This window comes from Sapajus apella, unplaced genomic scaffold (genome assembly GCF_009761245.1).
Source record: "Sapajus apella isolate SASKATOON/1434 unplaced genomic scaffold, GSC_monkey_1.0 scaffold23, whole genome shotgun sequence".
Lineage (NCBI taxonomy): Eukaryota > Metazoa > Chordata > Mammalia > Primates > Cebidae > Sapajus > Sapajus apella.
The window spans coordinates 4,637,262-4,750,784 of NW_022436963.1; the positions used below are offsets into that span (position 1 = coordinate 4,637,262).

Here is a 113,523-nt window from a genome sequence, read left to right on the forward strand (position 1 = left end):
ATGTTGACAAGGATGGTCAACATGGTGAAACCCCGTCTCTACTAAAAATACAAAAAATTAGCTGGGCATGGTGGTGCATGCCTGTAATCCCAGCTACTCAGGAGGCTGAGGCAGGAGAATTGCCTGAACCCAGGAGGCGGAGGTTGCGGTGAGCCGAGATCGCGCCATTGCACTCCAGCCTGGGTAACATGAGTGAAACTCCGTCTCAAAAAAAAAAATAAAATAAAATAAAATAAATAAAATAATATAAAAAATAAAGATAAAAAGATGAGGAAACTGAGGCTGACAGGCACTAGGCAATTTGGTCAAGGTCATGAACAGCAATCAAGAGCAGAAGCAAGCCCTAATCTTGCCGTAACTCCAAAGCCTACATTTCTAGCCACTGGGTTACACATACTGACTCCATAAGCAAAATTCCCAGAAAGAAAATGCCTGTTGTCAAAATGATTGATGGACTGTATACAGCTGTTCCTTGCATCCCAAATAACCAATAGTGCAGTGCTCAGTATCTTTTCACATGTTTCACATGTGTACCATAGGGCACTTATAATGACTGAGTGGTTACCAGTTGTTCCTCTAATAAAATGAACACCTACCAGCCCTCATGACAGTCATTACTGTGAGGCAATCAGGAGTGATGCAAGGGCGGCATTGGGAAACAACCTCAACCCCCAGCCCTCCCTGCAGGGACCTAGCTGGAGAAAAGCCAATGTAATTTTAAGCTAATGTACTTGATCTTCGAGAATATCCTAAAAGACTCAGAACTGAAGTAACATAACAAAATTGAAGGAAAAACGTAATGAAACCCATAAAAGGCTTTCAAGAAATACTAAATCTAAGTGGTTGTTAAAAGCTCAAAAGATACTACAGAGCAAAAAGGTTAGGAATAAAAAAGATGGCAGATACTAAATCTAAGTGGTTGTTAAAAGCTCAAAAGATACTACAGAGCAAAAAGGTTAGGAATAAAAAAGATGGCAGAGGGCAAGTGGAACCCAAGAGTGGTGATCAGAAACAGCAAGAAACAACCTCCAAAGAGGATGGAACTAGGGCTAGAAACCTGGCCCAGAATCCTCAACCCAGAACCTCTTCCTGGCTCCTGGACATCTGAAAGAAAATGAGCCAAGAAGCTTCTTTGACACAAACACTCTCCCCTTCCTGTTTTATGCCTGCCCCCGAGAAACCCACTGTGAAACTGAATCTGGAGGCAATTCAGCTTTAGGCACGTGTTAATGTTTCATTTCCAATGCTCACTACACCTGCCTTCCTGAAATGTGTTTCTTGCCAAAGCACAACTCACGTTAGCCATAGCAGGTTGAGGGTCTGGCTCCAGTCTCGCTGTGTGCTCCCACTGAGACATGCTCTGCGAAAGGCCTCTCTGGCCAGGAAGAGGGTGGTTGAGTAAAGCAGCGTTAGTCTGTAAATGAAAGGCAGAAACCAATAAGGTTTCACGTTTTTTCATAGAGAGAATTTCTGGGATTTTTCCAGCAACAGGGAGGAGATAAAGTCTTGTTATAAACCACTGGTGGTGATATGGAGGGCAGTGGGCTCTTAAAGGACCCCCTATGGGTCTGATCCATGAGAACTACTGAGTTAGGAACCAAATGAAAGACATGTGAGGGTGTGTGCCTACAGTTACATGAAGGATAGAAACTGCTGCAGTCACCTCAAAAGCCTGTACCCTTTGTGGCTATAGGCAGAGGTGTGGCCATGACCACAAGGAGGAGAAGAGGATAAGATTATAACTCCACCCTTCTTGGTAGCCCCTGTGAGAAAAGCTGAGCCTTTGCCGAGTGGAGGCTCTGGCAAAAAGAATGTTAAGACAGGCAATAAGGCTGACAACCATTACAGAGGCTGCTGCAACCCAGGTCAGCAAGGCTTGCCTGGGTACCTCCCAGGTGGGCAGCACCTGGGTGAGCCTTCCTGCACCTTAGCGAGGAGTAGCTGAGATGTCCCCTCCTCATTAGGCAGCAGTCTGGGTGAAGCCAGAGTGGGGACGGCCCAGGGTTAAGGTCTCTGAGGTTGTTCAAGGATTATCCTGCTACCCCGTGCCTCTGTGGAACATTGCGAATAAGGAGACGGAGTCAAACCTTAAGCAGCGGGCTAGGGCAGGCCAGACAAGGGCTGTCAAAACAGGGACCTGTCAATCTTATGAAGGCTGCCTGGGGAGAAAAACCTGAGCCCCTAAGAGGATTTGGCTCTTCCTTCCTGCTTTTAAAACAGTATTTCTTAGCACCAGTTGCCTATATTTCTCAGGCTCATGCCTATAATACCAGCACTTTGGGAGGCAATGGTGGGAGGATCGCTTGAGCCCAGGAGTTCAAGACCAGCCTGGGCAACACAGTAAGACATCATCTCTACAAAAAATCAAAAAACTATCCAGGTGTGGTGATGCACACCTGTAGTCCCAGCTGCTCAGGAGGCGGACATGGGAACATTGCTTGAGCCTAAGAGGTCAAGGCTACAGTGAACCATGATGGCGCCAATGCACTCCGGCCTGGGTGACAGGGCAAAAACCAGTCTCAAAGAAGAAGAAGAAGAAGGTGAAGAAGAGAAAAAGAAAACAGCATTTCTCAAAGAATGGTCCCTGCTTCAAAATCACCTAAGGAGCTGTAAAAATGCAGATTTCTGGGCCCTTCCTCAGCACTACGTAGTGCAAAACTCCATAGATGATTCCTTTGCTCAAGCTTGAGTCCTGCCACTAAGCTCTAAGACACTGCCAAGAGCCTATGTTTGGTAGGTATTAGATATGAAATGCTTTCTAGAACATACTGTCTTATTTATCAGGACATAAAGACATACCTGAGAAGCTGAGCTATTCTGAGCACTCACATCATTTTATATATTTTGTGTCATTTGTGAAGACAAATTATGTGTGGGTGTCCTTGAACAGAAAGGAGGCGAGTAGAAGAAACAAGCTGAGTCTAAAAGACAAAGAAGTCGTCTTTCCAAGAGCCTCCAAAAAACTAATGACAAGGACTCAAGCTCGGATCCCAGTTGCTGTATCCCAATTATAAAATCACTGAGGAAGGGAAGGAAGGTGGCTGCTCCAGCCCTGCAATTATGATGCGTATCCTCACGAACTGCAGAATTTCTGCTTCCTTTGCTGTCAGCAGGACAAGAACATAGGATTACACCTGAGGGGGAGTTTTTAATGAATTACTCCCACTCTTCTCCTTCCTGAGTTCCAAGAGCAGGAAAACCAGAGGAGCTGGCAGAGAAATGTGCATTTGGAGGCTGCTAATGGAAAACACTCCATGGGTCCACGAAAAGCAATGTTGCCTGTGCATCCCTCCACCCCGGCACGCTTCTCCTCGGCCCACTGCTAAAACATTCTGCTTCTGGTAAAGGTCCATGCTTCTAAAATGGATGACACACAGGTACAGAGTTTGAAGAAAGGCTGGCTTGGAATGTGAACTGTGACAGTGCCAGGGTGCCTCTCCTCCTACCTTACATTTACTACGCCAACGATCTCCTTTGACAGGAAGCGAAGAATAAATGCATTCAAGACAAAGGTGATCAACCGAAACAATACCTATAGAAAAAGAAGAAAAATACATAAGAATAAATGACGTTAGGAGTGTTTACTTTGCTGAAATGAGAACAATGTGGCTGGTCTTCCTAACGTGATGTAATGACACAGCAGCTTTGTCACAGAGACTCTCCTCTAAGACACTCAACCTGTATGCATTTCTCCTGAATTTCCATTCCTTGGGATCTCTCAGCACTCCTGTGCAATGGTCAAAGAACCTAGGAAGGCACTTGGAAGCCTCCCTAATTTATTAATAACAAGAAAGATAGACTCACTGAATTTCTACAGGTTCAAAGTCAAGCCCTTGAGGAAGCAGAAAGAGAATTCTAGTCAGTGCCAGCTCCCTAGCCAAACCCCAAGCGCCAGCCCTGTTTAGAAATAGCACACACTTAGCAAGTGGGAGCCTTAAAAACGAAAGAAAAAAAAAAAAAAAAGCAAGTGGGAGCCTCAAGGGTATAGCAGACTCACCATAAATCATAGGGCCTAATTTCTCTTTCCTTCTCTGCCTCGTAATATCTAGGAATTTCAATAATGACATTTAATCGTTCTGAACTTCAGTTTTCTCAATTAGAAAACAGAAAATGTATTTTATTGAATTCTTGTCTCTTTCCAGAAAGAAGTTGAAATACCTTTTAAACGATGCTGCAAAAATAAGATAGCATAACATGTGGGGAAGAGAGACAGAGTCCAGTTATTGCCACCTGGAAGGGACATATCCTGAGACTTTCCAACCTGTCAATTCAAGAAAACCACCTAAGCGAAGAACTTTCCCCATGAGACACAGAGAACAAGGAGACTGTAATTAAACAGGGCTGCCAAATGGGGATGCTGGGAAGAGTACAAACCTCATTCACTAAATGACTCCCTCCTGCATCCCAGCAGCAAATGAAAATCACTTCTGTGTTAAACACCCTCAGAGTTATCTGTGAAGAGCTGCTCAACACTTTGGGATGCCGAAAGGTAGGAGGATCACTTGAAGCCAGGAATTTGAGATCAGCCTGGGCAAAACAACGAGACCTCATCTCTACAAAAAATATTTTTAAAAGAAATGAGACTGCAGAAGTGAAAGCATTTTTTAAAATACATACAAATGAAAGGCATTCATACTTTTGGCATGACTGGCTGAGAATTAAGATAGAATAAGCTATCTGCACTACCTTGAGCTTTGTTTCAAAAAAGAAAAGAAAAAAGATAGAATAAGCTCTCAAATTCTTGCAGAATAAAATGTAACCACAAAGCTACCTGAACTGTCTACAATTTGAGAAAGCATACAAAAATGAAAACACTCGCCGGGCGCAGTGGCTCACGCCTGTAATCCCAGCACTTTGGGAGGCCGAGGCGGGTAGATCACGAGGTCAATAGATCGAGACCATCCTGGTCAACCTGGTGAAACCCCGTCTCTACGAAAACTACAAAAAATGAGCTGGGCATGGTGGCGCGTGCCTGTAATCCCAGCTACTCAGGAGGCTGAGGCAGGAGAATTGCCTGAACCCAGGAGGCGGAGGTTGCGGTGAGCCGAGATTGCGCCATTGCACACCAGCCTGGGCAACAAGAGCGAAATTCTGTCTCAAAAAAAAAAAAAAAAAAAAAACAAAAAAGAAAACACTCAAGAAACCATATAAAAATATGGTTATTTAAAAAAAAAAGTCCAGGAGTGGTAGCTCACACCTATAATGCCAGTACTTTGGGAGGCTGAGGCAGGCGGATCGCCTGAGGTCAGGAGTTCAAGGCCAGCCTGGCCAACATGGTAAAACCCCATATCTACTAAAAATGCAAACATTAGCCAGGTGTGGTGGCAGGCACCTGTAAGCCCAGCTACTTGGGAGGCTGAGGCAGGAGAATTGCTTGAGCCCAGGAGGCAAAGGCTGCAGTGAGCTGAGATCATGCTACTACACTCCAGCCTAGGCAACAGAGTGAGACTCAATCTCAAAACCAAAAAGCAAAAATAAGAAACCATGTGTACACACTTATGTTCACCTCAAAGTTATCATTGTCTAAGAAGCTTAATGTTTCCTATTTCCTAATTAGTAATCCATATTTCCTAATTGGTTTGAATAAAGGTTGGAGCGAATGAAGCTGAGGTTGCTCATGCCACCCACCATTTGCCACACACAGTAGCACTTATTAGCAACACAGTCTTCATTTACTTCTGCAAAGGACTTTACAGCTTTTGTTTTGAGACAGGGTCTCACTCAACTGTCCAGGCTGCAGTGCAGTGGCATTATCACGGCTCACTCCGGTCTCAACCTCCCAGGCTCAAGATCCTCCCACCTGTCTCCTGAGTTGCTGGGACTACAGGTGCGCATCACCATGCCTGCCTAATTTTTGTATTTTTTGGAGAGACAAGGTTTCACTATGTTGCCCAGGCTGGTCTTTAACTCCTGACCTCATGCAATCCTCCTGCCTTGGCCTCCCAAAGTGCTGGGATGAGAGGCACAAGCCACTGCATCCAGCCAACTTTACACCTTTAAAAAGGCTCTCTCACATCTGTTAAATTATTTGACACTTAAAAACAATCAGGTAAATGCACAGGAATCCAGACTGGAGGTTAAGTGGTTTCCTTAATGTCGCACGGCAAGCAAATGACCCAGCTTGACCTTACAGGTAGGCCACCTGACTCACAGTCCAGTGTTTTCCACTACGACTTGTTTTTGTTTTATGAAGCCTATCTGGGTAGTAAGATATTATCAAAGTCTCAAAAAAAAATCAACATTGTGGATAAAGCACTAAATTCATTTATGTTGTGAAACAGAAAAAAAAAACCTAGGTAAACTTAGAATGGCTAACCTTTACTAAGCACATATCATGTGCAAGGCGTTCTTCAACATGCTTTCTATAGGTTATCTCATTTTATTCCTACATTGACTATTTTAAAAATCCTTATACCAGCCGGGCACAGTGGCTCACGCCTGTAATCCCACCACTTTGGGAGGCCAAGGCAGGTGGATCACCTGAGGTTGGGAGTTCCAGACCATCCTAACATGGAGAAACCCCATCTCTACTAAAAATACAAAATTAGCTGGGCATCGTGACATATACCTGTAATCCCAACAGGCATGGCTGAGGCAGGAGAATTGCTTAAACCAGCAGACATGGCTGAGGCAGAATTGATTAAACCTGGGAGATGATGGTTGCAGTGAGCCGAGATCACGCCACTGCACTCCAGCCTGGGCAACAATCCGTCTCGAAAAGAAAAAAAAAAATCCTTATTACCCTAATAAAAATAACTGCATTTATTATGTACTTGCAATGTGCCAGGTATTTACGTACTTAAGAGGCATGATTTCATCTAATCTTCCTAATGAGACTGTGAGGTTGCACTATTATTTTCATTTAAGATGAAGAAACTGATATTCACAGAAGTCATGGGATTTTTCCCAAAGGCAGGCATCTAGCAAGTGACAACGCCCAAATTCTGGTTGGTTCTTTCTTCTGCCCTCAATGTGCCTCTCTAAGATAAAGGGGAGGGCAGATTCAGGACTTGTGTGAAGTAGGATTGACTGGCTCAAGAGTGAGCCAGAGACATACTGATCCACTTGCCTTAAAAGGATCAGCTCCTGGAGTTGAAAGAATCTTTAGATACCATTTGGACTAATTAGCATATATCGTATTTGACAGATGACAAAAATTAGGGCCAAGAAAGGAAGTGACTTGTCCAAGATCACACAAGCAGAAGATGCAGCCAACATGTATTAAATGCATACTAACAGCCGGGCACCGCGTTAAATACGTTTATTTGAATGATCCCAATCAATCCTTGCATATGAGTTAGGTACTACATATTACCCCCATTTTATCAGTGAAGAGCTCAGGCTCCCCAAGTGAACTCACTCGTCCTGGGTCACGAAGCAATCCAAGCCTGTCTAACCCCAGATTCCTGTTCTTAGCTATGTTATATGATCTCTCGGAACTCAGTGGGACTCAGTGTTTGAGGAAGGTGTTTGATGAAGGAAATGAACCCCCTGCCTGAAAGATATCACATTCTCGAGCACGAAATACCAGTCCCTCACCCCCGCCACCTGATCTAATTCACTCCTACTGCCAATATGGTTAATACAATGCTCAGACGGAAAGCGGCTTGTCCGCAGTCACCCAGCGTAGACTCTAAAGCGCAGGCTCCCATCTCCGGGCCAGGGGTTCCCTTCACCGCCGCCACCGTCTCCGACCGAGCCCCCCCGCTCCATTGCGGGGTCCACTTCGGGACTGGGTTTGCCCTGGGGCAGGCTCTCAAGGGCCCGAGGGCTGCCATCCCGCGAATCCCGGCTGCGGTACAAGTTGGAGCCCGACGGGCAGAGAGTACCTGCAGGAAGAGACCGGAGGAGGCCAGCCGGGCCGCCTGGCCCAGCACCTCCTGGCTGCCCATAGCCTCGGCGCCAGGCTCAGACTCCAGGAAACGCCGCCGCCACTCTGCTCAGTCGCGATAAGATGGCGTCATGGAGCGACTCGCTCTCTGATTGGTGGTCTTGAGACGGGGGTCGGGGCAGCGACGTTCTGGCCCTTTAAGTGGGCCGGGCTCGGGCCGTCTATTAGGGTGCCTGGCTCTTTTTATTTCTACGGGTTGTGTGCTGCCTGTCCCTGTCTTCCCCATATCCCCATATAAACTAAATACTGAGGCGAGTACTAAGAGATGCTGTTAAAGTAGCCAAAGTTCCTTCTCTGAGGCTTTCAGCCACCATCCAAGAAGCCCTAACTTCCCTGGCCTCATCTGCCAAAAGGCTAACAAACTTCTCACTGGCCTGTTAAAAAGATTCTTACCATTGACCTTTGCTTACAAAATCACAGCCACAGCCCCTCTGAATAAGGCTGGACAGGAATTGTCCTCGTTTAACAGAGAAAGAACTGAGAACCAGAAGTTAAATACAGCACTATCACGTGTATGGTTTTGTGAAATCCTTCCTGAAGCTCTGAGAATTGGTCCCTGTTGTTAGAGATGAGTGAAGTCTCGGAGATGGGAAGTGACTTGTTCGAATCTATGCAACTTGTTTCCTGACTGCGTGGATGCCAGGCTTCTGATCCTAAACTTATCACTCTTGCCTGTATGCTAGAAATTGTGAGGGCAGAGTGGAAGGAGGACTGGAAGTGCTTTGTAAAACGTAAAGCACCCAACATACACAATCAGCTGCTGTTCTGTCAATGTTCTTATTATCTACCACGCAGGCTGTAGGAAGCCCAGTCTTTCCCCATCACTTTTACACCTGACATGATTTGGCCGCTGCCTGTCTTTTACTACCTTTCACATGATCACTGCCCTTCCCAATCCTCTCTAAGCTATAGCCATTCCGAGCCCTTACCAGTCCTCAAACAGGCGGTGACTCACTGGCCTTTGCTCCTCCACCCTCTCTGTCCAAAGTATCTTCTTCCCTGGCAGCACCCCTTGCCTTCCCAGACCACACTGTCCTGACTTTCCTGGCCAACCACAGCTGGTACCTGCTGTGGACTAAACGTTTGGGTCCCCTCAAAATTCATATGTTGAAGCCTAATCCATCCCCAGTGTGATAGTATTAGGAGGTGGGGCCTTTGAAAAGTAATTAGGTCATGAAGGTGGAGCCCTCATAATGGGATTAGTGTCCTTATAAAAAGAGACGTCAGAAAAATGATCTCTGTGTCTACTACTTGAGGATACAGCAAGCAGGGAGCTGTCTGCAACTAGGAAGAAGGCTTTATAAAATGTAAAGTGCCCAACATACACTTAACAAACACCAAACTGGCTAGCACCTTGATCTTGGGCTTCCAGCTTGCAGAACTGTGAGAGAGAAATTTCTATTTTTTAACTTGCCCAGTCTATGGTATTTTGTTACAACAGCTCAAGCAAATTAAGACAGTACCCTAAAGTACTTTGTACCCCTTTTTAGCTCCTAGTGCAACCTGCATTATAGCAGAAAGACTAGAATATGTGTCTCTATATAACCAGCCCATGAGCTCCGAGAGGGCAGGAGTGCAGCCTGCCTGGTTTTGCCTCCTGAAGTAGTGGTACGGAACATTCCTAGGGCTCCCACAAATGCCTCCTGACACATGACTGCTGCTGTTGCTACTGGAAGCAGACTGTGGAACTCAGAGCCTCAAGACAGAGCTCATTTTTCCCATTTTGCCAGGTGAAATGAACTCTTGGTGTGGAGGCCCAGAATATGAGCTCTTATTTTCCTTTTCTTTTCTTTTTTCTTTTTTTTTTTTTTTGGAGACAGGGTCTCACTCTGTCACCCAGGCTAGAGTGCAGTGGTATGGTCTTGGCTCACTGCAACTTCTACCTCCTGGGCTCAAGGCTCCTGCACTGAGGCACAGTGATCCTCCCACCTTAGCCTCCTGATTAGCTGGGACTACAGGTGCACACCACCATACCTGGCTAATTTTTTGTGATTTTTGTAGAGATGGGTTTTCCCCATGTTGCCCAAGTTGGTCTCCAACTCCTGGACTCAAGTGACCCACCCACCTCAGCCTCTCAAAGTGCTAGAATTACAGGCATGAACCACCACGCCTGGCCCAAGAACGTGAGCTTTTGACTGTCAGAGAGAACTGGCCTTGAATTCTCATTCTGGCACTCACCGACAGGTTGACCTCAGTATGCTCAGCTGTTAAATAGGGATATTACGTGTCCTGTAAAAAAAGTCATAAGGATTATATCAGACAAGTCTGGCCCTCAAGGAGCTTAAATTCTAATGAAAGGGAAACTGAAAAAAACTCTAATAAACAGATAAAATTTCACATAGGGCTAAGTGCTATGAAAGAATGAAACCAGATAAGCTCATAGAGGCTTTGGAAGAGAGAGTGGGGTGCTGTTTTAGAAGGAGTGAGTCAGGCACCCACCTGGGGAGGAGTGTACTTGGAGAATAGAGAAAGTGTTGGAGGGCCCAGGTGTTTGGCATAATGACTGTGATGCTAAAGACCTTGACCTGGGCAGCCTTCCCATCCCCAGGACTGTGGGCCAGCAGGTGAGGTAGGATCCCACTTCCTTTATTCCCAGCCAAACAGTCTCCTCCACTACAGCCCATTCCCAGAGAGAACTAGCCACGAGTTCATGATGTGCACACACTCCTAAGCCTGGCATCCATGTAAGTTGGTTTGGGAGGGAAGAAATGATTGTTTTTCTAGAGGCAAAGAAGCCAAAGGGGAAATGCTCCAAGCTAAGTCTAAAGGGCAAAGCACTCTAGGACCCCAAGGTACGGGCTCTGTGGGGCTCCTGGGTGAGGAATCAGGGGACTTCTTCTCTTATTCTGGAAGTTAACACTTGGCGAGGAGGGACTGAGCAGAGCCCAGAGCCATGCTGGGTTCTGGGTGGGTGGAGAAAAAGAAACTGTGAGGAGAATCCGCAAACACCGGCCAGTGACTCCATGTCAAGCACCTGTCTGAGCACTGTACATGCATGTACTCCGTCCTCTCAATAACCTATGAGAGAGGAACTACAGATGAGGAAACTGAGGCACAGGGATGTTTAGTAACTCATCCAAGGCCATTCAGTAAGGGATGGTCAGAAAGGTATTTGGATTCAGGTCCCTTCTGATTCCAAATGTGTGAATAGAAATGTTCCTGTCCTCAAAAAGGCTTCTGATTGTAAAGGAGACCTAGGAGTCCCTATATGTAAGCCATGGAGAACATATGTGGCATTGAGAGAGTGGAGTCTGGGAGGGCCGCAGTGGTTGAGCTGTGGTAGGCTTGGAGGCGCCCCCTCCTCCCCAGTGAGGCTCTCCAGAGGTCTGGACCCTGTTGGAAGTACTGACCTGCACACTTCACTGGGCGTAGCACACTCCATGGTCTTGCTCATGCAGGACTTGGCTCAGGGCTGGCAAGCAATGGCCCACTGGATGTTGCCTTTTGTATGGCCTACAAGTGAAGAATAGATTTTACATTTATAAATGGTTGGAAAAAAATTAAAAGAATATTTTCATGACACATGAAAATGGTATAAAATTCAAATTTCAGTGTCCACAAGATACAATGGCCCATGCCTGTAAAACCAGCACTTTGGGAGACCAATGTGAGTGGATCACCTGAGGTTAGGAGCTTGAGGCCAGCCTAGGCAACATGGTGAAACCCCGTCTCTACAAATAAATAAATAAATAAATAAATAAATAAATAAATAAGCCAGGCTTGGTGGTGCATGCCTGTAGACCCAGCTACTGAGGAGGCTGAGGTGGGAGGATCGTTTGAGTTTGGAGACATAAAGACTGCAGTGAGCTATGATCATGCCACTGCACTCCAGCCTGGGCAACAGGGTAAGACCTTTGTCTCAAAAAAATTTTTTTTTCAGTGTTCACAAATACAGTTTTATTGGCACACAGGCACACCTACCCATTTGTTTACATATTATCAATAGCTACTTGCTTGCTTCAGCAGCAGAATAGGTTGATTCACAAAGCTGACAAGATTTTCTAGCTGGCCCTTTACAGAAAAATTTTGCCAATTCCTGGTGATCACCATTGAGCACCTGGCATATAGTAAACATTTCAATATTGAATGAATGAATGCATTTGTAAGTGCTTTGGAATTAATGAATGATGAAGGACTAGGAAAGGAAGAAAGACAAGTACATAGGGTTCTTTCCTGGGGGTCACCTAGTTTGGAGAGCAAGAGGCTCCTTGAGAATACCAGGTTGTAATTGGTGGTCATCGAAGGAGCTGTTTTCCACAGCCTTCCTCCCTGCCTCCCGCCTCTGTGCCACATAGCCTCCCTGCCAGGGAAATCTGACCCAAGCCACCTATTTTATCACAAAGCTGGAGGGAAGTGCCAGAGCTGGTGCCAAGCCAATTAGGCTCCCAGGGCAGAGGGGCAGGGAGGGAGGCTGCCAGTGTCGCCCAGGAGACAGGGTGGAAGCTCTGGCCAGCTGGGCCATGGATTTCAGCTGGGTGGAGGCAGGAGGGCTGGGCATGGTCCCACACCCCAGCCACTAGGTGGCAGATGGTCCTGGGTGAGGGCGCTGCCTGGCTAAGGCTTCTGCTTACCAGAACACCCCCCCTCCGCCCCCAGTCAGGGCCCCTTCCAGAAGCAAGACCTCAAGGCTCTGCCTCTCTCAAAAGTCCCAGGGCATGAGAATGCAGATGTGATACTAGTCGTCCACATCTGTCCACGTAAGCACTGTGCTGGATACTTCACTTTCATTATTTCATTTCCTTTAATTCCCATAGCAGCCCTACAATGCAGGAACCATTATTATCCCCATTTTACAGGCCAAGAAACTGAGGCTTAGCAAAGTTAAGGGACTTGCCTAAGTACTAGAGAATGGTAGTGCCAAAATTTGAACTGGGCAGTGTGGCTTTCAGTCCCTTAACCAGACCTAATCTAGAGTGTTTATTGTTTATGCTGATTCCTGGGCTCCACCTCTGCAAAGCTCTGGGGGCTTCTTTTTCTTTTTCTTCTTCTTCTTTTTTTTTTTTTTGAGACAGAGTTTTGCTCTGTTGCCCAGGCTGGAGTGCAATGGTGCGATCTCAGCTCACTGAAACTTCCACCTCCCGGGTTCAAGCAATTCTCCTGCTTCAGCCTCCCAAGTAGCTGGGATTACAGGCATGTGCCACCACACCTGGCTAATTTTGTAATTTTGATAGAGACAGGGTTTCACCATATTGGTCAGGCTGGTCTTGAACTCCTGACCTCAAGTGATCCACCTGCCTCAGCATCCCAAAGTGCTGGGATTATAGGCATGAGCCACTGTATGCGGCCAGCCACCATGCCAGGCCTCTGGGGGCTTCTGATACAATGGCCTAGGCTCTGAGAAGCACTGCCTGAGGGTGGATCTTCAGGTACCTTGGAAATGCTGCCTCCTTCAGTGGGCTAGAAAGGTCTGTCCACCTCAAAAAGCAAAGCAAGTTCTGAGATCTGCCCCCAGGCTGGACAAGCCTCAGGGTTGGGCCCAGGGCCAGTGGTCAGAGCAGTAGGGGCTGGAGGCAGTGCCTACGTGAGTACACAGGGCAGCCCCTGGGACCTGGGACCTGCTCATGGGCTGCAATGAGCAGCCATGGGGCCCTGGCTTTGCCTGCTTCTCTGGGCATTGATCTGGGGACAAAGAGTAACCTGCAAAGCTCACACAATCAGTACGTTTCATTCCATTCAACGCTCTGTGCTGGCCATTGGAAGGGGGCACACGGGTGAATGAGCCAGTCACTGCTCTCTCAGGCAGCAGTGCTTTCTCCTTCTGAGGGGAACACAAGAGTGATGCCAGGCACGCTGAGGTAGTAAAAACCCACAGGGGGAACATAGGGGTCAGGGGGCAGATCTTTTTGGCTGGGGAATCAGGGAAGCTTTCCCGTAGGGGATGTTTTTGAAGTGAATCTTGAGGGGTGAAAGGGCTTAGTCAAAAAGAGGGACATGCCAGGCAGAGAGGACAGTAACAATGAAGATTTACAGGCAGGAACTTGCCGAGCCTGTTGGAGGACCCAGGAGTTGGCTGAGGCTGCTCCGGAGTGCAGAGGTTCTTCCACTCACCAGTCAGTGGCCAGTGCTGAGCTGGTGGTCCTGAGAAGAGCAGGCTCATAGTTGTGGACATGTGTATGCGGATGAATACAAATTCAGATGCATACGTTCAGGTGCATGGGGGAAAGTGAGTGCGCATTTGCATGTGTATGCAGGCCCATTTGCTAAAGTCGGCTTTCAGATGGGTAGTGTTCATGTGTGGGTGGATGTCTCCCTGCATATGAATGGACATGCTTGTGAGTTTACACGTGAGTGTGGATGTGAAAGCGGGAATGCAAGGTCACATGCAGCGCATGTAGTGTGGGGGGTTATGAAGATGTGCTTGGCTGCAAGTACAGAAATACGTGTGCTGGTCTAGGGTCAGCCTTCAGGCTCTCGAACGCTGGGTCCGTGGGCCCCGTAACTGTAATCGTGGTTGATACTGCAGAATCTTTCCCCTGAGTCAGGCCTCGTCCTTCCATGCATCACTCCAATTAATCTCTTCGATCTTAGGAGGTGAGATTGCAATAGTATATAATGATCATATGAGCTATTGTCCCTGTTTTACGGATGGAGAAACTGAGATGAAGACATGTGAAGTGACTTGCTCAGGTTACCTAGCCAGGAGGTAGCAGAACCAGGGTGGAGCCCATGCTCTTGGTCCCCAGAGGCCTGCTTTACCGTTTCTACAAGCTGCTCATCAGCAATTCCAAAACCTCCTGGTGAGAAAGTGCCCTTGGCACATTCAGGGATGGCCTGGATCAGGGTTTTTTTTGCGCTGGATGGGAAGGGACTGTCCCCAAGCCTTGGAACTTGTGACCTGGAGCTACACACATAGAAAGGTCACAAAGAGGTGAAACGAGGTAGCTCTTATTTATCCAAACACCCAGAAAATTTGGGCGACAGCCAGCTGAGGCCCCCATCATGAGCACCTGTTATGTTTCCTGCCCCTGAAAACAACAGCCCAGCATGGAGATTTGTTCCAGACTCTCCTGGGCCAGTTTCTCAAAAGCTACTCACAGGCACCTGCCCCAAGAGGGCTGGGGTCCCAGCTTGGAGACCTGCATATTGCCGGGAACCAGGAGGTCCCTCCCTGAGCCCTGAGCACCTGTCAGATGCAGTACCACCAACTTGCATTCCTGCCTTTCCTCTTGCATTGAGGATGCGGGTTGCCGTGTAAAAAACAAAACAAAACAAAAAATAAAAACAAAAAACAACGGCTGGCACGGTGGCTCATGCCTGTAATCCCAACACTGGGAGGCCGAGGTGGGCAGATCCCTTGAGCTCATGAGCTTGAGACCAGCCTGGGCAACATGAGGAAACCCCATCTCTACAAAAAATACAAAAATTAGCTGGGCATGGTGGTGTGCACCTGTAGTCCCAGCTACATAGGGGGCTGGGGTGGGAGGATGGCTTGAGCCCAGGAGGCAGAGGTTGCAGTGAGCAGACATGGCACCATTGCATTCCAGCCTGGGCGACAGAGCCAGACCTTGTCTCAAAACAACAACCACCACCGGGTCCCTCAGAACCATTTCCCCGCCATTTGGAGATGGACTAATCTTGGGATTAGTAAGCTCAAGTGCCTCTTGGGCAAGTCGCTTCACCTCTCTGAGCTTCCACTTCCTCATCTGTAAAAATAAGGATAATAACAATACTCACCATATTATTTCCCTAATGTCTAGGGTTGTGGTGAGAAATGAATGAGACAATGAATGTGGAAACATCCACACCATCAGGCACATAGAATGAGTATGCTTAACAACTAGAATCTGTTAGTGTCATTTTTATAGTATTTGCATCAACAGGGCTGACATCATTTCTCTGTGTGACCGTGGAAAAGCAGTTAATATTTCTGGACCTCCATCTCCATCCCCACAGAGACTCTTTTGAGCTTCAGTACTTCTTTCTTTTCTCCTTTCCTTTCCCCCTTCTTTCTTTCCTCCCTCCCTCTTTCTTTCTTTCCTTTCTCTCTCTCTCCCTCTCTCTCCTTTCTTTCTCTCTCTCTTTCTTTTTTTTTTGAGACAGAGTCTCACTGTGTCGCCAGGTGCTAGGCTGGAGTGCAGTGGCACAATCTCTGCTCACTGCAAACCTCCGCCTCCTGGGTTCAAGCAATTCTCCTGCCTCAGCCTCCCGAGTAGCTGGGATTACAGGCGCACGCCACCACGCCCAGCTAATTTTTGTATATTTAGTAGAAACAGGGTTTCACCGTGTTGGCCAGGATGGTCTCGATCTCTTGACCTCGTGATCCTCCCGCCTCAGCCTCCCAAAGTGCTGGGATTACAGGCTTGAGCCACTGCGCCCAGCCTCTCTCTTTCTTTCATTCTTTCCCTCCCTCCCTCTCTCTCTTTCCCTTTTTCCCTCTTTATTTCTTTCTTCTTTCCTTCTCTCTTCCTCTCTCTCTTTCTTCCTCCCTACCTCTCTCTTTCTTTTCTTTTTCTTTCTTTCTTTTTCTTTCATCTTTCTTTCTTTCTTCTTTCCTTCTCTCTTCCTCCCTCTCTCTCTTTCTTTCTTTCCTTTCCTCTCTCTTTCACTTTTTAAAAGTGGACAATCTAGTGAGTTTTATTATATTTACAGAGTTGTACAACTATTACCACCATCTAATTCCAAAAGAAACCCCATACGCTTTAGTAGTCACTCCCCAAACTCCTTTCTTTCCAACTTCTGGCAACCACTAATCTACTTTGTGTCTCTTTGGATTTGCCTATTCTGGACATTTATATAAAAGGCACCATCCAGAATGGGGTTGTCTCCATCTGGATTCTTTCACTTGGCATGCTTTTGAAGGTTATCTATGTGGAAGCATGTATCAGCACTTCATTCCTTTCTTAAGGCTGTGTAATATTCCACTGTATGGATATACTATGTTTTTCCATTCATCAGTTGATGAACATTTGGGTTTCTATTAGGAATAATGCTGCTGTGAACATTTGTATACAGGGTTTCGTGTGGACGTGTGTTTTTAATTCTCTAGGAGTGGGATTGCTGGGTCCTGTGGTAACTCTGTGTTAAACAGGCTGTTTTCCACAGCGGCTGAACCACTTTACATTCCCACTAACAGTGTATAGGGGTCCCGGTGTCCCCACGTCCTCACCAATACTTATTATTGTCCATCATTTTGGTTATTATTGTCCATCTTTTTGGTTATAGCCATCTTACTGGGTATGGAGTGGTATCTCATTGTGGTTTTGGTTTGCATTTCCCTAATGTCTAGTGACGTTAAACATCTTTTCATGAGCTTATTGGACATTTCTGTATCTTTTTTGGAGACGTGCCTGTTTAAATCCTTAGCTCACTGTTTTATCCTTTTGATTTTAGCCGACATGTACTGAGCACCTCCTGTGTGCCAACATACACGGGGACAGGAAAGGGCGCACAAAGCCAGGGGCTCTGCCTGGGGCACGAAGGCCTACCCTACCCTGCTCTGCTTCTCTGCTTCCCAGGGCTGCCACATGGGAGCACGTGTGTAAAGGAAGGGACACTGGTTCTAAAGGGGAGGAGGTACAGCCTGGACAAAGGCTTCGGGTTTCAGAGTCTCTGTCTGTGCAATCCGCCCTCCCAAAGGCCTGCCCTGCCATACCCAACACCAGTGTCATCGATATCTGACAGCTAGAAGCTACCCACACATGGCAGCCACCCAGGCCACCAACAGAGCAGGCACCCCCTGGATATGCACCCTTGGGAGTCCCAGTTTAAACTCACCACCCAGCCAAGGCCAGCCTTTCAGTCCCCAGTCATCTGCAGGCAACTCTGCAGGGTGAGTGCTAGAGACAGTAGGGCTGCTGGGGCCTGAGCAACAGGAAGACAGAGGGATCCTGTTCTGCCCCCACTGCTGTGTGCCTTATGCGTGCCTTGACCTCTCTGAGCCTGTTTTCTTATTCATGGAATGAATAGCGCAACCTCTTGAGGCAGTTATGAGGCTGCCAGGACTCTTGCATGCAGAGAGCATTGCACAGGTTGGGGCAGAGGAAATGTTCACTGAATAGAACGCATTATTTCTTTTGTCATGTAAAAACCGAGAGGGACAAGATGATCTATAAAGGCTCTACTCCTTCATTAAAAAAAGCAACATTAAGGGCTGGGCACGGTGGCTCACGCCTGTAATCCCAGCACTTTGGGAGACCGAGGCGGGTGGATCACGAGGTCAAGAGATCGAGACCATACTGGTCAACATGGTGAAACCCCGTCTCTACTAAAAATACAAAAAAAAATCAGCTGGGCATGGTGGCACGTGCCTGTAATCCCAGCTACTCAGGAGGCTGAGGCAGGAGAATTGCCTGAACCCAGGAGGCGGAGGTTGCAGTGAGCCGAGATCGCGCCATTGCACTCCAGCCTGGGTAACAAGAGTGAAACTCTGTCTCAAAAAAAAAAAAAAAAAAAGCAACATTAAGGAGCCAGGAGCACCCTCAGGTCAGATAGAAGAAAGAAAGAGGGAGGTCAGACTCCCTGAGACACAGCCACGTTTATGGGGAGCAGCTGCCCTGAACTCCAGGGTTACCCAAAAAGGATTTCAGAGGCAGTGGCCCTGGCTCAGGCTACCAGACCATCTTGGGAAGCCCTGCCGCCTCTGTGGCTTTCTGGCCTCCATCCTGGCTTGGCCTCAGCCCTCCCAGCCCACACCACAGCAGCCAGGAGTCTTCTCACTGATCTGCCGAGCTCATGACTGAGAGGAAATATGTTTCCAGATAAGATGAAAATAGATCCTTCTCCAAATATGCTCATCATAGCTAAGAAAAATAAATAGAACCAAGAGGGAAAAGAGAACAGGGAGCAGCCATCAGAGGAGGCCTGGCCTGGGGAGCTTGGAGGGGCAATCTGCCCAAGGGTCGGGGTGGAGCTTGTGTGGCAGAAGAGGGTATGTAAGTGTGTGTGTGTGCATGTGTGTGTGACCAAATGAGTTTGCATGACTACATGAGCGTGCGGGTGGGGCAGTAAATATAAATGTGTAGATGAGTGTGAGTGTGTGAGTGGGTATGTGTGCTTTGTGTGAGGGTGTGTGCCTGTAGGAGGGTGTATATGCTGGTTGAGCATGTGAGTATGTGTGTGAGTGTGTTAATGCACATGTGAGTTAGCTGAACATGTGTGAGCCTGTGCCAGCGTGAGTGATTGTGTAAGCATGTGTGGGTGTGAGGGATGCAAGTTAGCGCATATATGGTGTGCAAATGAGTGTGTAAGCATGTGTGAGTACAAATGTATGTGATTGTATGCCTGTGTTCATGAGGGTGAGTGTGCGCATGTGTAAGAATGTGTATGAGTGAGGATGTACAGGAGTACATATGTGTGTGTGTTCACCTGTGTTGTGTGGTGTGCTTGTGTGACCATATATGGGCAACTGTATGTGGAGGGTGTGCATGCAGGTATAACTCTGTGTGTGTGTATATGTGTGTACGTGTGTGTGAGAGACAGAGTATGTGAATGTGTGTGCATGTGTTCCTGTGAGTGCTGTGGTACTATGTGTATGTGTGCCCTGAGTCATGTGCTTGGGGAGGTGGCCGCACACAAGGGAGAAGGGAGAATTCTCTAGGCTTACTCACTCATGGCCCAGGCACAGCCAATCAGAAAATATTTCAAAATAGACCTGCTTGCATTTGTCACAGCAACTTTCTGCTACCCAGTGGCTGGAAGACTTCCTAGAGTTGCAGGCAGGGACCTCTCAGAGGCACAGAATGTTGGAACTCAAAGGGGTCTTGAAGCTCATCTCCCCAAAGACCTCATGCTACAGGTTGGGAGACTGAGGCCCAGGGTCACACAGCTGTTGAGGGCAGAGCTAGGCTTAGAACTCAGGCCTTCTGTCTAGTGTTCTTCTGCCTCCCCCCAACATACCCCTTCTGCCTCCCTGGCTGTCATTCATTCATTCATTCAGCAAATGTTTATCAGTCTCTATTAAGTGCTGGGCTCCAAGGTACAGACCCTGCCTCAAGGAGCTTTGCTCCCACTGCGGGAGGGTGGGCCGAGAATTCTAGATCCTGATAAGTACTCTGAAGGCAGGAAGACAAGGTGATGTGATCTCAAGGCCTGCTTCAGTTGGGGTCAGGGAGGGCCTCTGCAGAGTGACGTTCCGGCTGAAGCCAGGTGGATGTAGCCAGCACCTCACAACCAGGTATCCAGACCCATGTCCTAATCAGCCCTGTAGGAGCTGATGGAGCAGTCAGAAGTGCCCCAGGTCAGGAGGCCTCTGCCATTCCCCTAATGCAATTCTGATGAGAATTGATGGAGAAAAGTCTCTTCCTTGTGGGTGCTAGAGGAATCCTCCTCAGAGAAGGCCAAAGTTGGGAAGCAACTGGGTCCTGAGGCTGCTTGGGCCCAGGAATCACCACTGGAGATGTGGGGAAAGTGTCACCTTCAACTCATGCCCTGAAGCTCTGGTCCAACCCTCATGAAAATCATAGTCACCACTGATGTTAAATAATTGTAACTGCTAGGCCAAGCGTGGTGACTCATGCCTATAATCCCAGCACTTTGGCAGACTGAGGTGGGGGGATCATGAGGTCAGGAGTTCGAGATCAGCCTGGGCAACATGGTAAAACCCCATCTCTACTAAAGATACAAAAAATTAGCTGGGCATGGTGGTGCATGCCTGAGATCCCAGCTACTCAGGAGGCTGAGGCAGGAGAATCTCTTGAACCTAGGAGGCAGAGGTTGCAGTGAGCTGAGATCGTGCCATTATACTCCAGCCTGGGTGACAGGGTGAGACTGACTCAGAAAAAAAAAACAAAAAACTGTAACTGCTGACATTAGTGAAGCCTGTAGCCTGTGTCAGAAATGGGCTAGGGGCTTCAGAGGCATTATTATCATTATTATTATTATTATTTCGAGACAGAGTCTCACTCTGTCACCAGGCTGGAGTGCAATGACGTGATCTTTGCAAACTTCAGCTCACTGCAACCTTCAGCTCCCGGGTTCAAGCAATTCTCCTGCCTCAGCCTCCGGAGTAGCTGGGACTATAGGCACTCACTACCATGCCCAGCTAATTTTTGTATTTTTAGTAGAGGCACAATACAAAATAATTTTTGTATTTTAGTAGAGAAAAATTTTGTATTTTTCACCATGTTGGCCGGGATGGTCTTGATCTCTTGACCTTGTGATCCACACACCCAAAGGCCAGAGCCTCTGAGCACATACCCAGCTCCTCCTGCCTGCGTGACTTCATGTCTCACTGATGTGGATGCTCCTGGCTACCCTGGCCCTCGCAAATCACCCTGCCTGCCCTTGGAGCTCCTAATGACTCAGCCTCAGGACCTGTCACAAACCCTAAATTATGCCTCCCTTTGCAAGGCCATGATCAACGACATGGTCCTGACAGCAGCTACTGAGCCCCAGGAGCACTGGAGCCTTTACATGCATGATCTCAGCCTTCATGAGAACCCTCCAAGGTCAGGCTTGTGTCTCGTCTTACAGGCAGGAAGGTAAAGGAACTGGCTGAAAGTCATGCAACCATAGGAGAGGATCAGGTAATCTGACCCCACAGCCAGAGAGTCCCCCGTGCCTTCCCCTGGGGGTGCTGGTCAAGAGCTCAGCCTCCTTCAACTCATTTAAGCCCCCACATCAGTCACTCCCTCCCGCCACCAGCCTTGATCTATGCATGGCTCAAATTCATGCCTTGTCCATGCTACAAATGACAGAAAATCCCCGACCTTTGAGGTCACTCTCGAACACCTGTAACCCCAAATATTGAAATGGTAAATGCCAAGGGTTGTCCATGTCTGCACTTCAGGGCAGTGAGAGATTCAATGTAAAATAGCACAGCCTCATCTTAGAGTAAGGACCCTGGGCAAGTGGCTTGACCGTGCAGAGCCTGTTTCCCCATCTATAACATGGGGCTATACAACAATGCCCGCCTCATAGGCTTAGAGTCAGGTAAAACCAGCATAACATAATGGTGTCTGGCACACAGCAGACGCTTAGTAAGGGCCTATCGGTTTGTTTAAAATTGGCCTCACGCCCCTGAGGGGTTGGCGCTGTTTGGAGTCTGGATGATGGAATAGAGATTTCAACTCCCTGGTTTCTGGAGCATTGCTTGGAGGACCTCTGTCCTCAACTGTCTTCCCAATCCCCTGGTGATCGGGCTTAGCAGGCACTGGGCTCTCCCTCTGGACACTGTAGAGGCAGAGGGGCAGCAGCACAAGCCCAAACTTCTCCAGCTTGCAGACAAGCCGGGCGGGGGAAGCAGCAGGTTTTCTAGCCAGCTGTGACCCTGGGCCTGCAGTCAGGGAGGGAAGTAGGTGCCCAATGGGGAAGTTTCTGCCACAAACACCGGTTGAGAAACACGGTGGGGAAAATCCAGCAGGCTGCTGATCTCTGGTGTGGCTCCTTCAAACTACTGCCTCCTCCCTTTGTCCCTCCAGCCTGGGGGCGGTGGTAGCTTCCTGCTGGTGCTAGTTTCTGGGTTGCCTTTCCATTCCCTTTATAGCTTCTCCACTCTTTCATCACTTGTATAATGGAGTCCCTACATTCAGTTCCCTCTATTTGAAATGCCTAGAATGGCTTCTCTTTCCCTATTGGGCCTTGAAGTCCGGAGAAGTGACGTCGGCCCCCTGTTCCTTTGCAGAGCTGCCTTCCTTACCCTGGCTCATGCTAACCTTTTTGTCAGCTGCCTCCTCCTTTGTGGAGTCCTGTCTAAGATTGCAGTGAACTTAAGGAACCTCATCAACTGATTGTCACTAAAGCATTACTGACTGATATTTGGGTCATGTGGAAGAAGCTAGAACATCACGGGGCCTGTCCAGGGGAGTCTGAGGCCACAGAGGAGATGCAGCCACAGCTGGAAATACTGCCTAAGGTGTCTCTCTTCCCGCCTTCCTCCGTTTTCCCCTACAGGCCAAACTAGGCCACATGGCATGGGAATGTAGCCTGAAGAGGCTGGGCCCCTCTGCCATGGGCAAAGATCAGAGCGGGTGAAGGATGAAGAAGGATTTGAGGCAAACAGGCCCACGATGGGCACATTTTCCTTCTGCGTACCACGGCAGGGGATTGGACCAAATGGTCTTTGAGGACTCTGGTTCTCTAAGAGTCCACAGATCTAGGACTCTTAGGGCAAGGACTCAATTTCCCTGGGTTCTGTCCCAACTCTGATCTCATGTGGCCTTCTGGTCTCTCCTGTTTCAGGCCTTAGTGTGCCTATCTGTTCAGTGGAGGAGTTGACCAGCCTGGTCCAAGATGGCCATGGAAGAAGACCCAGGTATGTAAACTGATTGCTCATCCAAGCTCCTCCCAGGAATTTGCTGCCCTCACCATCCCTGACCACCGATGTCTTCTCCTTCTGCTGTCCCAGACTGGTGCTGTAGTACTGTGCCCACTTCTTCTTCTTTTTTTTTTTTTTTTTTTTTGAGCGCCTCACTCTCTTGCTTAGGCTGGAGTACAATGGTGCGATTCTAGCTCACTGCAGCCTTCACCTCCTGAGTTCAAGCGATTCTCCCGCCTCAGTCTCCTGAGTAGCTGGGATTACAGGCATGCACTACCACAACTGGCTGACTTTTGTATTTTTAGTAGAGACGGGGTTTCACCATGTTGGCCAGACTGGTGGCAAGCTCCTGACCTCAAGTGATCTGCTCACCTGGGCCTCCCAAAGTGCTGGGATTATGGGCATGAGCTACCATGCCCTGCCATGTACCCACTTCTCTCCATAGCTGTGAGCCCATCAGCCATGGGCCCAGACCTGCCACCCTGTGAGGCCAGGAGCGACTCCAGCTGTCCAGGCTCCACCTTCTGCCTGGGGATAAAGAGCCCTTTCCCCTCAGAGGACTAGGAGGCACCTCCTGGCCTTGGGCAGGGGTCCCCTTGAGCTCTGCCCTATCTGTCCAGGACTCCTCCTTTCTTCCTCTCCAGGAAAGAAGAATGGACCAGTTTCTAGAAAAGTTTCTAGAAAGACTCCAAAAGAGGTGCACACCGTGAGAGACTACTGGTCTCCCTCCATGGAAGCTGAGGTCACACTGTCCCAAAGCTTCTGTAGACTCTCAGCTCTCAACCCAAGTAGGTTAAAATGCACCCACTTCCCGCATTATAACACTTTGGAATCACGTTATATGAGTTAAGGTGTGCTATATTGACAGGTTGTCCTAATATTACATTTTGCAGATGTTTAATTAAACATGCAGGAATTTCAAACTTCCCATGACTGAGCTCAACTCAGGCCTTGTTCTGTGTGATCTCAATCTATTCTTCAAAATCATATGATTACTAACCCCATTTTACCAGGGATAAAACAGGACGCAAGATATCCAACACCTTGTTGAAGGCCACACAGCCAGGGACATGGTGGGATAGCACTGGCTGCTCTGCTCTGCCCTGGTGGGCCTGTCTAGTGCCTCCCTGCCAACCCTCCAGTTCCTGGCTCTGCCCTGGGCTGCCTGGGCCAGTGGCTTCAGACCTGTGGGGCTCAAGTCTCTCTAGGAGAGTGAACAGTCTGAACTGCTGGACCAGAGCCCTCCTCCTGGCCCAGTTAGGAGCATGGTGCCCGCACCCCAGGACCCCTCCCAGGGGTGAGCTGCAGGGCACATAGTTTACCTGTGAGGAGCCCACAGTAGGAAAGCAAACACCATAAATCATCAGGATGCCTGTGTAAATATTTTATAGCTGGGACAGTAAATAATGCAGCTCCCTGGACACATCCTGCCAGTTCATCTGTCCCACATTCAGCACTCAGGACAGTCTGTCTGGGCCTTTCTCTTACCTTGTGTTTTTAAAACAAATGCTGTGGCCCAGTGCTGGGTGCTTTCACATGCACATCTTCACTGACTAGCCTTTTCTCAGGCCTGGAACAACGTTCTCCCTCCTCCTTCAGGAGTCACCTCCTCCTGGAAGCTTTCTTTGATTTACTGAGTGGAGTCAAGGGTTCCTCTCGCTCTCAGTCCCTGGGCTTCCCCATCTGGGCTCTGCTCACTCTGTGCAGTCATTTCTTGGCTCCTGTTATGATTCCTGGTGATTAGTCTGCCCTCCCTCTGACTGTCAGCTCCAAGAGAGCAATCATATCCTAGAGCTGAGGGCAGAGGTTGGTGTATACAGGTGCTCAACAAATAATGTAGAAGGATGGAATAAATTACCTTGCTTAATCCTTAAATAAGTCTGTGGGATAGGCATTATTATGTTTATTATTTCTATTATCCTTATTTTAAAGACAAGAAAACAGGCCCAAGTGGCAGTCCTGGGATTGACCTCGGTCTGCCTGGCCCTAAGTCTAATGCTTCCTCAGTTGCCCATCTGGGAACTTGACTCTCCCCTGTTTCTGCCCAGGGAAGCCCTCCACCCCTCCCACAGGCCCTGGTACCCAGTGGGTGCTAATCTACATGTCTGAATGGCTGGAAAGGGCAAGGGAGAAGTCAGGCTTTTGTCCTTGACCTAGGAAGGAATGCACAATGGGCACCAGGGGAGCAGGAGGCTGGGTAAGAGGACCAGTGATTCCCAGGCCCCAGAGCAGCTCTGAGAAGAAACGTGCCTGGGGAGGGTCTCAGGTCCTGCATGGAGGCGGCTGTGGAAGGTGCTCTGATGCAGCAGCCCAGACGCCTTCCCTCCAGAGGCATGGTGCTGCTCTGGGCCCGCGTCCCTAACCAGGCTATTGCAGCCCTGCAGGAACCTGAGACAGAAGACAGATGATCCTGTCTGCCTTCTCCCCATCCTGTGTCAGGAGTTGAGAACGAGGACAAAGAAATCAGGGCACAGGCAGAGCAAGGGGGGACAGGACAAGGACAGCTTTGCACAAGAAGTCCTGGCCTGACCCTGGCCTCAATCCCTGGCAGGAGGTAGGGTGCAAAGGGAGGGCCAATGGGTTTCAACTGATGTATCAATTCCAGCTGGTCACCAATGGCTCCCTGGAGCTGTGCTGAGAAGGATTCTGAGCTGTATCCCTCCAGGCTCACCAAGAAGCGCTGTGATCACTTAGCAATATCTGCCTCAAACACAGAGGTGGGCGCAATAGCTCACCTAGGAATTTGCCACCTCTTCCTCCTGCCTTTCCTCAGCACTCAGCAGAGTGGGGATTCAATAAAGGTTTGTAGATTCATTGTTGACTAACGAGGTCAGTGCAGAAGTAATTTGGAGTTACCATTTTCTGCATAGCTGAAAAATATGAACACATGGCCTATTTACTACTGTCCCTGAAAGAACCAGAAAGGGAAGCAGGGAGAATAGAAATTGACAGACCCCAAATGAGAAGTCAGTTAGATGCCCATAAGAACTTCCTAGCAGTATGGACTGACTTTAGCCCAGGGACAAGGGAAGTCGCAGCTCAGCCCTCACGAGTCAGCAGAGACTGGGAGTTTTTTAAGGCAAATTCCATTTAGCAAACTTGGCTAGGGCCCAGGCAGTTTGTCTGTGTTGCAGCAGATGGGGCCCAGTAGACTTACGGATCCCCACTGGGCCCAGGACAGTGCGGGCAGCACAAAGAGGTCTTGGGTGGAGCCCCTGCCTCACCTCACACCAATTCCCACGCTGTGAGGGGGCAGGGGAGTCTTGCATGGGCCACAGCAGGCAGGGACACACAGGTTCCCCCTGGGCTGAGAAGATCTTTGCGGGCTCCAGGGGAGGTGGCACGGCCAAGAGTGCCAGCTGTGAGGGAGCCAGACTGTGTGCCTGCCCTTGGTTTCCGCAGTCTCTCATTTCCCCCCACACATCCACCCGTGAGGCCACACAGTCCGACTGCACAGCCTTCACAGTTGGCGAATGAGCTTTCAGAAGGGAAACTGTCCTTCCCTGCCAGCTGCTGATGCCTCCATGCCCGTCCCTTGTCTCACTCCACCCAGGCCAGTCACCAACTGTCTCACTCTTGCCTTGGTGGCTTTAGGGACAAGCTGGCCTAGTGGTTGTGAAGTCTGGCCCAGAATCCAGGGTACTGTGGGTGACCATGGGCATATCATTTAAACTCCCCAGGCCTCAGTACTCCCTCCTGTAAAATGGGACCAATGATGGTGCCCACATCATAGGGGCTTTGTGGGAGGCTTGTGAGTTAAGGAACATCAAGTGTTAGTTCAGGGCCTGGTAGGTAGTGAGTGCCTGATACGTGGGGGCTGGAGTTACTGTTCTTACTATGATTTGAAGCTGAGACCACACTCTCTTCACACCCTCTGCAGAGTCTGGAATCCACCCAGACCCCCAGGGGACCACTACCAAGATCCGGAGGCCTGTAGGCTGATGAAGGGCCCTGGACCTGGGACTTGGAACACTCTCCACTAGGCCTGGTGCAGAACAAGAGGGGCAGGGGCAGGGCTCCCTGCAGCCTGTGGCCATGGGTGTGCTGAGCTTGGGGCTAGAGGCAGAGCTGGCCATCCCAGGCCACCTATAATTACCTTTTGGCAGAGCTCTGCAGTACTGGGCAGGGGCAGCAATTTTCAGGTTTTATTTTGATGCCCAGACAGTGCCTTTGGGTAGGCTAGCACTAGCTGGCTGCTGCCCGGCAGGACAAAGATTGAATTCTTCAGGGAGGAGGCCCTTCCAAGGAGGTGGACATCGGAGTGCAGGGTCCAGGGTTCAAGATGATCTCTGCCAGGCGCGGTGACTCATGCCTGTAATCCCAGCACTTTGAAATTCTATCTCCATTTTATTTTATTTTTTATTTTATTTTTTATTTTTTGAGACGGAGTTTCGCTCTTGTTACCCGGGCTGGAGTGCAATGGCACGATCAGGGCTCACCGCAACCTTCGCCTCCTGGGTTCAGGCAATTCTCCTGCCTCAGCCTCCTGAGTAGCTGGGATTACAGGCACGCGCCACCATGCCCAGCTAATTTTTTGTATTTTTAGTAGAGACGGGGTTTCACCATGTTGACCAGGATGGTCTCGATTTCTTGACCTCGTGATCCACACGCCTCGGCCTCCCAAAGTGCTGGGATTACAGGCTTGAGCCACCGCACCCGGCCCTCCATTTTAAAAGTACAAAAATTAGCTGGGCGTGGTGGCGCATGCTTGTGGTTCCAGCTACTCAGGAGGCTGAGGTAGGAGAATCCCTTGAACCCAGGAGGCGGAGGTTGCAGTGAGCTGGGATCATGCCACTGCACTCCAGCCTGGGCAACAGAGCGAGATGCCATCTCAAAAAAAAAAAAAAAAAAAAAAATCCCGTGGTCTCCCCAGACCTCCTCCCCCCCCTTTTTTTTTTTTTTTTTTGAGACAGAGTCTCACCGGGCTGGAGTGCAGTGGCATGATCTCTGCTCACTGTAACCTCTGCCTCCCAGGTTCAAGCATTTCTTGTCCTGCTGAGTAGCTGGGATTACAGGCACACACCATCATGCCCAGCCAATTTTTTGTATTTTTAGTAGAGACGGGGTTTTACCATGTTGACCATGCTGGTCTCAAACTCCTGACCTCAAGTGACCTGCCACTCTCAGCCTCCCATAGTGCTGGGATTATAGGTGTGAGCCACTGCGCCTACCCCACAGACCCCCTTTTGCCCAGTCCCTGGGGGCAGGGCTGCTCTGGGGAGCCTGGGTAAATGGGAAGCAATGCAGGCCCTCTGGGACACGGCATAGAGCACTCAGGAGGATCCAGGGGAGGCACAGTGGACTCTGTTTCTTGTCTTCCTCTGCTCTGTCCCCCTTCCCTCCTCCCCTTAGGAGGGAAGGTCTTTGTCTTATGTGGAAAGAGGCTGGCAAAACTTCTGCGGGGTGGTGTGGAGTGGAGTGTCTCCGGGGGCAGATCCTGAGTCTGAGCCATCTCTGGAGGCCACGTACTCTTCCTGGCTTGCACCTGGCACCTCCCACCCTGCTGACATGCCATGCCTCTTATGCATAAGAATGCATGCACATATGTGCCTTTGCACACTCACCCAGCAGCAACCAGGGTGACGATAAAGGAAGGCATGGTAGCTTCCCACCCAAAACTCCCTCATCTTGAAGCAGGGAGAGAAGGAAGTCAGGCTCCGGGTAGGAGAAACAACCGCATGTGTGCCTGAGTACTTATGGACCCCCGGCCATTAGCATGGGAGGCCTGCGCCATGCTGCTTAATCACCACTGCTGCTCCCTCTTCTCTTGGGCACATTCCTGCCTGCTGTGTCTGATCCCCATGGCAGAGCCCAAATGTCTCTGGATCCCATAGAGACTTCCAGGGCAGGGCCTGCCAGTGCCCCTGGGTGCAGGGAGCCTCAGAAGTCCAGGCCAACCTCATGCAGCTTGACTTTCAGCCCTTGCCATACGGAGGCCAACAAAATGCAGTCACCAAGGTTGCTGAGTGCTGTCTCTGGGCACAGTGATGCCAACCCAGGAAAGCTGGTTTCCACTGAATGCCTCCTGTGTACCCAGCCCTCACAGGGGGGGAGTCATGTGTGTGGTGGCAGTGGGGAGTGATCAGGAGGAGAGGACATGGCACTCAAGGGGTGACCTTGCAGCTAGGGAAGGAACAAAAACAAATAGGATCTAAGGCTCAACTGCCAAAAAGGATGGCCCCTGGGAGCCCAGACACCTACATGCACAGGTTCTAGAATTGACAGTGAAGAAAAGGAAGGGTCTTCAAGGTGGCCCAGGAACACCCTGTACTCACCCCTGAGTCTGCTGGCTAGAGTCCCAGCAGCCCATGATTAAGGGCTGAGCCAGCCAGGCTTACAGAGCAAAGGTCAGAAGGGGAAAGATTTATGGAGAAGTCTCCTTGCACTCATACCCATGAGTGCCCTTTCATATGGGCACACTTTGTGCTCCTGGAGCAGACTGTAGTTGGCCTTGCCTTGGGTACTTCCTTGGGACAGGGCAGCTAGGCATGTGGACCAGTGGAGGTCTTAGGCTCTGAGTTTCCACCGTGCATCGGGCTTGGGCATTGCCAGCACTCTGGTTCCTGCCTGATTGGCTCCAGAGACCTAGGGAGCATTCGTATGAATCATATAGGTCATGGCTTCATTTTTTCATTCATTTAAAGGTGCCTGGTGCACTCACACCTGCCTCCAGCCTTTGCTCTTACTGTTTCCTCTGCCTCGAGTGACCTTCCTCCAGGTATTCTCCCCTCCAGTTTCTGCCTGGAAAGCCCCCTTTCCCAGCTTCATTTCCCATGACCTTCACCACAAGCCCAGGCTTTTGTATGGCACCCAAGGCCCTTGTGAGTGTGAATCTTCAGCTGGCCCCTGGGGCACCCGCCAGCAGTAACTGTCTCCTGTGAATCCCATGCTGCAGCCCCTCAGCCTTCCCTAGAGTCAGCCTTGAATGCAGCGGGCTCATGACCTTCAAACCTTTGCTCAGGCTCTTCCTTCTGTCCGGAGTGCCTTCCTTGCCTTCCCTGCTTTCCCTGCATTCTCACCACTGCCCACTAAGGACTTAGTTTTTGCTCTTCCTGGCCCAGCACCAAGGGCACGTTTTTAGTAAAGCCTTCCCTACTTTGTTGGCCCTCACACAGAAATTTTTTTTTTTTAGACGGAGTCTGGCTCTGTCACCCAGGCTGGAATGCAGTGATGTCATATTGGCTCACTGCAACCTCCGCCTCCTGGGTTCTAGCCATTCTTGTGCCTCAGCCTCCTGAGTAGCTGGGATTACAGGCATCAGCCACCATGCCTGGCTAATTTTTGGTATTTAGCAGAGACAGGGTTTTACCATGTTGGCCAGGTTGGTCTCAGACTCCTGACCTCGAGTGATTTGCCCGCCTCTGCCTCCCAAAATGCTGGGAAAACAGGCATGACCCACTGTGCGCAGCCATGCCTTAGGTTTTATACAGAGGGCTTGAGGCCATGTAAGCTTTCCTGTCCTACGCTAAAACACACCCTGAGGATAACAAATTAAATCATAATAACAGAGCTGGCAGTCATCCACTGAGTACTCACTCTGATCCAGGCACGATACTAGGTCCTCCTCTTGTCTGCTCTCCATGAGCCTCTGTGAGTGGGGAGTGGGAGCCAGAGAGGAAGGCCCACATAGCTGAGCGGCTGAGCTCCCTGACAGAGACCAGCCCCCAGTAGCTCCAGGCGACTCCTCACCTTGGCCACCACTTTCAACACCTCTGGTAAGAATAGGCCCTTTCACTCATGCCTTCTGACTCCCTCAGCAGACTCAGGCTCAGAGGCTTGGGCTGCCCCTCAGACTTGAGAAGATGAAGAGGAGGCCCTGGAGGGCAGTCGTGCAGACATGCAACCGCAGGGAGGCTCTAGGCTAGAATCTCTGTGGCAGAGGAAAGCAGGTGCTTGTGGGACTCCATCCCTTCCTCTGGTGAGCCATGGGCTGGAGTCCAGGCCACCGTCTGGTCCCTGCCAAGCAGGTCTTGCAGTGTCCACCCCGTTCCAGTTTCTTGAGAAGTTGTCCTGGCCATGTCCCTGTCAGAACTGACTACCAGGCAGCAGAGCTGGCCCCAGAGCAGCATCTGTCTTTGGCTAGGGAAGGGGCTGAGACCCTCTCCATGAACACACCGTGTCCTGGACTCCTGCCTCAGTGCCCTGCAACAGCCTGTGTGGCCTTGGGCTGGGCTTGACCCGAGCTTGTTTCCTTCTCTCTGGGACGATGGGAATCGCTGCTTTACCCCAGGTGTAGGCAATTAGACAGTAATGAGGTAGCTGCCCACTCCTGTCCATCCTCCTATCAGACCCTGTGCACACCTGGGAAGGAAGGCCGGCATCCTCTTCCTCCCCTCCCTTGCTCCATCAGTCAGTCCTTGTGACCACTGACAGCTGGGTCTTTCACCATCCCCCCATTGTGTTTCAGAGAAGCTGAGCCACCCGCCTAAGGTCACAGCTAGAGCGGGCTGAGCCAGGAGGAGAAGCCTGCAGCCTGGGCATGCCTGCCTCTGAAGCCACCAGGTTTTCGTCCTGACCTTCGTCCAGGCTTGCACAGTCGTGGGGCCTGGCCCTGCCACCTGGCCTTGGCCTCCCCTCTCTGAGCCTTGGTTTCCTCACCTGTAATCTGGGGTTGCTCTTACTCTGCAGGTTGCCCTGAGACTAGGTTTTTAATAGCTCAGCCTCTTCCTGGTACCAGGGGTAAATTAATATCTACTGCTCCCATCACCTTTTCTGTGTAGCTGGAACCACAGAGACCGAGAGGGGCAGAGCCCTGCCAGGATCCTGCAGCCAGTTAGAGGCAGGACTGAGCAGGCCCCCCTCCGCGGGTCCAGCATCTCCTCAAGCTCACTGGCATTGTGCGTGTCCACTGGGGGCCCATGGAAGCCTCAGTGCTGCCACAACTCACCACCTGGATACAAACTCTCACTAATGTTTGCCCAGGCCTACTCCAGCCTGGGAGGCACTTCAGTGCTTAGTCTTCTTCCAGAAGCTTCACCCCACACCCACCTGGGCCACCCTTCGGATAAGACTGGGGAAGCCGGCCTGCCCCTCAGCTTCTAGGGTTTCCTCAGAGCTGGGGGTAGCCAGGGGACCTGGATCAGTGGTGGTGTGGAGCCCAGGCAATCCAGGGAAGGCAGATTTGGGGGACAGTCGATGGTACCAGCTCCCACATGAAGGACAGGGCTGTAGGAGGCATCTTGATGCCCCCTGGTCACCCCTGCCCTCACTTCTTCCTAGTCACCCTGTACTTTCTTCTTCAGTGAATTGGGAGCTGAAATGGAGCATCAGATTGTGGCTTGGCAGCCAGACACGGATGGGTGGGGAGGCAGAGAGAGAAAGGTCTTGGGTTGTGTTGTGGGATGAAAGGCACATTTTACCCTCATGCCTGAGCACTACCTAACCTGGCTTAAGGTTAGCCAGGGAGGCTTCCTGGAGGAGGTGGTAACCAAGCTAGAACCTACCAGAAAACAGAGGAGTTAGCTACGAATGGTGTGCTAAGCAGAGGGAAGGGCATGGGCAAAGGCCCAGAAGTGAGAAGTTGAAGGACGTTGTCTGGTAGGAACTGGAAGACCTTCCTTTTCTGGAGCTCTGGGGCTGACGGGGACAGGAGGCAGAGGCTAGGTCACACTGGGCCAGATGGCCACAGCGGGACTTCGATCTTTATTCCGAGAGATCCGTGGTCAGCCTCAGGGCTGGAGAGTGAGTAGTCCTTGCCACTTTTGGAGGATTGTGTGGCTACTGTGAAGGAAAAGAATTGTTGGGGGTGGGGAGGTGGTGTTCTGAATAGAGGAGACCACCACAGACGGCCAAACAAGAGACACGGGGACCCCAGGCCAGAACAAACAAATGAATTCAGAAGTCAGAATGGGGAGCCTGAGACACCAAGGGGAGAGAGACCCGTGCAAGCTGCGGTGAACTGGGGCCTGGCTGGGGTGAGACCATCGTGTGTGCAGGAGGTTGCACGTGGGGCCGGGCAGAAGGCTGTCGCATGCAGGCCCACTGGGATCCTGCCTGGGGCTGGGAGTCCTTTCCCCTCTCACCCTCCTTCTTGAAGAAAGGCTTCGGCCCAAGGGAAGAAAATTCATTATTTTCTTCCTTTGCACCATGGCTATGCCATGCACACCCACACAGCACATCCACAGAGGCTGTGGTTCCGCTGCTGCCTGCCTTCTTCAGAGTCTGGGGAGCAGTGGAAGCTTCCTTGGGGCCTTCTTCTCTGGATTCCAGTGGCTTGGTGTGGGTGGGATGGGAGGAGGGTGCGTAAGGAACAGGAGGGAAGATTTGGCATTTCCACTCCCCCGCTTCCCTCCAAGCATCCCCACCACTACTGACACATACACACACATCAGCTAGCACCTAAGAGCACATACCTGAACCCAAAGTCAGATTCCACAGAGCACTTCCGCCACAGCCCCTGCAGCCCAGCACTCAAACCCACTGACACTTCCCCCCGTCTCCACAAGCAACCTTCCAGCCCTCCCTCCAGACAGGTACCTTAGGGTTGGAGCAGCCCACACACCAGGGAGCCACCCTCCCCTGCCAGCAGACAGACCAGCAGGTCTGCCCTAGCAACATGAGGGTGCTAGGGCAGATGTGAGCAGGAACTCCCCAGATATCCAGTAAAACCTGAGGGCAAGTGGAAATTCTAGTTCATCATCTTTATAAGGCCACAGGGTCCCAGACTTCCTCCATACCTGGAGACCCCTGTGATCCCGGGCATGGTACCTGAAGCTGAGGCCTCAGTGCCTACCCTCGCACAACTGTTAATAGATGTCAGAAGCTGGCTGGAATCCCCATTCCACTGGCCTGGAGTGGAGGTGCAAGAGGCCCCGCATGGGCATACCTGAGGGCTTAGATTCAGTACCCCAGCCCTTGACCCAAATCCCACCCCTATTCAGAAATCCCAGCCTTCTCCCTTCCCTCTACTGCCCTGGGATAACTGCCCAATACCCATGGGCCCTGAGGGGCTGGCCTGGGAACTGTGTTTCTGGCCCCAAGGTTCACCATTAGTACTGCCCAGGCCTGCCTAGTGGCCTGGCCATCTGCCTAGCCACTGTGGCCAAGATGGTCACAGCCTGTGCCCGCAGAAGCCTGCAGGCAGAGGCAGGGCCCAGGCATGTGAAGGTGGTGGGGTGGGCAGAGCCTGAGGGTGAGACTCATCTCCCTGGGGAGGCTCCTCCCTGCCAATCTCTGCCTCTGCCCACTGCAGGCTGCTGGGCATTGGGGGAGGAGGCATGTCTCTGCCAGGGGAGTTCATGGTCTGGGAGAGATGCAGCACATGAAGAGCCCAGCTGCCTGTTCCTAGTGCTGAGCACAGAAATGGGCACTCTGCTTCCAACAATTTATCTCCAGAGCAGCCCCAAGGGCTAGAGATTTTACAGGTGAAGAAACTGAGGCCAAGAGAGGGCTGGCATTGCTCCAGGTCACACAGCCAGCCGGCATGGGGGCTGCATGCTAGTTCTTCCCACTCTGAAGCCTCTGCAATAGACAGAGTGGAGGTGGGGGGGGCGCTCATAGAAAGCAGAGGATGCCTCGCTGGAGGAGGACAGTTTGCAGGAGGACCATTTGCATGGGACCTCGTTAAATGGCTAGAGCTTAATGGAAAGGCATTCCAGGGCAAAGCACAACCTGAGCAGAGGCTTGGCGGGGAGGCTTTGATGGGTAGTGGTGGGGAGTGTGAGGGGGTGGCAGAAGTGCCCTCGTGCTCAGGGCCTCTCATATCGCTGAGGACCTGGGGTGGAGGGTGCTGGTTGTTCAGGCTCTGCTGGTCTAACTGGCCCAACCACTTATCTCTGGCACTGCCCACTGTCCCTGCTCACAGCCCTGCCAAGAGTTGTTGGCAAACCCTGGGTGAAGTGTGGGTCAGGGGCCTAGGATTCCACCAATCCCTGTCCCAGGGCAAGGATTAGGGAGTCCTGAGCCCCAGGCTGCTCCGCTAAGTCTCCAAAGGCCTCACAGCACTCTCCTTCACAAAGCCTGCCTCGAGTGTGTCCTCAACAGACAATTTGTAGCATGAAGCCACAGTGCGGAGGGCAGGTGTGTTGGGGCAGACGAAATGACCTGTGCGATTATGGGGGATTCCTACTTCCCTTGGTAAATTTGCCTTTGTCTTCCTTGCTTTAATAAAAATGTATTAAATGTATAACTTTTTATTTTATTTTTTAAATTAGAACAGCCAGTGTGTGTGACTATTATAGGTTTCGGTGACTCTCCCTCTTCGCCCCTCACCCCATTTCCAGCCCCCAGGCCTCAAGGTCTTCTCAGAGGTTTCCATTAGGAGGCAGGCTGCAGTGCCCTGGACGACCCTCACACCTAGGACCTCAGTTGCGCCATCCAAGAAATGGGCGAGCTCAAATGTCCCTGACTTTCCTGGACGGAGAAGAAGGAGGCGTGGGCGGCGGCCGGGAAGGGCATGGAGGTAAAGGCGCCGCGCGGCGCCGGGAGCCAAGTGACGGCACCGGTCCAGCCGCCAGGTGGCTGCCGGACCCGGGAATAGAGCCTGGTCTTTTATAGTGGGGCTTGCGTCACGCGACTGGGCGGGCGCCTCCGCCCTGGTCTCGGAAAGGCTTCCCTGGGGCGGGGCGGGCACGGGGAGGGTGGGGCCCCGGGGACTTCTCGGTGCCGGTGCACGGGAATCGCGCCGCCCGACCGGAGTGTACGCTGGGGTGCGGTTGGTACTGGGATGTATGCTTGGCGCGGGGGACCCTGGTGTGCCTGCAGTCAGTCCTTTTCAGCCTGACCTCCAGCAGCCGCCTTTCACCTCAGGGCCAACCCCCACCCTGTTTCCCGTGGGCCAGGCTGAGTTTGGTGAGCTGTCTTCTGAGGGGGCGGGGGATGGGGGGTGAGGAGTGTGGGCGGGGAGCTGAGGCACGCGCAGGCCCCCCGGGATCGAAAGGAAAGGTGGGTGAGGCTCCTAGCCCTCTCTGCCCTACCTCCCCACCATGAGTGATTAAGCCTCTGGGTCTCCCAGTAGGGACCCCGTAGATCAGAGCTGAGTGAGTGCCTTCAGGGGATGGGGTGGTGGAGGAGAGCTGGGAGGTCCCCCGGTCTCTGTGCCAAGGAATAGCTGTTGCTGATCACTGTCCCAACACCAGTGCCCATTCTTCCCACTTAACACACCCATTTGGGGGCAGGGGCAGAGGAACCAGGAAAGGGGAATCAGGCTGGCAGGGGCTGTGCCATGGTCAGTGCAGAGAAGGGACAGTCCAGGGTACATACCCCTAGGACAGCCACAGGAAGGCCCTGTGCCCTGCACTCCCAGGTCACACCTTCCCTTTGTTTACCCCCAAGTATATCTCAGGTTTCACCTATACACAAATGTGTTGAGGAAGGAACATGAAGGAACATTAGCCCAACCTCACTAACTCTCTGCCTGGCAGGTAACACCAACAGGGAGGGGATGAACTTGAACTCTTCCATCCTCTCAGCCTCAGGAGGTCGATCTAACCAACTCTACTCCACAGATGAGGAAGCTGAGGCACATTTAGTTTGCAGCGCAGGGCAGAGCCAGGATGTGAACCTGGCCCCTTCAGCCCCTGGCCTGGCACTTCCCTGCTGTGCAGCACTACCCACAAGGCCACTGTCCCCTCAGCTTGTCCTTGCTTGTACTTTACCTAGTGCCTGAGGCTGACACTCCTGTTGATGACAGCCTTGGTGGCCTGAGGCATGGGCATGTCCCAAGTGTCCTTCCTACTACACTGTCCCCAGTGGGACCCTCCTAGGCTCTGCTGTTTCCAGCAATTGCCCAGGTGCATTGTCCCTGTTGACTGTGTCTCCTGCTCCAGAAACACGAGCCCACTCTCTCTTGGCCAGGCCAGTGCTCTGGGTGTGATGGAGATGGCACTGTCAACCAAAGCTTCAGGGATAAGGATGGTGACATAGAGAGACAGAAAGAGAGAGAAGGTGCAGAAGGCAGAGAGGCCAGGACAAGGACCAACTCTTGGCAGGGATCATGTGAGGGGACCCCATCTGCCTTCAGCGGTGCGGACCTCAGGGACAGAGGGAGGCCTTTTCCATGTTGCTTGGCTAAGTCTTAGACTTCAGAAGTGGGGGAGTCTGGGGGCCTCCCAGAGTTCATGGCCTTTGGAGGGGGCAGGGGCAGCAGGGGTCAAGCTGCTTCTCCTCTGGATAAATCCTACAGGTAGCCCACTGAGGAACGGCCCTGGGTGGATGCCATGGGTGGGAGTCTGGATGCCCCCTGGCGCCACCCCAGCCCATCTCCTTGGCTGCACCTGGAGAAGGAGGAAAGTATCACCTCTAGGCAGCTGCTACAAGTCTAGCCCTGCTCAGGGATTTACACCCCATGTCATGAGAAGACATTGAAGGCTCTTTCAAGGCTCACAGCCTGTGACTTGGCACATGACCATGGCTGTAACCCTGGGCAATGTGTCTAGCCTGGCTGAGGCTCTGTACATATCATCTCATTTAACCCTAATAATCTCATTCAACCCCCAACATGACTCTGTCATCAACGCTTTTCATAGGTGAGAACTCTGAGGCTGGGAGAGGTGTGCTTACTTACTCAGGGTCATATAGTTAGCATGTGACACAGTCAAGGTTTGCTCTCAAGCTTCAGCAGGCCCTTCTTGTTAATGCCAGGCAGATTATGGGGACACAGACATCAGCTCATCTGGACCTTGCCCTGGCCCACCAGTGTGGCACCCAAAGGCAGCTCCAAGATGCAGGGTGGTTCTAGTCAGGCTTGGCCTGGACTCTCTGGACCCCATGCAAATCTGTTCTCCCTGGGGCCCTTGGACCTAAGGCCTGGAAGGAAGCCCACCTTCATCCCTTCTCTGCCCTTGCCACAGCATAGCTAGCACAGCCTTAGCCCCTCTGCCCCTCTCTGAGTACATCACATTTTCCCTTGGAATCTCCAGAGGAGAAAGATTGGCTGAAGCCAGTGTATGCTTGCAGTCCCTAAGCTCACGAGTCTGCACATCCTGAGGATTAGGAAAGTGCTTCCTGTTATCTAATGTAAATCTTGTCCCTGTAACACCAGTATATGTCAAACAGTGATTCTCCAAACATTGGCAATGTTTGGAGACGTTTTTGTCTGTCACAAGCTAAAGCAGGGAGGTACTGTCATCCAGTGGGCAGAGGCCAGGGATGCTGCTAAACATCCCTATAGTGCCCAGGGCAGCCCCCACAGCAAAGAATCATCTGTCCCAAAGGTCAGTGGTATTGAGACTGAGATCCCTGATGTAAACTGTGGGCTTTGGAGCCAGACAGACCTGGGTCTGAATCTGTCGCTGCCACCGACTAGCTGTGTACTCTGGCGCAAATTGCTTCTCCTTTCTCTGAGCCTGAGTTTGCACATCATCAAAACGGGCACTAACAGCAGCCCTCACCTCTTGAGAACTATTCAGACTGCACACATCCAGCACCCAGCACAGAGCCTGGTGCTGGGTAGCCTTCATCAGAGATTATTTCCTTCTTCCAAGGTGAACCACAGGGAGTGGGAACAAAGGTCTGGTGGCTAGACCTGGAGTTCCTCAAGGGACAGTCCTCCCTCTGGCTGCAGTCCCTGGCACAGGGTGGGCCTACTGTTTATGTTGAGGGAGAGGCTGGATTGGCTTACTGTGGACCTGAAGGAGGAGCCAGAAGGAAACCCAATCCCAGTGGGCAAAGGTCACTTGAGGCTCACCTTGTGCACTCTTTCCTCCAGTCCAACCCTGGGGAAGCCATGGGGCATGGTGGGTGAGGTGGGATGGGATCAGGACACAGAACATGCTAATGAATATGGTCCTTCGCTCAGGAAAGTGCCATGCATTACAACCGGGCATCAGGGAGGAGGGGCATTTGAATGGACACAACCAAGGCAGGTGGAGGTGTGGGGGTGAATGGGAAATGGCATTCAGGCCCAGAGAACAGCATGCTCAAGCCCTGGGTGTGAAGAGAAAGATGTCTTTCACAAAGGATAGTCCTGGAACCCACCTGGTCTGGCCTTTCCTCTCCATCCATCTTCCCCAATCTCAACCCAGGTTCCTCCCACCTGAACATCATGGCAGCCCTTCTATTCCCCATCCAGCCTCTCCTCTGCCCTGCTGTCCCTTTATCTCACAGGAGCCCTCTTGAGCCTGTCTCTCTGCCTGATTCTAACAGCCGTCACCACCTTCTCATTGCTTCCTGTGAAGACGGAGTCCTGGGCATGGGCTATCTCTGTCACAAGTCCCTTTCTCAGCTCAGGCCACCTCAAGGATTGTCCCCCACTTCCATCCCTTGTATCTCAGCTGGGAAGAGCTGTCTAGATTTTCCCTATCCCTTCTAGGTGGTTCCCCAGAACCTGGAACCCTTTCGTTTGTCTCCTGGAAAGTGACATTTCTTTAGACGGGTATGAGGCTAATGTCTTTGCTTTCTGAGCTCTGGGGCCTCCGAATGGACTCCCTAGAACCCCAGCTGGTCCCTAGACTTTGAGCCGAGGGATACTCGGTGAATAGATGAGTGAATGAATGAATGAATGAGTTATGGCTGGCAACCAAGTTCCACGTCTGGAAAGGAGGCTTAGGCGCCTGTCTGCCAGGGGCGATAGAGAGGTCTCGAAGGTGGGGGCAGGAGAACAGAAGACTGCCAGTCGGGGTAGGGGCCGCTCCCAAAACTGCCTGAGGAGAAGTGCAGCAGCCGACCAGGGAGAACCTCAGGTCCTGGAGTCTATCTAGCTCCGTCTACGGGGCAGGGCGGTGACGGCGGGCCTGGCGGCGGGCACTGAGCCCGGCCGCGTCGGAGCTCCAGCCAACAGGAAGAGCAGGAGTGGGGCCAGGCGAGGCGGGCCAGCTGGCCAGTGGGGAGTCCCGGGCGTGGGCGTGGGGAGTGGGGGAACCCCCGCCGGCATCTCTCAGGCCCCAGAGGGCGGGGGGCGCCTCCCCGCCCGGCCTCAGTGTCCTCCTCTGTAAAATGGGCCCCTTCTGAGGGCTGACTGCGCGCTAATGGCTGGAGGGTGCGTAGCGGTCCGGGGTGGGCAGAGGGGCCGGGAGACCCAGCGTCCCGCGCAGACAGAAGCGGAGGGAAGGCGTCCCTACTCGCAGCTGGCGGGGCGGGGCCTGGCGGGGGCGGGGCCTGGCGGCACCTGGGTGAGGTCGCGCGGCCCCGCCCCCTCGCACTTCCGTGTGCCGCGGCGCCGGAGCCCGAGGCGGCTGCAGATCGGATCCCCCGAGCGACCCCCGGTGCCTGCCCGCCGCGCAGAGGCCCGGGTCACACCTCGCTGGCCACCGGGCCTGTCGCGGTCAGCCCCGCGCCGACCCCCATCCGCTCGCGCCGGGGAGCCGCGCCCCCGCCGCCGACCCTTGGCGCCTGCCCCTGCGCCTGGAGGTGAGTGAGGGCGGGCCCTGGGCGCGGAATCGGGGCTACCCCGAGGGAGCGGCGCCCTTCCGTCCCCCTCCCCGTCCTCCTCCCCGTCCCGGTTCCGAAACTGAGAAACTGAGCCGCGGTCAGCAAAAGTCCCGCCGCGAGCCAAGACCTGCCGGTGACTCCGTCCCCACGTCGGTCTGTCTGTCCCTCTGCTCGACTGTGGGGGCGGAGGTCCTTCTGTCCGCCTGCTCCCAGCCCCTCCACACGCCTGTGTGTCTCCAGCTCCTCCGAGGGGCCCGTCCGTCCCTCCCGACTCTGTCCCGGGCCCTGCGTCCGTCCGTCTGTCGCCGCCTACTCTGTGTTCTTCCCCTGTCCGCCTCTCCCAGACCCGGTCCGTCTGTCTCTAGCCCTCCGCGTGCTCCATCGCCCCACCCCCACCCCTGCCCACAGCCCCCTCGATTCGATCCTCCCGGAGCCGCGCCCCCTGCCCACGATCGCCGCCCCCTGTCGGTCCAGCCGCTCCTCCGCTCTACAGCGGGGCCCAGGCCAGGCCGCCCGCCGGGCCTCGCCTCCCGCCCCTGGGTCTCTGGAGGCCCGACCCGCGCGGCGCCTCCTCCGCGCTGTCTCTCCTTTCCGTCTCTGAGTCTTTCTCCGTCCCTTCCTCTGTCTCTGGGCTAGGCGTGGCTCCAGTCTCCACCATCCCCCTTCCTTCCCGCCCCACCCTCCGCCCCTCTGAGACCCCTCCCTTGGGGGCCCCTGCCGGGTGCGGTCTTTACCCGCCCCCAACCCAGATGCCGTCTCCGACTTGGGAGCTCCGTCAGGTGAAGGGAGGAGGTGGGGGGCCCTCCTGGCTCGTCGTGGAGAGGCAAGAAGCGAACACCATCGGAACGGCTCCCACTTCCCCAACTCCCTTACTCTTGGGGCGGGGGAGAGCGCCACCGAGCCCCCACTTAAACGTGGTCAGAAGGATTTGCTGTGAGTGGGGGTTCCCCTTCTCTGACGCCTACGCTGTATGCATGGACACTGTCTCCTTGTGCTAAGTCACTGGTATCTAGGTGTGTGGATATGCTGTGTGTCTGTGTCAGCTTCTGTGCTGTCACTGTGGGTCTTGCCTGTGCATGGCGTGTCCTTTTTCACATGTGTGACTTGCTGTGTGTCTGTTTGTATGTCTGTTTGTGTGTCCTGAGGCTCCGTGTGTGTCTTTTGCAACTGTATGTACCATTCTTGGTATGTTTGTCACCAGACTCTTATGTGTGTATGTGTGTCTTTTCCTGCCAGTGTGTAGGTCCCTGTGTGTCTGGAAGTTTCAGTGTTGCATACTGGGTATATCATGGTGACCAACTGGCCATGAGTAGGTTAAATCTGTTCATTGTGGAAGCCCCTGGTGTTGGGTGCCAGCCCACCAGGCTCATGTGTGAGTGTATGTATGAGTGTGTCTATGTGCATGTACTCGCGTGTGGCTCTCCTTCTTGAGCTTCTGGGACCAGGCTCACCTGGTCACTAAGGGAGGGGACTGATCCCTGGGGTTTCCTCGTTCCTGCTGTGGAGCAAGCTGGGGCGTGGTGGGCAGGCCAGCAGAGGGAGGCTGTATGACACGCTCGCGTGTGTGTGTGTGTGTGTGAATGAGTGAGAGAGAGGTGTGGAGGTGTCAGGGCAGCTGTACCTGGCTAAGGGGTGGTTTGAGGGCAGTGTGATGGGACAGTGCTGGGATGAGGCTGGCAGTGTGTGGCCACGGTGGGAGTGTGTGACTGGTGGGGCAGTCTATGAAACTGCCAGTGTATGCTTGGGGAGTGACTGCAATTGTGGGGAGCTGAGAGTGCCTGGGCGTGGGTGTTAGTGGTAGAAGGGGGTGTGACAAGGTGTATGGTGACAGTGCTGGGAGGGAAGGTGAGAGTTCAGTGTGTGTGTCTGTGTGTGTGAGTATGTGGGAGACCACAAGGCTGCGGGTGTGCACATGGAGAGGGCTAGAGGGCACGTCTTGGGATTTCTGGTGATGTAACCAAGCTCTTGGTTACAAGATCTTGGGACCAAGAAAGCTCTGGGACCAAGAAAGACCTGTGCTCCAATTCTTGCTGTGCCTGTTAAGAGGAAGAGACCCAAGCTAGGCCTCTCAAGGCTGAGTGTCCTTATCTGCAGAATGGAGAAAGTTGTGAGGACAAAAGGTCCTATGTTAAAGGTCCTTCAGCGCAAACTTGGCCCATAGTGAGAACACAGCACATTCAAAGTCTTATGTGGTCACCACCCCTAGCTGTATGGTTCCCATTCTCCTTGGAGCTGGGGCTAAAGAAAGCCCAGACAGTCCCCAACCCAATTTCCTGCCTGTCTGTTGCCCCTTTCCCATCTCCTTGACCAGGCTGCATAGGGGAGGGAGGATGCCCAGACAGAGCCCCCAGTACCCAGCCTTGTTCAGCCTGTATGACAGCCCCTCCCTCACCAGCCCTTAGTCTAGTAGCAGTGATGGGGGAGACAGGAGTGGAGGGTGATTCGGAGCTGTGACTGCAGGGCGCTGACACCATTTAGCTGGCACAGTTTAGATTAAAATTAGAAATAATTTAAAGTACAGACAAAAAGATAAAGCCAATGATGCCCCCAGGGGATGGTGATGGGGGTCTCCAGCTGGGGGAGGGGCTTACATCTGGGGAGCAGAATCTTTTGTGGAGGCTTGAGCCGGCCTTCAGAGAAAATGCTTAGGCCTGGGCCGGGCGCGGTGGCTCAAGCCTGTAATCCCAGCACTTTGGGAGGCCAAGGCGGGTGGATCACGAGGTCAAGAGATCGAGACCATCCTGGTCAACACGGTGAAACCCCGTCTCTACTAAAACTACAAAAAATTAGCTGGGCATGGTGGCGCGTGCCTGTAATCCCAGCTACTCAGGAGGCTGAGGCAGGAGAATTGCCTGAACCCAGGAGGCGGAGGTTGCGGTGAGCCGAGATTGCGCCATTGCACTCCAGCCTGGGTAACAAGAGCGAAACTCCGTCTCAAAAAAAAAAAAAAAAAAGAAAATGCTTAGGCCTTTCAGCCAGGAGACATAGGGTACCTTGCTACCTTTGCCATTCCTTCCTTCCAGGATATCTCCAGGCCTCAGTTTTTTTCAGCTGTGTAATGGGCACAATAGTAATGTGAGAATCACCTGAGCTATAAGGCACAAAAACAAGAGATTAAAACATGTCTTTCTTCAGGCTGGGCGTGGTGGCTCATGCCTGTAATCACAGCACTTTTGGAAGCCAAGGTGGGTGGATCACTTGGTCAGGAGATTGAGACCAGCCTGGCCAACATGGTGAAACCCTGTCTACCAAAAATACAAAAATTAGCTGGGCATGGTTGCATCACCTGTAATCCCAGCTACTCGGGTGGCTGAGGCACGAGAATTGCTTGAGACCAGGAGGTGGAGGTTATAGTAAGCCAAGATCGTGCCACTGCACTCCAGCCTGGATGACAGAGCAAGACCCTGCCACCTTAAAAAAAAAAAGTCGCCAGGCGCCGTGGCTCACACCTGTAATCCCAGCACTTTGGGAGGCCGAGGCGGGTGGATTACGAGGTCAAGAGATCGAGACCATCCTGGTCAACATGGTGAAACCCCGTCTCTACTAAAAATACAAAAAATTAGCTGGGCATGGTGGCGCGTGCCTGTAATCCCAGCTACTCAGGAGGTTGAGGCAGGAGAATTGCCTGAACCCAGGAGGCGGAGGTTGCGGTGAGCCGAGATTGCGCCATTGCACTCCAGCCTGGGAAACAAGAGCAAAACCCCGTCTCAAAAAAAAAAAAAAAAAAAAAGTCACTATTCATTTGGCATTCTCAATGTGAATCCAGCACTGGAGCTGACACGCCACATCATCGGAACCTCAGAACCACCTGGGGAGAGGGTACTAGTATTTTCCTCATTTGAAAAACTGAGGCTCGGGATTTTCCCCAGGCTAAGCCTACAGGGCAACCTCCCGCAGACAGAGGGTTGGGAACAGGCTTTTGCTGTGTTATTGGCTTCCTCACCAGGCTGGAAATGTGCTGAGGGCAGGGACACAGTGTTCCAGCCCCTAACATGGAGTGGACACATAGCAGTGCCCAGGAAAAGTTGTGCCCAGCACCCCATTTCACACAAGAGAAAGCCACATCCCGAGAGACCCGAGGTTTTAGGGCCAGGGAAGCCTGAACTGGGCCTGTCACCCATGCCGGGACTGGCTGATGGGGAGAGCCTGTTTGGCAGAGCCTCCCAGCTCAGCTGTTTCCTCCTGTTTCTACAGGTCTGCAGGGAACTGGCCAGGAAAGGGGGCAGGCCTGTTTCTCCTGGTGGTTGGTGCTTTGCAACTGCAGCGGGAGCCGAGACTAAGGACAATTGGGAGCTGGAATCCCCAGGTAGGACTGAGTTCTCTTAGGCAGATGGACGGTGTACAGGTGTGGCCTTCCTCTCTGGCCTCCTTGTCTTCTGCTGTGACACTGGATAGGGGTTGGGCATGCATGCAGTCATTGATCTGGTTGTGGGCCCTGTGTACCCTGTCTATGAGGAGCTCTCTACCCGTGAGGAGCTTCCTGCCTGGAACCTGGCTCTGACCCAGGAATGCTCTGGCCTTGGAGCTCAGAGGCCTGGGGCCTACCATTAATTTGGGGCAAAAAGTAGTAACACTTTTTTGGTCAGTTAGAGAGAGGGTGGCTTGTGGGCTGAGGGTTGAGGGTGGACATATCAGCTTTTCCATGACCCTGTATCTGCCTCAAGCTGTCCTCATCATCACACAAGAACACTGAGATTTCCCTGTGGGCCCCACAGTGGGTTGGACACTACACTGGGGATGCAACGGGGTCTCCAGCTGCAGGTATAGCTGTGCTCTCTTCCACACCCCAGGCCCCTCCATTTTCCCAGCTTCTCTGGAGCCCGAGTAGGGCTCAGTCCCTCTCTCCAGCTTCCAGGTTCAAGGGTAGCTAGGCAGAGTCTGGAATAATGCCGGGAAGGCTGCAGTCTCTCTGAAGCCCCTCAGAAAGCTAGAAATTCCTTGTTTTGTGGCAATCCTTGCTTCCTCCAGCCCCATTACCGTGAAAACATTGCTGTAGGTGACTCCACACTCACTCCAGGCTGGTGACTGGGTGTCCGGGCCCCAGTGGGCAGGGTTCTGGCAGTGGGTATGGGTGCTAATGAAGCTGGAGCCTGCGAGTGACAGTGCGGGGGGGGGATAGTAAAGATGGTCTTTCCTCCAGAAGTTCTTCCTGATCAGACCCCTGCAGCCAACCCACCTGGCTGTCATGCACCTATAGGTCTGTGAGTAGGGCCATAAAGACTTATCCCTAAACCTGGTGTGGAGGAAGTGAAGTGCATTTGGCTGTGTGGGGGCCTCTGCCACCTGAGTTCTGAAGAGCCAGCTCTTCGCTGTCACTCAGCCTTGTTTTCTAAGGAGCTTGATTAGTTTTGGAGCCAGCCCACTGTAAACCCTCAGACATCGCCCGCTAGCTGCACAGACATACGCGTGCTCACACAGGGATATGGCAAGCCAGGCTGCAGTGGGCACGCACACCCACAGACTCATGAATTCCTGTACGTGCACCACACATGTGGGCATGCAGGTACACAGGTGCTCACGTGCAGCCACCCATGGCACACACACACACACACAGAGATGCTCTCCCAGTTACTGTCGGCATCCATGCACTCAAATGCCTGCCCACACACACCACACTGTGCCCATTCTGGGATCAGGAAGGAGGGCCCTGGTCAGAGACACAGCCCAGCCAGGTCACCTGCATCTGGCACCTGATATGGAAGTTCCAGGTGTGGCTGTGATCTCAGGGGGTTGAGGGGGGCTGGGCCCACCCTGGTAGGTGAGCTCTGCCCAGGCATTCAACAGCCACCTTGCCCACCTGGCCCCGGACCCCAGGCCAAACAGGGGTTGGCATTGGAGATGGGAGGCATGAGTGTGGGAGAGAGGCCGTGTCAGCTCTGCTGGCACTATGTGCCTGCTGCCACAGCAGAGGAAGTAGGCTGTCTGGCCAGGCTCACATGGATTGGGGGTCCTGTCAATTACTCTGACCCCTACAGCGTCCATGCCTGGGGGGAGTGGAGTTGCTGGGCTCTGAGGACTGGGAGATAGGCAGGGGCGGACTGTTCACTTCCCAAAGCCTGGGCCCCGGGGAGAGGCCCGTCTGTCCGAGGCATTTCCGGATGCTTACTTCCTCTGGGCTGCCCAGGAAGTGGTTTCGGAGTGGGACTGACCAGTCCTCCGTCCGCGGCTCTATGCCTTGCTCCGCCCCTGCCTTGCCCGCCCAGGGGAGCAGCGTCTGGCCACTGGGTTAGGCCGACTGACCAGGCTTTTCACTGCCCAGGCCTTTTGGGGAGCTCTAGGAGAAGGGCAGGGGGCAGGCCACGAAGTCCCCTGCAGTCCCCACAACCATGGCTCCTTTCTTGCTCTGAGCCTGTAAGCCGAGGCTCGAGAGCATCAGTTCTGGTAGGCACAGCCCCCTTGAGAGTGGCGAAGGCTGGGCTGCATCTCAGTGACTAGGTAGCTCCCAGCAGCTCTGTGAATGAGCCTGGGCAAGTGTCTTTGCTGCTCAGTGCCTCAGTTTCCCCTCTGATAAATGAGATAATGATGGTATCTACCTTGATGAGGTTGTGTGGAAATGACAGATAACATATGCAAAGTAGCTAGCTTTGTGCTTAGCACACTGTTAGCGTTTAATGAGTAGAAACTGTAGTTATGTAAAGCATTTAGTGCCCAGTTCATGGTAACTATTCAAAAAATAGCAAGTGGGACTGATGAGTGGGTATGATTATCTGATGGGCTGGGCTCTGGGCCAGGGTTACAGGCCAGGTGGCTATGGAGCCTGGCTGAGGAGCCAGGTCTCGGACTCCCTCATCCCCCTCAATTCTGCCTCCAGTGGCAGCGCCCTGCTGGTTCAATAGGTTCCAGGTCCTTGGAGGAGAGGAGCTCCTGGTGGAGCAGCTCCACCCCCTCAGCAGTCCATTCACTGCCTGCTCTTCTCTCCCTCACTCCCTTTCAAAGGGAGAAAAATAGATCTCTTGACAAATGGATGCAGGGAGGGGACAGGCAGTCTGCAGCTGCCTGCTGCCCCCGCAGGGCTCCCCTTGGCCCTCCCCAGCTCTGGCCTCCTGCAGGACACTAGGCTGGGAGAATTGGCTGGGAACGAGGGGGTGGATGTAAGCCCTCCTGCCAGCCTGCTTACCCTTCAGACCCCCAGAGTCAGCCTTTGGGCTGGGGCAGGGAGTGGGCATCTGGGGCCGATGGAGTCCAGAAGAGTCAGGGGAGCTAGAAAACCCCCTACACACGTGGCAGCTGGGGGCTGGGCTGAGCATTGGCCTTCACTGTGTGGGGCCCAGAGACTGGGGGTGAGGAGTGTTGAGGAGTGGTAAGGACACTGATGCGAGCAGCAGGGGCCTGAGGGCTAGAGAGCAAAGCTGGATGGGCCTGGGCGGGGAGGGTGAGTGGGGGCATCCTGAAGGCTTACAAGCAGGACTTCTGCGGACATTGGTCAGACCCCAGTTGAATCCTTGCTCAGTATTTACTGCCTGTGCACTTGCCTCATCTGTGAAATGGGCAGATCAGGGGTGTCCTGTGAGACTTGAATGATGGGAAGGAGCCACTGTGTGGGGTGGGGTGGGGTGGGGCAGGAAGATGGAACAGCAAGCCCAGAGGCTCCTAAGTGGGAAGGAACTGGCTGTTCTGGGAACTGAAAGAGGTCAGTGTAGCCGGGACAGCTGAGCAGGAGGTCAGGGAGGTAATGGGGGAGGGGCAGGCTGCATGGAGCAGGCTGAGGGGAGGAGTCTGGGCTTGTTAGAGGGGCAATGGGAGGTGCTGGGGACTTGGGCAGGTGTGACAAAAATCTGTCTGAAAATCCCCGTCTGGTGGCTGGGGCAGGGGGGCCGTGGGGGCTAGGGCAGAGGACAGAGAGCAGTCAGAAGGCAGGTGCGGAGCCTGGGGACAGTGGTGGTAGGAGAAGAGAGGGCTCGAGACTTGAGGACAGGCTGGAGAGGCAGACGCATGGCGTTATGTGTGGGGAGCAGGGGAGCGCTGGGAGGGGAACGCAGGGTCTGGTGTGGGCAGGCTTGAGCTCTTCTGGAATCATTCATGTGGTGAAGCCAGGGAGGCAGGTGGGGCCATGAGTCTGAAGTTCAGGAGGGTCTGGGCCCAAAGTAGAGATAGGGAGCCTAAAGCCAGGATTGGGGAGGAAAGGGCTCAACAGGCCTTCTGTCTTCTGAGGGGTGGGAGAGCATTTGAGAGGCCCCAGGGACAGGACTGGGTTGGCTGTCTCTCAGAGGTCCCTGCCCAGGCACCCAGGAGGCAGGCTTGTGGTGGCTGAGCCGCTGTTTTCACAACAGCTCCGGAAGCTTTGGATCATGTCTTCGGCCGTGTTGGGTAAACAGGCTGAGGGGAGCAGACAGTTGCCATGGCCTGAGGCTGGATCAGATATCTGCATGGTGTAGCTGTGGTCTGGGGTTGTTCGCACAGGAGGATCTCAGGGTCCTCCAGTGTCAGGACTGGAGAAAGCTTAGAGGTCTCCGTTGTTGAGACAGGGAGGCTGGAGCCCCAGGAGGGGCAGTAGCTGGCCAGCCTCTGCCAGTGGATTCATGCTGCCTATCTCAGTCTAGTTCTCCCCAGAGCCCCAGGCCAGAACAGGGCACCCCACGGCTGGGGGTGCTTAACGGAGCCTCTTTTCCCACTGATCCAAGGAGGTCTGGAAGACACCAGGGCAGTCAGGCCAAGTCCAAGGAGCATCCGAGCAGCAGATCTGAGCTAGACCTGTCTAGGCCCAAGCGCTCTGGTTCCTCTGTCCGCTGCCTGCTGTGGGATGGCACAGCATGTGGAATGGTCCTGCCTCTCTCTCAGCTTTCTCAAGATCCCCAAAGTACGGAGGCATCATGTGGGCCCTGCCCAGATCCTGGGTATGGCTGGCAGAAGGCTTAGGTGGCCATCTTACCTTTTCCCAAACACAAAATGATTGTTTCCAATGGTAAACAATTGGGAAAATCGTGGGGACTCTGTGGGAGAGAGAAGGTCTAAGGAGTAGGACTCTTGTACTGGGGGCTGATGGAGGAGTTTTTCACCTCCAAACACCCCCCCCCACCCTGCTGAAGGCCAGATGGGCAGTTCTAGGACTAGAGCTGGAGGCTTTCTCCCCACTTCCTCCTGGGTCTGCCCCATTGGCTTTGTGGCTTTGGTTGAATTGCTCAACCTCTTTCGGTTTCTGCACAGTGAGCCTGGAGCTCATGGAGCTTATGCTTGGGGTGCCTGGCCTGCTGCCCCCACCAGCACAGGTTCAAGCCCTCCCCCCACCGCCGTGCACCAGGCCTGTGACTGCCACCTGTGACCCTCAACCTCCACCACAGCCTCAGGGCACTGCAGGCAGGTGGGCGGAGGCCTGCCCAGTGATGTGCCCGGCCAGCCCACTCCTTCCCTTACACACTTTAGACTTTGCTCCGGACCAAGAGGGACTTTCTTTGCCTCCCTGGGTGGAAAGGCCCAGCCTAGCCTAACACCAGCTGCCCTTCTTCCCCTCCTCCATTCATTCCCCAGCCATTGTGCCTGGGGCCTGCAGTGGAAAAAGCTGCATTTGGACTTTCTTGGTGCCAGACCCTAGCCAGGCACATGGGGCCCTTCCAGGCCTGTGTGTTTATTTCTGTGTCTGCCTGGAGAGTCTGTGTGCCCGTGTATACATTACAGCTTGTGGCATCCCACGTGCATGTGGATCCTGTGTGGTCGGGTGTGGTCTGTGTGGGCCTGGGTGTCTACTGACTTGTGAGAGCTGGTGGGTGGGGGTGTGTTTCTGTGTATGTGCCCCTGAGTCATCATAGCAGTGTGTGTGTGTGCATGCGTGTGTGTTTCTAAAGTCGAGTGGGGCTCCCTATGTGCTGTTTGGGTTGGTGGGTGTGCCCATGTGTGCACACATGTGTGGCTATTTGTGGAGAGGCCCAGCTGCATCCCCCACCCTGGCTCCTCACAGAGGCCCCTTGTCCTCCCAGGATCTGGCTCTCTGGCTCCTGCCATGAAGGGGCCTTTGTCCCTCTCTCAGGGGTACCTGGGGTACCCCCTCTGACTGTGCCCAGGGCTCCTCATATCTTAGGGCTGGCTGCTGACTCAAGGCCTGTGCCAGGTGGCTTCCTTCTAAGGAGGCCCTACCCCACACAAGCTGGCAGGGGTGGTTGTGAGCCCATGACAGCCAGGCTCCCAAGTCCTGCCCCTCTGACCTTTCCAGACCCTCTGGCAGGGCAGGCCATTATGCCCCTGCTGACCCCTCAGATCAGAGGCCCCCAGCCAGTAGGCCCCTGCAGCCTCTATTCTACTCCAGCCCCCCTCACTCCCTGCTACTCACTGCCTGCGTGGCGCATCCTACAGAGGTCTTCCGCTCCTTTGTAATCACATGTGTATGTGACTGTCCCCCACCAGGCTGTGAGTTCCGTGGGCCTGGTGTGGCAGAGGTTAGCAGTGGGAAAGCAGCTAGCTTCCTGGGAGGCGGGAAGGGTCCCCCAGGGCCAGCCTTTTGAGCTGCCTGGAAGGATCTGTGGGAACTCAGAAGGCCGTTCCCCTTGGTCAGGCTGCTGGCGGGGAGGTGAGAGCAGGGGAGGCTGCCTCAGAAACATCTACGGGAGAAACGAGGTGGCAGGCCAAGGTCAGTCAAAGCAAGGGCAATGAAATATTCCTGACCAAGGGAATAGCATCGGCAGAAACACGGGCTGGGAAATGAGATACATGTTCACAGAGCAGCAGAGTGGGGACTGAGGTGGAGAGCAGGGCAGGGCCAAGGCGTGGGGAGCCTCGAAGGCCTGGAGAGGTCTGGGCTTTCTCCAGAGAGCCTAGGGGGTTCTGAGCTGTGGAAAGAATGGGTAGGGGAGGGACCAGAGGTGGTGACAACTGGGAGGGAGCTGGGGAAGGCGGGGGAGGAGAGGCCACAGGCAGTGGTTGGTCTGTGTGGGGTGAGGGAGGGGTCCAGGGGGAGCCCTGGCTTGGGGTGAGGTACCTGTCCTGGGAGGAGCAGGTATGGGGAGCACCTCTTGCTATGGGACTTGGCTGTGACCTGAGTCCATAGATCTGGTTCTTATCTCAGCACAGGGCTGGTCATGTGGAGGCTGGGGGATGGGCCCTGGTGGAGGAGCCTTAAAGGGTCTTGCTAGCCCTTCCCCTCCCACCTCCTGTTCCTCTTACTGAGCCCACTTCCTGGCTTGTGAAATCCACATGGCCTCCTTGCCTTGTTTCCGCTGGGAAGGCCATCAAGGCGGCCAGCCTCCCAGCCCAGCTACCCGCCTACCTGCCTACTCGACCTGGCAGCTTCACCATGCCTGGCCCCCTTGCCCTGCCATGACTGCTGAGACCGGTCCTGCTCCCTCCTGCTGGTCACACTTCCTCTCACTGTCCTTCCTGCCTCTGCCTGGGCCTCGGTCTCCTCCGTCCTCCTTTATTCATCCGCAAGGCTGTGGCAGTCTGCACTGTGGACTCCCTAGGCAGTCTGCATCCTTAGGAGGGCCCCCACTTTGTGTCACCTGCCATGCAGTTGTGACTTCCGTGGCAGCTGGCAAGTGTGTGTGGGAGAGGGCTGCAGTAGGTGGCATGGGGGATATCCCCCACTTCCTGGGGGTCTGTTCAAGGGAGCCAGACCCTCCCATACCCACAAGGGGCTACAGCTGGTCTTTCATTGCCCTTGCTTTGACTGACCTTGGCCTGCCACCTCGTTTCTCCCATAGATGTTTCTGAGGCAGCCTCCCTCTGCTCTCACCTCCCCGCCAGCAGCCTGACCAAGGCCTCTTTCCTCAAGCCCAGCTTATTTCCCTGACCAACATCACTCTGTGGCCTGTGAGGCAGAATCGAACACCAGGGAAAGGATGGGGTGGAGGGGACCAGGCCAGATCTGGGAGCCAGGGGACCCTCACTGCAGAACCTTGACCTCAGTTTCCTCCTCTGTTCAGTGAGCAGATGGGCATGTCAGTCTCTGAAGACCTATCTTTTGGAGAGATATTGGCTTGTTGGGGTTTTTCACCTTTGACAAAACCATTATCCAACAAGTTACATGTGATGTAGAAAAATTAGCAAATGCATTTCTGTTCCTGCTAGCGCCCCTCAGGCCATGTCCCTCACCCCCGCCTCCTTTGCTGCTGTATACCAGCACCCGTGTGGATGTGCAACACACATACTTGCCTGCTGGACACAACCAGGAATTCTGTGCCCCAGGAGCTCCAACCTCAAGGTCACGCTGATCACCTTGAGGCTGGCCTTGCCCACTGCCGGGTACTGGATGGGAACAGGTTTCCATTTGTCCCAGAGGAGGTGACCTGCCTGCTCTGGCCCAACCTAGCTACTGCCTTTCCTTACCTCTGGGCTGCTGGGATTACATTCCCTGGGGCTGGGTTCCAGTGTGGCCAAGCCTTCCTCAGGTTTTGTTTTGTTTGGCTTTTTTGAGATGGAATGTCACTCTATCGCCCAGGCTGAAATGCAGTGGCTTGATCTCAGCTCACTGCAACCTCACCTCCCGGGTTCAAGCTATTCTCCTGCCTCAGCCTCCCAAGTAGCTGGGATTACAGGTGTGTGCCACCACACCTTGCTAATTTTTATATTTTAGGAGAGACAGGGTTTCACTTGTTGGCCAGGCTGGCCCCAAACTCCTGACCTCAGGTAATCTGCCTGCCTCAGCCTCTCAAAGTGCTGAGATTACAGGGATGAGCCATTGTGCCCGGCCCTTCTCCAGGTTTTGGAAATGGAGGCTGGTTCAAGCGGCGAGATCAGGAGGGAAGACCACTGGTCAGGCGTGGGGTACCTGTCTGTTGCAGCCCTTACCTCCCTGTTTTCTCTGTCTTCATGTGTGTTTGTCTGTGCTGTTCCTGGAACTTTTATCCATCTCCACCTCTACCCTCTTCTCTCCCTTTTTCTCTCCTTCCCAACATGGCGTACTGGAAAGGACCTGGGCTGCAACCTCAGGCAGGCCTGGATTTACCTTCCCACCACTTAGTGGCTGTGTGGCCTTGAACAGTCACTTAGCTTCTCTGAGCTTCGGTTTCTTCATCAGTAAAATGCCCACCTTCTGGATCCGCATAGGGATAAAGTGAGCGAATGTAATTACAAAGGTAATCTGCTACATTGTCAGACTCAGAAAAGAACTGTCCTTGTAAGTTGAGGAGCCGAGATTCATACCTCGTCACTGACCCTTAGTCCAGTGCTCTCTGCTTCATAAAGCTGCCTCTGTTCTAGTCTGGAGAAGCAGAGAATAGAGGCTAGGAGCCCTTAGGCAGCCGGGAAAGGCCAGGCTCCAAGGAGCTTGTCCCCATAGAGGCTGTGTGGGGTCCAGCCCCCAGCACCCTCTGGCCCTGCAGAGTGGCCATGAGTCTGGGGCTGAGCCAGCGGCCTTCCTTTGGGGCCTGTGGCCCAGGGCCTATTTGCATGGGGACTATAAATAGTCAGCACACCTTGCTTTTGTGCTGCTGCTTCACCCCCTTCTCCCTGCCGTACATTCTGAGAGATGGGGCAGACTGCCTCTGCTGTGCAGAGCAGGGACGTGTGGGCCAGAGAGGCCCAGGACCTCTCTCAGGGTCACACAGAGATGGAAGAAGATGCAGGGCTCTGGGTAGTACAATTGAGGCAGAGGAGGTGGCAGGACCTGGCCAGAGCCCATGCCCTGGATTTAGTCCTAGGAGGTTGGGTCTGACCCTCTGGTTACTGCTGGGTAGCCTTGGGCAGCCCACGGAGACCATGGCTCCCTAGTTCTCATGGCACTGCAGCCTGGCAGTGCAGGTTCAGGGCTGGGGCCTGTGGTTTTCCCTCCAATGGCTTCTAACTGAGCAGCAGCTGCTCTGAGTGTGGCCTGAGAGAGCTGGAGGGCCGCCCTCAGGTGGGTGGGTCCTCTGCCTCAGCCTCCTGGGGCTTCTCTGACCCACTGTCTCCTCCACCCTCCATGCAGTCCTGGGGTAGTCCTCCTGTATAGCTCCTGCTGGGCAGGCTGGGGGCAGGGGAAGCCATGGAGCCTGTGGGATATTAGGGCTGGGCCCCAAGGGTCGGTGGCCAGGAGGAGGAGCTGGCTGGCTGGTATTGGAGCATCTGGTGCTCCCGAGTGAGTTGTATGTTCATGGAGACCTGGTGTCCCTATCTGAGCAGTAGAGTCTGTAACCAGGACTGTCTTCCCAGGCTGCAGGGCTTGGAAAATGCATGTGGTAGGGGATGTGAGTGCACTTTGTAAACTGTGAAGGAAGGCGCGCAGTGTGGGATGGATGCTACAAGTGAGAGGGGGTGATAGTGATGAGGGGACCCCCCGCCCCAAGGCCTGTTGGGTTGATTGTGGCCCTCATCCTACATGAGTTCTCATTATCACTACTACCCTGAGCCAAGAGACTATTCCTCATCAGGCAATTGGGGTGGGCGTGCTGAGGCTCAGAAAGGCCAAGTGCCCTGCACAGAGTCCACAGCCAAGGCAACGTTGGTGTCAGGGTATAGCGCCCAGGAGGCCTGACCATCATTTTGCCACATGTGCTGCCCTGAGTCTCTCTCCCCCAGAAGTCCAGGCCCCCTGCAACATACTTGCCCCTCCTGTATCTCTGCGCCCCTGCTCCCTCAAATCTCATCATCCTCCGAGGCACTCAGAAGTTGTTTGTTGTCCCAGCTGGGTCTCCAGGTTTTCCTAACAGCAGGGCTACATCTGCTGGGATCAGGCCCTGGATGTGTGGACACAGACCTGCCAATCATTCCAGACCCAGGGAGCACTCACCTGAGTGATGGATCTCTCGGACTCTCAGGGCCAAGCCAGACAGCAAGAGGGGCAAAATGTCCATCTTGCTTATGGCTTTGGATGCTCACCCAGACTCCTACACACACTCGACGCCAGGCTCATGCAGCTTGCTTGTCACTCCAGCATTGAGTGGCCATGTGCCACCCACTCCCATGGCTGCGTACAATCACATTCCCGTAGACCTGTGCAGCCTCACATGCACCAATTCATGCATGCTTCAGCCTGGGGAGCAGCCTGCAGCAACCCCCCACCAAGAGGTCATGGGCACACAGCACATGGCCTGGCACACAGCACCCACTGCCCACTTGCTGGGGTTAGGCTGAAGGCTTTGGGACTTGGGTTCAGGGGTGAGCTTACACACCCACTCTTACATCCACTGAGTAAGAGCCAGGCCCAGGCAGGGAATGTGGTGGGGTCTGCCCCGCCTGGGTCCTGCTTTCTGCTCTGGCAGCTGCTGGCCTCAGAGGGCTGCCTGGGCCCACTGGGCTGGACTGCAGGCTGAGGTCAGCATTTGCTGTGAGCTCATGTGAGCTGGGAGCTCCAGCAGAGCTGGCTACTGCTCTGGCCACCTTGTGCAGGAGCTGGAGGAAGTCATCTGGGACTGGGCAGCTGTTGTGTGTGCATGCACACATGTGTGTCTGAGTGTGCCCCTGTGTGCTGGCTTATGTTCAGGATGGAGTGAATATGCGTGCATGTGCACAAAATTGAGTGAGCGCTCCCTCAACCAAGGCTATGGAGCAGCATCGTGGGGCCTGGACAGGAGCCAGTGTGCACATTGGTGCTTGCACACCTGAGTGTCCTTCACAAGTGGCAACCTGAGGAGGCCCTCACTGTCACTTACTGTAGTGAACATTAACTTAGAGAATGGTAAGAAACTCAGGAGTGTGGGAGCCACCATGTATGAATCTGCAAGGCACATTCAGCATTACAGTTTGGGTTTTTTTGGTTTTGTTTTTGTTTTTGAAGAGACAGGATCTCACTCTGCCACCCAGGCTGGAGTGCAGTGGTACGATCATGGCACAATGTTGCCTTGAACTCTTGGCTTTAAGCGATGCTCTCACCTTGGCCCCCTGAAGTGCCGAGATTATGAGAGTGAGCCAACATGCCCACCTGTTTTATATTTGGGGAAATAATTAGTTTGAAGGTGCAGGCAACCTTCCAGGCAGGCGAGAGGCACTTGGCCCCAAGGTGTCAAGTTCAGAAAGGTCAGGCACACTGAGGTAGGCAGAGCCTTTCACTGCCCTGGTCCCTGAACAAAGTGGGTGCCAAGTTAGCGGAATGTCAGCTTTTGGTTCTGATTCTGCCTCAGGGTTTCAGTTTCCCCAGCTGAAAAGTGGGTGTGTTTGGCCCCGCTTGTCTACCTGGGTAGTTATGAAGAAAAAATCCCAAACTTAGAAAATCATGAAGGGTTGCATGGGACAGACTGGAAGAAAGAGGTGGCACTATCCTGTCCCTTTGCCAGGTGACAGTAGCACATACCAGGTGCCTGGCGTGGAGTAGGTGCCCAGCAGTAGGGTACTTAGGGAGGTGCTGAGTGACTCCCCAAATGAATATCTTGGGGTGACAGATGCAGTTGCCACCAGGGCCCAGGTGGGTTTTGAGGAGGGGTGAAGAGGGTGCCCCTGGCCTGGAGTAGGTTGATAGAGGAGCAGCCATCCCAGTGCCAGCTGCCCAACAGGCCCAACATCACATTTTCCAGTTTTACCAGAGATGTCACAAATCCAGACTTACGTAAAACCTCTCATTTTTTTTTTTTTTTTTTTTGAAATGGAGTTTCGCTTTTGTTGCCTAGGCTGGAGTAAAGTGGTGTGATCTCCACTTACTGCAACCTCCACCTCCTGGGTTCAAGTGATTCTCCTGCCTCAGCCTCCTAAGTAGCTGGGATTACAGGCATGCGCCACCACTCCCAACTAATTTTGTATTTTTAGTAGAGACGGGGTTTCACCATGTAGGTCAGGCTGGTCTTGAACTCCTGACCGCAGGCAATCCATCTGCCTCAGTCTCCCAAAGTGCTGGGATTACAGGTGTGAGCCACCGTGCTCAGCAAACCTCTCAAATTTTTTTTTTTGTTGTTATTTAGTTTTTATTTAATAATCATAAACTTAATTCTGCAATCCAGATAGGCATGGAAGGGAACAAGGAAAACATGGACCCCAAAGGGAATTGCAGTGAGAGCACAAAGATTCTAGGATACTGTGAGCTAGTGGAGTGGAGGCTGCTCTCCTGAGCTGCAGGAGGAATGGTCTGGTGGTTAAGATAAAATACAAGTCGGCTGGGTGTGGTGCCTCACACCTGTAATCCCAGCACTTTGGGAGGCCACTGCAGGCGGATCATGAGGTCAGATTAAGACCATCTGGGCCAACAAGGTGAAACCCCGTCTCTACTAAAAATACAAAAAAATTAGCTAGGCATGATGGTGCATGCCTGTAGTTCCAGCTACTCGGGAGGCTGAGGCAGGAGAATTGCTTGAACCCAGAAGGCGGAGATTACAGTGAGCCAAGATCGCGCCATTGCCCTCCAGCCTGGGTGACACTGCAAGACTCTGTCTCAAAAAAAAAAAAAAAAAACCACACACACAAGTTAAACTCACTAGCGTTGTCCACAGTCAGCAATGGTGATCTTCTTCCTGGTCTTGTCATTCCTGGACCCAAAGCGCTCCATGGCCTCCACAGTATTCATGCCCTCTTTCACCTTGCCAAAGACCACAGGCATGCCATCCAACCACTCAGTCTTGGCAGATGAAAAACGGGGAACCGTTTGTGTTGAGTCCAGCATTTGCCATGGACAAGATGCTGGGACCTGTATGCTTTAAAACCTCTCAATTTTTAACACTAGCAACTGGGACTATCATGGGTATATACCATGTGGGCCAAACCCAACCTTGGGAGAGCCCTGGGGAGTGGGTCCCTGAGTGCTGCTCCCACTGGTCCTGCGTGACCACCTAGCCTCACCCTTCTGTGTGCACAGCCCCACTGCAGGCCCCGCCATGCCACCGTTCCTGCGCATCTCCTTCAACTCCTACGAGCTGGGCTCCCTGCAGGCTGAGGATGAGGCGAACCAGCCCTTCTGTGCTGTGAAGATGAAGGAGGCACTCAGCACAGGTAGACCTGGAGGCTGGACCCTGGAGAGGGGCTGGGAATCTGGGCTCAGCTGGAGGGAGTTGAGGAGGCCTGGTCTTGTTCCCTGGAACCTCTGAAGGATTCTTCTCTTCCTCGTCTTTGACTCCCTGCCCCACCCAGCTATGAAGGCAGAGGCCACTGAGTCTCCATAGGGCCATGAACACTGGCCAAATTAAGCCCTCTTTGGGGCTGGAGTTTCTGGCTCCTCCTCCACTGGTTGTTTTACCAACAATTTCTACATCTCCACCTGTGCCAGGCCCTTTGCTGGGCGCTGAGGATACTGTCATGCTCCAGGACTGACCTTGCCCTGCCCTGGGGGGCTTACAGTCAGGTGGGGAAACCAGACATGTCACAAAACAGTGAGTCCTGCAACAGGGAAGCCCAGAGAAGGCACCCTCCGAGCCTGAGGTCAGGAGGACTTCACACCATTCCCTCTTGCTTTTGCCCTGGCCTGGCAAACCCCTAGTTGTCCCTTAGGTATTGGCTGAACTGTCCCTTCCTTCAGGAAATCTCCCCTGACCCTTAGGCTTGACCCTGTGGCCACTTGACCAGAGGCAGGTCTAGCACTACCAGCCTTGCCCTCTTCGGTCTCATGACAGCTGTGGCTTAACGGTTACTTGAGGGAGTTGGTGCATTCTCCACCCGGGACTGGGGATCCAGGAAGGACAGGCCCCGGATGTAGCTTTTCTTTCGGCTGTGTTCTGTACCTCAAATACTATGGCTGGCATGCAACAGCTTTCAGCCCATGTTCCCTGAGTGAATGCATAAGGTCAGGCGACATTTAAATGGAGCTGGAGCAAGAGGGTCACAGGAAGAGGGAACAGCAGGAGCAAAGGCCTGATGGGAGGACATAGCAGGGCGCTCTAGGCAGTTCTGTGCTCTAGAGGGCACTGGGGGAGCACAGCAGGCCCTCAGGGCAGGAGAGCCAGGCAGGTTCTGCCAGGGGAAGGCTGTGGAGGTCCAGGAGGAAGGGACAGAGGGGCCCTGGCCTAACCTTCCCTGCCTGACCCCGTTGCAGAGCGTGGGAAAACACTGGTGCAGAAGAAGCCGACCATGTATCCCGAGTGGAAGTCAACATTTGACGCCCACATCTACGAGGGCCGCGTCATCCAGATTGTGCTAATGCGGGCAGCCGAGGAGCCCGTGTCTGAGGTGACCGTGGGTGTGTCGGTGCTGGCTGAGCGCTGCAAGAAGAACAACGGCAAGGCCGAGTTCTGGGTGAGGGGCTCACGAGCCATGAGGGCGTGTGTGTGTGTGTGTGTGTGTGTGTGTGTGTGTGTGTGTGTGTGCGCGCGCGCACGCGCGCACGCACACGCGCACGCATGTGCCTGTGTGCGTTGGCTCAGACAGTGGGCACAGCTGAAGGTCACCGAGCCCTGTGCTGGCCACCAGTCCAGCTCTGCGGCCTATGTGGCCTGGGTGTGAATCCTGGCTCTGCAGTTCACCAGATCCCCAGCCTCCCTGAGCTTCTGCTTCTGCATCTGTTAAGGGAGGGTTCTGCTAAATGTGCCTACCTCAGGGTCAGTTGTTCAAACGAAAGGGGCAGCTGGATGTACAGGGCTTACTGCAGAACCTGACACATAGCAGGTGCTAAACATGCCCAACTTCCTTATTGTGACTACTTTTTCCTTTTTAATTTTGGAAAGGCAGGATACGCACATAGTAAAACATTTTGAACTGCATGAAAGGATGTGTCTCTGCCCCAACACCAGGCCCCACCAGGCCTGCTTTCCAGAGGCATCCATTGTTTCAGTTCTTTTTGAAATCTTCGTGTATATTCTAGGCCTCGGCAGGCAGGGAGGGGGTAACATAATGATCTTTAACAGCAAGGAAGTGGGGGAAGGGGAGGCTGATGGTTTCATCTACTCACCTGCTGAAATGGAGACTCTGCACGTGCATGTGGCCACCTGTGTGTTCTGGGTGGCCACAAGATGCCAGTGCTAGCAGAACTCCCCTGGGGTTACATGTGGGATGTAACCAAGATGTCTCCACCAGGAAAGGCCCTGGGACCATTGGAGGCTCCGGTCAGCCTCCTGTGAGGGGTGAGGGGGCTGGGATGGGAGAGAGGTTGACACAGGGCTGTACTGACCCTTAGCTAGTTGGGCAGGACACAGGGGTCTCTGGCTGTGCTGTCTCCACTCCCCTAAGGGAGGATGTCAGTCACCAGGTCTGGGTCTTGGGGGAGGTGAAGCGATAGAGGCTCAGATCCCACCCTTGAGACTATCCAGTCTACATGAGGAGCCCTTGACACCGAGGGAGGAGCAGCATGGGTGCACGAGGATGAATGTATCTGTCTCTTTCCGCATGTGCGCGTGGGTAGGGGCCTCCATTCTAAGATCTTTGCTAAGGGGGCTGCAGCCGGTAGAGGTGGGGAATTTCCCTTCCCACTCTGTTCCCCAGCTATGTGTCTGGGCTGGGTGTGGGCTGGACCTTTCACTTCCCCAAATGTAATAATACCCCTGGGTACAGGGTGGGGGTGGGGCTCAGGGGTGGGGCTTGGGCAGGGCCCAGCCCACACTGGGCAGACAGGTGTCTGCTGGGCCTTAGCGGGTCTACCTTGGCCTTGGGGTACCAGCCATGGGGGCGGGTTCTGAGTTCGGCCTGGCCCAGGCCGCCCTCACTGACCTTGTTCTCCCCTGGCTGCTGGCCCCCAACAGCTGGACCTGCAGCCCCAGGCCAAGGTGTTGATGTCTGTGCAGTATTTCCTGGAGGACGTGGGTAAGAACTCCCTGGGAATGGAGGGTTCCCTTGCTGGGTTCAGAGGCAGAGCCAGCACTGAGGTGTAGGGAAGCAGCTCCCTTTGGCAGAGATGTCCAGGGCCACCCTTGGAGGGACTGCAGGGGTGCCACACCTCCCAGATACTGGGGCTGACTTCCCCACTCCGTGGTCTCCAGATTGCAAACAGTCTATGCGTAGTGAGGACGAGGCCAAGTTCCCAACGATGAACCGCCGTGGAGCCATCAAACAGGCCAAAATCCACTACATCAAGAACCATGAGTTTATCGCCACCTTCTTTGGGCAACCCACCTTCTGTTCTGTGTGCAAAGACTTTGTCTGGTGAGAGATGGCCGTGCCCACTGCTGGTGGTTCAGGGTAGCGGGGGCGGATCCCGGGCTCCCCCTTACTCACTTTGCCTGGACTTTGCCTTTCAGGGGCCTCAACAAGCAAGGCTACAAATGCAGGCGTAAGTGTCTCCACAGCCCAGTTTGTATGTATGTACCGTGTGTGCTCACGTGCCAGTGCCTGTGTGCGCTCAGTATGTGCACATGAGTTGTCCCAGTGTAGATACAGCAGCTGAATTCAGTGGGTGCTTGGGCTGGCTTGCTGCTGCTCTGGAAAGCCAGTTTTGCGCATCTCTTCCCGGCTCTACGTTCAGTGACTGGGAGTTGGTGGCTGGCAATTGGCCATAGTAGAGTATTCACACAGAAACCAGCCCAGGCCACACACCAGGCCTCTTTTATGAGACCTTTACTAGCACACAATGGCTGCATGTGCTTCTGTGTAGAGGCGGGTGTCTGTGTACACAGGTGCCAGCACACTCTCTCCCTGAGGGTGCATGCACCAGGCGCCGGGGGCTGGAGCCAGACTGCCTGGGTTTGAATCCCAGCTCTACCACTCCCTAGCTATAGGGCCTTAGGCAAAGTTACTTAACTTCTCTGTGCCTCAGTTTCCTCATCTATATATATTTTTTGAGACTGAGTCTCATTCTGTTGCCCAGGTTGGAGTACAGTGGTGCGATCTTGGCTCACTGCAACCTCCTTCTCCAAGGTTCAAACGATTCTCTTGCCTCAGCATCCCAAGTAGTTGGGATTACAGGCATGCACCACCATGCCGGCTAATTTTTGTATTTTTAGTAGAGATGGGGGTTTTGCCATGATGGCCAGGCTGGTCTCAAACTCCTGACCTCAAGTGATCTACCCACCTTGGCCTCCCAAAGTGCTGGGATTACAGGCTTAAGCCATCGTGCCTGTCCCTCATCCATAAATTAGATATAACTACAATCTATCATTATACCTAATTATAATTATAGATATAATTAGAAGAGTCATTGTGAAGCTCAAATGGTATAAGATATGTAAAGCTGTATTTTAAGTGCTTCTACTGGAAGGGGTTCTGTGCAAGAAGTCCGTTATCATTATTACACATGCTTTGCGTGTATGTACATGTGTCTGTTTTGAGGCGTGTCCGTGTGCATGTGTGAGAGAAGGCACTTAGGAGCTGTTTGCTTCCCAGGCCTTGGAAGAGGGAAAGAACTGCCCCCACCTCCCTTATTGCAATGCCTCGTGCCCACCTCCCTGCCCACCAGGACTCCCTTGTTTCTGAGCCCCTGCAGATTGGCCTGTCCTTTCTGTCCCGTCCTCTTCAGGCCCCTCCTTTGAGGGCTGGCGGGAGGAAGACTCAAGTGCTGGGCCTCTGCGGGGTGAGGGTGTGGGTGGTCAGGAAAACGGTGGCTTTGTGTAGAGGGCTGGGCTGGGCTGGGCCGGCAGGCACCAGCTCATAGACTCTGCCCCTCCCGGTGCCTTCCCTTCCCCCTCCTGGGCCTGTGCCTCTTCAAGAATGTAACGCTGCCATCCACAAGAAATGCATCGACAAGATCATCGGCAGATGCACTGGCACCGCGGCCAACAGCCGGGACACCATAGTGAGCCTGGGTCCGGGCACGGCTGGGGGTCTGGGGGCTTGGCCAGATGGGAGGGTTTTTTGCTGTCTCCCCTACTTCCCTGGGGAGCTCACCCTCCCTCCCCATTTTTCTTAGCCTTTCCTTGCCTCTCACAATGGCGCTTTCTTGGGATCTTGTGCATGGGGTTGGGGGTAGCTAGGGGTTGAAGAAGGGGCTGGAGCTGGCACATGCCCCTCAGCCTGTGACAACCCCACCCCCAGTTCCAGAAAGAACGCTTCAACATCGACATGCCGCACCGCTTCAAGGTTTACAACTACATGAGCCCTACCTTCTGCGACCACTGCGGCAGCCTGCTCTGGGGACTGGTGAAGCAGGGATTAAAGTGTGAAGGTGTGTGCCGCCCCGCCCCTGGGCTACAGGAGGGGCACTCCCAGCTGGTGCTGCCATGAACTCGAGCCACCCCATGCCAACAACATCACCCCCTCACCTAGAGATGGGCACCGTATTCAGGGGCTTGATAAGGGCTAGGCCTTGGTGGACCCTGCCACTTACCTGCTGTATGACCACAGGCAGGTGGCTTCACCCCTCTGAGCTGTTTGGAGGGGAAGAGCACGACCTAGAGAGTCCCTGTGAGGGGTCAGGGGGCAGAGGGTGCTGAAGAAGGCCTGGTGCACACTGTCAGGTGACCCACGCAGGCCTCCCCTGCTCTCTGCTTCACTTAGAGATAAGACAGGAGACCCTGGAGGGAATGTGCTTAAGTTGACCCAGATGTTCTTTGAAGGGTTTCAAATTAGGTCCCATGTCTTCTGCTTTTTCCTTTTTCTTTAAATCATGAAAGATTGAAGTGCTTGGCTGGCCGCGGTGGCTCACACCTATAATCCCAGCGCTTCGGGAGGCTGAGGCAGGAGGATCACCTGAGGTCAGGAGTTCAGGACCAGCCTGACCAATATGGAGAAACCTGTCTCTACTAAAAATACAAAATTAGCCGATGTGGTGGCGCATGCCTGTAATCCCACCTACTCGGGAGGCTGAGGCAGGAGAATTGCTTGAACCCAGGAGGCGGAGATTGCGGTGAGCCAAGATCACGCCATTGCACTCCAGCCTGGGCAACAAGAGCAAAACTCCATCTCATAAAAAAAAAGAAGATTGAAGTGTTTATGATAGCTTCAGATCAATGTTTTCCTAAAAACAGGAACCCAGCAGACCCCCTAAATCCCTCCTTTCTCTTGCTCTCCTGCCCCTCTTCTCCACCACCCCTTGCCCCTGGCTGAGCTCTGAGACTGACAGCCCCACTTCTCTCTCACACCTCAGACTGCGGCATGAATGTGCACCATAAGTGCCGGGAGAAGGTGGCCAACCTCTGCGGCATCAACCAGAAGCTCTTGGCTGAGGCCTTGAACCAAGTCTCCCAGGTGGGCAGATGCCAGGGGACCCTGGACACAGGGCAGTGGGGTCAGGGACAGTCAAGGCTCACAGCCACTTCTGGGGAGCCACAGGCAGCCAGGGTGTATTTAGAGCCAGGATTCTACTTTGGGAAGATCCAACTTAAGAATTTAGGCAGCAGAGGGAGGGGTGCTTTTTCTCATGAGAAATTTATTAATCAAGCAGTTCTTTACTTGAAGGTAAACCTGGGGGACCGCAGGATCGGATGTTGGAACACTTTGAACTAAGACTTTGGGTGTGGACATTTGTATGTGGGTGGGGCTTGAGGGATGCCACAAAACCTCAAGGTAAAATTTTAGAATCAATCAGAAATGAAGTTAAATAGTCAAATAAAATCTGTCGAGTGAGTGGTTGGAAGGTAGGGTTCAGTCTACAAAACTTCTGTTTGTAATCAGAGCCTTTCAGACCACCGAGGTTTCTCTGGGCTGCTGGAAGTGTGTGCGTCCATGCAGCCTGCCTAGGGGGCCGGGGCTGTGCCCCTGTTGTCTCCTCTTGGCATTGAGGGTGGAGTTACAGCTGGGGAGTCTTCCCTCTGTGCTGGGAGTTCTGATAATGGTCTGCCTGGTCCCCCGCCTCTGCTCCCTCCCCAGAGAGCCTCCCGGAGATCAGAATCAGCCTCCTCAGAGCCTGTTGGGATATACCAGGGTTTCGAGAAGAAGACTGGAATCTCTGGGGAGGACTCACTGGGTAAAGCTGGCTCCACTACCCCTATTACAGTTTTTATTCCCCATGAGGCCACAGAAAGAGGACCATCCTCCCTTCCATTGTCAAGGGAGACATGGGAGGAACCACTGGCCCTGGGGAGCAAGCCCCTTCTGCTGTGGCCCCTTCCCCAGCCTACCCTGGGTCCCAGGGGAGGGGAGCTGTGTACACTGAGACCCTGATCTGAGGAGATGCCATCTCTCGGGCAGACAACAGTGGGACCTACGGCAAGATCTGGGAGGGCAGCAGCAAGTGCAACATCAACAACTTCATCTTCCACAAGGTCCTGGGCAAAGGCAGCTTTGGGAAGGTGAGGGCTGCGGCCGGGCACCTGCTTCCCACCCACCCTGGCTTCTTCCGCTTAGGTGGCCGAGTTGGGAGTCTGTGGGTCGGGCTGTGGCCCCTGCCCCGTCCTCCGCTGCTCAGAACCCCTGCCTCCCATCAGGTGCTGCTTGGAGAGCTGAAGGGCAGGGGAGAGTACTTTGCCGTCAAGGCCCTCAAGAAGGATGTGGTGCTGATCGATGATGACGTGGAATGCACCATGGTGGAGAAGCGGGTGCTGACGCTCGCCGCGGAGAACCCCTTTCTCACGCACCTCATCTGCACCTTCCAGACCAAGGTGCCCATGCCTCCCGCCGCCACCGCCCTATGCCATGTGCCACAGCCCCTCGGCCCCCCTAAGTCAGGGCCGTGTCTCCCCCTCACCTAAGGGAGGGCTGTGTTTTCCCCTCACACCTCCCAGGGCAGAGTTGTCCCCCCACAGCCAGGGCCTGTCCCTGCTCTTTCCTAATGGTGCGTGGCCCCAGTGGCGCTCAGTGAGGGCACCTCCCGCCTGTTCCTCACCCCTGCTCACCACCCTTCCTACCCCAGGACCACCTGTTCTTCGTGATGGAGTTCCTCAATGGGGGGGACCTGATGTACCACATCCAGGACAAAGGCCGCTTTGAACTCTACCGTGCCACGTACGTGAGGGCCATGTGGGGAGGGGCCCAGTGCAGAGGAAGAGCTACTGGCTCAGAGCCCACTGCTAGTCTGCCCTCCATGGCTTCTTCTCTCTCCCTAGAAAAGCCAGCCTGAGCTTGAGTGGCAGCTGGGGAGATATGGGGGTAGCCTGGGTCCACACCACACAGGAAGCCATGGGTGGCAAGTAGGCTGTGGCTGTGGGCACAAGCACTCTGGGCGGCAGCCAGGGCAGCCTTGCAGACAGTGGTCCTGCACGACACGGGACCCTGGTGTGTGGCCCCCAGACCTGCATTGTAATGTTTTTCCTTATTCACATGCCCCTCCCCCAAACTCTGTGTATGTGTGTGTGCACGTGCATGCACGCAAACACCTACGTACATGCATATAAATGCATACACTCTCAGACAGAGAATTGGCTCACTGAGAGCTTTCCCTTCAGAACTTTCTGCCTGGGCTGCCAGCCCCTGCTTGCCTGATACAAGATATGCTTGATCAGGCTCAGGTTGTCCATGGAGTTCTTTGCAGCATTTCTTGCCCCTAGAGGTGGGGGTGAGGGCCCGAGGAGAAGCAGAGGCTGCTTGGCAGAGATCCTGGAACACTTTGTCTCTCTCTGTCTCTTGCCCAGGTTTTATGCAGCCGAGATCATCTGTGGACTGCAGTTTCTACACAGCAAGGGCATCATTTACAGGTGCAGGGGTTAGGGTGGTAGGGGGCTCTTGGGAGGGGAGGCCCCAGCCCCCTCATGTCTTCTGAAATGCTCCAAGCAGGATCCTGCCCAGCTCCAGTTCCTTCTCTGCTGGGAATCTGTCTTTAGCTGGGTATTTGCCTAAACCTCCTGCCCTGGTACTAGCATTCCTGTGGCCCCCCATTTGAGGCTGGTTCAGCTCCAGGAACTAGGAACTCACTGCCCATATTTGACACCATTGTTGGGGAGGGCAGCGCTGAACTTTACAGTCTCTCATTCTTGGAGCCATCAGTTTTGCTCTGAAGCCCCATCGAGTCATCTAAGCTTTCACCAGAAGGGATGGTTCCATAAAATCTCATCTAATAAGTTATGATTCCATCCTATGGTGGGAACTGCTCACCCACTGAAAAGGCTGAGGCCAGGCATGGATGTGGGATAAGGCCAAGATATGTTAAGTGGAAACCAACCTATGAGAGAGTAGGTGTCAAATATTAGCATTCAGCCTTTAAAAAGTGGGAGCCAGGCCGGGCGCGGTGGCTCCCGCCTATAATCCCAGCACTTTGGGAGGCTGAGATGGGTGGATCACCTGAGGTCAGGAGTTCGAGACCAGCCTGGCTAACATGGTGAAACCCTGTCTCTGCTAAAAAATTCAAAAATTAGCCAGGCATGGTGGCGCATGCCTGTAATCTCAGCTACTCAGGAGGCCGAGGCAGGAGAATCACTTGAACCTGGGAGGGGGAGGTTGCAGTGAGCCAAGATTGCGCCACTGCACTCCAACTTGGATGACAGAGTGAGACTTTGTCTCAAAAAAAAAAAAAAAATAGTGCGAGTGAGCTGCATGCTGCCATAGACCTGTCCACGCCTAGAATTGCTCTAAGGAGAGCCTGGTGATTGAGCCCAGTGGAAGGAAGACTTTGTACTGTTTGCCATTTCTAGTTCCTGCATGCATAAAGTATCTAATCAAATGACTAATTACATAAATATAGCCATGGTCCCTGCCTTTGGGGAGTAGACAAACCTGAACCCGGGGATCACTTTTTCTGCTGACTGCTAGGGAACCCAGGGCAAGTGACATGTGCTGTTTGAGCTTCATTTGGGCTTCAGGAAGTAGGGCGGTGTGGGCCCAGTGTCTAGCACACAGTGGGGAACTTGCAGGAAGCCAGTTCTTAGGATCTGTTTCTTGTTTCCTTTTCTCTTTCTCATTCCCTTGTACCTTTGGGGACAGTCCTGGACTGATACGGCCGAAAATTAGGATGTGGGGAGCAGGGTTGGGAAGGAGAATTGGCCCCTGATGACTCTTTTTCCTGTCCTCTGTCCTAGGGACCTCAAATTGGACAATGTGCTGCTGGACCGGGATGGCCACATCAAGATTGCTGACTTTGGGATGTGCAAAGAGAACATATTCGGGGAGAACCGGGCCAGCACCTTCTGTGGCACCCCTGACTACATTGCCCCTGAGGTGAGCCAGTACCCTGCCAGCCCCCGCTCACTCAGGCACCTTGCCTCCCCATGGTGGGCCATGGAAGGCTTCCCAAGGGCAGTGATGTCCAAGCCAAAGCCCAGAGGCTGAGGAGGCCTGGCTGGGGCTTGTGCCCAGGGTCCCTCTCAGCCCCAGCACCTCAGCTCCTGCTGACCTGCTGCTGCCCCCCAGATTCTACAGGGCCTGAAGTACACATTCTCTGTGGACTGGTGGTCTTTTGGGGTCCTTCTCTACGAGATGCTCATTGGCCAGTCCCCCTTCCATGGTGACGATGAGGATGAATTGTTCGAGTCCATCCGTGTGGACACGCCGCATTATCCCCGCTGGATCACCAAGGAGTCCAAGGACATCCTGGAGAAGGTGGAGGCCCTGGGCTAGGCTGGGCTGGGCTGGGCTGGGGCAGGGGCTGGCGGACCCTGGGCTTCGGGTGAGGAGCTTCCTGTCTCTGGAATGGCACCCTCGGTGGTGCTCCAGCCCTAACGCACGGGGTTTTGCTCTCTCACCGTGTTCCTGGGAACTCCCATCTGAGTCCTGTGCATGGAATTAGTCTGACATGGCGACTAGGGCCAAGGGTCAGGAAATAGATGCGAGGCCAAACGTTGGCTCTGCCTGGGACTAGCTGGTCACTTAACCTCTCAGAGTTTATCTCCTTATCTGCAAAATGGGGCTGTGAGCAGACTTGCCTCACAGTGTTGCTGGAAAGGAAACAGAAACGTATGATCCTCAGCTGTGGGCCAGGCAGATAGTACATACTCAATAAAAAGTCCCGCCAGGCATGGTGGCTCATGCCTGTAATCCCAGCACTTTGGGAGACTGAGGTGGGCGGATCACCTGAGGTCAGGAGTTCGAGACCAGCCTGACCAATATGGTGAAACCCCATCTTTAAAAAAAAAAAAAAAGTCCCACCAGCAGAGTCGCGGATGTCTAGCCTAAGCCTGTCTTCTCCGGGGGTGCTGGGAGCACTGCAGGCCAGAGTGGCCTCCTGCAGCCCCACCGTTCCCCAGGCTGACTGCTGGACTGGAGCAAGCCTGGCTGTGCATCCCTGGGCCTGCTGGGAATTTGCTGAAGCTCCAGTTTCCCCATGGCTCTCGGGTGCTAACCAGGGTCCCTGCTGGGTTGCAGCTCTTTGAAAGGGACCCACCCAAGAGACTCGGAGTGACCGGAAATATCAAAATCCATCCCTTCTTCAAGACCATAAACTGGACCCTGCTGGAAAAGCGGAGGTTGGAGCCGCCCTTCAGGCCCAAAGTGGTATGTGATCGCTGCCCTGCGCTGCCTTCCAGCTGGGCTCCTCCTCCCCTGCCCTCCCTCTCTCCCGCGTCATTCACATGCTTCCCACCGCTCCCTTCTTCCAGCAGGCCTGCTCCCCGATCTCCACAGCATGTTCAGTCATAGCCGCTGCCTTGTATTCTCCTCCTCTCCCTCCTGACTCAGTCATTCAGCACACACTGGGGACTATGGGTCCCACTGTATGCAGAGGACTCTGTTTTAGGAACTAGAGCTGAGGCCTCGCTTTATCACTCCATCCAATCCATTTTCCAGTACATATGGGAAATCCTGAGTTCCTGCTGAATGCAGAGCACAGTGCTAGGCTGCACAGCGAAGTGCAAGATACAGTCCCACAACTGGAGGAGCCCTCAGCTAGTTGGAGAGATAAGAAACTTGCACACCGATGACCATTTGTGATAAGAGACCACAGTACAAGAGATGCCCCAGGACACATGATCAGTTGCTCTTGGGTGGGTCTGTCAGCAGGAGCCCAGGAGGCAGAGAAGAGGGTGGGTCTGAGAGGCCCCCTTGGAAGAAGTGAGACTTGAGCAGGGCTAGGGGGTGAGGCTAGGCAGGGGACAGCTGGGTAAGAGGGGATGGTTTGCTCACAGGCCCAGAATCTACAGGGCCACCAAGGAACCAGCCTGAGAGCAGAGGCAGGTGGGGCCACTAAGAAAGTTGGGGCTGTGTGGCCCCTCTGTGACCACAGTTTTTCCTTCCCACTCCCTTTCCCTCCCCTGATTCCCCTCCTCCACCAGGCACACAGTTCCCACTGGGCAGCCTGTGTGCCCCACATTTGTGCTTTGAGGCTACAGAGCACTTCCCCTACACCAGGGACCTCAAACTCCGACATGTCCTGGCTGAGCATGTAACTGACAGGCTAGGCCATCTGCAAGAAGAGCACACAGCCTGCTTTCAGACTCTCACTTTTGACAGAGATTTCCTTTTCTACACTAAGAAACACAAAGCAGGTGTGATGTGCCCCTTGTCAATGGGGCAGGGGCTGTCCGGAGCTCTCAGTACCAAGAGTGGGCATGCCAGGAAGTGGGCCCACGGCTGCTTTAATCTGCCAGTTTTCAAAAGAAGCCGGAAATCTGGATTTTTATATTGCATTGCTCAATTTTAAAATACGGATTCAGGCCGGGCTCGGTGGCTCACAACAGCACTTTGGGAGGCTGAGTCAAGCAGATCACCTGAGGCCAGGACTTCAAGACCAGCCTGGCCAACATGGTGAAACCCTGTCTCTATTAAAAAAAAAATACAAAAAAAATTAGCCAGGTGTGGTGGCTTGCATCTATAATCCCAGCTACTCAGGAGGCTGAGGCAGGATAATCACTTGAACCTGGGAGGCGGAGGTTGCAGTGAACCGAGATCGTGTCACTGCACTCCAGCCTGGGCAATAGAGTGGGCAAAAAAATAAATAAAAATAGGCCAGACATAGTGGCTCACGCCTGTAATCCCAGCACTTTGGGAGGCAGAGGGGGGTTGGATCACCTGAGGTCAGGAGTTAGAGACCAGCCTGGCCAACATGGAGAAACCCCATCTCTACTAAAAAAAAAAAATACAAAATTAGCCAGGGGTGGTGGCGCATGCTACTTGGGAGGCTGAGGCATGAGACTCGCTTGAACTTGGGAGGTGGAGGTTGCGGTGAGCCAAGATTGCGCCATTGCACTCCTCCAACCTGGGAAGAAAAGTGAAACTCTGTCTCAATAAATAAATAAATAAATAATCAAATTCCATTAAATCCCAGTACAGGCCGAAACGATTGTGCTTGCCCCTTCAGTTTGGTTTGCGGCCTCTCTGTATTACCATCCCGTCGTATCCTTATGAGCAGAGAGTCAGCCAACTTCTGTCAACAGCCTGATAGTATATATTTTGGGCTTTTCAGGCTTGATGGTCTCGAAGCAACCATAGACAATATGTTAAGAAATGGGCATGGTTGTATACTAAAAAAAAACTTTATTTGTGGGAATTTCACCTAATTTTCATATCATGAAATATTATTTTGCTTTTGATCTTTTTTTTTTTTTTCCAATCATTTAAAAATGTGAAAGCCATTCTTAGCTTGTGGGCCCCACAAAAACAGGTGGTGGGTGAGATTTGGCCCCCGTGGGCTGTGATTTGCTAGTCCCTAATCAGGAGGCCACCACCCCTCCTCACCCAGGCCCAGAGTTTCCAGGTCACTTTCCTCATCCTCTTGGGGAATTGGCAGCCCCCTTCCTGTGGGGCTCCTTTCAGGCTGCTGGGGGAGGCTCCCTCTCATGTTCTGGGTGAAGACAGCTCTGGCCTGGCCCCGCCCTGCAGGGACTCCAGCCCGGGGTGTCTGGAGGGTCACTCCCTTGGTCCTGCTCGCTCACCCCTGCCCTCTGCTTGCAGAAGTCCCCCAGAGACTACAGCAACTTCGACCAGGAGTTCCTGAATGAGAAGGCGCGCCTCTCCTACAGTGACAAGAACCTCATCGACTCCATGGACCAGTCGGCTTTCGCTGGCTTCTCCTTCGTGAACCCCAAATTCGAGCACCTCCTGGAAGATTGAGGTTCCTGGTCAGAGCAGGCTAGACCCGCCCTCCACCCACACCTGCCCGCTCTCCACGATAAGCACCAGTGGGATTGTGGTGACTTCTGCTGCTGGCCCCCGCCCTGCCCCCGGAGCGGCCTCGGTGCGTCTGGCGAGGCTCTCATGGTACTTCCTCTGTGAACTGTGTGTGAATCTGCTTTTCCTCTGCCCTCGGAGGGAAATTGTAAATCCTGTGTTTCATTACTTGAATGTAGTTATCTATTGAAAATATATATTATATATATAGACACATATATATATAATAGGCTGTACATATTGCTCAGTAGATAAAAACCGTGGGGGACTGATAATATGTTGATTTTTTTCAAAAAAATATACATACCAAAAAAAAGGACAAGCTGTTTGAACCACTAGCACCAGGTTCTTTTATTTGTGTGTCTAAATAAACACCAAACGGTACCAACCTGCTTGTGGGGACATGTTTGTCCCAGGAAGCTGGTAGCGGCCGCTCCCACTTTGGGCAGCACTGGCCCGGAAGCTAACTGCTGGGCCTTCATGCAAATGTGTTTGTATTTATGGGTTTCCTCTGGCCCCAGGACCCTGGGCCTAAGGCAGAAGGCTTTTCTGGGTGGCTGCAGTGAGCCCCAGATGTCTCTGTAGGGTGATGGGACCAGCTGCATCTGTCTCTGGAGAGTGAGGGGACCATTTGGAAGGGCAGAGAGGTAGAAGACATGAGCAGAGGTTTTGAGGCTGGCCCCAGATGAGGGAGGAAGACAAGGGAGAGGAAGGAAATACAGCTCGGGCTTCAGGCATATCTGGATTTAAATTGCAGAGTAGCCAAAGGATGTGTGCATGTCAATCATTTTCAGCCTTAGTATTGGGTGGGCGTGGTGGCTCACACCTGTAATCCTAGCACTTTGGGAGGATGAGGTGGGAGGATTGCCTGAGCCCAGGAGTTTGAGGCCAACCTGGACAATATAGCGAGACCCTGTCTCGAAAAAAAAGAAAAGTCTCAATTTCCTCTACAATGGGGACAAGACAAGGAGACCATCGCTGTAACTCTGCATCTCATTACCATTTATCCCTGCCTTTGCCGCAGAGGAGCCTGTATGTAAGTTCTAGACTGTATATCAGAGCAGCTCTGCCTACCTGGGGAAGGGGAGGTAGGCAGGGTGGCAGAGAAAGGTGGGAAAACGCTGAGTGACTGGGCCGAGGTTGATAGGAGTGCCCCAGTGTGCCTGTCATGCAGGTGAGGAACAGGCTCCAGGAGACCTAGAGGCGCCGGTGCCCCCCTGAGTGTGTGCAGCTGGAGACAGTGTGTCTGCTCTGCCCTCCTCCCTAATGTCTCCATGTCTCCCTGTTCCTGGCTTTTCACTGCTCCCCCTCCGCCTCTCCCTACCTCTCCCTCTTTCTGTTCCCGCCCTGCTGTCTGGGGCACCAGTCTCAGGCAGGGCCTGCCCTTCAGCCCCTCTGGTCTAGCCCTGGCCCTCTGTCCCTGGAGCGGGGTGAGGCGCTCCTGGCAGCAGATTGGCTGGCCCCGGGCAGCCAAGCAGCTGACTTCCAGCAAGTTCATTTTTCTGGGCTGAGGTACAAGTTTCCACAACTGGAGAGGGCGGGATGGTATGGGGCTGGTGCTGGCCCGGGGAAGGGGCTGCAGGGATGGGGGCCAAACTCCCCAAACAGACCAAGTGTCCCCTTCTCCTCCCCACTCCCATCTTCTCAGGAAGCCTTGCTCTTGAACCCTGCTCTGCCTTAGGCCAGCCTGGGTGCCCAGGAGAGCAGGGAAAACCTCAGAAGTGCTTGTCCGCTGGGCTCACGGTCAGGTGGGGGAACTGGCAGCATGGCAGGGCTCTGTTCTGGGACACCGGGGCTGTAGGCCAGAGGAGGTGCCGAGGGGCCTCTGTTCCCTGCCTCTGCTATAACACACACATGCCCCCGAAACCCCCATGGGACCATTCAGATGGAGGTTAGAACAAAAACATGGTCGGTGTCTGAATTCAGAGCCTCCCAACATGCTCCTGAAGCTCCAGAGTGAAGCCTTGCACCTCGAGCTCACTTTCCTCTGGTGTGGAATGGAGGAACAGGTCGTTTATCAAGCACAGGGTGATGGGAAGAACATGGTGCCTGGAATCAGAAGCCTGCGGTTTGAATTCTGCCCTGCCACCTACATGCCATGCACTCGATGAGTTCCTTCATGGGCCTCTGTTTCTCATCTGTAAAACCAGATCATGAATCCCTGCTGCCTCATGGAACTGACTGGTGGGCCCCTTGTGGGACTGTTGCTGATACTCAGTGGTGCCAGGCAGAGCCCAGGAAAGGATGGGCTGAGCCCATGAGGTCCACCTCAAGTAGCCTGGGACAGGAAGCAGCTGCTGGGGACACTGCCAAACCGCCTGGGAGGCCACACCATTCCAGGCCTGTTCCCAGTCTCATTGGGTGGGCGCCAGGTCTGATCCAGTAGCCTCAGGAAATGCCTCTTGTGGTCGGTCTCTGAGCCACTTTCACTGGGACCTGGGGACCCCGGAGCAGGCAGACTGCCCCCTGCCTCCTACCTGCCAAATAGGTAACTGAGCAGCATCCAGCCTGGCCCCCCCCGCAAGGACCAAACAGCTGGGTGTCCCATCAGTGCTGGGTGAAGTGACGTGGGTGCAGGCCTCCAGGCTTGGCTACCAGACAGCCCTGGATTCGAACTTCATGTCCCTAGTTGTGTGACCTCTGTAAGTGACTTAACCTCCCAGTGGCCCAACTTCCTCTACCATAAAATGGGGATTACCGTGATGGCTGCCGTGGACTGTGATGTCTCTAAGTGCAGGGCATGAGCTCAGCGCACACTAGATGCATAGGAAACAGCAGCCACTGTGACCCCATGCCTCGGTGGGATGAAACATGCTCAGGACAGCAGGCCTGTCCACTGCACTTGGCACTTCCCAAGCAGTGGACTCCAGGTGGGGAATTAAATGCACCCACCCCATGACCCAGTGGTGCCTTTCAGGCAGAGCTACCTGAGAACCTCACCCTGGCCACTGGCCAGGAAGCCCACCACTGCATGGATTAATTGGGAAAAACTGGAAGCAGGCAGAAGGCCCAGCAGTCCGGGAGCTGGTTAAATACTTTCCCGGTGTGGAAGGTGGTGCAGGGCTAAGTGATCCACAAAAAAAGCCATTGAGAGAATCAAAGATGCAGCCAGATTCCACCTTGTGGTTCCACGGGCCAGCTTGTGAGGGCACCCAAGGTCTCAGGCACACAGAAGGGCTGCAGAGATAAAGGATGGATTGAAGGATGGATGGATGAATGAATGAGTGAATCAATGAGTGAACTCCCTAGGCCCTGAATCCCTTTAAGGCAATGGCTCTCAAATTCAGCGTGTACCAGGTCTGCATCAAGTTTTTGTTTTGTTTTTAAATAAACACTCCGCAGCCTTTGTATGAGTCTGCATCAAGTTCTAACCAGTGGGTCTCAGCCCTGGCTGTCACTAGAAGCCGATGCCAGGCTGCCCTGGTCTACTTACGCGGTGATCTGTGGAGGGCCCGGGCATCAGTACTTTGAAAGCTGTCCCTGCGGTGCCACATGCACCAAGATCCAGAGCCAGCTGGGGAATCTGCATTTTGCCCAGTGGTCCTGCATTCTGCCCAGAGCCAGAGAATGCTGAGGCCACACACTGGAAGGCGAAGTTACCCGCTAGTATGACCCAGCCGTGGGCCGGGTAGGCCGGGTAGGCCCGAGCTCCCGCTTTGCTATCCTCGTCCCCTTCTGCGCGCGGACCACAGGCGCAGGATTGATGGGCAGGGAGGGACGGTGCGGGGAGCCAGCGATTCGGGCTGGGCTACAGCGCCCTCTGGCGGCCTGTAGGCTCGCGGGCGCTGCGGAGGCCCCAGACCCCCGCAAGGGAGGACCCCTGTGGGAGGGAGCCCCGGCTTTCCCACCTCGTGTCATTAGTCCCTGGAGAAATATTCCTACAAAGAGATACTGGGGACCGTTTTGCGGAGGCTCAGAGACGTGGAGGTTACAGCTAGACAGCTCCCTGGTATTTTTTAGAATCTCTGGACAGTCCTAAATTCAACCATTCCACCGTCACAGCCACATTCCTCCATTTATTATTTAGTAATTTATTTAGAGACTGAGTCTTGACCTGTCACTCAGGCTGGAGTGCAGTGGTGCCAACACAGCTCACTGCAACCTCGATCTCCTGGGCTCAAGAAATCCTCCCACCTCAGCCTCCTGAATACCTAGGACTACAGGCATGTGCCACCCTGCCTGGCTAATTTTTGTATTTTTGGTAGAAACCGGGTTTCACCATGCTACCCAGGCTGGTCTCAAATTCCTGAGGTCAAGCAATCCTCCCCCATCAGCCTCCCAAAATGCTGGGATTACAGGTGTGAGCCACCACGCCCATGAGCTCACCATACACCTGCCTCTTCCTCGCCCCCCTCCAAGCAGGGTGGTACCTTCAGCTTCCTCCTGCACCCTGACTGTGCCCAGCAGGTGACCCCAGATGACCACCCTGTGTGACACCAGAGGCTGAGGAGCTGGTTGTGGTTTCCTGAGTCCTGACCATCCTTCCAGGCACTTTATCTCCTTAGGGTGGGGCAGGGGGGACACATGCAGCTGAAAACACCTGAAAACATGAGTCTGGCAGCCAAGAAGGAGAATGGGGACAAAGAGGCTCCTAAAGGTGAGAGCCAGGCCTGAGTCAGCATGGGCCAGACCAAGGCAAATGTGTTAGGTTTGGGGCACTCCTTGGGTCTGGTGGTCAGATTAAGCCAGCTCTTCACATAGCCTCAGTGATTTAAGTCTTTAGAACTTCAATGCCGATTCCTAAATCAGGCTTCTTAAGTGGCCCTTAGAAGACTGATACGGTTTGGCTGTGTCCTCACCCAAACCTCATCTTGAACTGTAGTTCCCATAATCCCCAGGTATTGTGGGAGGGACCCAGTGGGAAGTAATTGAATCATGGGGCGTTTACCTCCATGCTGTCCTCACGATAGTCAGTGAGGTCTCACGAGGTTGGATGGTTTTATAAGGGGCTTTTTGCCCCATTTCACGCTGCACTTCTGTTTGCTGCTGCCACGTGAGGGATGTGTTTGCTTCCCCTTCTGCCATGATTGTAAGTTTCCTGAGGCCTCCCCAGCCATGCAGAACTGTGAGTCGATTAAACCTCTCTCCTTTATAAATTATCCAGTCTCAGGTATGTCTTTACTGTATTATTTTTTGAGACAGAGTCTCATTCTGTTGCCCAGCCTGGAGTGCAGTAGTGCAATCTCAGCTCACCGCAACCTCTGTCTCCCAGGTTCAAGTGATTCTCCTGCCTCTGCCTCCCAAGTAGCTGGTATTACAGGCACCTGCCAGCACACCCTGCTAATATTTGTATTTTTAGTAGAGACAGGGTTTCACTATGTTGGCCAGGCTGATCTCGAACTCCTGATCTCAGGGGATCCACATGCCTCAGCTTCCCAAAGTGCTGGGATTACAGGCAGGAGCCACCGCACTAGGCCGGTATGTCTTTATTAGCAGTGTGAGAATAGACTAATACAAAGACCCCTAATTTATTCTCTGTCCCTGCCCTGAAATACATACTCTGAAGGCCCTGACATTTGCTGCTCAGCCCACATTAAGTATGAGACAAAGCCCAGGGCTTTGGAGAAGGTACTTTTCCTTTTTCTTCTTAGAAGAGGGGAATTCAGCTTCCTACCCATTTCACCTGGGACAGTGGACACAGGAGATGAGTGGGGTGGGCAGTGCTGTGCTGTTCCCACATTTGTATATTCCTTCATGGAACAGGTGCTGCTGTGCACAGGATCTTGACGAGTATCACTCAAAAGGCACGACTGTGCCTGGCACTCATGGCATGTGGCCTGAGAGCCTGTGACAGTGACACTCTGGGCCAAGCACTGTGCCTGATGCTTTTCCTCCATGGTGGCCTGCAGTTCACACTCACAACGGCCCTGTAAGGAAACGGCTGTGACTCTCCCCATCTTACCAGTGGGCACACCCAGCTCTGAGGGGTTTGAGGGATTTGGCTTTCGGCTCTGGACTGGGGGCTCCTTCAGCGCCTGTGAGTTGGTTCCTTTGTCATGTGTCCTGTATAGACAACAGGACATTCTCCCATCTTTCCTGGGCTTGCTCAGGAACTGTCAGAGAACACGAGTGCTCCCTGCCCTGGTTCTCAGAGGGTCCAATAAGAGAGAATTGAGCTGGCGGCAGGCAGGGACAGCGGAGGGCGGCAACGATGGGCACAGGCAGGCTGACCTGGAGCTGGAAGGACCCTTGGAGGTGATGGATCTCTAGGGGGATCTCCATGAATCCACAGTGGGAAAACAGGCCAGAGAGGAGAAGGGACCAGCCCAGGGTCACACAGGAAGGTAGTGGCAGGGATACAGGGAGATCCTCAAAGGGAACAGCCAGCTGTGTCCCCCAACACACTACCTCCTAGAGGGCAGAATCCTGGCTCGGTGTCCTTTCTGCCCACTGCAAGCCTACAGTGAGCCCAGCACGTGGTGCGTGGTCAGTCGGTGTGGAGGAATGAGCACAGGTGTGTGTCCACAGACTACACCCAGCACAGCTCTGCCTCTCGCTCTCTGCTGCCCTCCCCTGCTCTGGTACGGGGAGGGACAAGGGTAAGAAGTGGGTAAACTTAGGAGTGGTCTCTAGTCTTGCCTATGGCATTAATAGTGGCAGCAAAAACCCAGGCCCTTAGAGTTCATGTCCTCCAGTGGGTGGGTGGTGGAGGCCAGCCACTCCAGCCGAGGGCAGGGACCTGGCTCAAGAGCAGGGCAATCGCGGCAGGCTCCAGCCCATTACGCAGCCCATTGCCATCAGTAGCATTGGCAAGACCTCGCCAAGCCACTTTCTGGGTTTTAAATCATGAGTTGAGAAACAGTTAAGCCAATTAGATACGCTTTGCATGAACGATAAGTTAAAAGTAATATGCTTCTCAAAATATTTGCATTGAACCAAAAATGGATTTTGTTAGTTTAATTGTTCCTGAATACCCTGTCTGGAAAAAAGGCATGTTTTGAAAAAAAATCTTTTTTTTTTCTTTTTTATTTGCCCTGTGCCTGGAGGAATGAAAAAAACATCTTTAAGCCCTGGCTCAGGTTTGTCAATTGCTTAATATCAGATGCCCCTGTTTATAATGGACTCATATGCATACTCTGCCTGGCAGGTGGCAGCCCTGACAAGGGCTCAGAGTCAGATCTGGGTCCACACCTGCCTGCCCCGTCCCAGTTGTGTGGCCCTGAGCAGGCTGTCCAGGCTCTCTCAGCCTCCGCTTCCCCTCTGTAGCGTGTGTATAATGGCACCTGCTTTATATGGCTGGTAGGAGGTCAATGCATGGAGAACTCTTACTGCAGCCCAGTGCCCAGAAATGTAAGAATGTGATTCTTAACTCCATGAACATGTCGCATGTCATCATGCATGCTCTCTTCATAATAATGCTGCAACTGTAAAAAATTCTGTAGGAAGGGGACACTCTTTTCCTAGCATGGGAGTGGGGTACAGAGCCCTGAGTCATGAGTCAGCAGCGGCCTGCAGTCCCTGAAACAGGGGACTTCACTCCTCCTCTCACCATGGGCTTTGGGCCAGCAGCCAGCTCCACAGCAGAAAATGTGTCTAAGATTGATAGGAATAGCAAGTGGGCCTCATGTGAGTTTAAATTGCGAGAAAGAAAATTTGAATGTCAAATACCCCAGTTCTTGGCACAAACTAAAATCAAACCCTAGGAAAGGCGGTAATTGCCACTGTCACAAAATTCCATGGAAAGCTGCTGCAGCAGTTGAGAGAGCAGCTGACACCTGCAACATGGCCCCTTTTCTGCCTCTGTTTGGTCTTCCAGCCCATACTGAGCTCCCTCATGATCTTCCCCAGCCTGTTCCAGAGGCTCAGCTGCAGAGCAACCTGAAGACCCCCAAATGTACCCCCTAGTGGTAGAAGCTGGGGCATGAATATGCAGGTTGAGCTGATGTTTCTTGAGCAGCTACTAAGGGCAGATCTGGTACTGGAGAATTTAGTGCATTAGTGGTCTTGACCTGAAATGAAGGCTGGACTCATTAATTCACTCCATGATTGCATGTTGGGGGCCTTGCAGGATAGTGGGAAGCTGGTGCAATCAAGGAACAGAGCTCATGGCCTCTGCGGGGAGGTAGGTGCGCAAAGATGATCACAGTATGGGGTGGTGTGGGGATGAGGGGTGCCCACCCAGGCTGTCGTATACAGAGGAGGTGCTGGCTCTTCCTGGGTGGGCAGTGGTGACCAGGGAAGGTCTCCTGGAAGTGGGTGAGGTAGGAGGTGGGACTCGACTCTGGAGGTGGGGCTTGGACACTGGACCAAATTGAGGACTAGCTAAAACAGGGACGGGGCGAGCAGTTTTCTGTAAGATGCAACCACTGCTGCGCCATGTCAGTTTACTGTTGCCACGGCAACACCCAGATGTTATCACCCTTTTCCATGGCAACGACCCAACCACCTGGAAGTTACCACTCTTTTCCTAAAATTTTTTGCATAATCCACCCCTTAATTTACATGTAATTAAAAGTGGGTATACATGTGACTGCAGAACTGCCTCTGAGTGGCCACTCAGGGCCTACTGCCTGTGGTGCTGCTGCTGCACACTGCTGCCTCCATAAAAACAACTGTCCGTCAGGCAAGGTGGCTCACACCTGTAATCCCAACACTTTGGGAGGCAGAGGTGGGAGGATCACCTGAGGTCAGGAGTTCAAGACCAGCCTGGCCAACATGGTGAAACCCCATCTCTACTAAAAATACAAAAATATAAAAATTAGCCAGGCATGGTGGTGGGCATTTGTAACCCCAGCTACTCGGGAGGCTGAGGCAGGAGAATCACCTGAACCCAGGAGGCAGAGGTTGCAGTGAGCCAAGGTCGTGCCACTACACTCAGGCCTGGGCAATAAAAGGACACTCTGTCTCAAAAAAAGAAATTGCTGTATAACACCACCTCTTGCTCTTGGATTCTTTCCTGGATAAAGCCCAGAACCCTCCCAGGCTAAGCCCCAGTTTTGAGGCTCATTTGCCCTGCATCAGGGGAACATCTAATCCTGAGACCCGAAGAATGAATAGGTCCCACGGTCAGACTGGCAAAACTTTTCAAGTCTGATAATACCCAGGGCTGGTGGTAGGTGTAGGCATCTTGGCAGGGGGTGGGGGAGCTATTTGCAGCAGTGGGAATGTAAGCTGGCCCCGTTCCCCTGGAAAGCCATTTGGCACTCTGTGAGCGCTGAAGACCAGCAATGTCTCTGCTAGAGACAACCTTGATGGTGGCCTCAAGAGCCATACAGACAAGGATGCTCACTGCCATGTTGTAACAATTGGAAACAAGCTGACTGCCCCTGACAGGAGCCTTGCTGAAGAACAGGAGGTGAATTCTTACGATAGAATACTGGTTCATTCACTCTAATTGTCCAAGAGAGCTCCCTGCTTCAACACCAAGAAAATCTCCAGCCCACATTGGGGGAAAGCACCAGGTAGAAGGACAGGGGTTGTAATGTCCTCCCTAAGGTTTGACACAGTGCAGAGCCAGCCGTGTGGAGCTCGGGACATGGGCTGCTCTGTGAGGTGCACATACACTCAGGGCTGAGAATGGCGGGCCAGGACTCAGGTTCTGCTGCGGAGGAGGGAGAGGCCTGGGAGCCAGAGGGTGCACAAAGTTTGGCTTCCATTCTGTAATGTTCTGCTTTAAAAAAAATCTGGAGCATGGAAGGAAAACCACTGGAGTTTCACAGAGCTGGGCAGAGGGCTCATAGGTGCCCATTTTAGTCTCTGTGCTTGTCTCTGTGCTCCAAATGATCCATAATTTTTTCAAATGTCTTTTAAAGAACATGTAGGTGTTCTGACTCTTGACCTGATGGCTGGTTACCCAGGTGTCGTTTTATAATAATGTGCTACACTGTTCTTTTGTTCTATGTGCTTTTCTTTATGGATATGACATTTCACAGTTTTTAAAAGTTAAAAAGAATGAGTAGGCGAGACACTGGGGCCAGACTGCCCCAGGCAGAGGAGCCAGCCTGAGCAAAGGCCAGGGAGCTGGGCAAAGGCTGGGCTGTGCATGGCCCTGCGAGTCACCCTGGCCTGAGGACGTGCAGTCCCCTGAGGAACAGCATCTCTGCTCGTGGCCGGCCATCGGTGCCCCACCTGCACTGCTGGGGCCACGGCTAATGTAGTCCGACTTCAGCCTGTGTGAGGCTGGATGAAAAGTGAGCTCTCAGGGAGGGGGAGCCAGTGGAAGTGAGGTGATTGATTTAATTAAGTAGTTTAACCACCGCCATTAGGTGCGCTGAGGCGGTGGCTGTGGCCGGCAGGTGGAGCTTATAATGAGCCTGGCATTTCTTGCTGGAGGCGGCAGGCAGGGGCTGTGCTGATGGAGGAACTCCTGGCAACAGCAGCTTGACAACCTGTCTGGGGCGAGAGGGCGGAGCAGCAGCCACAGGGAGGCACAGGGCAGCTGTGCCCATGGGGGTACTACTGACAGCTCCCACAACCAGCTCCTCAGGCTTTTCCGGGGGCTTTTAGAAGTTGGAGGAGATGAAGCACAGGCAGGAGTGGCAGGAAAGTTGAGGCTTTTTTGGTGGAAGCAAAAGACAAACTTCAAGAGAAGAGGAAAAAGTTGTTTGTTGGCCGGGCGCGGTGGCTTACCCTTGTAATCCCAGCACTTTGGGAGGCTGAGGTGGGCGGATCACCTGAGGTCAGGAGTTCGAGACCAGCCTGACCAATATGGTGAAACCCCATTTTTTAAAAAATAAATGAAATAGGCCGGGCGCGGTGGCTCAAGCCTGTAATCCCAGCACTTTGGGAGGCCGAGGCGGGTGGATCACGAGGTCAAGAGATCGGGACCATCCTGGTCAACATGGTGAAACCCCATCTCTACTAAAAATACAAAAAATTAGCTGGGCATGGTGGTGCGTGCCTGTAATCCCAGCTACTCAGGAGGCTGAGGCAGGAGAATTGCCTGAACCCAGGAGGCAGAGGTTGCGGTGAGCCGAGATCGCGCCATTGCACTCCAGCCTGGGTAACAAGAGCGAAACTCCGTCTCCAAAAAAAAAAAAAAAAAGTTGTTTGTTAAACTCTCTAGTGTTTTTTCTGCATTGGCGATGGTAAGGCAAACCAAAGCCCTTGGGCTAGAGGCCTCAGCACGCGCTGCACCTGCAGGGGACGGAAGGGTGCCTGGCATGAGGGAAAATGAGCAATTTATCTAATAAGTTGTCTTATTAGGAAAACGTGGCGGCTAACTCCTCTAATCCTAGCTCTTTGTGAGTTGTGATATAATTTCGAGGCAGGATTCACTTGAGCCCAGGAGTTCGAGATCAGTCTGGGCAACATGATGAGATCCTATCTCTTAAAAAATTAGCCAGGCATGGTGGTGCACCTGTGGTCTCAGAGGCTTGGGAAGCTGGGGCGGGAGGATTGCTTGAGCCTGGGAGGTCAAGGTTGCAGTGAGCTGTGATTGCGCCACTGCACTCCAGCCTGGGTAATAGAGTGAGACCCTGTCAAACACAAAAACAAAAAACAAAAAACATTCAGAGATTAAAAAACTTACAGTGATTCTACTCCAGACAAAGACAATGTAGAGATAAAATTGCATCCCCTAGGCTGGGTGTGGTGGCTCACACCTGTAATCCCAGCACTTTGGGAGGTCAAGGTGGGTGGATTGCCTGAGGTCAGGAGTTTGAGGCCAGTGTGACCAATGTGGTGAAACCCTGTCTCTACTAAAAAAACAAAAATTAGCCGGGTGTGGTGGCATGCACCTGTAATCCCAGCTACTTGGGAGGCTGAGGCAGGAGAATCGCTTGAACCTGGGAGGCGGAGGTTGCAGTGAGCCGAGATCATGCCACTGCACTCCAGCCTGGGTGACAGAGCAAGACTCTCTCAAAAAATAAATAAATAAATAAATTGCAGCCACTTGTTCACCCCCTTCTGAACACACGCGCGCGCGCGCGCGCGCGCGCACACACACACACACACACACACACCCTTCATGTCCTCTGTGTTTCCCCAGAGGGAACCAGCACCTGCTTTTAGCGTGTGGAATATTTCTCTGTACCACAGGCAAAGGCATCCCTGAATATAATCTACAGAATTGTGTCATGTGTTTTTCAGCTTCATTCAGCTGACACTTGACTTCCCCCGTCACATGCTTTTGAAATTGATCTTTGCCAAGCCTCAGAGCTCAAGTGCATTTCTTTCCTTTCCTTTTTTTTTTTTTTGGGGGGGGGTGGTGGTGGGGAACAGTTGTATTTATTTATAATTCATACACCATACAATTAACTCATGTAAAGTGTACAACTCAATGGCCTTTAGTATATTCATAGAGGTATGTGACCATCACCACAATCAATTTTATAACATTTTAATTATTTTATCAAAGAGACCCTATGCCCTTTAGCCATCTGCCATGATTCCCCTGTACTTCCAGCCCTAGGCAACCACTAATCTTTCTTTCTCTGTAGATTTGCCTATTTGGGACATTTCAAATAAGCGGAATCTGTCAGGCGTGGTGGTTCACACATGTAATTCCAGCACTTTGGGAGGCTGAGGCGGGGTGATCACTGGAGGTCAGGATATCGAAAGCAGCCTGGCCAACATGCTTAAACCTCATCTCTGCTAAAAATACAAAAATTAGCTGAGTGTGGTGGCGTGCGCCTGTAATTCCAGCTGCCCAGGAGGCCGAGGCAGGAACATTGCTTGAACCAGGGAGGCGGAGGTTGCAGTGAGTTGAGATAGCGTGGCACTGCTCTCCAGCTGGAATGACAGAGCAAAACTCTGTCTCAAAAAAAAATTTTAAAGAAAAGAAAAAAATTAGCTGGGTATGGTGGTGGGCAGGGCGCCTGTAGTCCCAGCTACCTGGGAGGCTAAGGCAGAATTGCTTGATCCCGGTAGGTAGAGGTTTCAGTGAGCCGAGATTGCACCACTGCATTCCAGCCTGTGCAACAGAGCAAGACTGCATCTCAAAACAACAACAACAAATAAATGGAATCATATAATACGTGGTCTTTTGTGGACTGGTCAGTGCATTTCTTTTTATGATTGAATGGCATTCCATCATATTAAGCTTACCACAATTTATCTAAATAAATGATGTGGGATTTTGCTTTCAGTCAAGATGGAGTAAAGGGGACTGTATTTTCCTTCCTGCCTGAAAAACTAAAACTCCAGACAAAATGGATGAAACAGCAGTTCTCAAGATGCCGGACATCAGGAGCAAAGGACAGTGATCTCTGAGAGATGGGAAACGAGGGAGCTGAGCCCTGACTGCCCCAGCTCTGCTGCCTGCAGAGGGTCTTCAGGCTGTGGCACAGGGAGGGGAATCCAAGGGGAGCCCAGTGGACTCCCAAGTTGAGGATTTGAGGCTGGCAGTCCAGGCAGGCTGAGAGAGAGAGAGAGAGAGAGAGAGAGAGAGAGGCCTGGAACTGTAGACTCGCCTCCTCAAGTCTTTGCTGAGTCTGATCATCGCATGCATCTGAGGAAATTCCCAAGGCTGGGGAGAAAGCCCTCTGAATGAATTAAAGAGAACTATCCTCAGAACTCACGCAGGGTTAGGAACAATGCCAGACTGGAAACCGCAGAATTAAGGTATCACTGTGCAGAGCACCCAGGGAGGTTTTGCCTCAGTATCAGATAAAAATTAACCCCCATCCTAGGCAGCATAGGAAGACTCTGTCTCTACAAAAACAAAAATTAGCTGGGTGTCGTAGTGCATACCTGTAGTCCCAGCTACTCAGGAGGCTGAGGCAGGAGGTTCACTTGATCCCAGAAGTCCAAGGCTGCAGTGAGCTCTGATTGCTACTGTACTCTAGCGTGGGAAACAGAGCAAGACTCTATCTCAAAAATGAAAAAAAAATTAAAATTAACCCTAAACACTTTTCTGGTCTTACCTAACAAAACTTAGAAGCAAGACCCAAAAGTGTTAAACTATTTCCAAGAAATTTAACCACGTTCTAGAACAAAGCCTAAGAATATTTATGAAAACACAAAAAAATACCCAGCATCCAATAAGCACCCAGCACCGAAAATTCACAATGTCTGGCACCCAATCAAAAATTGCCAGGCATTGGCTGGGCGCAGTGGCTCATGCCTATAATCCCAGTACTTTGGGAGGACGTGAGGTTAGGACTTAAAGACCAGCCTGGCCAAATGGTGAAACCCCGACTCTAAATTAGCCAGGCGTGGTGGTGAGTGACTATAGTCCTGGCTACTCAGGAGGCTGAGGCAGGAGAATCACTTGAACCAGGGAGGCAGAGGTTGCAGTGAGCTGAGGTCACATCACTGTACTCTAGCCTGGGTGACAGAGCGAGACGCCATCTCAAAAAAAAAATAAATAAATAAATGAAAAATTAACAGGCATTAAAAGAAATAGGAGAAATAGCAATCAATTAAAATTGACCTAGCAACACAAATAATAGAATTAACAGACAAAGGCATTAAAACAGTTATAACTATATTCCATATGTTCAAAAAGTTAAGTAGAGACATGGGGGATATAAAAAAGACCCAGATCACACTTGTAGAGATAAGATCTGTAATATCAGAAATGAAAAATATGCTTGATGGGATCAATAGCAGATTAGACATTACAGATGAAAAGATGAGTCACCTTGAATACACCGTAATAAATACTCTCTGAAATGAAATCTAAGCAAAAAACTTTTTTACATGATCAGAGCACCAGTGAGTAGTGATACAATTTCAAGCAATCAAATATATTTGTAATCGGAATCTCCGAAGCAGGAATGGTAGAGAAAAAAATTTTGAAGAAATAATGGCAATTTTCCTAATTTGATTAAAACTGTAAATGCACAAATTCAAGAAGCTCAGTGAGTCCCAAGCACAATATGCACAAGAAAAACTATCAAAGCACATCAAAATTAAATTGCTATGATAAAGAGAAAATCTCGAGGCCAGGTGCAGTGGCTCATCCCTTTTATCCCAGCACTTTGGGAGGCTGAGGCAGGAGGATCACTTGAGGCCAGGAATTCAAGACCAGACTGAACAACATAAGAAAACCCTATTTCTACAAAAAATTTAAAAATTAGCCAACCACGGTGGCATATGCCTGTAGTTCTAGCTTCTCAGGAGGCTGAGGCAGGAGGATTGCTTGAGCCCTGGGAATTGAGGCTGCAGTGAGTTATAGTTGCCCCACTGCCCTCCAGCCTGGGTGACGGAAAAAAAAAAAAAAGGAAATCTTAAAACCAGCCAGCAGTCAGTTAAAAAAAAAAAAAAAAAGAACCTTGCTACATACAGAACAAAAATAAAGATTAAACAGGTTTCTCTTTGGAAACAATGCAAGTTGAAGACAATGGAGTAACATCTTTAAAGTACTAAAACAAAAAACAAAACACCTGTCAACCCAGAATTCTATAGCCAACAAAAGTATCTTTCAGAAGGAAGGATCTCATAAAGGGTTTTTCACCTAAAGCTGAAATCATTCATCGCCAGCATTAATAAAAAAAAATGTTAAAGGAAGTCCTCAGGCAGAGGAAAAGTTATTCCCGATGGAAATAAGAATCTACCCGAAGGAACAAAGAAGACCAAATGGTAACTACGCGCATGACTGGCATGTTAATGAAGTAATGAAGATTCAGCAGTCTTACCTGAAATTGCAAAGGCAGGCAAATTCGTTCCAGAGGTCACAAGACTTAACATTCCATTATAAAAGTAAATGTCATTACTGTTATAAGAGTATACACAAGGCAGTGAAACTGTTTTTATATAAATAATGAAATGCAGGAAACCTTGAGCAGCGGATCTGTGCCTGAAACTTTTGCAACCACAATAATGAAGTTGTCTCAGGTTAATGTATTATCATTTGCAACACTTCTCTCCAGTTACCCACTTTACTGAACAGCCATTCATGTGGCAGCTGCCCTGTGCAAAACACCGTACCTGGCTATGGGAAGAAAATAAAGATGAGGCTGTAATCCTAGCAACTTGGGAGGCTGAGGCAGGTGGATCACCTGAAGTCAGGAGTTCAAGACCAGCCTGGCCAACATGGTGAAGCCCTGTCTCTACTGAAAATACAAGAAAATTTAGCCGGGTATGTGGCACATGCCTGTAATCCCAGCTAGTCAGGAGGCTGAGGCAGGAGAATTGCTTGAACCCAGGAGACAGGTTGCAGTGAGCCAAGATCATGCCATTGAAGTCCAGCCTGGGTGACAGAGCAAAACTCTGTCTCAAAAAAAAAAAAAAAAAAAAAGAAAAGAAAAGAAAGATGAACCAGAAAAGTACCCAGGCTTTAAGGATTTCACAGTCTACAACAAATTGCCATGATAAGAGGGAATAAATACAGAGGAGAGATGAAGATATTTCTCCCAACCAGAAATGTAAGAAAGACCATTACCTAGGTAACCCCCTGAAGCCTGAGAATTTAGAAATATTTAGTTAAGAAAGGCTGCATCTTGCTTGTTGTTTTTTTGCAACTTCTGATTAAAATAGTAAATTTCTGGTTAAAATATTAAAATGTCTCCTTCTGCTTCATCTCCCTGCCTTCTGTCACTCTACTGTCCTTGAATCTGGGGGGAGAGAGAGAGAGAGAGAGAGAGAGAGGGAGACAGAGACAGAACAAGAAAGAGAGAGAAGCAGCAGAGTGGAGGAAGGTAGTTTTCACCTGTCAACCCAGAATTCCATAGCTAACAAAAGTATCTTTCAGAAGGAAGGATCTCATAAAGGGTTGTATACTCTTATAACAGTAATGACATTGAAAGGCGGAAGGTAGGCTGGCAGATATGTTCGTCAGTTTGCTCCTTTCTGCCCGTGGATACCGCCAAAGAAGCATCGTTAGAGTCTGTCTTCTCCCTGCGATCATGTCTAAGTCAGAGTCTCCTAAAGAGCCGCAACAGCTGAGGAAGCTCTTCATTGGAGGGCTGAGCTTCGAAACAACTGATGAGAGCCTGAGGAGCCATTGTGAGCAATGGGGAACGCTCACAGACTATGTGGTAATGAGAGGTCCAAACACCAAGCGCTCCAGGGGCTTTGGGTTCCTCACGTATGCAACTGTGGAGGAGGTGGATGCAGCCATGAATGCAAGGCCACACAAAGTGGATGGAAGAGTTGTGGAACCAAAGAGAGCTGTCTCAAGAGACGATTCTCAAAGACCAGGTGCCCACTTAACTGAAAAAAATATCCGTTGGTGGCATTAAAGAAGATGCTGGGCTGGGCGCAGTGGCTCACGCCTATAATCCAAGCACTTTGGAGGCCAAGGCAGGCGGATCACCTGAGGTCGGGAGTTCAAGACCAGCCTGACCAACATGGTGAAACCCTGTCTTTAAAAAAAAAAAAAAGAAGAAGATGCTGAAGAACATCACCTAAGAGATTATTTTGAACACTACAGAAAAATTGAAGTGATTGAAATAATTACTGACCGAGACAGTGGCAAGAAAAGGGGCTTTGCCTTTGTAACCTTTTATGACCATGACTCTGTGGATAAGATAGTCATTCAGAAATACCATATTGTGAATGGCCACAGTTGTGAAGTTAGGAAAGCCCTGTCAGAGCAAGAGATGGCAAGGGCTGGGTGCGGTGGCTCACACCTGTAATCCCAGTACTTTGGGGGGCTGAGGCAGGCGGATCACAAGGTCAAGAGATCAAGACCATCCTGGCCAACATAGTGAAATGCCGTCTCTGCTAATATATAAAAATTAGCTGGGCGTGGTGGCGCGCGTCTGTAGTCCCAGCTACTCCGGAGGCTGAGGAAGGAGAATTGCTTGAACCCAGGAGACGGAGGTTGTAGTGAGCCGAGATCACACCACTGCACTCCAGCCTGGCACCTGGCAACAGAGCAAGACTCTGTCTAAAAAGAAAAAAAAAAATAGAGATGGCGAGTGCTTCATCCAGCCAGAGGTCAAAGTGGTTCTGGAAACTTTGGTGGTGGTCGTGGAGGTGGTTTTGGTGGGAATGACAACTTTGGCCGTGGAGGAAACTTCAGTGGTAGTGGTGGCTTTGGTGGCAGCCATGGTGGTGGTGGATATGGGTTCAAGTGATCCTCCTACCTGAACCTCTCAAAGTATTGGTATTGCAGGTATGAGCCACAGTGCCTGGCCAACAATATCCAGTCTTATCAATGAGGAAGCAGAGGCTCTTCTGATGGGTGGGGAATTTGCCTGAGGCCACACAGGGTTGGAATCTGGTTAACGTGATTGACCAGGTTCTAGTCCCCCATCATTCAATGCTCCATCTCCCGCACTCATTTCACTGTCCGCCACACTTGCCTTCTCGCCAAACTAGATGTTTGCTGTTATCCAAATGGGAGTCTTCCTGGAATGGGCGCCCAAACTCCATCCCCAGCCCTCCACAGCTCACTCTCAGTCAGACTCCCAGTTCACACTCGAAGCCTTGGCTTGGATGCCCTCTCCTCCCAGGAGGCTTTCCTGACCCGCCTTTCTCCCACACCGTCCAGCCCTCTCCTGCCCCTCTTGGGTTACCATTCTTCCTATTTCCAAACCAACTTTTGTTTTCCTCAGTCCTAAGTGTTCAGGTGCCAACCTAGCCTGGGGGGCAGTGGGTTGGCAGAAGAGGAAGTGAGAGAGACCACTGAGGAACTAAGTAGCTGGGCCAGGGCTGGGGCCTGGGAATTGAGGAGGAGAAGATCTGAGACGAGCCTGGAAAGGGCCGGAGAAGGCTTCATCCACTGGAAGCCATGTGTGAATGGGGGGGTGTGAGCAGAAGAGCCATTGTCAGGTTCTAGAAGGTTCCCTTGGGCTGCTGTGTAGAGAATGAGCAGGGGGAGCAGGGAGATCAAGAGGCAACTAGGAGGCCATTGACTGCTCCCTCTCGGGAGAGACGATGGAGGCCTGGACCAGGATAAAGGCAGAAGGTGGCATGTTTGGGATCATTTAGGAAGTAAAATCACCGAAGGTGGGTTAACAGACACAAGAGTACAGTGAGGTTGAAGGAAATAACTCCTAGTGTTACATAGCACCCCAGGCTGACCATAATTAACAACTTATTGAATTACATATAGTTTGAAATGGCTAGAAGAGTGGATTTTGAATCTTCCCAACACACAGAAATGATTAGTGTTTGAGGTGATGGATATGTTAGTTATGCTGATTTGATCACTACACATTATATACCATGTATCAAAGTATCACAATATAACCCATAAATATATACAGTGGTTATGTATCAATAAAAAATGAAAGCACACTGGGTGCGGTGGCACATGTCTGTAGTTTCAGCTACTGGAAAGGCTGAGGTGGGAGGATTGCTTGAGCCCAGGAGTTCAAGGCTGCAGTGAGCTGTGATTACCCCACTGTGTTCCAGCCTGAGTGACAAAGAAAGACCCTGTCTCTAAAAATAGAATAAAATAAAAGCAAACAATTTAAAAATAAACTAATAAGCCAGGCGTGGTAGCACATGTCTGTACTCCTAGGTACTTGGGGGGCTGAGGTGGGAGGATTGCTTGAGCCCAGGAGTTCGAGTCCAGCCTTTTAAAAAGCAAAATTTAGCTTGGGCAACATGGTGAAACTCCGTCTCTACAAAAAATACAAAAATTAGCCGGGTTTGGTGGCATGTGCCTATAGTTCCAGCTTCTCAGGAAGATGAGGTGGGAGAATCAGCTGAGTCCAGGAGGTGGAGGCTGCAGTGAGATCACACCACTGCACTCCAGCCTGGGCAATAGAGGGAGACCCTATCTCAAAAAATAAATAAAATTTAGAAAAAGTAAAGTTAGGAAAAAAGAAAAGGTAAAATCAATGGGCTGTGGTGTTATTGGAAGAAAGCCCTGCCTAGTCTCATGGGGAGCGAATCACTGCCTGACATCTTTGTCCCAGCATGCACCTTGCAGTTTCAATTCTGTGTGACCACGACCAGGAGGCACTGCTGCAGCCAGGATCTCTGGTCCATGAATCCATCCCTCCCCAGCCCTACAGGTGGTGCTGCAGGCTCTCTTCCACGTAGGCTGCTAACACTTGCAAAGCAATGCAATGTGGGCCTCTGAGGATGAATGAACAGGCAATTGCTGAGATCTATGTTGCAGAGATCAGCTCAAATGAAATTCCTGGTAGAGTCCAAATGTCAAAGCCTTTTAACCCCCAACCCTGGTGAACCTGGGCTTTGGCATGTGCGGAGGTCTCTGCTTGTCTCCAATTAAACTCTTAAAGGGATAAAGTACCTCATCTAGTTCTGAATTGGGTGGGGATTTCTCAGTCTTTTGGGCATACAGGATTAGAGCTGGAAAATTCCAGAATTTAAAGTGTGGTGTATGGATAGGAAGTTTTTGTTAAAACTCTGGTCAGTCAGCCGGATGCAGCAGCTCATGCCTGTAGTCCCAGCACTTTGGGAGGCCAAGGCTGGTGGGTTGCTTGAGCCCATGAGTTTCAGACCAGCCTGGGCAACATGCGAAGACCCCGTGTATACAGAGAATACAAAAATTAGCTGGGTGTGATGGTGCACACCTATAGTCCCAGCTTACTCGGGGGCACTGAGGTGGAAGGTTCACTTGAGCCCAGGAGTCAAGGCTGTGGTGAGCCAAGATTACACCACAGCGCTCCAACCTGAGCCAGAGTGAGACCCTGTTTCAAACAAACAAAAAACCCAAAAATACTTTGGTCTGTTGTCCCTGCTTCCTGTGAAAACCTGCTAAAAACATATGTATAGAATGTTCAGATCTGAAATCACTGAAAGCATAAAAACATACCATGTACAACTTGCTGTACTAATTAACACTACCTGAGGTACTTTGATGAAGACTTGAGGCAAAAACCCAAGTCTTTTTGGGGGAAAGCATTTGCCAATGTTGGAAACTTTGTTGTTCTTGGGAGGTGAGACCCAGATCAAGGAGAGGGGTTTTCTCCTGCCCTCAACCTGGACATGTGTGGAGGGGTGCTCAATGGCCTGCTGATAGGTTTCTGCTTTATTTATTTATTTAAAGACAGAGTCTTACTCTGTTGCCAGGCACCAGGCTGGAGTGCAGTGGCACAATCTTGGCTCACAATCTTGGCAACCTCTGCCTCCCGGGTTCAAGCAACTCTCCTGCCTCAGCCTCCCAAGTAGCTGGGACTATAGGTGCACGCCAACACGCCCAGCTGATTTTTGTATTTTTAGTAGAGACGGGGTTTCACCATGTTGGCCAGGATGGTCTTGATCTCTTGACCTCATGATCTGCCCGCCTCGGCCTCCCAAAGTGCTGGGATTACAGGCTTGAGCCACTGCGCCCAGCCCTTTTTTTAATTTTTTATTTTTGAGACAGAGGCTCCCTCTGTCACCCAGGCTGGAGTGTAGTGGCACAATCTCAGCTCACTGCAACCTCTGCCTCCCAGGTTCAAGCAATTCTTATGCCTCAGCCTCCTGAGTAGCTGGGATTACAGGTGCATACTACCATGCCTGGCTAATTTTTGTATTTTTAGTAGAGATGGGGTTTCACCATGTTGGTCAGGCTGGTCTCAAACTCCTGACCTCAGGTGATCCACCCACCTTAGCCTCCCAAAGTGTTGGGATTACAGGCATGGGCCAGCTCACCCAGGCTCTGTTCTTTTTTTTTAAAAAGAAACTTCCTCCTTCTTCCCATTTCTTCGTTTTATTTTTTTTTGAGACAGGGTCTTGTCCTGTTGCCCAGTCTGGAATGCAAAGGTGCGATCACACCTTACTGCAACCTCCATTTCCCAGGCTCAAGGGAACCTCCTTCCTCAGCCTCCTGAGTAGCTGAGACCACAGGCACATGCTGCTGTCAGCTAATTTTTGTATTTTGTGTAGAGGTGGGGTTTCTCCATGATACCAGGCTGGTCTTGAACTCCTGGGCAAAAGTGATCCTTCTGCCTCGGCCTCCCAAAGTGCTAGGATTACAGGCATGAGCCACTGCTCCCGGCCCCCTCTTCTTATTTAAATCTCAGATAGTTTCATTTTTCTCTTATGCTTCATGTTCCAACATCCAGAATAGTGTGCCCCTGGGAGAGAAGTGAACTGTGAACTTGGCTGATTTGAGGGCTGCTATGGACAGAGCTGTGTCCCCTAACTGGAGCCAAATTCATAATTGGAAGTTCTAACCCCTAATGCGACTGTATTTGGAGAGAGGTTCTGTCAAAAGGTAACTAAGGTTAAACGAGGTCCTAAGGGTGGGGCCCCGATCTGATGGGATTAGTGTCCTCATACTATAAGAGGCACCAGAGAGGGCTAGCTCCTCCCGCCCCCAGCACACACAGAGGCAAGGCTACCTGCAAGTCCCGAAGACAGCCTTGCTAGAAACTGAAGGGGCAACATCTTGATTTTGGACTTCCCAGCCTCCAGCACAGTGAGAGGCACACTTCTGTTATTTGAGCCACCCAGCCTATGGTACTGTCTCATGGCAGCTTGAGCCGACTGGGGCTTTGGCAGCTTTCAGGCCCAGGCTGTGGGCCAGCGGCAGGACCCCCGCCCCTAGGGCAGCCCTTTTCTCTCTTGCCAGCTAGACCAGGACCGAAGGGCACATTCTTCCCATGGTTGTGCCTAACCTAGATTAAACCAGCACCAAAACCAGCGTGAATATGGGCCCTGAGTGTCCAACTTGGGTTGCCAGCAGCCCCTGGGCCCAACTCAAAGTGAGAAACTTTATTTCTCTTGCCCTTAGGGCCATGTTTGGGTGACCCCCTTCTCTGGAGTGAAGAGTGGGGCAGGAGACCTCGCTTTGGGGTCCTCACTGAGCAGGGAAAGGAGCCAGCAGTCAGCACGTTCTGGCGTCCCCTCCCAGCTTTTGTGTGTAGGTGTTTTCATGATTCATATTGCAGATCCATGTGTCTGTAGCCCACATCCCCAAAGATCGGTGATTTCCGGAATCCCACCCAGCGCACCCACCCAACAGCCCTCACCCTCCCCTTCCCTCTTCCCCCTCCCAAAGAGAACCAGAGAGGACACATGGGGCCCCAGGTCCTGCAGGCAGAGCCTCGCCCTGGAGGCAGGGGAGCAGGACAAGCTATTTGGTTTTCTTCCTTCATGGCAGGGCCCAGATCCCACCCTACATTCACCCATCGTTGGGAGGGGATCTCTAGTGGGAGCAGGGGACACCTGTGACCCCAGCTCTGTAGCAAGAGGTGTCTGTGTGGCCCTCAGCAGAGGGGATGGCTGATAGAGGGTTCCTTTTGGGGATGATGGGAATATTTCGGAATTGATTGTGGCACTGGTAGACAACTTGGTGAATATATTAAAACCCACTGAATAATACACTTCAAATAGGTGAATTGTGTGGTATGTGAATTGTATCACAATGAAGCTGATAAACACCCAGCAGGTCAGGGCTGTGTCAAGGACAGTTACAATCAAGCTGAATAGCTGTGTGCTGGGCCATCACCCCTGAGAGCCAGGCCCTGACTGCCCGTCACCAGCCTGGCCTGCTATAGGCAGAAGCCTGTGCTTTCCAAGTGTCTGCAGTCACACAATGCAGTGACAAAGGCCCTCCCCAGCCAGGTGCCTCTGCCTGTGAACTGTCAGGAATTCCAGCTGCTTCTGAGCCTGTATCTCCCCAGCAGTGTTCTGAAGGCATTAACACTTCATTATTCTCACGACAGCCTTGTGAGGCTGCCATGATTCCCAATGAACAGACGAGGAAGCTGAGGCCTGGAGAGAGGACCGCCCCACATACTGAGCAGAGGGCGGTGGAGGTGGTTTTTGTCTGGGAGTTTGCGAGGAGCCTCCAGCCCCGTACCCCCTTGTCAGGCTCAGCTGCTGCAGCCTTTGCCCGAGTGGGAGCGGGCAGGGGCGTGAGGGGTCACAGCACACCCTTCTCCTTGCAGCTGCGTCCGGCTTGTGGCTGTGTGGATTGTAGCCTTGGCCTCCCCTTTACCAGCGGGGCTGGGAGGGGCTTTCACTGGTACCAGGAAAGTTTGTCTTAGGCCACTGTGGGGCCATGCTGCCCTCCTGCTCAGCTGCCTCTGCCATCAGGCCCTGCCAGTCCTTGCTGGCTGACAGGTCAGGCCAGGCCACACCAGCCTCCAGGCAGGCCAAGGAGACACGATGCCTCAGACACTGTTGTGGCTTCCCGTACTTCGTGAGCAGGGCCTGAGGGAGAAATGACAAGCTCATCAGGCTCCCATAAGGGCCCAGTGACAGCTTCCAGCACTCCGCACCAAGCATGCCCTACACGAGCACGTTATATACTAAGTCCTCTCGCCAAAAAGGAGGTGTGGTTTCTGGAGCTCACTGTGGCCTGGGATCTCTGAATGTCCCCACTTCCTGTGGCCTTGATGTCCCAGGACTGGGTCAGGGTCTTGCCTCTCCTGCCTCATCCTGCCTAGGCTCTCCTCCTGCACAAGCTGTGTGGGCCTGGGAAAGGCCAGGCAGGCTCGGGCGAGGGCAGCTGCCCTTCCTGTCCCTCTGCTTTGGGTCAGCCAGGGCCTCCCGGGTCTTTGGGGCACGGCTAGCCAGTGTAGACGGGCTCACCAGGCTGCAGGCTGGGCCTGTACCTATGGCTCGGGGGCCCTCGTCTAAGTATTTGCCTCTAGATTCTCCGTAGGGGCCTGTGGGCTCTGGAGACGCACAGGACCCGAGCCCTGGGCTGTCCCCATCGTCCTGTGGGACCAGGGCCCTTCCAGGGAGCCGACTGCATGATTCTTCTGAGGCCCCCAGGGGCAGTAGGGGCAGAAGCTCGCTGGAGTCACAGAGACCCAGGTTCCAAACCCAGGTCTGCCCTCCACAGACTAGTGAACAGCCATCAGTCCAGGGCACCTCTCTGGGACCCAACCATGTCACCCCATGCCTGCTCCCTCTGGAACTGGGGTTGAGACAAATAGCCCAGCCCCTGGCCTCAGCCGCTCAGACTTGGCCGAGTAGCTAAGTGGACAGCAGTTGCCTGACTTTGGCTTTGACAGGTTTATTCTCTCCAGATTGTCAGGTGGACATGTTCACAAATGTGTTATCCTCCCAACAGCTCTGAGGCTTTCCTGGGGACCCCACCGGTGGCCAGGGCACCCAACCCTCCCTCTGCAGCACGAGTTTGTTCCTGACCAGTAAAAGATTCTGCACGTTGGCCTGATAAGCAACGCTGACTCCAGCTGAGCCTGAGCAGTGGGGGGAGAAATCCGCTGCGGTCAGCAGTGTGAGCAGTCCCCTAAGAGCAGCAGAGCAGGACGGGGCTGGAGCTGGGGCCTGCAGAATTGTGTGTGTGACATCAGAAGCTCCTGGGCCAGTTGTCACGTGGAGTCCCAGGCCCTAGTGGCAAGACCGAGAAATCTGTATTTTAACAAGTTGAGGGAGACAGTTCCACACTTGGGATTGAGGATGTGTAATGCCATCCTGAGGGTCCCTTTTGCCCCAGGATGAAGGCTACCCTGTCTCTGCTTCTCTGAGATGCCTGGCTAAGAGGGTATGACAAGGATGGGGGACAATGAGCAAGTGAACCTCCCCACCCCAGGAGACCGGACTGCAAGGCTGTGGGGCCGTGGGGGAGGTGGGGCAGCCCTGAGAGCACCTGGTCAGCTTCCAGACCCAGGCAATTCCCCAGCCCCTTAGCGCCAGGCTGCCTGAGGCCAAGGTGAGGGATGTGGGCCTCAGCCGCTCAGCCAGAAGGCAGGTCGCAGTCAAATGTCACCCTGGAAGGGCAGTGGCAGCTCTGAAGGTTGAGGGCATTTGCAGGTGATTCCAAGGGGACTTGGGACACCCAGGTCCTGACCCAGAGCCAAGGACACCAGCCTCCCTAGTGCGCCTTCCACCCTTCTTCCCCAGAATCAACCCTGGCTGCAAACACAAAGAAAACATTTCCAGGCCAATTCATTTTTCTCAAAACATATATTTACCCCTCCTCTCAGTACATCTTTAAGCACCTTTCCCAGAATCTCAGGAATGTGTAGACCCCCGCCCCACACCTCACTCCCACCCTAGGCCTTGGCAACGAGGCCCCTCACAGCTTGTGCAATGGCGTCCTTGTCAATACCGAACATCTTCAGCAGCTCAGCCGGCTTCCCACTTCTTGGTACCCGGTCAACTGCCAGGCGGGTGACAGTGATGCCAGGCTCGCCCACTACTGCAGTGGACACAGCCTCACCAATGCCACCTAGAAATGAAAGGACGGGAGTGGGAAGGTGAGGCCTCAGGGTGAGCAGTGACCGGCCTAGCCCTCCTTCAGCCTTACCAGGGATGGCAGAGGCTGCACACCACCGCCTTTCTCCACCCGCAAAACAGCAGCCGCCAGCCCACCCCACAACTCATTGTTTTTATTATTTTAAAGAGACAGGTTTCGTCTTGTTGCCCAGGCTGGTGTCCAGCTCCTGAACTCAAGCAATCTGGCGCCCTTGGCCTCCTGAGGTGCTGGGACCGCAGGCATGAGCCACCACCCCCGGCCCAGAGCTGGTTATTGTTATAAGCCCAAATGTGGCCACTAAATATGTTTTTGTTTCAAACACTGTCCTCTGGGGAGCCACCATCCATAGTCCGATATCTACATTTGACCCCGGAGTCAAGGCCCATCTCTCCCACTGGGGCCTCCTCTTTGGAGGGGCTAGTGTGTACTTGTGGAGCCTGCTGTGTGAAGGACTCACAAATACCAGATATTCCACATTGCTTTCCAAGCTACACCACAGCTTCAACCCTACACTACCTCAGGGACACCGCCATCCACCATTTAGCAGCGAGGCTGGAATCCTCACCAGCTTCCTGGGCAGCAGGGTCTCCACAGAGCCTGTCAGCAGCTGTGAGTTAGCTGGTCCCCAGGCTAAGCCTGAGGTCTGTTAAGTGGCCACGTCCCAGCAGCTCGAGGGACAGCTCTGGGTGTTCTGGGCCACAGCTGCCCTCCTGGGGCTCAGACAGAAGAGGTACGTCTGGCCCTTGGGCTCCCTGGCCCTGCCCCTTGCCCAGCCCGCCTGCCCCAGGCCCCTTACCTTCGTAATAGTGGTCCTCCACGGTGAGGATCCTGCCCTTGGTGGCACGAGCGCTGTCGAGAATGAGTTTTCTGTCCAGGGGCTTGATGGTGAAGGGGTCCAGCACACGGATGTTGATCTTTTCTGTGAGGGAGACACACGGCATGGCTGAGGAGAGGGCTGGGCACCACCATCTGCCCTGGCGGTGCAGGCTGCGTGTGGCTAACAGCTCAGCCTGCGGGCCTGTCTCTGTCCCAGTGACAACCACTTGCCACCTCATTCCCATGACTGAGCTCATGCCTGCCGACCCCTTGCACTGGGGCATCTGGGCCAGCTGTGTTGCTGTTCTCCAAGAACCCCGAGTGGAACGTGCAGGCCCTGAGCGCCTTCCTTCATGCTCCCACGCCCTTGAAGACAAAGGGAATGCAAAAGGAAACATTCCAGGTGTCTGACCTGAGAGAAGGTGAGGGTTGATGTGGTGGCGTGGGGGAGCTGCAGCCAGCAGAGTCAGGCCAGGTGTGGCCCCAGAAGCAGAACCACCTTCTCAGGACAAACCCAGGCCTGTCAGGCCCTGCTTAAAGCTCACCCCGCTGGGTCTCCCCTGCCTGGGGCTGGGCTCCCTGGCTCCTCCAGCCCCATCTTGCTCCTGCCTGGCCCGGCTCTGGCCTCCCTCTCTCCTCTCTGCTAATCAATTCCTACTCACTCTCAGGCCACTTCTGGAAGATGCCACACCTGCCTTCTCTTTTGTGCTAAAACGTAGTGTCTGTTGTGTGATTCCATCGCAGGAGAAGCCAGTGCCTGTCTGCCCTACAATACCACTAGCTAACACTGTGAGCTCGCAGTATTAATGACAGAACACCAAGTCACATGCAGGTAACCCTCAGGACAGCCTTGCGGGGAAGGGGCCGTATCTCCATTTTACAGACGGGTAAACAGGCGTGGTGAGGGGGAATAACTTGCTCCCTTAACTAGGGCCTGGCTGAGTGAGTCCAGCCCTGCTGGCAGGCTCCAGGCCACTGATCTGACCATCATGCTGGGGGTCTCAACTTCAGAGTCATGGGGGAGGAGGGTGGGCACTGCAGCCCCAGGACTTGGCATCGTGCCAGAAAGAACAAGCGCTCCAAGGGTGGCTTTAATTGCCATCATTATTTAATTAGATGAAATTCTTTCTCTTTAGCTGTGAGCTCTTCAAAAAGAAAGAAAGAAAAAGAAAAGAGGCAAGAAAGAACCCTAAGACGTAGCATGCAGTGGGCACTCAACTGATGCCTTCGGAGGCCCCTTCTCCTTACCTTTCTTCAGCAGCTCAGCAGCGGCCAAGGCCTCATGCAAGGTCACCCCAGCCCCGATCACGGTCACCTGGTCATCCTTGCTCTTCAGGACCACCTGGGGGTGAGACAGAGAGCAAGTAGGGCTTAGGGCCTGGGGGCAGGGTGGGCCCCTACTGCTGGGAGTCATAGCAGGGAGGGTCCAGGCAGTTCTGTGGGCTCCTGGGGTGTACAAGACACTGACCTTGGCTTGTCCGACCTGGAAGTCCTCACTGTTGTTATAGATGATGGCGTTTTCCGGGCGGCTGGTCCGGATGAAGCAGATACCCTAGGACCAAAACAGAAGCTAAGGATCCAGGAGGTAGCACACCCAACCTTGGAGACGAGGCTTTCCAGAGGCCATCCCTTCTCACGGGATTGTTTGTCACCGCGTCCTGGCTACTCCAGCAGGGAAAAAGGCCTTGCCCTCTGCCACTCGCACTCCCCTGGACATTCTGAGAACTGCCCGCCACCTTGCAGCCCAGACTGAAGGCAGCTTTCCACCAGGTAGACTGGCTGCAGGTGGGCTTCTCCCAGAGTGCAGCAGGCAGAGGGGCAGGAAGCACTGTGCTCTGTGGAGTGCAGCTCCAGGCCTGGACCACATGGCTCAGCTCATCCTTGCCTGTCTTGGAGAACCCGACTCAGGAGGGTGGACAGGTGTCAACTGCGGGACTGGCCAGGGCTGCAGAATTCTCCGCACAAATAGACTGCGGCGATCGGTTGGCAATGTCTGCCATGGGGCAGTAAGTGGGGCACGTTTTGTTTTTTCTTGTCTAACTTCCGCAAGCTACACAAACACCAGGGGCAAGGTCAGGAAACACCCCCTGGGACAGCGAGTGACCAGCTCCGGCCTCCTCCTCTGTCTGCCTCAGGAATCGACAGCTGCCCGTGGGAGAACAGCCGTGAGACCTACCTTTGTGTTGGCGGCTAGCTCCACCGCCTTCTCTGTAGCAACACCATCACTTGGGTAAAAGACAGTGGACATGGGGACTGACCGAAACATGGCCAGATCTTCCAGGGCCATCTGGGAGGGCCCGTCTTCCCCTGGGGTGTGGGGAAGGATATGCAGAAATAAGAACCCCCTCGTCCATGGGCTGGAATCCTGGCCCAGCTCCCTCCCATGCCTCCAGGAGCAAAACTCAAGGGATCTCCAGGTGTGAATACCCTGGCTAAGCTCACCGATGGAAACGCCGCAGTGGGAGCCGCAGAGGTTGATGTTGCTCTCGGAGATGGCAGCCATGCGAATCTGGTCGAAGGCTCGAGTGAAGAACGCTGCAAAGGTGCTGCAGAAGGGCACCGTCCTGCTGCGGGTGGCACAGCCTACCGCGATGCTCACCTGGGGGCAGGTGGGGCAGGGTCAGCCCAAAGGGGCAGGCCTGGGAGGCCATCCCCTTTGGATGAGGGTGGTTGGGGAGCCTGGGACCCCTTTCTTGGAGAAGGCCACAGTTTGTGTATAGATTGTCCATCCTTTCTGGGGTTCTGAATATGTCCACCACCATCTTCTGCAGAGACAGGTCCTCCCAGCCCCTCCCTGGGGTCTGAGGGCAGTAGCTTCATGCCTGCTGAGGCTTCAGGCCCCAAATTCCTCATCCCAAAGCAGCACTGAGTGCAGTCATCAGTTCCAAACAGCTGCCCACAAGGCTCCAAAATCTGCCAGCCAACATGAGGCCTCTTTCCTCAGCACCTGAGGCCTCCCCAGTCCCACACCCTGCAGAGCAGTCTCTGGAAACCACAGAGATAATTTCAGGTCCAGTTGGAAAACTTCTGAAGATGTGAGTGCCCTCCAGAGAGAGGAAGCTCCCTGTCCCTAGGGGCCTGCAAGCCAGGCTGGGCTCCTAGACTACCAGGAGGGGATATTTTGAAAAAAAATGAACAAAACATTGTTCCTTACTTCACAACCTCAGTTCCTGACAAGGGGCTGCTTCCCCAGCTGGGTACATGTCAGGGGCCCAGAGTTCCCTCATCTCTGCATCCCTCAGGGTGGCAGGACCCAGAGCCGTGTGCATTATAGGTGCTCAGCTGACTCTGGCTGCTAAACCCATCACGACCCTGCCTACTGGCCAGGCCTGCCCTCCACCTGGAAGAGACCCCATTCACCACCAGGTCTGGCCTGCACGTGCTCCTCCTGGGAGCACCTGCAGTCCCATTCAGCTCCCCCATGTGCACACCCGTCCAGGACATTTGCACCTGGGCAGAACCTCCCAAACTGTGGCTACTCAAGGTCAGGGGTTAACGCTGGGTCCTGGCTTTTCTTACGGCTTCCCTGGTCTGGCCCACAGCAGGCACCTGGTTCTGGCAACGTGGCTGTCCCATACCCCTGCCAGCCCACCCCAGCACCCACCATGTTCTGCTCGGCAATGTAGCACTCAATGAAGCGGTCCGGGTGCTCCTTTTTGAAGAGCTCCGAGAAGGTGGAATTTTTGGTGTCCCCATCCAGGGCGATGATGCGGTCGCTGGCATGGCCCAGCTTGGCCAATGCCTGTCCGTAGGCCTTGCGGGTGGCTATCTGCAGGGAAGAGTGGGAAGGCTCTGGACCCCTCTCAGGATGTGTACACAGCTGCAGCCTGGAGCCCTGCCTGCCTCCGGAGCCACAGCTTTTAGAGAAGGATTAAAACAGAGCCAAAAATGGGAGCCCAAGAGCACAAGGTCCTGTGGAGACTTTTAACTGCTGTAAGGTTGCCAACGACTAGTCAATGTCTTGGGAGCCCCTGAAGCGCCCCCCCCCCAGCCCAGCTGTGGAAGGTATAAGCTGCAGAAGACACCCACCAGCCCCAACATCCCCACCTGCTGTGCCAGGTCTATGAGCCTATCCCACTTTGCATGGGAACACAGAGGCTTGGGAGTCAAAGCCAGGAGCAGGCTGCATAAATGGGTTCCCTTGGGACAGGGACCCAGAGCAGAACAGCCCTGCCCAGCCTTTCCCAGGACATGTGGGGGTCCTGAGCTGAGGCCAAGGGTCCCTCGTGGACCAAGACGCAAGGACTTGGGAGTGAGTCCTCGGCTTTGATCCCAGCTCTTTCGGTAGCTTGCTAAGTGACCGTGGGCCCCTTGCCCTCTCTGAGCCTCTGCAGGTCAACTCCAGAGCTGTCTGTCCCACTAAGGGAAGTGACAGGAACAACACCTCAGGGATCACTCCTCGCCCTAAACGAATCGCTCTCCTCCCTTTCCCAGCCCTCCGGAGGGCATATCTGGGCCACAGCCTTGGGGAACCTGAGAACTACGGGTCCGGAGGAGGCCCCACTTTGTACCTTGTCCCCAACTTTGTAGCTGGGCGGGCTGGGCATGTGGATGTTAGCAATGTCCACTGAGGGGGCGTCCTCCTGCGGGGGCGTTGCCAGGATCTTCTTTTTGCTCTGGATCTGGCTGTAGATCTCCTGGATGACCTGATCAGCCATGTTTTTGGGGAGGGGCTTCCCATGCCAAGACTCCTTATCTTCTACCCCTGCAGGCCCAACACAAGAGGACAGAGGAAGGGGTAAGACAGAAGTTCCTAGAGGGCCGGAGGCTGCCCCAGGAGCCTGGCCCCCCACCTGCCGAGGGCAAGGGAGGAATGGCGTCAACCCAGACAGGCAGAGCCCAGCGGTCACGGGGGCCAGGAAAGGAGGGTCACAGTGAACAGGATGGAGTCCTGGGTGCCCAGCACTCACTGTTTACTGCCTCGTCCTCCAGGGACTCACAGCCAACTGGGAAAGGAGGGGCCATGCGTGAGCAGGTGTGTGTTTCTGGGCCCACTGCCCCAACCCTTCACCAATGTGTCCCTTCTCTTCCTTCCCACACCACACCCATCAGAAGGGGAAGCCAAGGCCCAGAACAGGGTGTGTTCTGCCAGGGTCACTTGATGCATCTGTGAGCAGCAGAGGGTCTATAAGCACCCAGGCCTGCCAAGCCCTTGCTGTGTGGGGTCAGCAAGGCTGAATATCCCCCTCCCTGGATGTCACCTCAGTAGTCACTGGAGTCTGGCCAGAGCCAAGAACATACTGACCCTCCCAGGCAGCACCTGAGATTAGGAGGAGCTCCCCAGAAGCTGCAGGTGGTCCAGATCCTGCCCAGTATTATGAACACCTGAGGGCAGTGCCAGGCCGTAGCACCAAAGCCATGACAATACCCCAGAGCCCTTTCCTCAATATCCATCCCCTCCCAGACACCTCCCAGCACTGCCAAACCCGCCTCTCAGAACGTCCTTATATACCTGAGTCTACATGGGCAGGATGAGCCACAACCCCTAGGGGCAGGCAGGTGGGCAGTCAGGGGCATTTGGCAGGGAAGCCGACCCAGGCCCTGGAATCAGCCCCACCTCATGCCATAGACTTCCTCTATCCCCGGGCAAGAGGACACTTGTAGCCTCATTTTCCCATCTTTAAAATGGGTGAAGGCCATCCCAGGCCTAGGGATCTGGAGACCACACCTGGGTGCCAGGGAGTAGCTTACACCTGCCTCATTCTCTGGCCTGGGGCAGAAGCCCAAAGCTCTCGGCCCACACAGGCTTTGCTAAGTACCAGCCATTGCTTGAGTGCCCCATTCACCTCCTGGAGGGAGCAGGTCACTCCAGGCCCTGCACGGCTGTGTTGGCCCTTCAGCTGGGGCAGATGGCCAGAGCTGGCAGAGCACACAGAGCTGCAGCTCTGAAAGGTGCCAGCTAGGTGCCTTTCTCTCACCCACAGACCCTCCAAGTCCCTCCTCTCTTCCTGCCTGTACATCCCCTCCCCCCCCGGCAGAGTTCAAATCCTGGCTCAGCCATGGGGTCACTGAGTCATAGCGTCTCCCACTCCCCTTCCCTGGAGCCAAGTGTACTCAGTGAGCAGCAAGGGTTGGTGTTTCTCTGGACCTGAGGGTCAGAGCTATGTAGCCACAGGGCCCAGGCCAGGGGTGAAGGTGGGGAGGGTGGCTTATGCATACTGACCTGAGATCCCGCGGCCCTTGAAGGTCTTGGCAATGATGGCTGTTGGCTGGTGCTTGGCCTGGCCAAAGGCCTTGCATAGCTCCTCCACGCTGTGTCCATCCACGATGATGGCATGCCAACTGGGGACAAGGGGCAGAGAGCATGGGGCAATGCCCAGGGGCCACAGCACCAAGGAACCTCCCAGGGAAAGGTCTGACTTGTCACCTGGGGGTCTGCCCAGACTCCACCCCACAGCTGCAGCCTGAGCTGGAGTCGTAGAAAGTGTGCAACATTCCTGCTTCCAGTTTGGTTTTTTTTAAATCCTTTTCTTTTTCACATTATTTTACTTCCTTTTCTTTGCCTCTGAACAGGTTTTCCTCCTCTTCCTAAGTAATCCAGAGCTCAGTTCCTTTATTGTTTCTTTCTTTCCTGATCTGCTCATTTCCTACTGAAAGCTGTTCTGGGGTCAGCGCACTGGGTTTGGAATCTGTTTGTTATTAGATTCTTGAAGAATTTTTTGGCCCAATTTTTATTCAGGGAACACGTCCGATCACTCCACAGATGCTGGATATGGTGCTGGAAACTTTTATGAAATGAACCATGTTGTCAAATATACAGGAAGGAGCTGGGGCAGAGCAGCCTTTCTCTTGAAAAGGAGTCCTTTTGGGGACTCTTTCTGCCATAATAAAAATTGCACCGCTCAAACTGAGTCTTCCCTCTGTGCAGGCGCCATGCCAAGCACTACCCATATAAGCCCGTTGAAGCCTCACCGCGCTGTGCCTGGTTGCTGAGTTGCCCCCCATTTTACAGACAAATCAACTGAGACCGAAGGTGGAGTAAGTAACATGCCCCACGCCACGAAGCAAGCTGGCGGTGGAGCCAGGACTTCAGGAATCTGGCTTGAGCCATGAGGTTATGGACACAGGTCCTGGGGGTGCTGCTGGGGTTTTACTCTGAGTCCCCAGATCGATGTGGCCTTGAGGATGCCTGTGGGGTGAGGACCTTGTGGCTCAGTCTCCTCGTCTGTCCAACAGAGGTGACTTCCCCCCGTTCCTCCTCTCCCTTTCTGAGGTCAGTCATCGGGGAACACAGGCCTGCGTCTGCTGTGCTACTGCAAGGTAACCCCAAGCGTCTTGTCATTCAGTGTAGTCACAGGCATGGGCTCATCTACAAAAGGCAGCCCTGGAGGCCAGACCTGAGGTCCCAAAGTCCTGCATTGCCCCTGCCCTGCTCCCTCCCCTCCACAGCCTCCTCAGCCAATGCTGGGTCCCTCTGTGGAGCAGCTTGTTTGGGGCCCTCGGTGGAGGCTTTGAGGTTGGCCCTCTGGCTGACACCCACGCAGACCCACCTCCCTACTTTGTGCCCTTTGACCCTGAATTCGTAATCAGTCAAGGTCCAAGGGGGGCATCTGGAAACCCTCTCTCCCATTTCACCAGGGGCCTGCTACTCTTCCCCAGGCTGGCTGGGGCTGGGCACAGGAGGTGGCCCCCAAAGAGACTGAAGTTCAAATCTCTCCATAGCTATATGTCCTTTAGCTTTAAGGAGCAAGCCCCCATCCCTCAAGAACTCTCCTCCCTCGGCCGCATGGTGGCTCATACCTATAATCCCAGCACTTTAGGAGGCCAAGTCAGGCAGATCACTTGAGGTCAGGAGTTCGAGACCAGCCTGGCCAACATGGTGAAACACCATCTCTACTAAAAATACAAAAATTAGCTGGGTGTGGTGGTGCGCACCTGTAATCCCAGCTACTTGGGAGGCTGAGGCAGGAGAATCGCTTGAACCTTAAAGGCAGAGGTTGCAGTCAGCCAAGATCATGCCACTGCATTTCAGCCTGGGTAACAGAGCGAGACTCTATCTCCAAAAAAGAAAAAAAAAAAAAACCTCCCTCAAGAACAAAGTGAGCCTATGTAAGATGATGTGTGGAAGCTCTGAGAACCACCATGCCACAACCACAAAAACAAGGAAACTCACTTAAAACTGGGCCTGGCCCACAAATCCGTGGTGCTGGCCTGAGCTGCTAAGTCCAAATGCCTAGAGTTTGAAATTGTGAGTCAAATGCTAAAGAAAGGGACCTGTAGATGGGGCTTAAGATCCCAGCTTCAGCTCCTGCACCACAGAGCTGCGATCACAGACCACTCTCCATGCTGTGGCCATGCTCAGGCCACAGCCTCATGCATACCCGAAGGCCTCGCACCGCTTCTGGTAGATGTCCATCTGGTGCTGCAGCGGGGCCGGGTCGCTCTGGCCCAGGCGATTGATGTCAAGAATGGCCACGAGGTTGTCCAGTTTGTAGAAGCTGGCGAAGGCCATGGCCTCCCACACAGAGCCCTCTGACAGCTCCCCGTCTCCCAGCACGCAATAGACTCGGTAGCTGTGAACAGACAGTGAGTCAGGCTGGTCCCTCTCACCTGGACCCAGCTGGCTCCTGGCACCACCCCTCCAAGGGGCCTGCAGATGGATTATGGCATCTCCATAAAGCAGAACATTGCATGATCATTAAACCAGCTCTCAGCCCAGGACCCAGCCCCCACCCTTCCAAGGAGCCTGTGCTCTGGGTAAAGGAGCAGCCGTGTGTGGCTTTGCAGAACAGACGGTATTTACACTCAAAGCGCAACAGTGTCACCAGGTCCCTGCAGCCCACCCCAAGCCACAGCCCAAGAGAAGATGGCCATGAAGAAAGCCATCAGGAGCTCAGAAAGAAGGACTGATTGTTAAGAAACAGAAGTCTAGGACAACAGGGATCTGGCTGATAAGATCTAGAAAAATGGGGGTTGCTGGAGCAAGAGGAAAGTGAGGAAGAGTGGGTGGACGGGCTTGAGACACCTGATGCAGGGGACGGACCCCACTGTGAACCAGAGGTTGGAGGAAGCCCTGGGACAGCTGGGTGGGCCAGTGGGAAAAAAGGAACCTTGGGAACCAAGCTCTGCTTCTGCTTGGAGGAGGGAGCTGGGCCAGGGAGGGCTGAGGCACTCCAGGCAACACCCCAGAGCAAGAGGGCTCAGGTGGAGGACGGAGCATGGCGGGCCCTTGACCCCAAGATTGAGGCTGGCCCTGGCCCTTTTTCTACCCTAGGGGCCTTCTCCCCTCAACACAGGCAACCGTGATCTTTTCAAGACAGTGAGACATGTTAAAAAGATCACCGGCTGAGTGTGGTGGCTCACACCTGTACTCCCAGCATGTTGGGGGCTGAAGCAGGCAGATCACTTGAGGTCAAGAGTTTGAGATCAGCTTGGCCAACATGGTAAAACCTCGTCTCTACTAAAAATACAAAAAAAATCAGCCAGGCGTGGTGGCAGGCACCTGTAATCCCAGCTACTCGGGAGGCTGAGGCAGGAGAATCACTTGAACCTAGGAGGCAGAGGTTGCAGTGAGCTGAGATCATGCCACTGCACTCTAGCCTGGGTGACAGAACAAGACCCTGTCTCAAAAAAAAAAAAGCATTGAACTCAGGATAAATTACCCAGCAAACAGAACCACAGAACATTCCCTCGCCCCAGGGGAGGGGTGGACGAGGGGGTGAGGCTAGAATAAGGGAGACCAGTTCAGGGACTCTGAGCCCAGCCTGGGAGACGTGAGGGGATGGGGGTGGCAGAGGGATGACATCAACTGACACAGGACTTGTCTGAAGGTCACGCTGTCAGGAAGTTGCTGAGCCAGGATGCAAATGCAGGCCTGACTGCAGCCAGACTGTCCGCTCCTTTCAGTGCAGGCCTGCACATAGGGTGAGGAATGGTGGGACCTGGGCACCTCCCCTTACCCTGCCCAGTGTCTAGCTGTGTGGCCCCAGGAAATGAGGCTGGTGTCTGGTTGGGCTCAGAGGGGACACAGCTGCCCTCCTGCTCCTGCAGGAAAAGGCCCTCAACCCGGCTGCAGGCTCAGCAGTTCAAGCCTCCAGGCCTCCCTGCTGCAGGGCCAAGGCAGGGCCAGTAGGAAGAGGTTGGGCCAGCCAGTCCCAGAAGCGGTCAGCATGACTCAGCACTTCCACATGCCAGCAGGTTGGGAGCGCTCCCTGCAGCCTCCCCTGCCTCAAGCTACTCTTCTGTGGCCTCCACCAGGCCAGGCCAGGCCAGGCCTCTGGTTCCATGGCCAAAAGGACAAAGCCTCAGGCCCACACTTCAGAGGCCCTATTCTGTCCCAGCCTCGCCTCCTCTTTCCCCTATGGGTTTTGAGGGGGCCAAGACCCTGGAGGGGCTCCAGTCTGGCACAGCAGCTCCAGAAAGGGGCCACATGATGGGGCTGAACCAGAGAGGCCTGTAGGGAACTCAACTTCCCAGAAAGGGATTCCAGGGGAGCCAACTGGCTGCCACCCCAAGCCCACACCCACTTCCAGGGAAGCCAAACTGAGGTTAGCACGGGAGGCCCAGCACAGCTTTGGGCTTTAAGACTAGGCACAAGGCTAAGCCCTACAGGGCCAACAGGCTCAGGTCAGAGGAGGCTCTAAGGTCCCGAGGAGAATCCAAGGAAGGGGTTGTGGACAGGAAAGGGGGCCTACAGGAGCCTAGGCTAATCTTGAGGCTTGGTATCGCCTGAGCTGTTAGAGTTAGGGGTAGAGGGCTGCAAACATCCAGATATGAACTAACATAAAGAGAGGGAAACCTAAACAGTAGGTCAACATTTGTTGCAGAAGGATTTGGAAACTACCTTCCATGTCCAACAACAGAGCTGGCTAGATAGATTATAGCATCTCCATAAAACAGAACTTTACATGATCATTAAACCAGCTCTCAGTCTGGGTGAGGTGGCTCACGCCTGTAATCCCAACACTGTGGGAGGCTGAAGCAGGTGGATCAGCTGACCTCAGGAATTTGAGACCAGCCTGGCCATCATGGTGAAACCCCATCTCTACTAAACATATAAAAATTAGCCAGGTGTGGTGGTGCATGCCTGTAATCCCAGCTACTCTGGAGGCTGAGGCAGGAGAATTGCTTGAACCCAGGAGGTAGAGGTTGCAGTGAGCCGAGATTGCACCACTGTACTCCAGCCTGGGCAACAGAGCAAGACTGCATCTCAAAAAGAAAAGAAGAAGAAGAAAAAAAATCAGCTCTCCACAGTTAATGTCATGAGAAAATGCTCATAATAGAAGGCTTTTGGTTTAAAGTGTAATATTTGGTTATATATATATATATATATATATATACACACACATACACACACACACACACACACATACACTGGGATTACAAATTTGTAAGCTTTTTCCTTGATAACATGGACAAAATACATCAGATTTAAGTCGGAGGTGGCAGGCAGTGTGTTAAGAATACAGAAAACCTTCATTTCTTAATATCATTCTGTATTTTTTAAACAGGAGGGCGGGGAGAAACAGTGAGCAGAGGCCAATCTGCTCTATAAAGACGCTACCTCTGGGTGCCTGGCCTGGCATGATAATCCTGGGATGCCCTGGCTCCTCCCCCAGGTACAGTCGGAGGGCCTAGGCTCCAGCCAACCCTGGCCCAGAGACACCTGGGCTTCTGGGAACCCAGCTAAACTCCTTCTCCCTACACTGACTTGTTCCATTATGTAAGGGTCAGGAAATGTCCCTTCACAGGGAATTATTTCCAGCAACTGTAGGAAATAATTAACTCACATCTCTGGTTCTCTGCCAAATACAGTGCTCTCAAACATGCATCCCATTCTTTGTGTCTCTCTCCCTCTTTACCTCATGGTGAATCACTTCTGGCTATAGCTGAGCCTGCCCCAAGGCTCAGCCAGGGACTGTAAGCAAACCCTCGTCAGTGACACCGGCCAGAGGGGGCCTGGAAGGGACTGTGAGGCTTCCTTGGAGAGCCAGTCCTGGAGAAGGGCCTGCACACAGAAGGTGCTCCCTGCAGACTCCTGTCCTTCAAGGACTCATAGTCATCCTGAACCCCACTTGCCTGCCAGCCCCACAACAGCCCCGGCATGGTGCTTCTACTGCAGGGTGGACGACAGGGCAGTGGAGATGGCACCGGCTGCAGAGCTGGGCCCTTCTCCCACCCTGCAGGCTGGCCCCGCTGGCCTTCCTCCTCCAGTAGGCTTCCCACCCACAGGGCTCCCCGAGTTCCTGTGCTGCCCTCAGCCTCTCCCAGAGCAGCCTAGGAATGTTGAATACGGACGCTGGGTACCTCCATCACTGACTGGATGGCCTAGGCCAGCATCTTGCCTTAGTTTCCTCACCTGTAAGACCAGTTATGGTTCTCACACCACTACCAACTCATGGGGCTTTTCAAGGTGGAAACCGATACAGCACATGCGCACTGAGCACAGGGCCTACCCCCCAAAGGGCAAAGGAATCCTTCTGATGAGTGACTGACGTGGTTTGGCTCTGGGTCCCCACCCAAATCTCATCTTGTAGCTCCCATAATTCCCACGAGTTGCGAAAGGAGCCCAGTGGGAGATAACTGAATCATGGGGATGGTTCTTTCCCATGTTGTTCTTGTGATGGTGAGTAAGTCTCACAAGATCTGATGGTTTTAAAAACGGGAATTTCCCTGCACAAGCTCTCTCTTTGCCTGCTGCCATCCATGTAAGATGTGACTTGCTCCTCATTGCCTTCCGCCATGATCATGAGGCCTCCCCAGCCACGGAGAATTTAACTCCATTAAACCTCTTTTTCTTCCCAGACTCAGGTATGCCTTTATCAGCAGTGTGAAAACTGACTAATACAATGATTATTCTTTTTAAAAAAATTATTTGTTTTTTAGAGGCAGAGTCTTGTTCTGTAGTCCAGGCTGGGGTACAGTGGCTCTATCATGGATTACTATAATCTTGAACCCCTGGGCTCAAGTGAGCCTCCCATGTAGCTGGGACTACAGGCGTGCACCACCATGCCTGGCTAAGTTTTGTATTTTTTGTAGAGTCCTGCTCTGTGGCCCAGGCTATTCTCAAATTCCTGGCCTCAAGCAATCCTTCCCTCAGACAGCCATTAATCTTATCAGTTTACAACCTCATCCCCGCAGGCCAAATCTGACCACAGCAGAAAAACCTATGGTTAGAACCTGCCTTCGGGGCCTTGAGGGGCTGCTCCTGCAAACCACCTGCTGGGTGCTGGAGCAGCACACCTTTCTGGTTAGGCCACTCTCTGAAGGCTCAATATCTCAAATGTTTGTTTCTTCCCTGCTGATAGGAGGTGGTCTACAGGTATCCCAGGACCCTCTAGAACCCACAACCCTCCCCTTTACCAAGATAAAGGCAAGTGGCTCAGGCCTGGGCTCCTGTTGCCTAGTCAGACAGGGGCCTGGGGGTGGGTCTTTCTGAGACTTCTGAGGTCTGGCCACAGGGCTGGAGGCAACACAGGAAGTCCTCAGCCTAAGCACTCTGGCAGAAGAGCATATGACTGGGAGCATACACTTTATGCAAACCTGGCCCTGCCAGTCACTGCTGAGGGACCCTGGGGCAGGTTCCTTAACTCCTGAATGTCTCCTCATTTGAGAAGGGCAGGTCATGGCACCAGCCATAGCGGGTGCTTAAAGAGCAAAAGAGGCCATGTGTATGTATTACTCTGCCCTAGCCAGGAAAGAGGAAGTACCTGGGGGGTAGCAGTGAAGGGTGGGGGTGGGTAGTAGGCGGGTGGGGAGTGGGCGAGAGTTGGTGTATTACCTGGCCTTGTCGAAGTATTTGCCAGTATAGGCCATCCCACATGCGGCCCCAAGGCCCTGCCCTAGGGAGCCAGTGGCTACATCGGTGAAAGCTTGTTTCTGTCATAACAGAAGGCCATAGTTAATCAGAGAGAAGAAGGGATTCTGGCCTCATCTGCCCGGGTAGCCACACTCCCACCCAGACCCAGAGAGCCGCTCCCCTGCAGAAGGTCAGGCCTCAGGGTGGCCTCTACCTAATGAACTAATTATAGCTGCAGGTTCAAATCCTAGCCCTGCCCACTAGCCAGCTATGTGGCCTCAGGCCTCAGGCGAGGGACTGAACTTCTCTGAGCCTCAGTTCCCACATCACCCACTTCACAAAGGGCTGGGAGAAAAAAATCATGAAAACATTGACACAGAACATTTGGCCTTTGCTGGGCGCAGTGGCTCACGCCTGTAATCCTAGCACTTTGGAAGGCCGAGGTGGGTGGATCACCCGAGGCCAGGAGTTCAAGACCAGCCTGGTCATAATGGTGAAACCCCATCTTTTTTAAAAAAAGAACATTTGTCCTTTGTAGGGACCCGGACCACAGTGACAGTTTTTGTGGTAATCTATGAAGTCTAAACATTAGCAGGGATGCCAGTTGGCACCCCAAGGAACAAACCAGGTCCCTTCCCCAGGACGTCGCCAAATCCTGCATCCAGCCTCTTATTGAGTCCCCTCGCTTCCCCAGCTGTGGCTACCTAGCCAGGGGGACCCAGCATACAAGGGAAGCTTGGAGAGAGGCCCTCCCTGAAGTCATCCCAGAGCACCCCTGGCTGAGACCTCAGAAGGCCTTCCCCTTTAGCACCAGTGTGGGGTGAATATGTGCCCCTAAAACACCTGCTACTTTCCTTCCTGGTCTTTTTTTTTTTTTTTTTTTTAATTTAAAAATCAGTAGCCGTAGAGACTGTCAAAAATTGCCAGTGCAGACTGTATTGCAAGTCGTTACGGCAGGGTATTGGGAAAAGTTTTAGCAATAATCACTCCTTGGATAAACCTCATTGGCTACAATACTGCCACTGCGCAAAGCTTCCTTCCTGGTCTTAACGCCCTCTTCTACATTTCAATACCTCTGGCTTCTCAGTGCGCACTGCCCCCCCCCCCCCCCCCCCCCCCCCCCCCCCCCCCCCCCCCCCCCC

At 53.0% G+C, this 113,523-nt stretch overlaps 3 protein-coding genes, 2 long non-coding RNA genes and 2 pseudogenes across 11 annotated transcripts in view; 3 read left to right on the top strand and 4 right to left on the bottom strand.

Moving 5' to 3' along the window:
* Positions 1-7,962, bottom strand: part of RFT1 (RFT1 homolog) — a 39,484-nt gene extending 31,522 nt beyond the window's left edge. For 3 of the 4 annotated variants that reach the window (XM_032290200.1, XM_032290202.1, XM_032290201.1), the window contains exons 1-3: positions 7,830-7,962; positions 3,447-3,532; positions 1,298-1,414 (exon numbers count right to left, since the gene is read on the bottom strand). In XM_032290200.1, the coding sequence (XP_032146091.1) occupies positions 1,298-1,414; positions 3,447-3,532; positions 7,830-7,892 (266 nt within the window). In that variant the 5' untranslated portion in view covers positions 7,893-7,962. The remainder of the gene's footprint in view (positions 1-1,297; positions 1,415-3,446; positions 3,533-7,829) is intronic. The other variant, XM_032290203.1, reaches the window with a different exon arrangement.
* Positions 7,963-18,666: 10,704 nt separating this feature from the next.
* Positions 18,667-24,027, top strand: LOC116559219. Its single transcript, XR_004272383.1, has 3 exons — positions 18,667-18,758; positions 22,494-22,682; positions 23,016-24,027. It is a non-coding gene; the product is annotated as an uncharacterized LOC116559219 (long non-coding RNA).
* Positions 24,028-40,160: 16,133 nt separating this feature from the next.
* Positions 40,161-72,306, top strand: PRKCD (protein kinase C delta). Of its 4 annotated transcripts, none has more exons than XM_032290204.1 (19): positions 40,161-40,370; positions 44,586-44,697; positions 58,012-58,145; positions 59,182-59,381; positions 60,821-60,881; positions 61,058-61,220; positions 61,316-61,347; positions 62,720-62,805; positions 63,045-63,174; positions 64,096-64,196; positions 64,818-64,914; positions 65,139-65,239; positions 65,375-65,548; positions 65,800-65,891; positions 66,518-66,580; positions 67,898-68,036; positions 68,229-68,417; positions 69,180-69,308; positions 71,703-72,306. In XM_032290204.1, exons 3-19 carry the CDS (start codon positions 58,031-58,033, stop codon positions 71,859-71,861), a joined length of 2,031 nt encoding a protein of 676 aa, XP_032146095.1. In that variant the 5' UTR covers positions 40,161-40,370; positions 44,586-44,697; positions 58,012-58,030; the 3' UTR covers positions 71,862-72,306. The 4 variants fall into 4 exon arrangements, with proteins under 4 accessions (XP_032146095.1, XP_032146098.1, XP_032146097.1 ...); XM_032290205.1 differs by lacking the exon at positions 40,161-40,370 and adding an exon at positions 41,152-41,324; XM_032290206.1 differs by lacking the exon at positions 44,586-44,697 and having other exon boundaries at positions 40,167-40,370.
* Positions 72,307-88,633: 16,327 nt separating this feature from the next.
* LOC116559594 lies at positions 88,634-89,824 on the top strand (annotated as a pseudogene).
* A 7,692-nt stretch (positions 89,825-97,516) lies between these two features.
* The window catches only part of TKT (transketolase), a 28,848-nt gene continuing 12,841 nt past the window's right edge, over positions 97,517-113,523 (bottom strand). The window contains exons 4-14 of the mRNA XM_032290208.1: positions 112,364-112,461; positions 106,965-107,156; positions 104,807-104,925; positions 103,155-103,348; positions 102,248-102,412; positions 101,086-101,242; positions 100,820-100,950; positions 100,112-100,195; positions 99,892-99,985; positions 98,624-98,746; positions 97,517-97,800 (exon numbers count right to left, since the gene is read on the bottom strand). Coding sequence (XP_032146099.1) covers positions 97,625-97,800; positions 98,624-98,746; positions 99,892-99,985; positions 100,112-100,195; positions 100,820-100,950; positions 101,086-101,242; positions 102,248-102,412; positions 103,155-103,348; positions 104,807-104,925; positions 106,965-107,156; positions 112,364-112,461 — 1,533 coding nt within the window. The 3' untranslated portion in view covers positions 97,517-97,624. The remainder of the gene's footprint in view (positions 97,801-98,623; positions 98,747-99,891; positions 99,986-100,111; positions 100,196-100,819; positions 100,951-101,085; positions 101,243-102,247; positions 102,413-103,154; positions 103,349-104,806; positions 104,926-106,964; positions 107,157-112,363; positions 112,462-113,523) is intronic.
* LOC116559628 lies at positions 113,244-113,415 on the bottom strand (annotated as a pseudogene).
* Positions 113,267-113,523, bottom strand: part of LOC116559414 — a 564-nt gene continuing 307 nt past the window's right edge. Inside the window, exon 2 of the long non-coding RNA XR_004272448.1 lies at positions 113,267-113,474. This is a non-coding gene — a long non-coding RNA (uncharacterized LOC116559414). The remainder of the gene's footprint in view (positions 113,475-113,523) is intronic.

Excerpts from the sequence above, each read along its gene's own strand:
- PRKCD (XM_032290204.1), top strand. The coding sequence starts at position 58,031 with ATGCCACCGTTCCTGCGCATCTCCTTCAACTCCTACGAGCTGGGCTCC. Across the intron at positions 61,348-62,719 it reads GCAAGGCTACAAATGCAGGC|AATGTAACGCTGCCATCCAC; the intron begins GTAAGTGTCTCC and ends TGCCTCTTCAAG. Across the intron at positions 68,037-68,228 it reads CTGACTACATTGCCCCTGAG|ATTCTACAGGGCCTGAAGTA; the intron begins GTGAGCCAGTAC and ends GCTGCCCCCCAG.